We start from the raw sequence: 121,896 nt of genomic DNA, 5'->3' as shown, positions 1-121,896 counted from the left end.
TAGGGCACACAGCTGCTGACCAGGGATCAGTGAGGGCATCCATTTTCAGATGAGATTTTGAGGACCAGACAGGAAGCTTATGCTGCATCCTCGTCAATCTGTTGTGTCTATGTGACACCCCTGGAGGGCAATGAGGATCAGGTTAAACTCTCTGACCTCAAAACAGCAAAGCTCATCCGAATGGTGTCTGTTCAGTTTACAGTAATTCACACAGCTGATGTGTATTCACACAATTGCGTGTCCATCCCAACATAATTTCTATCATGTCTGGTAGAGACAGAAAAATGTGCCACATAATTTAGTAAGAAAGAAAATCTCAAAGGAAAAGATCAGCAGTAAAACTTTCACATTTTATTGCATTTCTCAAAAATATTTAGGCTCTTTTATCCCAATTGGTTACAAAAAGATTAAAAGTCCAAATAAAAGTTTGATGTTAAATTGCATGTCTATTATTTATTTATTCGATCTTTATGTAACATTTGAATTGTCACAACTGCTCAATTAGAAACAGAAAAAAACACACACAGTAACAGTAGGCTAGTTAGATCATCACAAGTAAACACCATCCAAGTAGGCTACTACTCCATATATATATAATATTTGTTATATATATATAATATATGTATATTATTATATATTTTAGAAAATGAATGTATTTGAATATGAATATTGACACCATTATGATAAATGTGAAAAAACAGCCAGTCGCTGGTTAGCTTAGTTCATCTTAGCTTAGCATAAAGACTGGAAACAAGATAAACAGCTAGCCTGTCTTTGTCCAAACTTATTATTATTATTATTACATTATTATTACAATTAACCAGTTTATGTATCAGATTACCAGGACCAGTGCGAAACCCTCCATGATTTTACTGGTCCAGCTCAGGAAAGAGTCCAAGAAATTACCTCAGTAAAACTCAAAAAGTAATTTTTACACATTGGTTTTTGTGCAGATTAACAAACTAAATATACAATTTGAATCTGTGAGTTGTAAATGTGATGGTTGTTGTTGGGTTTAATTATCAGGAGAGAACCAAGTGACTGTTTCACACTGTTTCCAGTCTTTACGCTAACCTAAAAAAAATTATATGTACAGAAATATCAAACAAAATCTATGAACTATGACTTGATAAAGTAAATGTTAAATAGACATTTAACCAATGAAGAGAGCAGATCTTTGGGCTCCAGTCGACTGAAAAGCTTCTAGACTTGTATCGTGTACACACCACAAGTTTTTAAGTGTGTACATTCATAAACAGAAGAGCAGATCAGTGCCTGGCTCCTCAGAGCTGCTCCTATCACCCTGTTGTCTTTGTCTGTATTCACAGTGAAGACAATGCATGGTCTCATCTATTGTCATGGTCCACAATTAGGACCTATAAATTAAAAGTTACATGTATTAAAGTTTAAATTAATTTTGGTCTGATTTTGTTTTGGAGCACAGAAGATACACCATGTTCTCCTACACTGTGAATACAGCTGTTATTTTATTTCATCCTCCATCCTCTACTGGTGAGGGCACTCGATCTTTCGTTTCTTCGGGGACTTTACCGGCTTCCCTTCATTGACCATCTCCTTCACCTTTTCTGTCATCTGATAACATGAAACAAAGAAATTCGATTCAATAGTCATACATGAAAATTATTCTTTAAAAAACAAAAAAGCGAAACATGTGAAATGTGAAATTTCTTAACCACTATGATGAATTATTGAATTAAAAATATAATTAATAAAAATGAATCCTAATAACTTTGATTATCCTCTGACTCGTCTTATCAGTATAACTCTCATTACTTGGCTGCAGGCTGATGACTTAAAAATAAAATTTGATTTAATACACAATTTACACTTCTGTTTCCATATGTGCCCCATTGAGAATAGCCCCATCCTGGCCAAAAAAATAAAGACTTACAAGAACTCTTTTTATCCCCACAGCAGTGCACATTTTAAACCAAAAGAAATAGGTACCTGTTTTTAGGGCAAGATCTACTTTCTGTCTCAGCTTTTATGTGAGCGTCATGTGAATTTTATAGCTTTTATGTGAGATTTTTTTTTATGTGAGTTTTTACGTTGGTGTTTGTATGTCTAACTGTTTGGAGCACAAACTAATGACAATTTTCTGTCCTTGTGATAGACAATAAAGTTTTTTGAATTGAATTGAAAGAAAAATGTCAAACTAAACACTAATATTTCCTGTTTTTTAATGTTCCACCTCAGTGACAGGGCAATCTGGTTTTCAAACATGTGTTACCAAAATAGATCTGTACAGTATGTGGGTGTGACATCCAAACCACATTTATCTAGATGGACTTGCTGGCAAGAACTGTGTCTTATGCAAAGCATTGTCCTTGTTAAGAGTCTAGATGTTGTTGCTACTTAGGACGCTCATTTGATCAGTTACAGTTAATAATCACTTAATGAAATTGTCATTATCAGTGTGCCAGTGTGTTACAAGAAACAGTCTAATTGTGCAGTGACTTTTTAAAAATTGTATATGTCTACTTCACTAACCTCGTCAGTTTCAGGAAACGTTCCTGTCTTCAGTTTGGAGTAGATCAGCTCTCCGTTCACCAACACCTCAAAACTGTCTGTTGCGGTGGAAATTAGAAACAACAACAAAAATGAAGAAACATGCAAATCAGTTAAGTGCCAGTGAGTAAAATGAGATCAAATTTACATATCTGCAACCAGTGAAACAGGTTTCTATTATGAATGGGTACAGTCACTGTCATTGGTAATGCAAAACTTCTGTAACCGCAATGAAACCGGAAAAGAAACATAGGTCACAAATAAATATTTGTGTGTGTGTGTGTGTGTGTGTGTGTGCATATAGGTCAACATGAAGCTGCAGTACACATCATTTACAGACTGAAAAACATACAAACTTTTCAGTCACAGTTCATATGTGGTGGTAAAAATTCACAAGGTTTCTATTCACACCATCTAACTGAATGTGTGTCTGGTTGTAGCCTACTAAACACAACACAGAGACAGAAACTGACTCTGCATGTGATATGGAAAACAATTTATGCCACGAGGGCAGTTGCCCCACAAAACATGGGAAAGGTTGACCCTCGCTTAAAAATGTGCCTTCAAATTAGTGGATTTAGAACATTAAAGGGATAGTTCAACATTTTGGCAAATTGGCCCATTGCCATAATCCCTATAGTTTTAGGAGTGGGTTCGTTACCTTTATTTGTCGGTGCAAGCTATTTTTAACAGAACGTTACGAGACAGAGTTGTTTTCGAGGCAAATGCAGAGACTGCTTGCCGAAAAACTGCCCCCGAAGGAAAAGCGCATCCGCGGTTTTGCATGAATTTACCTCGAAAACAACTCTGTCTAGTAATGTTCTGTTATTATCTCATAGTGTGGTGAATGTGCAGGTCACAACTTGTCCATGAAAGCGTTTTGGAGTGGTTGGATTGTGTATTTGATGAGTTTGATGAGGGAAACCAGCCTCTGTAGCATAGCTCTGAGCAACTCACGGCTCTGCTCCACCTTTCTAAAAAATAGCTTGCATCGACAATTAAAGGTAACGAACTTACTCCTAAAACTATAGGGATTATGGCAAAATGTTGAACTACCCATTTAAGGCTTGAAAATTAACTCTTTCTTTCTTTCTTTCTTCTTTTTTTTCAAAAACAATAAGTCACTAACAAAGAAACATGGTTGGGACTTCAACATAATGTTTATCTCTGTGTCACAGCCTTCCTTATGTATTTTCATTTATTTCAGTCTGATCATTTTATTTAATTTTATTTTTCTGGCAGCAGTGGGCCTCCATACCACAGACTGACTGAATGAAACAAAAAGCAGCTCACTTGGTCTCCCCTTCAGTCCCGTCACTTGCACACCAGGGACCTGCCGTATGGTACCAGCTAGTTCCTGATAGCGGAACGCGTAACTTCATCCTTTGCTGTTACACACACAGACACATACAAAAAAACATGCAGTAAAAACATGTCATACAAACTTCTGAAGATACTAAATATATACACTTTTCTCACTAACTGACTTACTTTCCCTTAAGCCCCTGTTTGTCCATCACAGTGCATTGAACCAATTTATTTAACTATACATACTACTGTATATGATACTGATCAGCTGAATAGAGCAGAATGACTGAAGTCAAACACTTACCAATATTCAATGGTGACTGCAGCCATGGTTTAGCAGCTGATTTGTACGAACCTGTTGCAGAGCTGCGACTCTCGCTCCTGAGTTCAAGCTGAATAAAATGCAAAGTCATGAGTACGCTTCTCTATTCTCATAAACCACACCCACTGTGAAGGTGAACCTGCCTGTCTGTATCATGCAAGATAAATTAATTTGAAGTCACTTCCTAAACCGACTCTTTTGTTTCAGTTTTAATGTAGGTCAGCAGCATAAACAAAGAGATGGTGGTGGCACCGCAGAGCGATTCTCTGATTCTGCTCCAGTATGAAGTTACACAACTCCTGCTGTTGATGATCTCACAGTTTGTGGCACTTCTTCTCTAAAACGTGAGGTATCCTTCACTCAGCCGTCCTGTTATCACACAGGTGCACAGGTGATGGACGGAGGTTATAATGAGTGGATTCAAAGAGCAGCTGGGGAATCTGAGACCCCTGTTGTTCAAACACCAGACCCTCTGTCCGCCTCTCTCTGCTCAGACACACAGTCAAGAATTTACCAGCCCCTTCATCTGCAGGATGTTACTGCACTCGTCTGCAACGCTTGTGAAAGTTTCAGCACGCACACAAAGAGTGTGGACACAATATTAGTACCAACATGTTAACAAGGTGCAGAAAATGTGAATTCATGTGATAATATAATGAAAAAGTTGTTTTTTAAATCTATAAAATGTTAAAAAACCTTAGAAAATCACTGGTATTCAGGTGATGGATTCAAATTGTTTTATCTGACCACTCCGACACCTCCCATAGACATTAAGAAACATTAAATGTATGTACACATTCACAAATCAACAAAAACAAACAACCTCTACTCTGTTTCTTCCTCTCAACCTGCTGCAATGCCAACCCACTTATTGCAACACAGTGATTCTTAGAAGGCTTGAGGGATGTTGCTAAAGCTTTGACATTTTATTTGTTTAAAATGATATCCAGTACAAAACGTATACAGTAATACCCTTAAGTTTGTCAGTTCCCCTGAATAAAATATTTTAATCTGTTCAGCTCATGCCGGATAACAGTATCTATAAGATACACTAGATTGCTCATACAATTGTTGATGACAAAGATATAGCAATAGTACCTTTGTAACAATAAAAACTATCAGCAATATTTTGGTGGACACACTTTCAATACAATAAAATTACATACATTGCTCTGTAAAAGTTGCATTGCAATCTGCCCATATTTTACAAGATTTTCAAATTCATGTATATTTTCATTAACTAAAAAGACAAAAAGTTGTGATACAAGTCTTTATACATTTATAAAAATGATCTGGTGGCAAACTGCAGTGCTGCAGTGAGTGAATCTCAGCAGGCTGTCGTCTCTGAAGCTGCTGTAACAGATGTACAATGCACTTAGATTTGTTCTTTGTGTTTTTTTCTTCTTTTTCATTAAAACAAGGCAACTTCTCAAACTGCAAAATAAATAATAAACCCTCTGCAATGATATTGTACCTGTCAATATATCCAGTTCATATACATATATTTAAATATATATATAGTATATATACTGTTTGTATATATTCATAAATGTGTACAAAATGTGTTTAAAAAATCTGCCCATACATGTGCTACAGAACAAAAGGGTTAGCTAAGATGCTCCAGTTCTGTGCGACACAGCATTTTGGTGAGAACAACAAAAAAAAAAAAACTCAAAACAAAACAAGACAGTCTGCATGCACTGGTTTCCATGGAAACCCAGGTGTGATTCTTCCAGTTGATTAGGTGCACCTTCTCTGCTCCTTGGCTTCGACTAAAAATCAAATCAGCGTGGTGGCCGCCTCGTGGTCATTCAAACTCTCTTTCACTCATTTTGAACCAATCACAGCATCTGCCTCATTGACTGACGGGACTCCTTGACGCTGCCCCCCGGGTTGGGAGGGTCGTCTTGTGGAAACGTCACTTTGTCCGGCGTGTAGTCGTTTCTCTTCAGATCTGACACAAGAGAGGAAAAGGATAAAAAGGTCAGTTATGTGGGGTTGAGCAGGTGGCCCATATACTCCCCCTCTCTGTCCCCCCATTCCCTGTCTCTCCCTGACTGTCCTGTCAATTAAAAAGGCATAAAAAGCCCCCCCTAAAAACTCAAAAAAAGTCAGTTATGTTAGACTAGATGCTTATAAAACTACAAATGAAGTGAACTTTGACTAATGATTATGTAGTTTTTGAATACAAACCTTTTGTATATAATTTTTTTCTGGCTTTTTAGGCTTCTTTTAAAATAGAGAGGGAGAGACAGAAAATTAGGCTAGAGAAGGAGGGGGTGTGACATGCGGCCAAGGGGCTGCGAATCTGATTCAAACCCGGGCGGCTGCAGTTGCGACTGAGCCCATGTGGTGCGCTAAGCACTCTACAGGGTGAGCCTCAGAGCGCCACTTTTCAGAACGGACTTTATTTTATAAACAGGAATTATGTCTCTTAAAAGAATCTCTCACCAGGAAGTTTGAGTTTCCGACAGCAGGAGTTGCAGTGGTGTTTTGCACGGAAGTTTCTGATGGCGTCATCTCCCAGGTTGGCCGGTCCGAATATCATATCATAAGATCTGTAGAGTCACACAGAGTCATTAGTGTTGAAACAGCTGCAACGACTCAACATGGAGGCACAAAATGAAATAACGAAATAATTATGGGAGCTCACCCCTTCTCCCCACTCTTTATGACCGAAGGATCTGTCAGAATCTCCCCAACACCTGCAGAAGACGACAAACACACACGTGTCACTGTCAAAGACATCAAACAGAAAACACATGGAGGTGCACAGACAGGAGTGAGGGCTCCGGTGCTTTTACCCTGCAGGTCGAGCACCAGCAGCTCCCCGCGGGTGTACTCGTAGGTCCAGTGGCTGAAGGCCAGCATGGTCTCCTCCAGGAGGTTGGTGGGGACGATCTCGTCACCGTTGTTGTTGTTGAACTTCCTGAACTCCCCGGTGATGCACTCTTCAATAGCAAACCATTGTCCGGCAGAGTGACAGTAGAGCAGAAACACCTCCAGGAACCTGAACGCACACACAACTCATATTTCAGTTCAATAACGTACAAGAATGGACATTTAATAAAAACACACACACACACACGCCTAATACAGATCCACCTGCTGTGCAGGATAAACACAGAGGCGGATGCGGTCTTGCCAAACCATAATGATAAGCAGACTGTGGCTTGAGCACGCAGGGAAATTAAAAACTAGATTATGAGAGATAGATATGGAAACAAAGCCCGACTGTGCTGCTGCACCTGCGGCAGGTGCAGGTGCGGGTGCTCACCTCGGTGAATAAGGAATCGTCTTGGGCCTGACTTGGTTGAAGGCAAACGTCAGCTTCTGAGCAGCTCGTTGTTGTTGAATTTCCTTAAGTGACACAGGAAATTAAAAGGTTAAAAATAGATGATGTGTTATATGTCACTGTAGCTCCTCTGTAATGCAAAGTGACGGCTGTAAACAAGAAACACTGGACTTATCATAAAAGTAAATAAAGACAGTTTGAAAATAGCTCCATAAACAGCCAATCCAGTATTTTTGTGGCCCGAATGTTTTCTAGTTTTACATTTTTATGACAGCTGTTGAGGTGGAGGTGGCTGCTGTGATGTGTCTCTATGGCAACAACCAAGCTCTGGAGGTGACAACTGCGTGTGATCTGTTCAAATAGTCAGCCTTTGACTAGCAGTGTGTTGTGTTTTCTGAAGCTGCAACCACAGCAACACATCCTTCAAACCAGCTTTCGCAGAATGACCAAAATAAACCGCTTTGCAGAATGTAAACTTGCTCTTCACGTCTCCTTCCTCAATTATATTTACACACATACAAATGTAAAAAGTCTGACTTATAAATTTAGTACACTACAGTGCATGTATGGTGCTGAAACTGAGCTTGTATCATGACGTCTTGGCCTAGTCTCATTTTGAGTTTAAATAAATATGTTGTATGTATTACTCCAACTCTATTTTAAGATCCTGACATTATGTGGAATTTAAAGAGGAACTATGCAAGATTTTTATCTTAATCAAACAGCTTCAGAGAACTTGTGATGGTTAAATAAATGACTTGGAGGCTCTCTGCCTTCCACCTAGTGCCTCTTTTTTTTTTAAAGTATATTTTGGGGTTTTTTTTGCCTTTAATGTACAGGACAGTTGAGAGGGACAGGAAATGGGAGGCAGAGAGGGGGGTAATGACATGCAGGATAGGGCCGCTCGGCACGGGATTCGAACCGGGGTTGCCTGCAGCGAGGACCATAGCCTCAACACATGGGACGGGTGCTCTACCAACTGAGCTAAACACCGCCCCCACCTAGCGCCTCTTGGCCGAAAACCAACCTTGCAAGCCCAGCTCTCGTCTTGGCGGCACCGCGACAAAAATGTCTGTCTTGACTTGTTTTAAGATAAGACGACACAAATATGCACGTCGTAATGCCTATATAATATAACACGTTATCCACCGGCCCATGGATTTCTCTCTCGCCGGCATCATTGAAAACAAATGCAGTTGGCCAGGAGGAGGGTTAGTAAAACAGCGGAAAAGCGACCGGATTTGCATAGTTCCCCTTTAAAAAGTGAGATCAGTAAAAAAACAAACAAAAAAACAAAATCAAATTAAATTAGATGTACTCAGCATTACTCAAATAAAATCTCAGATACTGAAAATACCACCTACAACGAAACAGTGGAAGAGATGAGCCTGTGTGTGTTCCCTACCCTGAGACAAAGGTGCAGCACAGTGCCCTCCTTGTAGATACTCTGCCAGGTCTGGACCACCTCGGGCAGGAAGGACTTGACTATATACAGGTGTCCTGGTTTCAGGATGTCGTACTCTGACCAAGTGCAGAGCACCTTGAGGGCCCGTCTGAGCCCCCCGCCCATCTCCTCCTTGCTGAGGAACTCTATTTTGGCACAGAGGCCCCGCTGAGCCCAGGAAGACATGCTGTTGTTGATGGTGTTGGGAGAGCTCTCCTCCAGACGGTACACGGTCACCGGCTCTCCTGAAGGAACACACGGTCACACAGTCGTTAATTAAATGAAGCATCGTTGGCTCTAGGTCGGAGCTGGATCTTAAACAAGACAGCCAAGCAGGCAGAGAGGTTAATAACAGATCACTGACGTACTGTCCATTGACCTTAACACTTCCTCCTTCTCATTTCCTCACACATTTACATTTAAAATCATCAGTGGAGCGCGACACGCCAGGAAACAACAGCTATCACACATTTATTTAAGAAGAAACCCCTCCTCAGCAAATGTCCCCCCCAAAAAACTATTATGCAGTTCTGTCAAAACTCTGTTAAGATCCCTTTTCAACCTATTTTACTGTTTTATAATTATTGTCCTATAAAAATGAAAACCAGCCGACCACCTTCTATAGAACTATAAATCTATATTTAGAAAGCAGAAGTAAAAACCATACATGTAGTGACTGAAGCTTGTTGAGGCTACCTAGATCATTTATCCTCCTTTTTTTGAACCACAAATATACTGATAACTCAATAATTTGAGTTAAATGATAATTTAACTTATGTATAATATATATTAATATACGGCTTAATGGAGTTGTAAAATATGATATCATATTAATAACTGCTGTGGCTGCCCGTATTTAAAACATATTGTACAGTCTAGTTATCACCTCCAGACAGAGGCAGCATTAATCACATGATCAACATGGCCATATTTGACTACCACTGATAGTTCCTCTTAAAACAGGAGATGTGTCCGTATTAGGAAGTAAAGAAATATACAAAACAAAACAAAACAAAAAAGCAACAGAGCACCTACAGTACACTTTGCTCATCGCTACCGTGAGTACACGTTAAGAAAACAGCTGCAGGAGTGAGGGGGTGGAAACCACATCTCTTATCTGGCTTCATACTTCCTCATTGTCAACTTCCTGCTGCCACTTCTTAGTAAAGTCTGTGGTGTTTCCATGTGAGCTGAGGTGTGTAGAGAGAGACACACACCGTGATCCAGACTCACCTCTAGGGGGCACAGGAGTGAAAGGGATGCTCTGGGACAGCCTCATCAGGTTGTTGCGCTCAACAGCTGCAATGATGCACACACAGAAATAAATACAAACACGAGTTGAGGAGAGTCAGAGTAAAACTACACTGCTCTCATTCATTTCTACCTCTTTTTGTAGAAATGCTACAGCTACATGATTTTAATGTGAAAAAAAAATCATACAATCATTACTTTTAGCAACTGAATTACCACATGAAACCACAATAACCTAATGTCCAGGGTGAAATACGGTACTACATGTGTACAAACGAGTGTCCCACCTGAGTACTGGTAGCTTTCCATGGGCTTGAAAGGTGAGCCAATGGCTGCAGAAAAAAACAAGGACACTGTTAATGTTTTTTATAAAGCATATTTGTGAGACACTTCACTGCTTAGAGAAGGAGGCAGGAAATGACGGCAGAGAGAGGCAGAGATGGTGTGTGAGTTGAAACAAAGGTCCCAGGTCAGATTCAAACCATAGATGTTGCTTGTAACATTAAAGCAGTTTGCTCCGTTTTACTAATAAACTATGTATTCATGTCATTTAATGGACAAGCAAGTAGTAAATAGTCACAAGATGATAACGTGGGCTCATTAATTTAGCAAAAATCCCCTGAGCTGTTCCAGCGTTCACCAGTAGATGTCACTGTGCTACTTCACAACTGCAGACACAGAAAGAGGCTTCAGGTTCACACTTCAAACAATTATTTTATCTCACAGAGGTAGTTTCTGTTCATAGAGCAACCTTTTCTTACATTATATAATCTTAATGAATTCTTACATGGATTTTTTAAAAATAAAAAATAAATGATAAACCCAGTGTGAAAAAGACACCATTGTAAAAAATGCAGTTATTATACTTTTAGGCCTGTCTGTTAGTATAATCTGTTTTCTGCCATGAAACTGCGGCTGGGTGCAATTTATGATTATTTTAATCTGGTTCTGAAATAGTTTTTGCAATTAGTCAGTTGCTTTTTAAAGCCTAAAGTGCCCTCTTCAAATTGTTTTTTTTTTATCCAGATGACAGCACAAAAGCAAAATAGTTTACAATGATATAAAAGTGAAAACAGAAAATCTTTACAGGGGAAAAGCTACAGCAAGTAAAATATTTGACGTACCGGTATTTGAATGAAAAATGACTGAAACAGAAACGGATGGAAATAACTGGATTATTAAAAGAGATGCTGATTTTTTTTTCCTGCTGATCAGCTGATGAATTCACAAACTATTTCAACTTTAACGAGTAGAGAAGTTATTCATGTGGCTGATGGTTAACTTGGTTAGGGTTAGGGTTACTTAGGGTCACTTACAGTCCTTTCTTGCTCCCAAGTGGGTGTGACGTGGTGCATAAAGAGAAACTGCAGCTATGAGCAAAGGAGAAAAGAAGAAGAGTGAAGCTTTTATCCACAAACTATATGAAGTACAAGACAAAAGCAAAATTAAGCAAAAGGGGGAAAAAAAATGTAATTGAGGCAGGGGGGCAAGCTGGATTTCTTCATGATTTTGATGAGGCCTGTTCGACGACTATAAGGAATCCAAAGAATGGGAAAAGGTCGCTGGACCAGCTGATCCAGATAGACGGATCAGACACAACCGAGTCATACATATAGATACAGATAGAAACAACAGTGAAACTACGTATCTTACCACTTAGTGTATCTTCACCCGGGGCTCGCCTGACAGAGAGCAACACAGTCAGAGATAAGACATTAGTTTAACAAAGGATTACAGGTATACCTGTAACTATCTAAACCACAGAAACATGTAGGAGCCTGTACAGCAGGGCTTTTCTTTTCTGTTACCATTTCAAAGACAGCAGCCGTGTTGGGCAAATTACTCTGGAATAGTAATTTAATTACTGATTACTCCTCTCAAAAGTAATCATATTACAGTTCTGATTACCTTATTTCAAAAGCATTTAGTTACATTACTAGTTACTCCATTCACAAAAAAAAAACCTTTGACAGCGACAGCCAGTCTCTCTCTGGTCTACCGTATGTCGTTTAAGTGTCGTAAAGCATCGTAAAATGTTGTATGTACAGTTTAAAGGAGCAACAAACGTTTCTTTTGGCAAAAATAATGCATAATATTCCTTCACTCTTTCTTTGCTCTTTACTTTTAATGTTACGTTTTATGAAAACTTAAAGCAGAAGTAAGCGATCCGGTCGTTTTGGCTAACTTCTTGTCAGCGGATGGAGTTAGCAGCCCCCGCCGTCGTCCCTACGTCACCACATTCACGCGCATCCCTTGGCTGCACACACAGAGAGGACCGCCCCTTTATGCTGTTCTCTCTCCTCATTGGATAAAGGTTGTAGGATACAAGGAAAGTTTTCTCCTCGGCTTACAGCAGAGCAGAGTGACTGACAGACCCGTGTTTCAGACCAAACACTGTGATTGCCGTCGGAAGATATACCTATTTAAGACTTATATTAACACAAACATTACGCTTACTTCTGCTTTAAAGAAATAAAACTTGCACAGACCATTTTTATTTTTTATGATGATAATGATTATTATTTTTTTTTTTACCACCAATTGAACAGCCCTGCTGTACAGTGTATTTATATCACTGTGCGTTGGGTTAAACATGTACGATAAAACAAGCACCAGACCTCAGCTTAAAGTGGACATGGTGGGGTTTTATCTTCCCTTTTAAAGTAAAGAGGAAGTGATTTTGAGGTCTGCATATATTTATGTATGTGTATGTGTGTGTGTGTGTGTGTGTGTCTCCACTTCCTGTTGGCCAGTAGGATGACACTTACAGGCTGCTGGCTTGCGCTGATTTGACCTGAACTCTTTCCTGCTGGAAAAAAGAGAAGCTGTTAAAAAATGACAGAGACTAGAACTGATTGAACCGAGCAGAGTTAAACTTTGTTGTTTCTTGTAACTTTAAACACACACAAAGACGCATTTCTTACCAGCGCTCCAGCCCTGGGGTCCTCGTGGATGAGGATGTCCTCTGCTGACACTCTGCTCCTGTCCCTCTTTGTTAGAGCTACAGAAACACAGCAAACAAACAATATCCATTAAGTGTCAGCTGCAGTTCACTAAAATAAACAAAATATTCTTTAAAGAAGTCTCTGTGTTGAATTTATTTGTGATCTTACTAGAGTCAGGATGGAGAAAAGCTGGGTTTCTGTCAAACTCTGTGAAGCCAGCGTAGGAGTTGACAGCTCTGATGTGACCGTGACCTTCAGACTGGGCCTGTGTCCATGACAACAGGGACACAGAGATATGACAGGGTACATTACATTTCTGAAACACTGATGCATTTCATTAACCCATTCAGGCCACATCATGAAGCACAACTGCAGTCAATATAAGAACATAACAAATTCATGACTCAGGGTTTGATGGAGCCACCTCCACATTTAACCAGTGAGGAAACTTAACGTGGCATCTAGTTTTTGGTTGATGAGCTTTCATAAATTGTGATGAGAAGAGACAAACAACTCCTTTTGACAAACTGAAACAATAGCAACCACTGGCTGACAGGATGGCATCACACCTCAACAACGAAGGAAGTGTTCAAATTTTCAGCATTACAAAAAAAATCTACTTTCGGGACAGATGTTTGATCATCAGTGTTCACATAGAGGTAAATATAGCAGCACGACACTGTGAACAAATACACCTCAACAGAAGAAGTATTTTGGATGTTTTTATAATTTAGCCAGGTAAAAATCACAAGAGTCCATCCTGCTGTCTCTTCTGAAAAAAAAAAACACCTATACAGTGTTCATGAACCAAACAAAAGCAGGAGGAAACATGTCAACACACCTGTGATCTGATCTGTGTAGCCGGGCTCTGCTGCCTGCTGGAGGTGGACGTCTCTTTGGGTGTGGAGTGCTGGAGCTCCAAACTGTCTTTATGTCCTGAAACCAAGGAAAAATATTGTCAACCCACATGAGGACAACTCCAGCAGCTCAGTCAATATGTCTCATTATCAAAATAAAACACCCCTAAATAAATAATCTTTTATTTTTCCCCAAGTAACTCATGTTAGTCAAATGACTTACTGACAATAAACCATCAAAACAATTGTTAAAAATGTTCCGCTACTTCAATTGTTGACTATTCCCGGTGTTTCAATAAAACAACACAAGGAAATTGCACTTTGTGATCAGGTGGCATCACAAACACCACCACGGTGAATCAATCACAGTTTAAACATCTGATTTTGATGAAAAACTCCTTCCCACACCTCCACCTGCCAACACATCCCTCATCAATCAGAGCAGTGAATCACTCATGCTTCAGTCACGTCACACATGAAACCTCAGAAAGACCCAGGAACGGAAAATAAGCAAGTTGGACAAAAAGGCTCCAGACACGAGAGAGCAAAGAAAAAAAAAAGCACCAGCTACAGATCGACTGGGATCCTGATCTGGGAGACGGACAGGCCCCGAGCACCCGGCGGACGCAGCCCTCGACGTCAGACTGAAAATCAAACCTCTCGTTGCGTTTGGTTCTCTCGACATGTTCCTCTGGACAAGGGCGACTCCTGACGCACTTTGACCTTCACAGCAGGAAGCCGGTGGTCCCGGCTCGCTCTGTTCCCTGCTCCTTCGTCTGCGGGGTTTCCTGGGAGCCGCCGCAGGGGCGCGAGCCGAACTTGGCCGGACGCTATTCCCGTGGGCGTGAGCCAGTGGAGGTTTGGCGTCCGGAGCCGGTGAGACTTCAGCGTCTGCGCTCTGTCTACGCGGAGAGGCCGGTCTGCCCTCGTCGTCGCAGAAGGCCTCGTTCACGTACCCCCAACTCACCGTCCCCCTCTCCCCCTCCTCTATTCCTCCCCCCTGTGTGTTCTCTGGCTTCGCAGCGCAAGCAGGCAAGCAGGCAGGCCGAGCAGAGACGACAACAACAGTAGGATACACACACGCACAGTTTTCATCCTCCTCCGTCACTCTCTCATCAACACCAGATTCACCCTCATTCTCACACTTACCCACGAACGCACCGAACTCTACCGTGGTGCTGTCCGGCTGCTGGAAGAGCCCGGCTAGCGCGAGCTCCGGGTGGCTGGAGCCGCTGGGCTGGGAGGGGGTGCTGCTGATGTGGAACTGAGCCCCGGGGCAGGGGACGTTGGGCAGGCTGGATGGGGAGTCGGACAGGCCCGGGTCTTGTGGACGGGTCAGCTTGCTCCGCGTGAGAGAGTGGCCTCGGAGACGCAGCTCCGGAGGAGAAACGGCCACAGCACTTTGGACAAAGGCACTGGAGCTGGCGCTGCGTGAGGAGCCGGCCTCCGCTTCGAGGTGCCCGAGCCCAAACAACTCCCTCCTCTCTGGACTTAATGCCGGGTTCAGGCCGGGGTCCAGCCCCAGTCCTGCGCCGGGGCCGGGGCCGGCAGCCCCTCCCCCCGCACCGACTCCAAAAAGAGAATCCGCTATGTCGACTTCCGCCCGGGGGAAGGAGGAGCCGAAGTAGGGTCCCACACTGCGTTTGCCTATCGCGGACGATTTGGAGTGGGGGCCAGTGTCTGTTGCCACGGGGGCCATGTTCGGGGCCATGTTCTTAGACAGGCTGAGCTCCCGGGTGATCTGATTGTGCACCTTGCTGGCCTCGGACGCCCTCTGGGCAGTGAGGGTCTTCAGAGTGTCCACAGTCAGCGCCGAGAGGTCCTGCAGGTGGCCAATTTGGGAGTCCAGCGTGTGCAAGGAACGTTTTATGAAGTTGACTTTGTTTCCAACCTCCTTCAGCTGCAAACACATGGTCTCGACTCTGGGAATGGTAAACGACAGCAGAAGTTAGCACAGCCTTCACAGCTCAGCCCTTATTAACTTATTTAAGTTAAAGGGGAACTATGTCTATGTGAACTAAGTCTGCTCACTTTTCCACTGTTTTGGTTACGCTGCTCTCAGCGATGTGCATTTGTTTACGATCACAATTACTACCAAGCTTTTTAATTAAGGTAAAAAAAAAAAGTAGCATAGCCACGGGAGAAATCCTGCTTAGTTCCCCTTTAAATTAACATGTTAAAAGCGTTTAACATTGCATCTATGGAGGGCAATTATACATCCCCACCTTTCTGAGGTAAGACGTATGCGCTCCTCACTCCCCGAGTGAAACTGATCATCCTTTTCATGAAAGTACATTTCCACACACTGTTCCTCAAAATCATGAAGCTTCTTTTGGTCCTCCTCTGTGAGAAACAGCTCTAAAAAAGGAAGCAGATTGAAAGGAGGTTAAAATACAGCACATCGCATCAAAGTAGTCGGTGACGGTGGCGGCAGCGTGGACATACTTGGTCCGTAGGTATTCTCCTTCTTCCTCTTTCTACACATACTGAAGAGGGAGTAGATATGGCACAGGAGGATGAAGGGAGGTGGCAGGACAGGCTTGTCATGGTAGGCCATTATGAAGTGGTAGCGCTGGTACTTCCACACCAGGTTAGAAATGGACTTCACTTGTATATACACATTGCTGGAAAAACAACGGTGCAGAAGAAAGCAGTCAGGATCGAAAAAAACAATGCTGCGCCACAGTGAGGCCGATGAGCGCCCACGGTTGAAGTGCTGGCCACTTACTTGAAGAAGGCGATGAGGAGGTTGACCATGAGTATATACTGTACAAAGAGGTAGACTGCTTGTAGGAGAGGAGTCAGCCACACTGCCGACGTACACAGGCCCTTTACCTCACTGTTATTGGCGCACACTGTGATGAAGAGAAGACGCAAGAAGAAATGAGCTGCTGAGCACACCGTGATTCGTTTACAGGAATACATCATGTGTTCATTCAAATCTGAAGCCTGCAGAACCTTCAACATTCGCTTCTTTCCACAAGCTCGCGCTGCCTGACTAACATTTGACTAGTCGCTGCTACTGTAGCACAAAGTCATCATTAGTGACAAAATTTCATTGGTGCGTGACAACGTCAGGGTGCCAACGTCAGGTAACGGAGCACAGTCAGGTGCTTTGTTCCACCTGAGCTTCAAATGCCCTCGACTAGAACTGTTGGTTTTCTCCGCCCCCCCCCGCCGATCCTTCACAGCCGAGTCGAGGCAGCTGAAACTGTAGGTGAAACAAACTGCCCTGCCCTCCCCAAACAGACCCGTAGTACGTTGGCTGCTTCTGCTTAGGAACCATGTTGTGTGAAAGAGGCTGTGAGGGAGGGGGGGGGGTACAGCGATTAGGCCATCGTGGGTTTGATTTCCAGTGCTGGTTTTGAGTGCCAATCAGCTATCATGCCGTGGTGAGAAGCTTTGAATAAAACTCTTCTTACCCTCGTAATCTCCCCTACCATCCTCATCGCCCTTACCATCGATTTCATAGGCATACACTTCCCCGTACATCATCCAGTACGGCTGGAAGACCACGTCTTTGGCCAGCGTCCAGCTGGGCTCCTCGTTCGGGTAGAGAATGGCTTTCCTGGGTACGCCATAGCTCAGCAGGACTATAGCCATAATCACCACAATGTAAAACATGTTGGCCACCTGCAAGAGACGCCACAAAGACTTAATTAACCAAATGAGCAAAGATGTAGCAGAAACCTACTTTAGTGCACATCCGTCAACTCTGGGGATCCCAAGTTTGCTCTAATTAATTACAGTTGCTTAAAAAAAGACCATTCTTTTTTTTTTTCTTTTTTTTTTACATAACAGGAAAAAGAGTTAAACAAGAAAAAACAGGATTAAGTTATTCTTCTGTTACATGATTTGGTCTGGTGTGGCCCGTTTCAAAACAACCATTATAATCCCTTTTTGAAATCCCCAGAGCAGACAGTAATGTTGGAGGGTTGGTGACTACTTTATAGCTATAACAGAAACTGGGTTAAGTTCTAATGAAATCTAGTTTCATTTAAAAGTGGAGGAGATCAATATTTTGGGATATACGTGTATTCACATTCTTCTTGAGAACTTGAGCCTGTTCACTTAGCTTAGCATTAAGACAGAAAACAGAGGAAACAGCCTGGTTCTGTCCCAAAGGTTGAAGAAATCCACCTAGCAGTCTCACCAAGTTCAGCTTTTAGACTTCAGGGAGTCACGAGACAGAATCCCAAAATAAAACGTCTACTTTTTGTGTTTCTGCTTGAGTGTGGATTAAACAAGCATGAAATGACATGTTAATATACTGTAGTGATATACTGTAAATAAAACGAGCAAAAAAGGATACTGCAAATGGTGAGGTGCAGTTAGGCAGATTATTTTGACCATCAGACAGAGTCAGCTGTATTTCCCAATGTTTTCATTTTAGTTTAGCTAAGCTGAAAAAAAAACTTTTGTTTTTTACAAAATGTCAAATTTCTAAACATAATTTCCTCCAATATTCTGCAGAAAAAACTAAAACCTAAGGTATTTATATTTAATAAAATAGGTTAAACGTATTATGCTCAGGATAATATGGCATTTCACAATACCTGGTTAGAGCATGTAGATGATTAATGCTGTTTGAATGTGGAAGTTAAAAACGATGAAATAAAAATGATGAATATTAATAAAAATAATTTACACTTGTAAAAAAACATAACAGGTTAACACGACAAGCTACAAAGAAATGGAGGCAAACATTCACATCTTTTGGCCGGTATGTGTCATAGAGTCAGAACAACCAAATAACCAAAAGGAACTCACCATTTTAGCAATCATCATGACATACGGCCCCGCTTGCTGATTCACGGCCAGGATATCAAGGAGTCGCACATACCAGAAGATGATATTCAGACAGTAAATTGTCCGGCCGGGGACGAAGGCATCGCCTCCACCCAGCCTCAGGCCAAAGCCGATAAAGAAGATCACAATGGCAAGAAAGTCGGACACGTTAAAATAGTCGCTGAACCACACTTTTATCTTTTGGCTTATTTTGCCAGCTTCAGACATGAACATCTGGGGAAGAAAAGAAAAGATGGTGAAATTCACAGTCATTCGTAGTACAGGACTTCAGCGAGAAATCGGCATCAGAAGCTTCCTCCAGCATCTCACTGTGATAAGATAAAGTAAAATCATCACTTTTTAAATTAATGACCCAAGCATTTCTGTTCCATATACCTCACGAATTTTTTCAATGGCAGAGGTGAAGATGTAGAGGATGACCACCCACTCCTGAGGAGAAGGCAGCAGAGGCATTTTCACTAGGACCACATACGAATAGACCATCAGGAAGCCCAGGTAGAAGAGCTGAGAGCGGGAGACACACAGGATAACTTGTAAAAAACACACTTTAAAAGGGAACGCTTAGTAAAGTAGACATTATAGGAAAGAGGAATAGGAAAAGGAATAGGAAAGTTTTAATTTTTCCAACTGGGCGATTTAGATTTGGTGTGTAGAAGATATGTTGGACACACGTGTTGACAAAGAGCCTCTACATTCAGACAGTTCATGAGAGGGTCTTCCTCCCCCTGAAATATTTTAAGCCGAGGTCGGTCGAGGCCCTCTGAGGGGGCTGAGCCTCATCATGGCACTTTTCGTTTGGGAGCAAAATATTCTGACATTTTCACTGCGGCCTCTGAGCCCACAGAGCTCAACTGGTGGTCAGCTGTGTGGATAAGGACCGTGAGTGTGTGTGAGAGAGAGAAACTTCATCCTCCTTTGTCTCAAGTGAAATTCACGGTTCCCAACAAAGTTCCCTCTCAGAGGAGAGGAGTAGGGGGCTACGGGGGATTATATGAGACAAAAGGATGGGGACATTTTAAACATTTATCAATAAAAAACATTGACTTTTTTTTTGTCAATGTGTAATCTGTAAATCCACCCTTTGTTATTTGTTTTTTCACCATATTTGCTCAAAACAACTTCTGCTATTATATGTTTAGTAGTTCATCTGTCCCCTGCAAAACACAGCTATCGTGGTACCCGACATCAAAAGCAGTCGTTCTTGTTACATAACTTGCCATTAAATGTTGTACAGATACTCCTTTTCCCCAGAGGATGAATCTTACGACTGGTTGACCTTTCCTCTACTTCCACCAGCCGGACAGTTTTCATGTTTCCTGTGAAATATCTCAATACCTACTAAATGGATTCTGCAAGTCTTTGCACAGACATTAATAGTTACTAAATGATATATCCTAATGACTGGTGGCACGATGAGGTTGAGGTTTTTTGTTTTTTTTAACTTCTGGTAGTGTTAACTGATGAGAGCTTGATTCAATTATTAGAACAGGATCTAACTGCTACATGGAGCAACTACAAATGGGAATTTATCCTGTATACACTCATGTCTATATAAGAAAGACAAAAACAAACATGACTTTTAAGCAGTGGTACCAGGGGTCCCTATTGAAGTTTGTACAAAAACTAAACAAGATAAAGAACAGGATCAACCGCACCAAGACTGTGGGAAAGCTTGGAAATGAAAATGTCCATATGGGCAAGTTTATACAACTTGGATTAGGTCAACCATTAAAAAGAAATGCTGGAGCTTGACATGCTAGGTGTGAACCATTGGAAAATCAGCCATTAACACTCGTGTTCGACGGGTCAGTCATTGCTGCAGTTCGACAGTGACGTGGTGAAATCAGGATGGAAGCAGGTACCAGAGATGTAGATAAGCTCGGGCTCAGGCTATAGCCCATAGAGCAGCGGCTGCAGTGATGTTATCAGCACCTCTCAGTCCTGAAAAACAGCCCTGTCAAGGGCAGCAAACACAAACCTGAGCAGCTCCCAGGTTCCTGAGAACCAGCCCCAGGCTTGTGTGTATAAATAAACATAGCCTATTCCAAGGCACTAGAAAGGAGACTGTAACCGACTGCACGGCTTTAGACTCAGTGGGAGAAAATTCACATTCTACCCACGAACGAGAACAAATATATCTCACAAGAAATCAAAGGCGTCATCACTGCTCTGCTGTGGATTGGTAAATATTGTGTGATCGTGTTCCCTGAGCTTTCCTGTGGGGGGAATATCTGACCACACATTCAGTGCCAATACACTGTGAGTGAGAGACTGTGTTTCTATTCTTAGTATGGAGCCAGTTTATGTGGGTGTCTGATAAGGCAGCACCTTGTGTTCCTCCTGTTTGTGGTGTTCACAGACAACCACAGCTAGATGAAGTCTGATTCAGTGACATCGGGGTGGCGTCTGAGAACTTATTTGCAAATGAAGCTAAGATAAAAGTTTTAATCAACCGCAAAACCAGTAAATCAGGATTCATGGTGGAGACTACAGTAAGTCAGCTGTTCAGCAAACTTCCTCGTAAACTTCAATTCTTTGCAGGTTGACCAGATTGGACATAAGCATCCTCTCCTTTGTGGCTCCATTTACCCACCACCAGAAAATGCATAGAGGACACACACAGTAGACACTCATCTATCTGATCTCCATACCGTGTTGGACCAGAACTTGACGATGGGAGCATGGTAGAAGGCATAGATTTTCCTGGTTAAAGGCAGCTTCCTGGAGCGAATGTGTGTCTCCATGTCATTTTTTGCCTCAACATGGTCCTGGGATCTGGCCTCCTTGAACACATCCTGCATCGCAGAGGGGTTAAAGAGGCCCAAATGAGTCACCAGCAGAATACAATGTGCAGAAAATGATCAGAGAAAGAGACGGAGGAAGACAGTTAGCAAATAAGTGACAGTTGAAACAAAAAAAGAGAAGAGATTTAAGGCCAAAAGTTCAAGGTAATCATTGGCAAACAGTGTGAACAGCTTCCTACTCCTTCTTAACAGAAAAACAGCCTGTTCACAGCTCTTTAACTATTTAGCAGTAATTCAACTGTAATAAATGACACAATCGTTCATAATCTTCAAGACATTTGTTGATTCAAGGATTTATTATGTTTGTGGACTAACACACTTCTTTGTAGGTGGAAGGATAATATATCTTTAAGGTTTCAGCAAACGATGGGTAAAAAACAAGAAAAAAGTTGAAAGTTAAGAAATGTTTGAAGGCACTACGTATATCTAACCATCTGAATGTCTTCCACTATGTTCTGAAAGTTGTGTTCACTGTCCTCCATGGTCATCTGGTGGTCATCCTGGCTCTGGGGGATGTGAGCCATCTCTGCCTTGGATTTGTACTCCAACAGTAGGATGGCAGGAGGCACCAAGATGCTCAGAATCACCTAGACAACAATACACACACACAAATACACTCATGTGGGCGGATGCTGCAATATTTGTCAAGCGAATCCGCTGAATTACAATATACTAATGAATCCCATGTGTCTTTTACTGAAGAGGTCAAAAGCTGAACATGAAAACTACAGTGATGACACGACACATCCCGTGTACGGTCACTACGGAGAGTTTACACCAGTTACAATGATATATTTTGCGCTTTGTGAACAACGATGGCGACTACTCCACGGGCCGACTTTACCCCCAAGTTTCCCCTTGTTAGCAAAAAATAAAAATCGAAATGGAACATGAACCTTGTACCAGGAGTTCTTGCGCATGTTCAGTCGTCCCATCCACATGTCAGACAGCAGCATCTGGGTGCACGTATGGGCCACAAAGGGCCGGAGGTGGGAGGAGACGGCCAGCTTCAAGCAGGTGGAGTTGCTCCAGTTCTTCAGCTCGTAGGTGAGGAGCTTCATGGCCATGGTCTCGTCCTGCCTGAACGACTGCTCCAGCAGGTCCACTGCCAGCGTCCCGAACTCACTGAAAGACACAGAGACTTGATCAGCAAAGCGCCTACATTTATTTTTCTGAATGAAACATGAGCCGATCTGACACGTAGTTATGGAAGCAAAAGGAAAAAAAAACTTGCTTTGAATACTCCTTGAGCTCCTCCGACGTGTCGTCCACCACGTCGCTCTTCTTTGCCTCGTAGCCCATCGACCTGCAGAGTTTACAGGCCACCAAGGCCTTCGCCATGTTCTCCTCACCGTGCTGCCAGAAGAACAGGGCCATCTTCTGCCTCTTCATCAGCACAGCCCACACCAGGAGCTCGTTGAAGGGGTAGGGAAACCGCCGCGTCTCTGGGTCGTCTATGTCCACAATCTCCTCTTTGCTCCTCTTTTTGTTCTGCTCCATGGAAGACTCGAGCTTGGAGGAGAGCAAAGGGTTTACATTATTTCCCCATGCAGAGACAGATTTACTTCTAGACGTTGGACACTCCAGTTTCTTTTTACCTTGGGTTTGTAGGGCTGTGCCGTCTTGATGAAGTGGTTGTGCCGTGTCTTCTCCTTCTTGTCAGCCTGCATGCTGAAAGACTCGTGACTTTTTCTCAAATGAGAACCAGGACCTGCCGTGTGGCGCCCAGATCTCTGTGCAGGACATGAGAGCATCTTCGTTTTTCCTCTGGCTTTTATTAAAATTTCACAATACATTTAAAAAGGTCTGACGTGACAACCGCAACGCCTGCAGTGTTACCGTATTGAACTTATTTATTCTTTAAAAAAATAATCAAATACAGTGCATGGCAGTAAAAAAGACATATTCAGCATTGCTACAAAGACACCACCACTCACTCACCCTGCTGTTGCCATGGAGATTGTTGTAAATTATTCGAAAGCGTTTCCTGGTGTAGTTGCACCTGTAAGTCCCGCCCATCAGGTACTCGATCACCAGACCCACGTCAATCAGAGTGATTTTATAGTTTGGAGGCAGATGACTCTGTTTGGAGGGAAACAAAAATAAGTGAACGAGTGTGAAGAGACTGGTTACCGTTCACAAAATGATATGAGTTGGGTTGACTGGGTTTACCTGTTTAACATCTCTAATCAGGTGGAGCAGAGTTGGGTTGTTGGGGGATTGTTTCTACAATGGAGGAAGACACAAAGAAAAGACTTTACAGCATGAACAATAACCAAATATACGGTAAATCTATACATGTACCGTATATTTAATATTTTATGCTGGTACCATGTTGTAGAGCTCCTCCAGCCGATTGATTGTCAGGAAACGGTGCATGCTCACACCGTTTTCTATGAGTAACTTGACAAAATCCACCCTGTCCATTACAAGTGCATCCAGCATCGCTTGCTCCAGAGAGCTCACCTACACACAAACAGAGATGAACACGCTCTTATGAAGTATATTTTGAAAGCAAATCATTATTTATTAAACAAACACAATGAAAAAGAAGACCAAATATACAGAAAGTTAAAAAAAAATATATAAATAAATATCATCCGTGCTCTCATTCACCCAAGAGCCGAGAGCCCCCAAGTTTAAAAATAAACATAAGCGCCGAGGGCAGCGCACGAAGACAATTGTGACAGGGTTCATGTTACAGTCAAGACAAGCAGCTCATGGCAGCCTGCCTGAGTCCAGTCCCCCGGCTCTGCAGACTGAAGACTGTGGTCGTGCAGAGACTCTGGGGTCATTTTGGGCAAGTCCAAAGGTTTGTAACTAAAGCTGGACAAAGCAAACATCCTTGAAAGCTGTGTCTGACACACACACACACACACACACACACACACACACACACACACACAGGCACAAAAACGTACCAGGAGCTGCTGTCCGTACACAAACACATGATTCTTGGCAATGTCTACACGGTCCCAGGCCAGAGTCAGGACCAGCTGATCGAAGGCAGATGCGTTTGTGTCTGAAATGCACAGGTACAGTGATGTGTAAACACACACAGACACACACACACACACACACACAGAGACACACACAGACACAGACACACACATAGAAACAGATATTAATTCCCAGGCAAGTCAAGCCTTATTAACTGTGTATTTCCTGTTAGCCAGCTAGCAGGATTAGAGGGGGTTGGTAGAGCAGGGCCAGGGCAGTAATACAGTCAATTACACACTAATACAGCAACAGAGCAGATTAGACCACAAAGTAAATCCCTGTTCAGTCTACTGCTCTCTTCCCCAGTAATCTGCCTTATTGTCCTCCAGGATCCATTGGAATCAAATGACCAGATTCCCTTCACACAGACTTGATTGAGTGGATGTCAAACAGGAACCTCAGGGGCAACTTGATTGGAAATCAGTGAAGCGATTTCGCCACATAACACTGAGTCCTGATAAAAAAATCCGCACTTGAAAAACAGGATGTATCGTACTGTACATTCTCCTTTTAACAGTAACAACGCCATCTCCAGTTATCCCTCAACCCTCCCATTTAATATCCGACGTGCTAAATGAATTGTATCATCGTAGAAAATGGAAAACTCTCTGCGCAGCACTCAATATACTTTAAAAGGCTTGAAAGCTTTTGTGCCCCAGGGTCCTTTGGAGGATGAATTACTCTTTCACCGTGATGAATGCCCCTTAAGCCGACAAATATTTGCCTGAGTGGGCATTTCACTCATGGTATTCACTTTGTCTTTTTGAACGTCTGAACCTGTTCCTCTGGATCATCGATCAGCCGCCCCTCGCTTACAAATTCCTGGCTTGCGTCTAAATTAACTGGAAGGAGAGAGGGAAGGAGCAGCTCTGCAGAGTATTTGCTGCAACACCCATCTGTCAGGTGAAAAATAAATAAATAAAAAATGTCCTGTACTTGAAATGAGAAATCGCTATGTGCCCTTTCCTCCCCCCCTCTAACACAGAGACAGTTTTGGAAGAAGGAGGCCCTGTGAATGTGAGCAACACGATCTCCTCAGGAACAGAGAGAGGAGGGCACACAGAGGGGAGAACTGTTCTCAAAGCATATCGATATCAGAAGGAAAACATCACAAAGTCATGAAATCTTCATCTCCCAGTGCCAACAATCTGAGTATATGAATAGACTAAATCAACCGTATGTGAACTTTTACTCTCTTTTCCCTTACATTAAAAAGAGGCTGGGTTGGGTTTGGGTGGGGGGTGGTTTGGGGATGTTCATATGTTCGTTTACCAACCTTGGAGTAAAGCCCTCAGGATGGCCACATCAATGTCCTGGTGCTCCTCGGAGCTGATGTGAAACACAGTGATCTATTTTTCAAGAGAGGAGATATGTTCCCACAGACGTTATCCACATGTTTGAACAGTTTGCAACATGTGATACATCGGGTTTATGAAAACTAACAGCAGAAGCATCAGCTGGTGAGAGCGATGTGTCAGAGACTGTCCTCGTACTGTAGCGGAGTTTAAACCGGTTCATTTATTTATTTCTCTTGTGTTTGGTTTTTAGGAATTTCACTGAAAGATTCATTTGTTTAGCAAGTTTATGTTTTTGCTGCTTCTCACCATCAGTAAAATGGAAGTAATTAAAATCAAAGAAAAATGGCGGATGATAGTGGAGCTACGGTTGACGAGTGGGGATTTACCAGTTCTTTGCTCTTCATGCACTCCATCAGAGTCTGAAAGAGATGGATGGCATCGCTCTGGCTGAAGTTGAAGGTTTTCTTGATGGTTGCGATGATGTCAGTCTCCACTCCATCAGGAAGACCACTGTGGGAGAGTTACAACACAACATGGTTACTAATGTCACACTGCTCAAACACACACACAGCTATAAAACTTTCAAGGTTTTATTCAATCCTATCGACTTTAGGGCAAGAGAACCAGAGGAACGTATGTCTTGGTTTGGATCTTAGATAGCAGCAGCAGCAGCAGCAGCAGCAGCAGCAGCAGCACAGTAAAGGTCTTTTTTCCACTACAGGCTCTAGTTGTTTGACAGTCTAATAATATTTTGCAGCAGCATTTGCTAATTTCATTTAATTAATCCTGCCAGCAGATTACTTTAAAGTGCTTCATGTCACAGCCTCGACTATTTTCATTCCTTTCCTAAACAGACTGGGCTGCAGCTGGGTCAGTAGAAAATCTTTTTGGACGGAAACAGATTCAGAGCCACAGAAAAAACTTTAAAAAATGTATATATTATTATATTTGTGACAGATTTCTATCTACCAGTCTTGACAAGAGCTTCAGCCATTATGTTACAATAAGAGAGGTTATAATATGTTGATTGAGCAGTGCCACTACTGCAAGGACTTGGTATGGGAGACTGATGATTAGGGCCTGAAACAATATGGTGTTGAGCATATAAAAATATAAATGAGATAACCATCAACTGAACGAACCCTAACAGTAACATCAGAAGAGGAAAAGAAGTGATATATATATATTAGAAAGCAAAACAAGAGAGTTTTGTTGTTTTCCACAATCTTTCTAATGCTCAGAGTCATGACACTGGTCAGCAAACAGCAGCTGATGCAAATATTGGCTCTGTGGCTGTAGCACAACTTACAAACTATATTTAGCCACATATTTAAATATATGATTACACACCTGCTGAAACCTTCTTCTGTTCTCTGTGGGATACAACTACTCTTTCTCTATTCATCCCTCTTTTTCTATCACCGGACTAAAACAGTGTTTGAAAAGATTTAACTTTGGCGCACCAGCCTTTATTTTCTTTCCCCCACCACCCAGCTCTGTCCTCTGTATTTGTCCTCTGTGTGTGTGTTTGTACCCACCCTCCCTCCTCGGTCTGCTTGTGGACATAGGCCAGTATGTCAGCAGCACGGCCAGTCCCCTCGCACACCACCACTGGGACGGGAGGGCTCTCCTGGAGGTAATCTAGCACAGTCAGGATCACGTTGGGACCCCCCTCCAAGATCAGAGCCACGACAGGAACGCCCTGACCAATACCTGCAGAAAGGAAAACAAAAAGTCAGCTTCGACTTTGGCTTCGTGTGGCGTCGCTTCCCTTCAGCTCAGATCTCGCTCGACTCTTGTGAGGGTTCAGTTTGTAAGGCGAGCCCTTTGTCTTTACGTGGAACATACAGGCTGATAACAAACTTACCCTTATATTGATTTCATTTAAGGGTTAAGATATGTCTGAAAGTATTTCTATTACCAGTGAAATACCTTAATAAAATACTCATTTTGATTTCTATGAGAACTTTAAAATCTGTGGAGGAAGGGTTAGCAGTTTGATTTATTTCTTTTTTATCATCTGGTGGATATCTGGATTGGATAAAAAAAAATCGAGGTAGTAGGTAATGCTCAGGAATTAATGAATTACTGTTGTCCTTGTTTACCAGTTTTAATGTTATCACATTTAAACTGCCTTCATATTCAAGTCTGAATAGTGGTCAAATGAAAACACCTGTGAGCTTAAGATCTGCTCTTACTATTCCCAAAGAATTCCCACATATTTCTCTGGAAGAAACAGGAATCGCTGTATTGAGAAAACACTTGTTTGGGCTGTTTGCTTACGTGCATGTATTCTTTGGAGGTTGATGTGCTTCTCTAGTTCCCGCCGCAGCTTCACTTCAGCGCCGTACTTGCCCACCGTCCCATCGTCCACCAGGAGGAAATGGGAATGCAGATTGTTGAGAACATTAAGTTTGCTGAGAGGGTTCAGTAGTGTCTGATATGGAGCAATGATCTGTGGTGTGGATAACAGGAGGCATGGAGGTTGGGAGAAAAAAAAAAAAGACAGAAATTATGACTTTAAAAGGAAAAAAAAACCCCAACAACAACAAATGAGAAGAAATTGTAAACGGTGTGTCTTACATCTCTGCCGATGAGGTCGTTCCTGTTTTCAATGACGCCCCAGGATGAAATTCCTATAGTGCAAATTTTCTTTGATGATCTGGAACAGTGCTCTTTGAGAGCATCACCCACATGCTTTGCCACACCTTTGGGGAGGATGCAGAAATTAATGAATATACCTTTTATGCTAAAACATTTTTAGTAGCATTACCCTCACTCACATTTACCACCTCTTGTGCCTCACATCATAATATTAGGAGTGATTCTTCACATTAAACTGTTTTTATACGTTGATATAAGTCTACGACCTGCAAAAGGGCACCAGACATTCTGGATTGAATTTACTATGCATGAGAAAAGAAATGGTCAAAATACCAGTGACCATGACAAAAGCCACTTATGAGCCAATTTCACAACAAGTGCATTAGTCCTGAAGATGCTTGTGAACCACAATCCTCAGCTAATGGGTCTCCTGGATTCAGCAATAATGTGTGAGCCAGAGGACCATCCCAGCTGGCCATGGTGCCAGAGAGGCATTACAGTAATCACTGGTCTGGGTAATTGACCCTGTGAGTAATGATTTAAACACTATGATCAGACCACATCGTCTTAACGCTGCGCTGTGGCTGCAGACACACCTCGGCCACCACACACAACCAAATGACATGCTTAAAGCCCGGCATTACAACTTGTGCTTCATCAGCGCATCGCACTGATGGTAGCTGTTTGTTTGTGAACTGTGTGTGTGTGTGTGACTTCTTTTAGACCAATCCTCAATTAATATCATTAAAAAGGAGCAGACAAAGGTTATTTGGCTTCTACATCCCTTCAGTTGTCAGTACCATTTATCTTTTATTCAGGGTGGGTTTTCATTATGCTCAGGGGGTCATCCCTATGTTCCCACAGCCCTATGTTCCCTCAGCCCTATGTTCCCTCATTTCTAACTTTTGTTGTCACTGAAAATTAGGCCCTATGTTCCCACAGCCCTTCGGTCCCACCATTGGTTGGGTTTAGGCAATGAAGAAAGGAGTTGGTTAAGTTTAGTAAAAAGACCAGGTAGAGGCTAGACAGGCCAGATAGGTAGAGTCCAGATAGGTAGAGAGAGTCCAGAGGGAACATAGGGCTGAGGGAACATAGGGCTGTGGGTGGATAACATGCTCAGTACCTGTTACTAAGGACATCGCACATTCAGATGACTCTGATATTCATACATTTCTAATCTGATGAAGATTTTTGGTTCAAACAAGGAGGCAATAAGCATCAAAGGAGGTAATGCTAATTTAATCCGGCTATAGAGTCACAAAGGCGGCATGGCTGCTGCATTTTCACACTCACAATTTTAACCCAGTATGTGTCACCAACAAGTCATCGGAGTGATAGAATCACACCTCAGATCTCACAGCAGCAAATACAGCAGCTACTGATAGTACACACTAGTACCGGTACATATACTTCAGCTGCAGCCATTGTTCTCCTTTCCTAAAGGTGGCACAGTCTGACATGCACAGAACTGATCTCACAATGACCGGACGGCTTAATACCTGAAAAATTTGAAGCATGCTAAAAATGAGGGAGTGAAAGCTCAGTCCCATGAGGTGTTTTGCAATTAGCAGTCTGATTTTCATTACTGTTGAGCTTGGTGTTAGGAAACAACTGAAACCGCCTTCAAACGACACATTTTAAAATGGGTAAATATATTCTGGTATAGTCCCATAAAGAAATCGTTAAATCACCACATATTCCTTGACCAAGAAAATGTATGACTTTTGATGATAGTAAGGAGTACCTTGTTGAAAAAAAGTAATTTCAACAGAAAGAAAGAGGAAGGAAAAGCAGGTCTTTGACTGCATACCTGTGTTGACGCCCCCGGTGAGGATCCAGGCCCCGGTGGTGACTGCAGCTTTGATGAGGCCCTTGCCCACCACCTGCTTGATGCGTGGGTGCAGCTCAAAGTTTTGCACTCCTCCATGGACAGAGATGAGGATCTTGGGAAGCTCCATATGCCATTCCTTCAACATCAGCCGCAGGATGCTCTCGGGCCTCGAGTCGTGGGACAAACGCACATACTGCCCATGTTTGGAAGAGGTGGGGTAAAGCATGTCCAAGTTAACACATAGATACGTACACAAATACACAAAGGGTGTAATGTATTGTAATGTATTAATTTTAATCATCATTTTGTCAAATCAAGCTCAAAACAAGGCCTAAACCCAAAAGAAACGCTTTGTGTCACTGCGTTGGATCATTTTTCTCCAGCTTTGACACATACGCTTTGTTGTTGCATGAAAAACATGCCCTCCAACAGGAAGAATTTGCCCTCCTACCTTGGCTCTGTACGAGTGAGACCCTCCCTGGAAGTTGATGACACCGTAGGCGTCAGTGGGGCTCGCCTCTGTGTGTTTTTCCACCGACCACTCCTCCAGCTCGGGCATGGACACGTTGGGGTTTTCACCCAACTTCACATCCGAGTATTTTGTGGCCAAGCTGGCTGTGAAGCCAACATGCTGCCGCACCAGCCGCCCACAGCAGCATCTGGAGGTTGAACACAACCATTTTTATTAGTAGAAGAATAACACACTTTTTCATTTCTATTTGTTTCAGCCATGACTCAAGTCTTGATTTAAAACAAAAACAATCCAAAAAGTGGCCACTGCATCAATGAGAATGATTTGACAAGTTCTATGGTTTTACCAGACTGAAGAAGTTTGATTTCATGCCAACAGCATGGTCAACAGTTGTAAGGTAAAATTTCAGCTTTTCTTATTGTAGCACCCTCTAGAGATCAAAGTTCACCCGATTTTCTGAGTTACCTCCCGAGGGGGCTGGGAGTTAAGACCTCTTGCCTTTTGGCGACTTTCCGATTAAAAATATTAAATGTTTTAAAAATACATGTTTTAACTTGGTCTTGGTTTGAAGATCATCTTTTCCAACTTCAATAAAAAATTGGACATTGTTCAAGGGGTAGTGAGAAAATGGTAACATGTCATAGGGTGACCCAGGGAATCCGATGGTACACCATTTTTTAAGCGTAGTAATAGAGTTCATTCAATTCATAACAACAAGCCAACATTTCAAGATCTGACAGACTTCTAAGACTGTATGTAAACTTTACTTACTAATATCATTATCATAATTGATGACCAGCCTACGCTTTTTGTTCACTCAACTCACTGCCTGATGGGAGAATGTGCATCCTGACTCACAAAGCCTGGAAGTTAATCGTTTCCTGAGGGGAGGGTGCTACTGTTCGGTGAAATTACACATTAAAAAATTTGCCTGCAGGGTTTTTTTGGGGTAACAAGTTCGCTTGGATTTTCCCAGGTAAATTCTTTCAAGTAACAGAAAATGATGAGTGACACAAAAGACCAAACAAACACTTACCGGACCAGCTGCTGGCAAATCTGGCATCCTGGAAGGCATCTGCAAAGGAATTTTACACCAACATATTCAATCACTAATCAAAATACAAAAATCATGCAAGACCACATACATGCAGGAGTAGATAGTAACGAAGTATATTTACTTGACAATTGTATTTTGGTATAATTTCAGGTATTTATTCTTTGGAGAAATTGAAAAATGAGGCGGACAGTTCTGTAGCAAAGAACCACAGCCTTATCTTAAGCCAACGTTTGATTTTATGGGTAAATATTCCTTTTTAAATGTCTGCAGTGTTTACCATGACCAAACCTCACCACTGCTCACAAAAAATAATAGACAATAAAAAAACAACACTTCTTTTGCTAATTTAACTGCTTTATGGTTCTGTACGGTTTATGTCTACAGACACACACACACACACACACACACACATACATATAAAAATATATAAAATCATTCAAATCATTCTACATGCACACTTTATCCACCTCAGTATAGACGTGAAGCATATTGTCAACACCACAACACAACGACAAAGACACTTTTGATGGTCTGATCTCGCCTGGTGAGGAGTTTTTGGTAAACAAATTCTTGGGAGACAAAGTGTCTTGAGGAAGAAGGTTATCTGTTGGTTGGACGAGCAGCCCAGTTAGAGGGACCTTTAACCCAGAGTGAGGTTATGAAACCTGGCAAAGTGGACTCTCACTTTGATCACAGTGACATGCAGACCTGTGTTCACCAACATCTCTGAATCATCTACGAGCAGCAGCACATTCTGTGGTTAGTGGAGAAAAGCCAATGGCAAATAATTGATGTAAAAGAAAACAAAGGAAAAAGAGTCAACTTGTATCACTGTGAGTTTAAAAGAAGGAACGCAACTTGTTGAAAGTGTGTTACTAAACAAAGAACCGCCTCAAAACACAAAGGCAAAACAATATTCAAATTTAAATGTGGGAACATACTTGCTATTTGACCTGCTGTGTCTTTTACTTTTTATGTATTCTTCTCATGCAAAGATGTCTCATTGTGAATGACTGGCCTTCATGCAAAGCCAATAAGGCGGCCTCTGTACAGTTTTAACACTGCTCTGTAAGATTCCAGTCAGACTGCTGGAATATCCTGCCTCATCTGACAAAAGAAAGACCGTCCACATCAGTTCTTCATGTACACAAACAGATTGACAAGGAGAAAACTTGTGATGGAAAAATTGACTTTCAGCTTTCACTGAATCAAATAATTGGGTATGTATCATCAGATAATATCAGAAATGAATTGGACATTCCTAGAAAAGGAAGACGATATGACACAGGTTCATCTCAATAGTGTTCCCTCTCATTTAACGCTGTAATTATAGTGACAGGCATAAACATTAGGATTATGCAGAAACAGACTCATTTACTCTTTGCAGAGTAGTGGTTAGGGTTTGAGCCTACTTTAACACACACACACACACACACCATACAATTACCCCGTTTCCATGGCTCTCACCACAAGGCACACTACGGTCCATCGAAGCACATACCTGTGGGGGTCCTTTGACACTGGAAGTATGTACACACATTCCCTCTTGGTGAAAGTGCTTTCTATCCAGGGTTTCTGGGACTGTGAATAAAGAGAAAAAACAACTGTGAGTGGTGGACACCACCTGATGTTCCTCATATTTGTTTTTACTTTTAATATATTCATGCTGCCAGCAAGGCAAAGGCAAAATTCATTTGCAAAGCACAGAGGTCATTTATTGTGCTGAGCCAAGATTCTCTGGATGGTATAAGCAATGCTCCTGTGTACATTAGATCAGTGTTTGTACTAACAAGACTAATATTAAAGCCATTGTAGTCTCAAAAAGACAAATAAAACACGCAAAAAGACCACAGGATCAATATTCAGAGGTATGGGTAAATTGTACTTAAGTCTGGAACAACTTTCTTGAAAGGAAAGAATCATCATCAAAGGAAAAGGGGGGGCTTGTGCCTCCTTAATCCAGATTTTAGTATATGAAAATCAAAGGGATTACAAGTCTTGATAATTTAAAACAAAATGAAACTCGACATTTGAAATGAGGGCAGGTACAGTTCAGAAAGCACATCGGCTACAGGTGTCCATATAAATGTTATAAAACAATAAAATAATCTGATTCTATGTCGCCATTTTATCCAACCATGGATTTATGTCACAGGAATTTGCAATTAATGCCCCATTCCTCGTTGTTCCCCCAGCGCAGCTCAGAGGGACCCGCAAGTGATTAACAACATTAATCCGCCCCAGCACAAAGAGGGAAACATTCAAACGCCGTCACCTGCTTTGCACCAAAGACTTTCAATTATTCCTCAAACTCAAACAACAGTGTAACAACAACCAGGGCTGGAAACGGTGGGAAGCAGACAGGCAGCAGCTCAGGTTCCTGTGCTAGAGCTAGCTGAGCATGAGCCAGGTTTTGGTGAGAGAGAGTGTGAACAGGGACGGTCTTGATAGTTGTGAATGTGAACCAAAGTCAGTTCCCTGCCCTGCAAAAGTCCCATGTGAGGAATTAAATCAGCGTATCTAGAATTAAATCTTTGTCGTCACTTGTCACCATCCCATCCTTGGTGCTACTGGTTCCACACATCAACACCAAACAACAGTTTTTAACAGAAACATTTCAACATATTATATGCGTAATCATCCCACAGCTCGACCTATGGGACCAAGCCTCAGAGTTTGCATACCTGGATGTCCTCCTCTTCATCTCTGTGTTTAAGGGCTTTGTACAGGAACATACCAAGGCTCCTTCATGCATCTCCTGGACAAACCTCAGTCACCGCAGCCTCCCTCGAGCGCTGGATCATCGGTCAGAGATCACCGCGTCTCCGTGTCTCCAAAGATCTACGTGCAATTTCCATACGGGTCTCAAAGTCTACAGCGATGCTGTTACCATACAGATCCGGCCCGAGTTAAAAGCTGAGCGATCAGTGAGAGGTTGCAGCCTCCAAACTCCATCCACTGTTAATCTGTAAGAAGCTACTCAGGGGGCAGATGAATGTGTCTGAGACAAACTAGATATTATACTCGGGCTGGAGAGAAAGAGACGAGGGAGGCGGAGGTGTGGGAGAGGATTAGTGGATGGGCAGAGGCTTCAATGATATATACCTAGTTGTCTACTGAAGACACACCACATACTGTGATCCATGCAGTGTGCACAAAACCCCTCCAAAATCTACTTTTTGAGCCTACAGTCACACTTCAGGAGGCCTCCTTTATTTTGAAACCATTAGTTTAAAAATAAAAGGACCAACAGACGCCTTGATTAAAATGACAACAACAAAACTATAGACTGGCCACATTAAAGTTCTTTTCCCACGTGCAATCCACAACATGTGTTCACGTATATTTGCGCAAGGCAGTGGTTTGGATGATCACACTTTGCTCCGCTGCAGGAAAAATATTTACATCAGGTGTGTCCACGTGTCACAAGCAGTTTTGATTGATGTTTTCTATTCACACACTTTGCTGCGGAACAGTGACCGACATCATCATTTAACAAGTCATCAAGGTCAAACGTCTTAAATCTTAGCATGGAGATATTTCTCTCAGACACACTCCTAAATTGCCTTCCATTCCTGATTTCTACCTTTCATTTTAATTTACATTGTATGTCAGAAAGTTTAATGTACCATCGGAGACCTGGCAGAGGATCATATGAGGGTGATGCTTTTAGTAGGTGTAAAATATCATCTCCACGGTGGGGATCATCATCCCTTTCAATATGGATTTATGTTTTGGCTGAACTTTGCCCTGAACAGTTAATCACACAGTGTAGACAAACCCTCAATTATCAAAACCACCTTTTTTGAGATTAAAACCAAAGTGAGTGCTTGAGAGTAATCCTTAAATCCACTAATTCAGAGGTACGTAAGTAAGACGTTCAAAAACAAAAATGAATGAATAAATCTTAGGCTTTGTCATTTTATTTTAGGAGTTGTTATCTTAGCTTATGATAAAAGACAGGAAACATGAGGAAATCTGTTCATCTAGCTCTGTCCAATCACCTAGGACAGTGGTTCCCAAACTTTTTGTGGCCAAGGCACACCAAAGGACAAGTAAAAATCTCAAGGCACACCTATTGTTCAAAATAGCCTTCATAACACGTGTTATCACTTATATCATGTAAAATATCTGTAAATGTGCATAATTATTTAATAATGCCAAATAAAATGTGACAAAGACAACTAGGCTACATTACTCACGAAATCATATTTATTAACAAAATATTTTTAAAAAATTAATTTGAAACTTCATCAAATTAGGCTTCATCAAAGCAGCAATACAACCATTTAAACCAGACAGGTCACAATAAGGCAAAGGAAACTTTGCAAAATGTCATCACAGAGAACTGTCAATGCAAGGAAGCTGCACCGTCCATGGTCCTACAAATTGATCAGTATTGAAACATATTGTGCGAAATATGGGGTTCTCTTTGAGGTTTTGTTTTTTAAGAATTGTTTTTAGGTATAGAGTTTGCCTCTGTATTATGAAATGAGCGCATACAAAGTACTGATAGTAAATTAAAAATAATTATTTTTTGTGTAGTTGTATATTGCAATAATAATGTATGGTTGTCACAAAATCCCAAGGCACACCTGGACTTGCCTCACGGCACACCAGTGTGCCTCGGCACACCGTTTGGGAACCACTGACCTAGGATAAGATCAATTGAGCCATTAGAGTGGGACTCATCTTGTCTTCTACCTGGCTTCTCCCAAGTACAAAACTGTACATCAAAATTATACATTACACGACCAAAACATTCAACACTAAAACATAAAATGTGTGTAAAGTGGGATACAGCCACATCATGGCAGGGCAAATACAGCTGCATCTAACAACATCAATCGGTAGGGTTGAATTTGATGTCCAAATTAGCAACGACTGACAATAATATTAAAGGGGAACTAGCGAGTCGGTCGCTTTTTCACTGTTTCGGTTGCATTTTCTCTCTAAGGAGCTCCCCCTACAGTTTCGGAGTGCAAATTTTCACTGTCATAAAAACTCATCGCTATACTTCCTCCCTCCCCCCCGGGCCATGTGAATTTGTTTTCAATGAGAAGGCAATCCGTGGAGCAACGTCTACTGAGGTGGGTAACGTTAACAAGAGATAACAGATTACGGGACTTGTTCGTGTTGTAGTGTCGTAGAGCAGTCCATGTTTCTTGCGAGACGAGATCTGGGACACCGGGTCGGAGGCTCTGATCTTGGAAGGTTGGTATTCGGCCAAGAGACGCTAGGTGGAAGGCAGTAACAAGTCATTTCACCATCACTTACTCTGAAGCTGTTTAATCAAGGTGCAAATCTTGCATGGTTCTAGGGCTGCACGATAAATCGTTAAAAAATCGCGATCTCGATGCACACCTACAGTACATGCGATCTCATTTCTGAATGACAACGATTATTCTCCATTTTATTTCACGAGCATCACAAACAAACGCTCCTGTTTTCCTCTACAAGTTCTACAAGCCTCAAACGCCGCACTGGTGCTGCCGTTTCCTTCAACCTGTAACAAAGCGCCTTTACATCACATGATTTAGTGGAGGAGGAAGCCTGCTGGTAGTGAGAGTTTTTCGAGAGGGACAGCAGCGTTGATGGAGCGCGAGAACAACGGTCATGAGACGGCAACTTCACGTCACAACTTCGTCAAGTATAACGGGACACATGTCACGAAGGAAAAGCTGTTAACGTTAGCCGAGGCGCGGCTCCAGAGCAGAGTTGGCTAAAACACCGAACCACTGGATTTAATCCTTCACACATTTGTTTTCACTCTGCTCCAAACACCGCACCGCTGGCAGAGCGTTGTTTCCATGACTCCCGAATGTAAAAATGAAACTTGAGAAGTAACAATAAACTTTAACAATGGAGACACCAGGAAGTTGGCGCGGATCGATTAATATAATAGACTACATCCATGATCAAGGTCCAGCCGTGTTCACATAACAAACGGACGCGCACCCGAGAGGGACTGTAGAGTTCACTGACCCAAACGCACCACACTCGGGCTCAAAGTTCAGCTGGGCCGATCTGAACACTGCTTGTGTGAAAACACCTTAGATTCACTTGCTGTCAGAATTTTACTTTGGTTTAATGGTAACTTTTCATTGATCTACTCTTTCATTAATCTGTTACCTCGGGCCCTGCCATATATGACCTGTGTCAGCCCACTATCAGAAAAAAACATGCCTGTCACCGGGCTTAAGAAAGAAATAATAAACATTTCAATTTGTGAAAAAAAAGCCAAAGAATTGTGATCTCGATTCTAAGCAAAAAAGAAAATCTTGATTCACATTTTTCCCAGAATCGGGCGGCTCTACATGGTTCCTCTTTAAGTGCTTTCTTTTTTTGGCAGTAATTACAAATAGAGCTGTAGAAAGTTTTAATGATTTCCTACTCTACAGCACCACCTCCACTGCCTATGAGTTATGCTGCTGGTGTAATGATATCATCATGTGCTGCCCTGACAATGTGCAGCAGGTCACTGACTCAGTTTCTAGTGATGTCGAATTCACGGCACGGAGATTCATGTCCGCTGGAGCAGAGACAGGTGTGAGGCACACACCCTTTGACCTGGGGCAGGTCTCTCTCAATACGCTTTGTGGAGGAATGCATCCAACAAAAACGTTGCTGTCGTCTTGACCCAACAAAGTGTTAATGAGGCAGATAAAGCAGGACTGTGCTCTGCGAAACTGTAACCATGGTACCTGAGAATGTCAGGCAACAAAAGACTTGAGCACTTCAGAGCCCCTGCCAAACACACACACACACACACTCTCTCTCCCTCAAACACACACACGCAAATTCAGTCAGTCACTCTCCCACTTCCTCACTCCCTCCCTCTTCCTCTCTGGCTTCTTTCTCTGTGCTCCAGCTTTTATAATTACTATGTTCCTGTAGGAAATTTAACCCAGAAGCTTTCCATCTTATTCATTTTGATGATATCAGATGCTATGGATAAGCATAGTGTGTGTGTGTCAACATGTGTTGGTGGAATTGCATGTGTTTATAATGGGGTGATGCAAATTTGATCATAAACTGTTGCCTCTTCTTCCTACAGTCGGCTTCCAGCGCACAAAAACACGTGTGCGTGGTGAACTCAGAAACCTTGTTGCTAACTGAGCTCTTCCTTCCACTCTCTTCTTTTTCCCAACAATGTAACAAGGTTGGCCGGTCGACCCATCGTTCCACTGGCCCCGCCTGACGTAACATGGGGTGAGATAACATCTGGCTTGGCAATTCTATTACCCATTAGAACGAGTGGAGGTTATGGGGTCAGCACTTTAGTGTGAGCGGTATCCAAACAGAGGAGAGTTTCTCAGTGAATAAGCACAAAGAGAAAAATAGTATTTTTTGCTGTTTATCTATTTTTTCCATTTATCTAAACAAATTGGGATCAAAGCGCTCTGGATATGATTCAGCTTCAAGAAGGTTCAGTTCTTTGTAATGAGAGATGGAAATAACATTTCAGTTGAACATATAGGAATCAGGTCTCACCTCATTTTTTTGATTTCATTCCGACTATGCCACGTTATACAATAATTACAACTGAGCTGCTGGTATACAGTTCTAGTCAAAGGGACAGAGGGAGAACTGGGGCATCCTCCACGCTACAGTGAGCTAAGGCTCCTGCCGTGAGATTTTTCCATGCCATAACCTTAATTCCTCACTGCTGTTTCTCTTTGGATCAAGTCACATCACAGGGGGGCTGCAGTCGTACCACACAATTGTAGTTGTACCCCCAGAAAGACTAAAATTCCTACACAGATATAATCTGTTTTGGAAATGCACTCAAGAAAAGATTTGTTAATTTATCAATGAGTCAAATGGCAGAGGTTAATTGGCAGCAATTAATATACAATCATAAAAATTGTTACAATTTATTTGCCTCATTTGCCAGTATTAATGTGAAGACATTTGAAGACTGAGCTTTTAGAACCTTTTAGGACCAAACAATTAATTAAAAAAATAATCAGCAGATTACTAAAATTGAATGACACAGAACAACAAAGGGTCCCAAAAAAGTGCCCTGCTCAATTACGGCGTCCTTTGGGGGATCTCAACACTCGAAGCAATTCTAATAGTATTTTTTTGGATCTCTTAAATTTGCTTTAGTGGACATTGTATAGAATAAAAAAACTATACAGCAAAATCATCCAATAAAACAAGTGAATGACGATGCACATTTGACACCTTTTACGCAAACTGCTAAGGATAAGACAGATCAAAACAAAATGTTTGATGTAATCCCATGTGCCTACACTTCTGAGGCGGGCAAAGGTTGTCTATTAGGTATGATTTACCACTACACAGTGACAGGACAATCATAAATGTAATCCCAATGATCAAATAAACTTCCACAAGATTACTGTGAAGTCTTTACAATACAGATCCATCTGAACTTTTAAAGCATGAGTCACGACTCCTGGGGTTGGTAACCTGAGTGTAACAAAGCAACAGCACCCTTATTAAATTCCTTGGTATACTAAATACATAAATAGATAACAAAATCTCAATGGGGTTATGTAGGGTCAAAATAGGCCCCGGAAAAGAGAGAATATCACACACATACATTACAAGTGTCATTACTTTGGATTCATTGGCCCATCTTAGATGCTACAATATGTACGCCTTTAAAAAATGCTAAATAAAGGAAAATAATTGATTATAGCCTTCAGATAAGATTCATACAGTCAGTTCATAGAGTCATGAGACCAAAGTATGATCACTCCTGCTCTCACACTTATGCCCCCCAGGACAAGCTCTGAAAGCCTGCACAGCATGGGCTGACACCATGCTGGCATGCCACCCCGAGTCCTCCCTCCAAGCAACCATATAACCCAGTAATGTAAAGCATGTGATGACTCTTTCCCAACATCTGGCACTCACGGTTTTGTGAGGCTGTGAAAACTCATCGTTTTGTCAAGCATTAGGAGACAGCAGCAGGGTCAAGGCCAAACTATTGTTGATAAAAACTCTACAATATATAGGGACTATTTTAAAAGTATTTGTATTTCTCTTTGCATACAGAAACATGTGATATGCTAAGGTGATATTTCCTCCATTGTTCTGCGGGTATTTCAGAGGCCAAGCATGTCAGCTGCAGGCTTGACCACCAGTAGCAGCTCTGCAGAGAGTGGGTCAGCTCCATTCATAAAAAAAAATGACAAAAAAAAATTTGATAAACTAAAGCTGTGACTTTTTTTTTTTTTATTAACCCAGACCAGGGCTACTGGAAAAACTTGTATCTGTCATCTTCAAATGGGCTTGTGCGTTTGGTACAAGTGGATTAGAGCGGGAGATAACAGAGCTCAAAGGGGCATGCCACAGTCACTCTGCCACAGGCTGTAACACGCAAGCACTTACACACACACGCGTGCACACTAACACACACAAATAACAAAATAAACACAACCACACACACACTTTCGTAGTGCTAGAGTCTATTCTGGAGCACAACAAAGTGATGCAAGACCGTTTTCTCCCATGCTCACAGAGCGCTAAAGCCCAGACTGATGACTAGTTCAGCCATTGACCATTACATAAGAGGCTGTGACTTGCAATAATAGAGACAGAGCTCTGTTACCAACTGGTGATACAAATCATACTGACGACTCTGATGAGCCTGCTTCAATTCGCATTTTGCAGAGTAGTCTGACATTAACAGTGTTCCTCATCCAGGGGTAAGCTGGGGCATGTGACCAGCTCAGCCCAGCACTGTGGGAAATAAGACAGTTCTGCACGGAGGCAAAAAAAAGAAAAAAAAAAAGCAGCCTCCTGCTGCTCTGGATTCCCACTGAATAGCACAAGCACAATAGAGCACAGATATATAAATAAACACATCCATAAATCAATATCTTAAAGGGGGAGATTAGATATCCTCCTTATCTTACAAGCCATGACATACATTTGCGGATTAATAATTACTTGTTTTCACATTTGGACACTGTCTGCCTGTGTCTTTTCATTAGCCGAATTTAAGTGGGAGGGTGTCATGATGATAATTTGTCTACAGTGAGACATTTGCGACACTGCTGTGAAATCTCAAACTGCATGAAACCACAGTGGGAGATTAGATGCAATTAATGAACATGACCGACCTATGGCATTATGTGACATGATGAGAATCAAGGTGGGGGATATATTTCTGAGGACCAGACAGTAATACCATGTTATTACTATGATACTGGTCCAAATATACAACAATAGTGAATGTTATCCATGTTGTACATTAGATGATACTGTCATGATAACTACACAACACTGTGTGGTCAGTTCTGACATGTCATCTTCTACTTGCATCCACCCTGGGCTTGTTGTTTGTCTGTTTTAAGGGGGAAGACACAGACAGTTCATGTGGAAAAAAGGAGGAGGAAGAATAAAAGGAAGGAGGAGGAGGCCGTGGTTGTCACGAAGAGGAAAAATTACAAGTTCTGTTAAAAACACTGAGGATGAGAGAGTGAGACAAACCCTGGACAGTGTGTCTGCTGCTGCTGCTACAGGCCTGAATCTCACCAAACAGCCAAGAGTCGTGAGTGGGCGCACAGATGCTCCACAAAGTCTGAGATAATAAACGCACCACTCAACATCAGATAACCCCCACCACCGCCACCCGATGCTGGCGGGACACAAAGCGTCCAGTTGAGCCGGACCTGGCAGCCGCTCAAGGTGGCATTGACTTGTTACTGGCAATGACAGCGTGTCTTGTCTCGACATCTGAGACAGCTGGCACAACCGTGAAAACTAACTAACAAGTGCCAGCGGCTCTGTAAACGCAGTATTTTATGTGCCGAGCACCGTAGAGGACACACACGGTCTCAGCTGGGTCTTCTTGTAGCTCCAGCCGGCTGCCTGCATACCCACAGACCCACAGACAGACCCACCGACCCACCGACCCACCGCAGCTGGCGGAGCTACTAGTTAGCTTTGGTAAAGTACCTACTAGCATTTAGCGCTAGCGAGCTAGCTACCTAGCCTGCTAACGTTACGCCCGTGTGTGGTTTTGGGGATTTCTCGCCAGACGCTGTGTCACAGTGTAAACTCTGCTCATGGTGTCCGAGCCGGACGGGCAGGCAGACAGTCAGCAAACATAAAACACAGCAAGCAAAGCAAAGCAAAGCAACCGCGGCGGCCAGCGGGAGCTCGGCTCGGCTGGGTGCATGACAGGCGGCAGGAGGCAGCAGCAGCAGCAGCATGCACGGTGGTGGAGGGGAAACCTGCCACTCAAACACCGCGATCAGTCACGACGACGGTCCTGAGCGCACAATTTAAGCGGACTTTAAAAAAGCCAAGAGGCGATCAAAGCGGCCCGGTGCCGGGAGAGGAGCACATACCATCCTCTTCACCGTTGAGACTGAGGAAGAGCTGTGTCGTGGCTTTTATCCATCTATTGGCGGTGCTCTCGGTTAGCCTTGGAAGGAAAGCCCGGTGGACGACGTTGGAGAGATCCGCTTCGGCTGCAGCTCCAGCGGAAGGTTGCTTTTTCATAATTGTGCGACTCGAGACTGACGCTGCATGACGAGCCGGCTGACTCAGCCTGCAACACCGTCACATGACCGAGGCGGAGCCACCGGCCACATGTGCGCTTTGTTTGACCTCCTGATAAACACAGAGAGAGACACAGACAGCGACAGAGACAGCCGGCCGGCGATTATTAAGATGAGCACCGGTGCCCTGTCCTCATAGTCAAGATAGAAAGAACACCTAATCCGAGCCCGAGTCAAGACCAGGACCAGGACCAGGACTTTGAGGGGGTCAAGACCAACAAAACCAAGACTTTGAGGGGGTCGAGACCAAGTCAAGACCAAGACAAAACCAAGACCTTGAGGGGTAGACTGAGTCAAGACCAAGACAAGAGCATACCAAGACCAAGACCAGAGCAAGATCCAAGTCAAGATCAAGTCAAGACCAAGACCAAGACCAGAGCATACAAGACCAAGAGTTTAAGGGGGTCGAGACCAAGTCCGAGTCTGAACCAATGCAAGACCATTTTCAAGGCCAATACTCAGTAGCCTACCAGTATAATAATCATGTGACTTGATGTTTACATTATTCCTCAGCTAAAAAGAAAAGATAATTGTATCTATAAACTCCATACTAGGCCTACCATTTTTAGTTGAAAGTTTGGATTGACGAGAAGAACACAACAGCACAGTAGGCTACCTGCTAAAGTCTCTCCCGCTTTTGTTTTGACACTTGTTCAGCCAAGTTTTTCACATGGTTACACAAGCAGATACTTTTGTAGAACAATTTTCTTAAAGTAATTGAATTACATTTCATAAACCAAAGTGAGTGAGTGACAGAGAGAACCGTTTGTGGTTAACAAAAAGATGTCACTGCAGCTGTGGTCTTGACTGGTCTTGAGAAATAATCCCGAGTCTAACTCAACCAAGACAAGACTGAGCAAGACCTTGAAAAAGTGGTCTCCAGTAGGTTACTACAACACTACCAGTCAGACCGAGAGTTAACACGCTGTCAGATCATACAGGTGCTCTGTACACTGTAATGACCTAAGCCTACAGAACAACTCTCATAATAGACACCTATTGGGGTAATGCATTATAGATTTATAAGAACTATGCGGTTGTCACCTCCTCAAAATCTTATGCTTCTCTAAATCTGCTGTCCTGGATCATTTTTAGGAAAAGCTGAACAAGGTTTGCAGCACATGTGGATCAATATGCATTTAAACAAATTTTTATGTTTGTGTTTCTAACATGTGATGACTTAGGGTGAGGGGAAAAACAGCACATATATCCTATAAAGATGATCAGTTAAATTATGCATTAATCAAAGCTGTTTAATAGCTGCCATTATAGCCCATTCTTCATGCTTATTGAGAAAAATGAAGTCCAGTTATTTTCAGACTGATAAAGAATTCAGGACATTACTGACTATTCAACTGAAATTTAATGGTGGCACAAGATTGAAAAAGTAACTCAATGTAAAACCTCTGCAAACCAAAACCTCACTGAACTCTCCAAGGTATGATTGCTGCATTAAAGTCCTGTTCATACTGGGTTGTTCTGCATTTACAAAATGTCTTTTTCCCCAAATAGAGAAGATGGCTTCTCCTTTGTCCAGGGAGGTGGTGTTATATTAACTGTACTATCAATGGGGAAGCGTCAACGAGAGAGGAAGAAGACACAAACAAGAGCATTAAATAGAAGTTGTTCATTTAATATAAAGCAATGAAAGAAATCACATCATACAAACAGATTACAGAGAAACCCCAAAACAGTTATCAAAATGTATCATATTTAAACTACAAGTAACCAATACCCCACTCCGCCCCGATGAAAACAACTGTCAGGCTAAATATTATAAAGTGCTTTCTCATTTTGTTGTATGCAATCATCACAAAGGCAAAGTCATTAGTTTTATGAACATGAACTCAACAGACAATTCAGGCACTCAACAAGCCTCTAAATCACTTTAAACTTCACTTTTTTGCCATTTACATATTTATTAAACTGTCTAACAACTCTCAGCAGTCAAAATGAAACCAAAATGTTTTAAGAAACCTGTCAATTAATAACATAATGCTTGGCAAATGTGATATTAAAATATATTTTAAAAAGTATCCAGCAGTCGGGTTCGTACGCTACACTGCAAGTCAGCATCTCTCTCCTCCTACGGGTCGTTCAGTTCTTCCCTCTAAAAGAGAAAAGGGAGAGAAAAGTTAATAATTCTTCTGTTTTATTAGTTTCAGTTCACTGAATCCCAATGACAAAGACAGACAGTCACTTGGAGGAGATCTTGGGTTGTAATGCGACCACATGTGCAACAGCAGATGAGCATACGTAAAGTCTACCAACACAAAACCACAGAGACAGCTTATCCATGCCACAGCTCTCACTGGTTAACTGCAAGCGACAACATGCCACATGAACACCTTGGGAACTGCATGAAGAATGGAGCAGTGAGGGTACTGATTCCTGATGATTGGAAAAGACAGATGAGTGGAGAAAAATGCAAAATCAAGCTGCAAATAAAACAAAACTGCAGAAATTAAAGAAAGAAGTTAGTGGTATTCCAGGGCAACAGCTTGAACACAAGTCCACTGTGGAGTGAGGTTGTTAACCACTACAGACAGATTTTGAAGGTTTTTGTCAATCAACTAGAGACACCTAGTGATCAGTTGATGCAATAGCCTGTACTGTCCAACCTTCCTCCAAGCTCTTTGCATTTTAAATCACTCTGACCCTGGAAATTAGGAGTTAAAATGTCAAAAGAAAAGAAAAGGGGTATATAAAAAAAGACAAAGCTGGTAAGAGGACAATATAGGCAACACAGTAAGCAATGCTATAAAATGGTAGGAAAGATGCAGGGGAGAGGTCTGGGTTGGTGGGAAGCACACCTGGCAACAGAGGTTCCCTGGATGAGTCCAAGACCTGGTGAAGACGAAGGCAGGTCAGAAATGTATCCCTTCCCTGCTTTCCACCCCCCCATCGCTCTCTTTTTGTTGTTTGTGAGATAAAACCATGGTCATACATAATTGACCTTATAAGTTTATGATGTACATTACATATGACGCAGGTTCTGTATCTTCAAAGGAAGCATAATCAACTGGAATAGTGTTTACCACTATATTCCACATGTTGGTCACTATAATACACATGTGACTCTCCGTGGCCAATCATAACTCAGTATAGGGAGCCAAGTGATCATTATTAAAGATCATCAAATCTCTCTTTAATATGTTGCTCTTATTTAGGCCATGCAGCAAATAAGAGCAGCATTCAGGTTTAACCCTTACATAGATACAAACATTAGTCACAACTGAGTTCACACAATTTTTTCAACATCAGGGCAAACAACAGTGAAAACAACAGGGTATACCCGTCTGAATATCACCCCCTTGAGGCCACCAAGTTATTTTTTCTTTTGTGTTTTTTTCTTTTCACGTCAGAGCCTCAGGTGTCTAGTGTGATAAGCTGCGTGACAAGACAGCGTGTTGGCAAACTGGAGATAACACAAGCCATGTAGCTGTAATTGGCAGAAAGTACTACTGTGTAGAAGGTCTGCATACAGAAAAGTTAAGTTTAGTTAATAGCACTGCAGCGACTTTGTAGTTACAAAGGAAGATGCAGCAAATCCTGCAGCGCTTTTGTGAGATGCATTTTTTTGCTGTTATGCACAGGCAGCTTGGTATTAAAGCCATGTAAGCCCTGTTCATATTAGTAAATATTACAGTATTCTCCAAGTGAATAACAATGAGCATATGCCTTGGGAATAAGCCTCGGTGTCTTTTGCCTTTGAAAAATCGATGTGTTGACTTTGGTTTCCAGCAACTTGAGGGAAAACCTTGTGACACATTTAGAAAGCAATTGAATTCCTCAAGAAACACAATAAAAAACACTTTGAAACCTGAGTAACTTTCATTATAGCCATTAAGCACCACCACTGTGCCAAAGGCATTTGATTCACTCACCTCGTAAGTGGTTCCTGTCCAGAACTGCTTCATCTCTCCCCGGCACCCAGCCACCACCGCAGAGGTTACTACAGTGAAGGGCACCAGGTAGAGGAGAGCAGGCTGACCCATTCCTGACAGCAGCATCGCAACAAATGTCACGATCATTCCCAGGAAATAAGCTACAGCGAATAAGAGAGAAACAGAGTAAAGAAGCTAAACTTATCATTCAGAGCCACAGATAAACAATCAGAACTTGAATCGAGTAATTAAAATATATATCAATGAGCAACCTTGTTTGTTAGAAAGCAAATGTCAGTGCAGAATTTTACTAAAGATTTTACATGGACACTCCATCATCACAGTGCAAGTGTAACATGAGAAAATACATGGTAATGTAAGTGAATTAAATCTAAAATGATATGGAGGTATGTCCAGAATCAAGACAATAACGGGTTAGTAGTACCTATGCAGCAGCTGACAAAGTAGATCTTCTTGCTACTGTTGATCCAAACGTCAAACCTGCTGCAGTAGGCCACAAGGAGACCTGTTGGACCGAAACAAATGCAGAGGATGAGTCACACATCTCACTACCAATATTTGGTTTACCTAGTCAGACTGCTCTCATAGACACACCTCTTCATGTCTAAACTGAGACACAAACAGTTTATCAACATATTTAAATCAATGCAAATAAACACATACAGTGTGAGGAGTGTTAAGAATAAAGTGTATACAGGAATTCTCCACAGAAACAGAGGAGAGAAGAAAAGGTTGCCATACATCCTGATATGTAAAGATAATTCCAAGTGGATAAAGATTATTAACACTTTTGATAATGAAATAATGAAAGTTTCATTTGGGATTAATTGTAAAAAGCATGTGTGTTTTTTCCTTCCCCCCACCTAAAGGCTGTAACATGTTGATATATTATTGTACTGATGACACCTTAACCTCACCTGGAATAATGATGTCTCCATAACCGAGGATGGAGAACTGCATCCCACACAGGTTCTGCGCCCAGGCCAAGAGTCGCGGGACACGCATCACCACTGGCAGCTGAGAAAATAAAAGACTTTAGACGTTGTGTGTGATGGCAGAACTATGGGTGAGTGGTATTTTGTGTTACGGTGACCAAGTCTGTCTGAAAATCTCTCTAACTTCAGATCCACTTCTTAAAGCTGTGGTGGTCAGCTGTTCGTCTGTTTTGTGGTAGATACCGGTACATATTTAGCTATGCTGCCTCTGAACGTATAAAGAAATAGTGAACAGCCCGACAAATCATTAAAAAAACAACAAAAAAACCAAAGCAACTTTGGTAAAAGGGGCAGTGGTGAGGCCTGGCATGCTTAATGCTGCTTCTGTTGAAACAGCCTCTGAAAACATATTTGCATAAAGCTTTTAATTCTTAATATCAATGCTCTTATCCTTGGTTTTTACTTTAGTCTTTATTTTCTTTTGTCAATTCTATTGGCTTTATTATTTTGATGTCTGTATTTGTAGTTCTCCCCGTTATATTTGCCCTGCTAAGTGACACTTTACCCACCCTCCTATCGCTTTGTTTTCTTTTTATTTATGTACAGCATGTTGTAACTGTATTAAGTTAATTTTAAAAATGTCAATGTTAGAAGTGTGTGCTGCCAATATGTTTTAGTTTTTCCACACTGGCCATGAGTTGGAAAAGGTTGGGAGCCACTGCTGTGTGGTCTATGTGAACAATGAAGGGAACAGCTGATACACAGAATCAACACAATTTACTTTAATTATTGCTTCTTCAGTCAGTGTGACAAAGCATTTGATTATGGCTGTTATCACGAATATTACAACATGAAATAGGACGAATATCACCACATGTAAATCTCCTGTTTAGTTGAGACAGTTTGCAAAAATCAAACATGTACAAACAGTTGAAGCTATTTATTTATTGTTAGTATTTAGTATTGTTTAATTTAGTTTAATTAGTATTTAGATTTGATTATTCGGAATCGATTTATTTGATTTCATTATGATTAGATCTTGCTAGTATTCTGTTTGTTTATTTGTTTAGTTTAGATGTTTTATCGTTTATCATTTGTGTGTTTATTTCATTTAGGCGCATTGTGAGCACCAAAAGATACATGTAGGGCACTGGTGAGGGACCAGAATGCACCTGTGTGGGCTGATGTTTTTTTTTACCAGAGCGGGAGAGGAACAGAGGAATGTCTTTTGTTCTTTGTTGCTTGCTTGTTTTTTGTTAAATAAACTTCCTTTTTTTGTTTAAACTGAACATAGAATGGACATTGCTTGGTAATAATTAATTACATGGTTTCTTCTTATCTATAATTTTCCAGACAAAAACTGAGAACCTGAAATCTTACAGAAAGAATCCTGGGAAAACCCTGCTTATCCGGAAATGACTCAACAATCTTTTTCCAAACACTATTGAAGGAGGGAGGAGCCTCAGTGACAAAGACTGCTCAGATGACCGTGTTTCAATAGGAACTGTGGTCAAAGTGAAGTGTCTATTTAGTAAAACACTGAACCCCAAGTTACCCCTGATGGCAGGGAATGGACAATTATGACTTGTAGTGTGAAACCCTCTGGGGGAGGGGGGTCACTGCAAAACAATGCAAAGTTGTTCTGACTGATACTGTGATCAACCATTTCTATCCTGATGTTGGTGGTCTCCTGTAGGATCACGATGTCCCCATCCACATGGCGCTGCGCGGTGCAACATAGCGTTTTGAGGAGTATGAAAATGATGTGAATCATATGCTATGATCTCCAGTCACCAGATCTCAACTCATTTTAACACCAATGGGGGATTTTTTTGGACTGACATGTTAGACAGTGCTCTCCCACCATCACCAGCAAGACATCAAAAGAAGGAGCATCTTTAAGAAAATAGGCCAATCACCTCCCAGTTGAGTTCAGAGACTTGCCAATGCCAAGGTGCATGAGGCGGTTCTGGTGGCCCAACACTTAACCCCTTAAATTTGTCACTCGGCTCTGTAAATGTGAATATGAAACTTTCGTACTTCCTTCATCACATATTTATCAACTGCAGAACCTTAATGAAAGAAGGAATCTGCCCAGGAGAAGACCAAAACATCTACAACCCATGGCCCTCCCCCCACCTCAGCACAGAGCATTAAATGAAGGAGTGGATGGGTAACAAGTCAAGCCTTACTTTCTCATACGGCGGCTGGGGCTCAGCAGGGATCTCCACCATGTTACCTTGTGTCTACGACAGAGCCCACCCAACCCCAGCGCACAGTTAGTCAAGCAGTCTATCAATCCCCTCAGGGCATCAACAACAAACAGAGCAGATCAGCCATTATGTTAATAAAGCTGGGACAAGCTTGATGGGGAATTCCACCAAGCCTAAATGTTAAACTTGTTCTTCATGCAGGAAATGAAAAATTCCTACAGACTGCTCCTCTTGTGCACAAATTTACTGCTCCAATTCATTTATTCACAAAGTGATGCTTTAGCATTCAATCTCCCAAATAAGCAAATAGTTTACACTTTTTACTGTCTTGAGCTGGAAGAACAAAATAAAAAGCTTCTTTTTCCCATAACCCATACCTAATCTTAAAACTCATGAAATTAATGAAAAGAATGACTGTGGACTCTGACAGTTTAGAAAATGCCTTGAAAGACAAGTTGGTGGAGTTCCCCTGCAAGGGGAAGCAATGCAAGATGGCTTACCTTCTCAGCAGATGCATCTGGGCCAAGGGCAACCTGAACCATGATACTAACCCCATTCTGTTGAAAGAAGAGCAGCAACTCAAATATTCACATTACATTAAGAACATCAGAATAGTGGAATATGTTTAATGTATGCCAAAAGACTTTTAATGTTTGGAGCGGGGAAAAAAAAAACAAAAAAGAGTTGAACATACTGTACGTATAAGTAGGAAATACGAAGGAAGGAGGAAAGGAGGAAAATGCTATTGCCATTTGAAATCAGTGACAGTGTGTAGTATGTGGAAATGCTTCATCTATTGTTGCAGCTCTGAGAGACCATGGAGAAAAACTAAATATACTCATACCTTGGTGAAGAAAGGAGTGATGAAAACAAAGAAGACGTCGTACACAAGGAGGAGGGTCAGGAGAATCACACAGATCTACAATATAATACAGAGAAAGAAATCAGACACTGGTTCCACAGCTCACAAAACTGAAAATACTGTACATGTTTTATCTACAACTACATTATTTCCAATTACACTAAATGACAATGTGTGATGCAAAGATTCTTCTGGGACAACTGGACTTTGTGTGACATATGAAAGGCAGACAACATTAAATATAAAAAAGATCAAGAAACGATGAAAGCGGAACCTTGAAGTTGGACAGAGAAATGGTCTTCATGAAGTTGAGGCAGAAAGCAACACCGAGGAGGTCCTGCAAGATCCAGATCCATCTAAAAGCACAAAAAGCTCTTTTACCCTTGTGTTTTAACCTGAACATGTGTTTCAACTTTAATTCGAGCAATCAAGCCTTAACTATGGACGCAGCAGAAAAAGAAGGGCACCATAGCATGAATAACATCACCCAAATAAGGACAATCTTGACACTATGTGGTTTGGAAAAGATCATGGGAGTAACACAGGCAATCTCAAGTGGCAGTGATGCTGAGAATATTCTTAACTATTAAAGGAACACTAAACAAACTCTAAAAGTAATGAGGCACAACATCATTATCATGTTTAACATACCTTATTGTGGTGCATAATAGATACAACTTTCACTTTTATTTTTAACAAAACACCAAAGCAGGAAGTTAAAAATATAATTTTGTGCTCTACTTGAGAGCTACCATTGTGATGGTGCATGTTTAGCAGACTATTTCCTACTTTACTGCAGTTCCTTGTGGTGGCACAGGTTTGGCCGAGTGTGTGAGGCAAACAGAAAAAAATAGTGACTGTGTGTTACGTGTGAGCCTACAGTACCTGTCCTCGTTTCTGTAGACTCCCCAGACCACAGCGATGCTGATGCACACCGCAGCCAAAATTAAAGACCTCACTGAGAAGTTCCAGTTTCTGACGGAGAAGCTAGACAAAGACAGAGACACGTGTTCAAATAAACAAAGGCTTTCAGCAGCCGGGGCTTGTCTGCCAGAGTGTGATTCAGAGACAGACTTGGGGAGTAGAGAGAAGACAACAGGAAACAGTACAAAGTTTCACATCTTCCACTGTGACCACAATGTCTGTCTTGTTTTGTAGGGAGAATGGTTACTGTAGCTAGCTGTATGTGTGGAGAAACCAGAGGAAAACATTTATATATATTCAATAATGCTAAGCAGGGTAGAAACATGCCTATTCATGTTTGTTAAATGGAAACATTATCTGTGGGTCTCCTTTCTGTATTTTTCTGCAATATGAGTCCATATATATGTGTGTGTTGTGTGTATATGATCTTTGTTGAAAAGAAGGTTGTTCATACTTCACAGTGCCGCAGCCAATTTTATCCATCACTGCATCAAGACAGCTGAACAGTGCAGAGGCAGATGCCAGGCAGAATATAGCAATAATGATGTAAACTGGGGAAGAAAAAAACCAGATCAAATCAACAAAACAGTGGATAAGATTATTTCTTTGAATAGGCAGCAGCTGTTATTTTGTTCCAACCCACCAAGGACATTGTAGAAGTAGTACATGAGGACCAGCATCCCACACATCAGGGCCACAAAGATGATCACTTTGAGAGGAGAGTACAGGAAAAGCTCTCCACTGTCTGGCTTACTTTCACCCCCTCCTTGCCCGACCACACCTCTATTCAACCGCTCTCTGCAACAAACAGAAAAACATATGAACTGTCAGGCATTTAAATGGCTCAAAATGAGGCCGAGGTGGTACATTCATTCATTTATTTACACCCATGTGCACGTGTACTGTGCCTTCAACTGGCTCCAGCCAACAGTTTTAAGGAAGTCACATGAAACCAGGTAAATTGCCGAAAGGACAAAAATAAACTACAGAAAAGCCTCAGAAGATATAATGGGGGAAAAAAACACAGAACATCCCAGTTTATCCAGGGTCATATAAAAATATTAACCAGTTGTGTGAAATTTTGTCATAATTCCTGTGAAGTGTTGAGTAATGGATAATAAATGCTTTCTGACATCACCATGATCCTGTTCCTTGACCCTTTGACCACAAAAGCCTGACCAGTTTGTGAATTTTTCAAGGGATTCCCTCGAGGAGTTTGAGATGTTGCGTTCACAAGGCCCAAACCACGTTTTGTGAGGTTAATAAGTCTGAAGCCTTTGACCTTTGACCTACAAATTTGAATCAGTTAATCCTACAGTGCCATTTGTGGTTCACCAAAGCATTCCTGAGATGTCATGTCCAAAAAAATAGCACATACAGACAGACAGACAACCCAACAACTATACCTCTATAACTATATAACAGTTGAATATTTTCCCCGTCCCCTATTGTGTTTTGTTGGTGTTATTCTTCCAAAATTCTGCTAGGGGAAAGACACACTCTACCCTAATGTTTTTGTTATTAGTTCAGTTCAGTTCAGTTCAGTTCAGTTCAGTTCAGTCCAGAGCTTTATCGTCCCTCCAGGGGAAATTTGATTTGCAGTGACAGTGCAACTAACACAACAACAATAAATAGACAAACAGTGACATAGAACAGTGTCGCATTGTACAACACAACCAAACTTGACGAACGAATATCATCTGAAATACACAATTATTCCAGGTCTCAGAATGAGTGAATACCATCCCCATCACTGCCCACTCCTTGTCCTGCCCTGCACGCCGAGTCTCTGACACCGACCCTGTTATCTCCTGGTCTCTTACACTTCACTCTACACTTTACACCCGACAAACTCATCACACCCTGTCAGTAAATAGGAACGTTTACCTTTTACCTACAATGATAATAATAATAATAATAAGCCGTGGTGTCTGCACTGTCTTACATGTCCTCATGATTCTTCTGCTCACAAGCTCAGTGTAAACACTGATGTAATGTGAAGTTAGGAAACCTTTTGTGAACCTTTTGTCTGACTTGTACAACAGTACAGTCAGGTGGTGAAAAGGGCAAATTCATCAGGAGTTTCAGTTCCTCCCTTCTGGTATATGTTTCAGGTTTCCATCGGGCAAGACCAACAGATACAAACACTCATTCACCCGCACGGCTGTCACCGTTCTTAATGCAGGGAAAAGTTCAAGTTGTTCATTTTTATCTACGGAGATGGCAGAACTGTTGCCATTGCTATGTGACAAGCACAAGAGTGTGTTTCTTTTGCATAGATTTGATTTTGGCTTTGATGTTTCTGCCTGTCATCATTGTACAGGAGTGGTGTTTTGGCCTGTTTTTTTGACAATAAAGATTTAACTTGAAATTGAAAGTGGATATTGCCTGGATACAGAACAGCCACCTGCTTGAACAGATATCTCATGCTGCAGGGCATAATTACATGTTAAAAACCTGGAAAACCTGACTGTTTGCTTTTCATGCTTGATGAATTAACAAACTGTGAAGAAGCTTTCTGAAGAAGCCAAGTAAGACTAAGAATAATCCAACACGCAGTATACAATCTCCACAGGATCCCCACAAGACTCTGTCATCTCTCCATTACTCTCCACACTGTACACCGACCACTGCAGAAGCTCAATCCCGGGAATAACATACATCAAATACTCAGACGATACTGTTATCATGGACGCCACCAACACAGATGGACTTTTACAAACTGAACTGGACACCTTTGCCTTGTGGTGTAGAGACAATGCCTAGACCTAGACGTTTTGAAAACTAAAGAAATGGTCATTGATTTCCACATGGACACTCCACCATATCCACATTTTGTCAACAATGAAACAAATACCTTGGTACAATAATTGATTACAAACTCACATTTCATCTCCACAGCGAACACCTTTTCTCTAAATGTCAGCAACGCCTCTTTTTCCTCTGTAAACTTTGCAAACTTCAGGTTCATCAAACAATCCTCACTGCTTTCTACAAATGCTTCATCTAATCCATCCTCACATTCAACATAATAGCCTGGTTTGGTTCACTCAGCATCTCCCACTGTAACAGCCTAAGAATCCCTCATTAACATCTACAACACACGGGTCGAGAGAAAAGGTACACAGCTTGCAACAGACACAACACATACACACACTACACAGTAACTACTGTCTTTTACCATCAGCATGCAGATACAGATCACTCCCACTCGGACAAAAAGGGCATCATCCAGTTTCATTCCCACCCCTGTTCGACTTCTCAACATCTAACTCCTGCCATAACACTCTCAACTAACCTGTTTGTAACCGTCTACTTTTCTTCTTAACCATTGTTGTTTTTAACCCCCCATTTTATGGATATTCGTGTTGATGTGTGACAAGACATGTGTGTCTGTGTTGTGGTGGTCATTGTGTTGTGTATGTAACATTTTCATGTTTTGCATATTCTATGTTATAAACTGTTTTCCTTGTCTGTGTATACAACATCTATTGTACGTCTGCCCATCCTGGGTGAGGGATCCCTCCTTTGTTGCTCACCCTGAGGTTTCTCCATTTTTTTCCCTGTTAAAAGTGGAGTTTTTCCTCAGTCGAAGGGCAGAGGATGTTGTTATGATGCTATAAAGCCCTTTGTTTGTAAAAATGGGCTATACAAATAAAATTGCCTTGCCTATGTCCGCACCTGCACTGACGTTGTTTTGCAATGAAGTTCCTAACAGAAAAAGAAAGTAACTTTGATACTACTATTTGCTATAGTCTTGATATTTCAATGCATAAAGCCTACAGCTCTGCATGTGTAGCTGAAATATCTCACCTCTCACATGCCCCACTCCAGTATCCACCCAGGGCAACCGTGACAATGGAAATCAGCAGGATGACCGCAATGCTTGGATCAATCTTTACGCGAGGAGGAGCATACATCTTCACCTGCATCCCCTCACCAAGCTCCTGAAGACAAACACAAAGACTGATTAGATTAACCTCAACAAAAGGGAGGAGTGATGACTGAACCAAATACAACAGCACCCCAAAAAAAGTCTGTCTGACCTGCTGTGCTTCCACGAAGTCTCTGTACCTCATGAGGGCCAGTTGGATTTTGACCTTTTGGTACTCGGAGTCATTGGCTGATGGAGTGATCTGAAAAGCAGAGTAGTTAAGTCTAGTCAATGCTAGTCAATTTGTAAAAAATGATATATAATGATGAATATAGTTGGTTAAATTGAAGAAAACCACTATCATCAGTGAGATTCGTGTCATGTTATGTGTCAGTTTAAGTGTCTATATTTAGATGGAAACCCCCCATGTTCCAAACCACCACTACGTCACTTCCCCTTTTCTCGAACATGCATCTACACTGTAATGTCAGTGCACTGATATGCGATCATAAGATTGACTTCAGACAAATACACACAATAAAAAAAGACAATGGCTCCCATATGGGGTTGGATAGTACTTTAAAACACATTTAAAGCTTAGGAGAAATGTCAAATCACATTACTTTGTGATAAATCCCAACAGAATACAGGTGGATGCAGGTCTCTTACCAAAGTTGTGTTGCTGGCGATAAGTAAAGCTGTAGCTCCGAGGCTCTGAGCAACGATAGCTTTCTGACTGAAATCACATTCCCCCCTCATCACCACTACCGCTTTGCCTTTCAGCTCATCTGGACCGAACCCTCCAGTGCTACACAGCGCAGAGGAAGTCATGTTCACCAGTGTGTACTGCGTCTGGAAAAGTAAAAAATATAATTGATTCATCACTGCAAGGACAAGTTTATGTCCACCTACCCATCATAACTTTGGGAACGAGGTTTAATCCAACATTTAAAAAAAAAAAAGCATGGACAACTTACAGCATTATCAAGGGATTCGGACAGCGGTGTCCAGGAGTGATTGTGGACGATGCAGTACTCCCTCACTGCACTGACACTGGAAATGTGCAGAATTGCTTCTTGGCAGTTTATCTGTACAGTAAGAAAACAAAATACATTATTTAAAGCCTATGATTCTTTTTAACCCATTTAAGAATATACCTACCTAAACCCAAGCGCTAATGTAGTGAACAGGAAACATAGCCCTTAATACCCCTGACATGTTCTGTATCCAAGAAGACATGTATTTGGTGCTGTACATATCTAAAAACCATTTAAATTATATCATTGCACCTGTTGTTTTAGGAACTACTGTCGATGAGCTTTACAAAAAGCTAGTAGGCCTATTCATATTTAAATGTCCCTCAAGCAAAAAAGTTCCGCATTTGTTTCTGCATCATTATGACTACATTGAAATGAACAGACTGCTTTACATCCAAAGAGCCATTTACTTAATGTTGTTTAACTTGCAAATGAACAAATCTGGACCTCCTGTGGTGTAAAACAGATCAGACCGACTTAAACACATCTCTAAGCTCTACAGTAGGCTTTTGTCTGCCTATCGCTTTTTAATCGCTTTAGTTTAGTTAAGTTTAGTGTGAGCAATCACGCATAAATTATCAACACACCCTTTTTTTATTGGCCGATACAAGTAGGTTATGGACACTTCCTTATCGATACAATAGGACGTCGAAGTCTTCAGTTCTGAATGAGCTGGCTTCGTACGGTTTTAACGATTTGCGCGTGTTGTTAAACTTTAGTTTGACCCACTCACCCACCATCCTAATACCTTCAGGTAAACAAACAACACGGTGGCAACAGTTCAAAAGCTCATTTGATGATGAACCAGCATTAGCTAGCAGCTAGCATTAGCACGCTGACAGTAGCAGCAGCAGCAGCCATTTGTCTAGTTGTACGTCGGTCAACACGGTTCTTCTCATGATAACACACATTGACTCAGTGTATTAAAAACAATATGTAACTTAACGTTACTGAAATAACACGACCACTAGTAAACTCACACGGCTTTCGACAGTGAAGTCAGCCTGTCGCTACAATAACACATCCAGTTTCTGTTTTGTGTTCGTTGACCAACTCACCTGTGACACCGCGAAAATGAGGGATAAAATAACGACTCCGACATTTCCTCCCATCGTGTTAACTTAGGCCTTTTCACTGCGGCGGGGGGCATTAACATCAATGCACTTCTATTTGGCACAAAAACACTTTCTGTCTCCGCTAAGTTTGTCGCGTCTTCATAGCAGTTGTTGGCAAAGGGAGGCGGGGACTTCCTGTGTTGGCTCGTGACTCTTTGTGACGCGTTTCTGTTTCACCTCGCAGCGTCTCAGCACGCGCACACACACACACACACACACACACACACACACACACACACACACACACACACACACACACACACACACACACACACACACACACACACACACACACAACATGATATACAGCCTGTCCAAAGAGCAGCATCCACACCAACAATGTGAAAATGCACGCAGTGGAGAGTGGTGCCTGTTTCAAAAACAAGCAATTTTCAAGAAAGAAGTGTGTCAGTCTGTGTGTTATAATGTGACCTAGTAAAACTTGTAACTGCACCATGCAAGGTGAAAGTAAAGTGACACCTGCCAAAACTTTTTGTGTGTGAATTGAAGACTTTTAAGGAGCACTAAAATGGCACTTCCTTTCCAGATAAACCATCTGCCGCTCAAAACAAAGTGGTTAATGACTACTTTCATTCTCAAAGTTTTTGTTTAAGTGTTTTTTTTTACTATTTTGCTGCATTGCTAATCTGTTAATGAATAAGAGCTGGAGGGTATAAGTAGCTACACTGGTACAGTAATAAATCACTCACTGTTATCATACACACTTTGGTAGGAGTACTAAAGGACATACCCAATAACAACCACTGTCAGGAACCTCAATCAATGTGACCAAGAACAGCACTACTACATAGTAGCTGGAGATGGGAAAACAGAAGCATTAAAAAGGAAATCTTCTCATATGGGGAGAGGGTGTAAAAATCTAAATGATTTAGAAATCAACAAATAAAGACATTTGTAGGTACATCTGACGTTTGAACAACAGGATTTACCATGTCTCGTAGATAATAGATACCATAAAGAAAAATTAAATTACATATTGACACTTAGAAAATCATGATCAGATTTTTACACTGGCCCTATATTTTTGTTGTTAATGACTGTGGTGGAAAAAATTAGTTCTCTTCGTTCAATAAAGAATTAAAAAGAATATCTTCACACATCAGCTGTCTTTCTTGAGTTTTAATAAACACTCATGAATGGAGTCACACACGTACAACTGAACAGCACACGGTCAGTGGGTGAGTGAAGTGAAGATGTTCTCAGGCTCACTATCTTTATAGTTCCCAAACACAAACCACTAGACAAAATATGGCACCTCCGGTGGTTCTGCCTCGCCTCACCACCAGGACACAACAATCCCATGTAAATTTCCACAGGACACTGTATCGTGGGAGCCTCTCTGGCTCTCACCCTTTAACCTGTCTTCAGTATCACAATCATGATTATACCACACTTGTAAAACATAATATGGGTTAACATCAAAATTTTCCATTACATGACATAAAGAAAATCACAGAGGTCAGATGGGGGGATCAGGACAACGCTGACTGTCACTAAAAGTTTCATGAATGATTTCGCTGCTATTCATGAAGTTGAGCAGTAGATGTCGCTGTTGTTAACTGACCGTTGAATGAGGCTTCCAGCAGTTCACCATGCCAATACATAAATCAGTGCCACTCCACTGATTTAATCTAAACATCTTGATCTTGGTACTCACTATGTATTTATCATCGTGGGTGGCAGTCATTCTTATAATTTGTGATGACAAAATCTGATTATTGTCATTCAATATTAAATTTGAATGCATTTGCTTGTGGTAACGCACTGATATTATTTATCATATAATTATCTGATAATGTTTCGAATGAAATTGAGGTTTTTCTGGGAGATACACCAAGAATGTCATACAGTCTTATCCCAACCTATAGGCTAGGCTATATAATTTATTTTTCTTATCAATGTTGGCATGGATACTGAATCAATAAACTGTGTAGGGTAGGCTACCCTGTCATCACTTTAGGCGACTCATATATTTTTCTATCAATAGGTGACAGTTGATGTAATGTGTCCTTCAGCCTCTCCTGAATTTCAAGAATTGTCAAGATATTGAATGAATGATAAAGTGCTTCTGTCAATTTCTAGTTTCTCAACAGAACAAACAAAATATGCAGGAAAAAATAATATTTCAGTTTCTGACAGCATGTGGTATGACATAGTAACTCTATGAATCACCTATTGACCTATTGTAGGTTATGCAGTGAATATCTTTATGTGTATGACTTGTTTTTTTGGTTTTTTTTGTCCATACTGTCACCGCTCATGACCTCGTACTGAATATTCCATATTTGCCCCTTCACTTTTGCTTAAGTAGCCTCACTAATGTATGACTCAAATATAATGCGTAATGCAACCGAGGGTCAACTTTAGACGTGGTCTTGTTTTAATGGTGATCTATCCCATGATGCAATCCAGCGTACTCTTTAGTATCAATTAGCTAATAGCCAGTCCGCTTGGCTGACCAAGATGTAATCAGATGTTTGTTGAAGCTGATATTTCAAATCCAGTTTCACATGACTGCCTTTTCCATCTCTAAATGTTCAACATCTTACAAACATCAACACTTAAAGATAGATCTTTTATTTTATTTTATTTTATTTTATTTTTTACAATTATTTGCAGTACAGCAAGATTAGCACCTGGTTGGATGCAGCATTGTGGCATTCAGTGATGAATATGTAATCACAGTAACCATATCAGCTAAAATATGCACAGCTCAAAGAAGTATTTACCCAGATTCATTAGCAGAAGTGATTTTGTTTCCTTGCACACATGGAGACTGTTTTGAATAAGGTCTCTGCCGTTTTCAATTTTCCTAATCGTTTACATGTAAGGAATATCTGTAAATGTGTAATGTATGAATGTGATCTTAACAGTATGGCATTACCATATGGTGATGGATTTTCAAGCGTACATATAGAGACTTCCTGGCTCAACCCAGAAGCTCCACAGCACCAAAAACCTGAGATGAACACAGCAGCTGCCTCGCCTCGTTTGACCCTGACCTGCATACTCCACTGCTGCAAACATGGCCTGGGGTTTTTGCTTTTAATCTAGTGACACTTTTAAATCTGCCGTCTCACTTAAGCACTCTTATACTACACAAGCTGCAACATGATAGATAACAACAGCCATGCTGCTAAAAAATGTTTCCAATTTTAGCAGTCACAACATGAACATCTAATTGATCTATGCATAGATATTGTTGCTGAAATCTATATTGGGACGAGTCTGATGTAAATTTTCTGAGAATTTTATGTTTTGTTCATTTGTATGCAAATGTATGTAACAGGAACTCACTTACTCTATGGATTGCTTAAGTAGTTGCATGAACACACACACACACACACACACACACACACACACACACACACACACACACACACACACACACACACACAGCACTGATATCTTTGGGAGCCATGTGGTGCAGATTGATTTATGTTGAATCCCCCTGGGTGTAGATTCATACTGTCTAAAAATACATTTTAAAGAAGAAATATTTACTGCAGTCATGAACACATCATTCAGTTGGGTCTTTACTTGGCTATTTATTCACCAGAATGATTGTAATGTGAATAACAACAAAGGAACAAACAGTAAAGTCCTGTAATACTGAATACAACCTGATGCTACCTTTACTGTAATGCTGCATGAATTATTTACATTTCTTCAAAAATTTAATCCAGCAAAAGCCACATTTCTGGTTTCACCAGCATCGCCACAAATTTCTTCCTAACATATTGCATTTGTTTGATATGTACAAAAAGTCAATTCAAATTACAATAAATCTAATAAGCGCAAGATAAACATAACAAGTTGTTCACTGTCTGTATGATTCAAGAATAATATGAAAAAGTCACAATTGCATTATACCCCATAAGACTGTACTATTTTACAATGGAAAAACAACCTGTTAGTCAGTGGCAGTTGAATAGTGAAGTCTCCTAAGATTCAGTGCCTGTCACAACCTTCTTTCCTGTGGCAACTCTCCAGTGACACAAACTGATGTTAATGTTCAGCACGGTGCTGAGGTGCTTTTAACATAATAAGAGAGGACAGAGATTTCAGCTGTGAGCTCCAGTTCAAAGCACCAATGACATGCTTGTCCAGTTGAACTATAAGTAAAGTGTCAGTTTGACCTGTGTGTGTGTGAAGCGGGGAGTCATGTGTGACACGCTAATGAATGTGTTAGGTTACTGATTAGTCTTTTATTGGCTGTGAAATCAGCTCAATCAAGCTGTTTACACGCATCAGAGAAGGCTCTCTACACACTGTCGTTTTGCATAATTGAATAGATTATCACAACCTCTTCACTCAGGATAAGAGGAAGTTTATTTTGCTCTGTCATGAACGATTGACATGATATTTCATGGTATTTCTGTTGGTCCCCTCCTTATTACTTTTCATCTGTTGACAGTTTTGTCAATGACGAGATGGATATCTAAGGTGTAAAATGGACTAAAACGTCTCAAAATGATTGATGACACTGTTTGAAAGTCAGCTTGGAGAAACTTGAAAGTTGCTCTGCACCGGGTTAATCCATCAAAGTGATTGTCAGCAAGCTTAGAGAATTGCCACGTTCAGGGCACACGACTGGTGGATTGTTTTGTAACGTGAATGTATTTCCACTTTTTAACCCCACAACTGCAGCAACAAAAGACATGAAAAGTGTTTTAGCATGTTTCAGCTCACTGAAACGTTATTGTTTTGTGTAATGGACACATCACTATCAAGAACAAGAGTGTTCTGGTATCACATCTTGAAATTCAGACCTCTTTTTGACAAACAGCCCTTTAATGCAACTTGATTAAAGTTTGATGAAAGAACATTGAATTAACAGAGACTTAATTTTTCTTTTTTTAAAGCTTAAAAAACATTATTGAGTTGTGTTGTCACACTTCACCTGAAAGATCTTGTGATGAATGAAGCCGGAAGATCAGGCTGACAAATAACAAAATGTTTTAGGTCAGTGTGTTCCCTTCCTTCCTGGCTGTAACTTGAACTCCACCTAACTACCTATCCTAAATTGCCACAAGAGATATTAATCCATCAAAATAAATCACAGCAGATCCTGCAATGTGCACACAAGGATATCACAGGGGAAGGAAACCAAATATTGCGTTGTCAATAGATTGGAAGTTGATTGGTCGGATCAGTTCATGCTGGATATTGTTTTCTATGCATCCATTCTGAAAGAGCCTCAAATTGTGATGATTGCTGTGTTTTGTTCTGAACAACTAAATATAAATCTCAGAACAAAACCGTCACATAACCTCAGCCCGAGGTTATGCATTTCCACCACCTGAGTGCTTCAATTATGTTGAGAGCAGAGTCGAGCTTCCTTTGCCTCAGCCAGATCCATCCACCAACCTTCACATCTGGGTAAACACTTCAGTCCATTTTCTGTATATAATTCTACTCATGATTCAGAGGATGACGCCTTCCACTGAAAGAATATATCAAGGTTTTGTGCTTTATTCTCTGATCATATAGCAACAAGGGAGATGTACGTAAAAGGTCATTGTTAATTGTAGTCAAACTTTATATATCAAGTAACAAGCAGAGTAAGATCTACCTTCAGACTCAAAAGTTAAATATCAAAACAACTGGTCCCACAGGCCCTTGAAATGCTCTAGTGTGTTGCAGTGTGAAGTGTGAATAGACAAGTCTGTTTTAGAGCATGAAAGACTGATAATGATAATGATAAAACAATAAAACAATTAATCTATTTTTAATAACCACATGACAGCCTTTACTGCAAATGACTCATCGTGGCTTTTCAAACCACAACATTTCAATCTGAAGACAAACACAAATGACTGTGAAAAGTCCTATAACCAGGCAATCTTTACAAATTAGTGAGTGTGACTGAGTTGAGCAAACAGTACGAGTCACACTGTTCCAGATATTAATCTTCTTGTATAACAGTGGGTAAAAACATGGAGGGTTGTAACAACCTAAAGGGTTACAAGAAAAGTCAAGTCTGTTTGACAAAATCATTCAGGTTCACTGTAAGTGACTGGATCTACTGTCACTTTCACCTGGCTCTGTCCTTAGCCCTGTTTATTCTTAATTCTTCATTCAGTGAAAGAGACATAAGAGGATTGGTCTGTATGAATGCATACATAAACACTGTCAAAAGTGGGGAGAGTAAACTAGAGAAACAGACCAACCACCGGGCCTCAGGGCACATTACCAATTACTCATCCAAATGAGATCAGAGTCTAACTCTGGCCTTTCTATACCGACAACAAATGACAAGTGAACTGTGGAAAAAACCCAGTTTTTTTAGGGTCAAATCTCTTTTAAGGATCAGAGAGATCTGAATACAGAAAATCAGAACAGAGTCAGTTTTTATTGGCATTGACAGTCTACAGTACCTGTTCTTGTAAGGAGAAAATTCAACTTGACGTTTTTAATTTTAAGGTATAAATCAACCACAGTCTGAAATGGAGTAGACAGCTGCAATCTATCACCCTTGCTGAGCCGTATATCCTGTCCTCACTTTTTATTTCAGCTTTTCATATACAGCGCTGCTATGTAATGGACCTTTGATTATGTAATTAGGCCTTGTTTCTGGCCCTAACTATTTCCCTTTTGTATTATTACGTTTCTCAAACTGGATAAGGCGGAGGAATGTGCTGTGAGAAGTTGAAAGACTGCTGTAATTAATCCCTGTCACTTCTCCTGCTTCCCTAAGACCTGTGTTCAAATTTCATTGAGACATTGCCATGGAAACAGAGCTGTGTAGTTAGATTTAGTCAGATATGTTTATTAAAAATCTCTGTAACCATTTTACTAGATAGAATTGATGTCTCTCAAAGGGCAAGGAAAACACATCTCAGGGAAGGGAATTGTAGTTTGCTGATACAGGCTAATAAAGCAGTATCCCTGAAGCAATGTGCCCGCAGCTCTCTCTTCATTTCTTTCTCTGACGACGTCTTCTTTGGTCTCTTCAGCGCCTCTGCCTACTGAGAATATTGGGCTGGCTATAGCCTCTTACAGCCAGGCAAGAGTTGATGGTGTTGATGAAAGTAGGATACATACTATGCCAGGCCTGTGTGGAGTGTGTGTGGCGCTGTAACGCCGCCATACAAATAAACCAATAACAGAGAAGAAGATGGAAAGCTCCCCCGCTCTATTCAAACTCCAAACATTATAAGTCGATTAAATGTTGACTGGTAGTCGTGTCAGTCCAAATATGACGATCGATGATGATTTAATGGGTGCGATTCAGCTGCAGTGTCCGAGGGACCGAGAGTTGTTGTTGTTGCGTTACGTCCATTGACTCCTATATGCCCAGCAGTGTGGCTCACGTTACAGGTTGGAGCGGTGGGGGGTATGACATCATCGTTTCACAAATCCATTTTGAGTGTCTACACAAAAATGCAGGGTTTTCTGATTTTCCCATTCTGAGACCCGTTTCCGTCTGGATGAAATGCCGAACGATAAAATTCACGATGGATTCATTAAAGGGACTACGAGGAATTTCGGAATGCTAAGTGTTTTCACACAACATTTCCCATGAGCCTCTGCGCGCACAGTGAACTTCTTGGACCGGCACAAGACAGACAAAAGCGAAAACATTTGCAAAGAATGTTTTCATTAATCAAGAATGAAAGTCGAAGGTTCGAAGAGATCAGATACCATCGTAGTTCCGACCATAAACGATGCCAACTAGCGATCCGACGGCGTTATTCCCATGACCCACCGGGCAGCGTCCAGGAAACCAAAACTAGGAAATGCTGGCCGAGTCGACCATTAAATTATAATACCAAAATAACTATAAAGACAAAACAATATATTTATTGAAAATGGAGCCATGTTAAAGTAACAGAAAGTCTTATTTTAAGGTACATTTTTTACCTAGTGTTGCTTTAATAGGAGGGCCCGACTTTGTCTTTTCCAGGACCAGTCACCCCCAGGAACCTCTGCTAAGATAAAGTCCAGGGCATGAAACAGAAACATGTGACACTACAATACAAAGCCTCAACCAACTGGAATTTGAATGGTTGATTTTACAGGTTGTCACTTTAACCTAACCTCTCACCCAAATAAGATGTGTGGGCAAAGACCGGGGTTCTCCACATTCTTCAGAGAGATTAATAGCCTTTATTTTTCAGCAGTCCTGAGTCAGCTGCCTGTGTCCTCCTATCTCGTGAATCATGTCTTATGTAACAGTTTTTGGTGAGGGATTTCACACAGTACTAATTAAAGCGTTTTCTGTGGCTTATGTCAGTTTAGCTAATTCTTCTAGCTCTGGGCAACAAATTGAATCAAAGGCAACTGGACTTGTATTTGTCTAGGAAGACGTTTCGCCTCTTATCCAAAGGGCTCCATCAGTTCGCAACGCATCGGTCTTATAGTCCTCCTCCTGGATGACCTTGATGAATGAGAATATCCACAGACTTACTTCTACTAGCTTTTTATTTTGAAAATAAAAAAACTTCTTCATTTCGTTTATTTTCTTTCAGATATGTCACTGAACATGGAGTTAAGGTCAGACCACACCCCGGAGCGATCCCACCCTGCTGTGATTGGTGTGTACATAAAAGTGGAGCGGATGCAGAGCGCACAGGACTCGGAGAGTTGACAGCGGAGGAGCCTGCATTATGTGGGCGGTGTGGGTGAACCTGTGTCCTCGCTAAAATTTAAAATCTGCCACTGACACCGAGGAGGAGAAGGAGGATCCATTCCTGCTGTTATTTTTTTTTAATACGGTACTTTGGGTCCCAGAGCTGCGTCAAAGGCTGAACCCGCAGCCCCCTCTGCACATGACCGTAAGTTTGTTTATTCTTTTGCTGCAGACTCTCTGTGGTTACATAGGAATATCAAATTTTCCCTATTATTCTTATGCAGAGACCAACAGGAATATATTGTATTGAAGTGATATGGCTGTAGTTACATTATTATGCTCAGTCTTTTCTATGTGGTGGGACTTGGTGTATGCACCAAAATAGTATTTTTTAAATAATGAATGCAAGCTCCCCCTATCCTATCCAGAGGTTCAAATAAAGAAAAGAGTAGAGTTGCATTGTCAGAGAGAAAAAGAAAAAGATGAATATATATGTGGAAAGAGAGGGAAAGAAAGAAAGAGATCGTGTCTATGTGCTCAAATGTGCCTTGCATTATCAAAATGTATTTAATCAGAACATTGAACAGAATATTTACATTAATGTGATTCATATAATAAAGCCAATTTTTTTTTATGGACTTGAGGTTAAAGTGTTTAACATGTTTTTTTTTTCTATAAATGAAACGATAGATGAATGATATCCAGTGCATGGCCTGCTGTGGATGTATTTATAGAATCAATATGATGTCAGGTTACAGCTCTGATGTGGTGTGCAGGTGTGGGCACTTACACCACTACCTGCCTATCATTCATTAGAGAAACAGGGGCACTGGATTGAAATGCACCTGCAAGTGTTTTGCTTTCACTCAAAAACAAATGTAAGAAATTGGAAAGATGATTTTTGCTTGTTGCATTTGTTTGTTTGTTTTTTGGCGGGGGGGGCATTTTGTTCTGAGCTTCCACTCTGATGACTGATTCTAGGGTGACCGTGTTTACTCAAAAATTGATATTAATATCATATCTGACAAAAAAAATAAAATATTCCCAGTTGTTCTGCTTATGAATTCTTAGTGAACATACATTATGCAGGTTGTGGATGAAGATATTGTTATTATGCACTCTATTAAGCATGCACATGTGGAACATTTACATGGTGTGTTATTAACTAAATGTACTGTATTGATATTTCCGTGTCCCTGACAGTTTGTTTGCTTCTTCCTTCCACTTCTCTGAATTGCAATGTGAAGGAAGCGTCCACATGCACATTACTTCCTCTTGATGAGCTGCTATATTATTCATTCATGGGATGTTTGTGTTTCTCTTGCAACACCATGATGATCCTCGCCCACTCCATGGACCCCTGACTCATCCATCTTGCAACTGATTGATTGCCTCTCTTTCTTTCACTCTTGTTAACAGCATCACTCTTCTCAGTGGATGAGCAGAATGTTTCTTCCTCCACAAGTGTCAGAAAATGGACACCACTCCCTGTGACGCTGCGGTGACCATGTACCACCTGACGACAGACCAGCAACTGAACGCCAGCTGCAACTGCTCTTCTTCCCCATGCAACTGGACAGCAGGTGGCGAAGCCCTGCAGCTGCCCACATTCACCACAGCAGCCAAAGTCAGAGTGATTATTACGTTCATCCTCTGTGCCGTATCAGCCTTTTGTAACCTGGCTGTGCTGTGGGCGGCACATAGTGATGGGAAACGCAAATCCCACGTCAAGGTGCTGATTATCAACCTGACGGTAGCTGATCTGCTGGTGACCTTCATCGTGATGCCTGTGGATGCGGTGTGGAACATCACAGTCCAGTGGCTCGCTGGGGACTTTGCCTGCAGGCTCCTGATGTTTCTTAAGCTGCAGGCGATGTACTCCTGTGCCTTTGTCACTGTGGTGATCAGTCTGGATAGGCAGTCAGCCATCCTCAACCCTTTGGCTATCAATAAGGCCAGGAAGAGGAACAGAGTCATGCTGTCTATTGCATGGAGCACCAGCGCTGTGCTGTCAGTACCTCAGGTAAGGACATGAAGCCCAGCCAGGAGGATATGCCTGATTATCCACTGTCAACAGGTTTTCATTGAGTCTCCTGTTGTGTTTACAGAGAAAATAGCCACCTTCCATAATCTGATCAAATTAAGTGGACACAAATTTATGGACACATTTATATCCAGTGATTTACAGTATGCTCTGTAGGAACTATTTTCTAATGACAGAAAACCATGGAATAAAACCATATGAGATATGGAATGATTGCCCCCAACAGCGAGAGGAGCTTCTTGTCACCACAATGACTCATAATCCTGTGGGCAGTTGTACAGGCAAGCACAAATGTCAACAACCGTAGAGGCTATTTACACAGCACATGAGTTTACCCAAAACCCAAAGGATAAGGTGGCTTTTTAAAAATAGTCCAACTACAATCAAAAATCTCAAGAGGAGACAAAATCCAACAATTATTGAATTGCATCACCACAGTTTCATCTAACTGAACATCATTGGGGTAAAATCAAAAACAACTGAATAGACAGTTGATGAAGGAAAATTATGTCAGCCGGCTAGCTAGCAAAAATTGTAGGACTTGGTTATTAGTCTCTTTTTCCTCTCAGCTCTGTGTTTTTGAAGGTCATTCACAAAACCCTGGGACAACTACAAATATTTGACTCAAACTGAAACGTTTTCAGCATGCATGGCCTTACTGCTTTTGATATTTGCAGATACTTGTTAGTCACAATGTGTCCATCCAAATTTTGGCACGGCATCTGAAATGTCTATAGTTACAGTAGGCCTATAGTGTGTCACTCAGTACAACAGTAAGCTATGGCCCTTTTATGTGTTTTCGCCTTTCAGAATATTTTTTCTTTCCTCCTTTAGATTTTCCTGTTTCGCAACGTAACCATCAACCATCCTGAGAACTTTACTCAGTGTACAACACGAGGAAGTTTTGTCACTCACTGGCATGAAACAGCCTACAACATGTTCACTTTCTGCTGCCTGTTCCTGCTGCCGCTGGTCATCATGATCACCTGTTACACCAGGATCTTCTGTGAGATCTCCAAACGACTGAGAAAGGACAATTGTGAGTTCAAAGTGAGGCTGAAATCACCTCTCTTAATTTCTACTATGAAGGTGGCTGAAACCCAGTTTACTCACAGTAATCCACATCCCACTATGCACAGATTTCATCAAATAAACCACTTCCTGTCAATAGTTCAGAGTAACAGGGACTATGGCGTTTTAAAGGAGCGTTGTGGAGAGGCTCTAGTGATAATGTTGGCTGACTGTGGTGGTCCCCTGACTTCCTCTATACCAGTTAATGCCACGTCTTGAGGACTATTAGATGAATAGTTGTGAAATCATGTACCTGCTAAACTTCCTGATGTTAGCACCTGCTAACTGTGTGCAGGACTGTAGATTTTTAAGTTTAAAGTACTTTTTCAGTGCCTCTAGGAGAAATATCAGAGAGCTCATATATCTGCAAACTTAATTTGGGCAAAGCAAATCTGGTGCTAGATGATTTCATCTTACTTTTATCTGGTCACAAAGTCAAATGAAAAAAAAAAAAAAACAGCATTTGGAAACACATATTAACCACTCATGTTTTTCACTAAATTATTTCCCACATATTACATAATACATCCATTGTCTATCAAGCCTTTTTAAAGCATACTCTGTTTTGTTTTTGTCACCTGTTCTTCTCCTAGTGCCCTCCAACGAAGTGCATTTGCGGTGTTCAAAGAACAACATCCCTAGAGCACGGATGAGAACTCTAAAAATGAGTATTGTAATTGTATTATCTTTCATCATCTGCTGGACTCCATACTACCTGCTGGGCCTGTGGTACTGGTTCTTCCCAGAGGACCTGGAGGGAAAGGTCTCCCACTCACTGACCCACATCCTGTTCATCTTTGGTCTCGTCAACGCCTGCCTGGACCCAGTTATCTACGGCCTGTTCACCATTCACTTCAGAAAGGGAATCCGGAGGTATTACTGCAACGCTGCCACAACATCTGACCTGGACAACAACACGGTTATAACCGGATCCTTCACTTGTGCTGCCAATTCTTTGTCACTGAAAAGAGAGGTGAGCCCTTTGAGCCAGGAGAGGATCATGCTGTGCAGTGATAATCACAGCAAAGCAGAGTCAGCATCGCCAGGGAGCAGCTTTTTGACAGCGGACAACGATGTGGAGAGAGATCTGAACCAGTCCAGCCCCGAGAGCGTCATATAAGGAAAGAGAAAAAAAGATTCCTGACAGCTTTTACAACAGCTGTTTAACTGTTATATATATACAGATGTGTTCATTGTCTGACTGTCCAGTGTGAGAGGTCCGGAAGTCCTTGATGACCACACTGTGTATTATATTTGCTTACCTCACAACAAAAATGTGAGACAATGACAGAATTTTGTATCTCTGTAGGACTTGGGTGGGGGGCTCTTATTTGAATGTTTATGTGGTCTGTGAATTGTAATCTGATGTTATCTGGCATTAAATGTTTTCACTGGGATGAGTATTGTGAATCTGGTGATGTTGACAACATTGCCTCATGTTTTTCAGAGGTTAAAATTACAACAAGCTCTGTGGGGAGAAAAATTCACACACATCTGCCATTGTGAGCATGAAAACTTGTGTTGCAGAGCAACGCCAAGCAATATGTGGATCTCTTGTGCAAACTTCCGTCTCAGTGATGATGTAGCTGTGGGCTCCCGGAGGGGATTGCTGCCTATAGTCAGTGATGAATCATAGCATCCAAATGAAAAAGGCCATTTCTACTCTGGTGCTATGGCTAATTGATTTGTGACTTAAAAAATGATCAGCTTCTCATCTTTTGTTCAGAACAGTGAACACTATTAACTGTGAATCATCAGCAATTTGTGCTTATTCAGTGTTTTACAAAAGAAATAATACAGCTGTAGAAGGTGTCTCATCTGCAGTTACAAAAGCTGTACGTCACAGTTGTATACTTTCGCCCAACCAGTATTTTCAATGTCTCTTTCTACTGTTGTGGACAAAACGTCTTATGAATGAACGTCTTATGTCATTTTGTTCCAGCAGTTGGTTTTGTAAAAAAAAAAAAAAGTTAAAGTTAAAATTCATACATAAGGGTAGTAATATCATGTCTAACTTACAGCCCTGACTGACAGCATATATTATGTTAAAAAAGTGTATTTGTGGCGACCTTGTCCTCTTAGCAATCACTGTTTCAGAATCATCAACAAACTCAGAGTGTGAGTGACGATGGCAGGCTTGTTTTTAATCATAAAAAAAAGACATCTCTTAGAAACAAAACATTAAGGAGAAGAATAAAAAGTCTCAAATGACAAAAAACACCATACAGTCACAAGTCTTTGCCTCAGTGGAGCTCCTTGGTAGTGTAAGAACCGACTGTTGTATTATTTGTATTGACTGAATCATTTTTTCCAATGCAAAGCTGATGACACTTACACATGCCAAGCTCTTTGAATAAAGCATCTCATTGATGTGTGGTGCTTTGGCACCAACGCTCAGTATAGCCTTTAGAAATTTAAATCATTTTTCAAGCAGATATTAAAAGTGGTATCAGCATCAATTCTCTTTCACAGAGAGAGGCCACGTTATTATTATCTGACATGACTTACAATACAAATAATAATGAACTGTGTAGTCCAGTGTTTGTGTGAAGGCTGCATGAAATGAACACAAGTGCCACCAGTCTGAGGTCAAAGAAGGATGCTATAGCTGAATATAAGTGTTTATATGAACATGCTCTGTTTTTTTCTTTCTTTCTTTTGCTTCAGAAAACCTTAACTTCCATATATTTATACAGTCAAAGCCCTGAATAGGTAGTTTATTTATTGTTCTACAACAGAATATTAAATTTTAAAATCTCTGCATGCTTCCCTCTTTTTTGTGTGTCTTCTGACATTAAAAACATGACATGAAACATTCAAGGACCCCAAAGGAAACAAAATGTCAATGTACCATGACTGAGTTCAGCCCACTCATAAACAGCCTGAATACACTCATCCTGTTAGAATAAATACAAATTAGTGATGGCCTTCCAGCCCTGCACACAATTCCTTTTTTTAACTGTTAGAAACATTTGGGATCACCTCCTCAAATAGCCTCGACGTTTTTATTCTTCACTACATAAATGATACATGACTGTACCATTTGTTGCAGTACCTCAGCTGACTGCAGCTCTGCTGGGTCCCTGTTGTGCCCTCGCTGCAGTTTCCTGTAGCTGCCTCCATGTTTCTGTGATCGCTTTGTTCCTTTCATCCACACACTGTGCTCTTCACATGAAAACACAGGAAACACACCACAAGAGGTTACTTTAATATTTGAATATGAATTGATTTTGGTTTGTCCTTGGACTTACAGTAAGTTCACCACATATTCAGATCATAAAGACATGGCATAAAGACACAGAGGCAAATACAAACCTTTGCTGTAGGTAGAGATTGCAATTTTCCTCCAGCGTGGCAAAGCTGAGTGGTTTTTGTTGTGCTGGAGAGTCTGCAGGTGTATCAATATAGTGCTTAAGGATGTCAGTCTCTCCAAAATGGTATATGAAGAGCTGACTCTGGCTGTCGTCTTTGGATGATGCCATGGGGTCCTGATCACCTGCATGACACGTTGCATTGTTTGTGCAGCTGTTCTGTATACATACATACCCGCTATAATATGAACTTAACTTGAAAGTCATACTCCTCTGGCAGATCAGTGACTCCCTTAACATTACTTTTCTACTGAAACTGACAGAACTTTGGTTGTGGTATAATGAGACACAAAGCAAATATTTGGCTGTGGATTTACCTCGTACAAACAGAGTTTGCTGTTTGCTGTTCAGAACATAAACAGGGTTGCAGGGTGTAGCGATCAGATGAGTTTTTGGGGGAATCAAAAAGCACACAGTTTGTTTGCTGAGGGCATCTTGGAGGAACATTTTTCCATCTCTTTGCACCTGTAGGAACTAGTTAGGCAAGAAAAATGACACAACAGGATCAGAATAGTAGAAAAAGAAAAAATATATACTTTTACTACTAATTCTGGTGTTCTTACCAAGCTCTGCAGGAATGGCACAGGTGCTATGATAGTTGGGAGGTCACCACTGTCTTTTGGCCTGTAGCAAAAAAGGAAATAATGTGTGTAAATTGTTTCTGGGTTTTTTATTTTTACAATACAAATTTTACAAATACAATTTGAAAGCCTGTAAGTCACTCAGGTTACCTTTCAGTGAGCAGTATTGTGCAGGACTGTGTCCCTCGTCCTGTGGTGACTGTGTGAATTGCTCCACTTTTACACAACACCAAAAGATGGACTTCTGCTGCATGAAAAGTCTGGCAATCATCAGTAGGCACGGGCCAATAATCTACAAACTGCATCCTGGATAAGGGACCGTCTGCTGCTGAATTTATGACAACAGACAAAGGAGACCCTGAGGGAAAGACAGGAAAATGACACAGTAAGAAAATAAGAAAATCAGATTGGCCATAATGTGTTCTGCAAACATTTAACAAGCAAAAATTACTGTTAGCTTGACAGTCAGTCAAACCCAAACAGATTCAGCCTGATTATTGCTTTTCAGTTAAGTTTTTATGTGCTATAACAATTATTAAATGCTGTTTTTCATATCTCTTCTCCCATTGTAAATGTCTCATATTCAATTTTTTTTTACAGACTGACCTTTTGTAGGCATCAAACAGAGTAAATAAGATATAGATATTCAAAGCTAGAATTAATAAATTGTGAACCTTCTTGTTTTTTACATCATCTAAATGCTGCACTGTGCTAAATAATAAATGCCTTTGATGTGAAAACTCAAAGGTTTAAAGTTGTTTTAGAATTTCCATGTGAGAACCATATAATAAACTGCATTGCTGTAGCAATACTTGTCAGATTTAATAGGAGGAGGTACAATTTGCTCACCACATAGCCTGTCCCACACACTCACTAAAGCATCTTTGAGTCCAAGGGCTATGTAACGGGTGCATCTACTAACAGCAGAGCAGAGGATTTCCTTGGCATTTGGGCACAACACATCTGGCTTGGGTTCAACATCTGCATAAAAGATTTAAGATCAAAAATAAAAAACACACACAAGTAGATTATGGTGTAGTTGGGAGCATCCAGTGCATCTAAAAGAAATATTCTACCTGGTTTGCTATTTGGTGCTTTTTGCAGCAAATACTGAAGGAGATTATGACTGCCACTCCACCACACACAGACAGCAACAGGCAATTCTGCTGAAAAATGGTCAGACATAAAAGGGGATATTGACAGGAGCAGGGCCAGCTGCTGCAGACATGAAAATAGGGATTTGATGAGGATGAAATCCATCGAAATGATCAGCAGTGTGCCTGTCACACTGATTTCCACGAAAGGTCATTCACTTAAACAGGCAGACCCTTTTTATAATGCTCTAGGGGACAGCATGAGCCAACTGTTTAACTAGGCTATTATTATTATTTTAAAAAATCACAAACTGACATAACAACAATCGCATTACTGGAGCTGTATCTCTCATTCACTACAAACCTGACTGGGACGCTGCTTTGTATAAACCAGAAAATTGACCACAGGGCAGAAGAAAGTGGTGAGTGCAGCACCTGAAAAAACAAAGAAACAAACAACTTAAAACATTTTTTTTTTTTTTTGGGTCAATGACGTGATGCAACCCAATATCAAGTGGTGCAACCGTTATTTTTTCATAAAAATCTGACTATATTCAGAAAAGTAAATCAGGACTCAAATGTGGTATAAATGTTATTCACTTTTGCAATGCAACACTGTGTTTCTTGACAAATTTTACATAATTTGTCACATTATTCAAAATAAAAGCTGTGTTTGTAGGATATGTCCTGCCCTGTGTTGCTAAAATGCATTTAAATTCAAATATAGAAACAGCAAAAAATTGTTTGTTTTTTAGAAGAAAGTATACTTTTTACAAGTACACTTCAATCCAGTGTAGGTGGATAATATTTTATTCATCATTCTTTTGTGGTTACACCATTTGACATTTTCAGGGGCATTCAGTATTACTCTTTTTTAAAAATGGTTCAAATGACATTAAACCAATATGAATACAAAATGTAATTTTTTCACAAATCTGATGCATGCTTTTAAAACAATTATTTATTCATTCATTTAAAACAAATTTGTAATTGTCATTAACCCTTTTATCAAGGGCATAATGCCACTGAATTAGTTTTTCCTGGTGATCCCCTGAGTGTCTGCCTCCCTGGTCTGTGTGTATGGTCTAGTAGGCCTGGCTACTTCTAGCATAGCAATGGCAGCTCTCCACACCTCTTTGCAGTCTTCTCATTACCCACAGTTCAAGCACTCCAGTCTCCCTTTCTGCTCAGCCAGTCAACGTGGACTCCAGTGCCAAACCTAACTCCAGTTCCCTGCACCTGCTGTCTGCTCACTGCTCACCCTGCTAGCTGTTCAGCCATCCTTGCTATGTCTGTTTGACTCCAGTCCATCTGTCCAGACCACACCCCCAAACCTTTTAGCCTGCCTCTCCCTACTTTTTGGCCCTCAACTCTCCAACCTGCCATCTCCTGCCTCTGGCCCATCCTACCCATTGATCTCCGTACAACCCTTTAATTATTGAAATATGTTTAATACCGCCTTTGAGTTACTGTGTCTGCCTCTGGATCCAGATAATTAAAAATAAACATTTCAGAAGTATACAGCTCAACCTCAAAAACACATCATGCTGCATGTGCACATCAAACAGAGCAGGCAGTCAATCAAGCACAGTATGTCAGCAAAGGTGTAAAATACTGATTTTATTTGTGTAAACTTCGTCTTACCTTGGGCTTTCATTTGTTTCTTTTGTTTTTTCTTCATCTGTATTAAAAGAGTGTTTCTCCAGGCGGTGACTCTTGGTGACTAGGTCCAAGGACAAACAGTGTGTCAAATAGTCTGTCGTCTGCAGCTCGTCTGGCCCTACCAGTGCTGTCTCTGTGAAACAGAAACAAAAACTTGCATTCAGACAGTGCATGAATGTATCTTATATTATGGTTATAAAGATTTTTGGTGCCCATAAAAACTGTACCATCTGGAATTTGGGGTGGCTTGATAACAGTTCCTACTGACGATGGAGACCATTTCATGTCCACATCTTCAGAAGAGTTTGGTTCCTGAAGATTAAAAAAGAGACCAGTATAATGTTCCCACCAGCACCTTATTGTCATTCATTTGTAATTCAATAACACACACACAAAAACCCCAAAAAACAAATCAGCAAAAGCCATCAGGTTAGTCAAGAAAGAGCAAAGAACAAAACATTTTTGTGCCATGTTCACAAAGACATCTAATGAGATGGAATACCACAAAAAGACTTGAACTGGCAGCTACTGTGGGTTTCAACACATTGAGTGAATTTCAAACTTGGCGCGCTTTCCCTGGCAGCACTCCAGTCCAAACCTTTTTTGTTTGCTTCAAGCCATTATATATTTGTGGACACATTCAGCATAATCTCTCTGTTTTCTGTATCACTTTAATCAATAATGCACTAATTGAAAAAAGTTTACATCCAAATGGTATGCACTTAGGTACAGTACAGACCAGCCTAACTTGAAAATAGCAGCGCACCTGTGTCTGTGAAAATCTCGTCTCTAATTCTTTCAGCCAGGTTTCTATGGGGAGGTGGTAGATTTCAAGCCAAACAGCACCATTGCCTGATAGGAGATATGAAATTCATGTGATTCAGAATCTGAACGTTAATTAAAATTACACAATTGAAACAGGTCAAACAAGTGAAGTCCATACTTACAGCTGATCGATGCAACTCCATAATGTCCTCCTTGAGATAATTCAAAAGTAAAACAAATGCTCCTTTGGTTGATATCTTCCTAATCAACAACACATGAGACCAGTATTCATTATACTTAAGAAGAATTTGCAGGTGGAAATGACTGATGAGGACATTACAAATACGCACCATTACGTTGACAACACTAAGGAGGTGAAGGCTGTCACAGTGAAATGCAAAGACTCTGGCAACACCTGCAGTGATAGACAATAGCAGCTGGATTAAACCGGGCAACACATTTTTCACAAAGCACCTGTTTTTCTGAAAACCTCTTGCACCTCTCCACTTTCTTTCCCCTTACTCCCAATGATTCAGTTCAGTGCATTATAATTCATGACACGGAGCACACCGGTGCATTTTAAGTTGATTAGTTCATTAATGTTAAAGATACAAAAACAGAAATTAAGCACGGTGGCCAATCAGAGGCACACAACCTACCCATGTCATCAATAGTGGCAAGTAAATAGGCCATTTCGGCTATTCTGTTCATCTGAATAGATGTGATTTCCAGTCTGTCCTCCTGCCATTCTGCAACACGGGTAAGAGAAGATGCACACCACAAAGACAAACCCTGGGAGTGACCCAGACTGAGGTACCTGCCATCTTCTGAGCATGCAAGACAGTTGGTGCTCTCTGGAAGCTGAAACAACCAAAATGAACTCTTTTCATTAACAGAAATAATCTTGAATTGATGTTCTTCAAATTAAATAATAATAATAATAATAGTTTTGATTTATATAGCGCCTTTCAAGACACCCAAGGATGCTGGGCGCCCAGGTTGGCAGACCGCAGGTTCCGTGAGGGATGGTGAACATGAAGGAGGTCGGTTAAATACTGAGGGGCCAGTGAATGCAGGGGTTTCTAGGTGAGGATGAGGAGTTTGAAGGTTATTCGATGTTTGATGGGGAGCCAGTGCAGCTGTTTGAGGGTGGGGGTGATGTGCTGCCAGGGTTTGGTGTGGGTGAGAACCCTGGCAGCCAAAATAAAGCGCTTGTCCTGACTTTGAGGTTTTACCATGAGCTCTGTACCTTTGTGGAACCAGACGGGCCCAAAGTTTTCCAGCTTGACTTCTCTGCTTTGGAAGCTACTTCCATTTCTGAGTCTGCTGGGAGAGAAGCCACACACAAAAAAACATGATAATTTTATTCAAACATGTTTGTTCTTTGTAACTTACTAAATTCAGTGCAATATCACATTATCTGTGTAACAGAGTAGTGGTTTTGAGTCTAAAGGTAAACAGTTTATAGTTGTCAGATAAATGTTGTGTAAATATTTGGCTCAAAATGTATTTTGTTATGTAACGTTAGTTAGGATATTTCCAAACATATGCGCAAATATATTTCTAACGTTATATAGGAATGCTTCATCAGCAAAGTAACTTGCTGTACGTATACTTTACTCTAAGTAAAAAAGTAATCTTAAAAGGTTTATTAATAGCTGAAATTAAAGACAACTAGAATTCGCCGTTAGCTAACACTGAAATTAGTTGGTTCATGCTAACAATATACTTAGTATAACGAAGGGAAACTAATAGCATGGAACTGTGAACTCTGGTGATCTATGGTTGGCAAATGAATACTATCAGTCGGTAAGCTCGGTAAATACCATCACTAGATATCAGTCTTACCTTATAATTTGGCCAAGGGATCACGCCAGAGCGATATCACGCTAGCAGCCTTTCAGAATGCTAATTATTGCACGGTCGTCATGACAACATCGTCTCCACGGACGCGCGCACCGTTGCTATGTCTGTTTAGTAGGTCTGCCGCGGAGCACATACATCTGTCAAATAACTCCCTGTCAGTACTGTCAATTCCTAATTATATGGTCCTTTTTTTTAAACAGACAGGCACGGTATTAATTTTTTAAGTCTTAATTCGCTGTGGTTTAGACTCAGTCACGGATAAACGGCTTCCGATATGTCAAACAGGATCATGGTGAGAGTTCAATATGGACAATATGGGGCTTTGATACTCAGCTTACAAACCATGAAAATGGAGCAAAATCGATACTTTGAAATGGCACACACGCACACAGAGTGACTGGAGAGCAGTAGAATTTAGAAAAATAGAATAGAAAACAGAAATCTTCACCTCATCAAGCCTCTTCAATGAGCCAGAGGAAGATTTTGACTGACCATTAGAGGGCAGTATCTCAACACAGACGACTATTAAAAAACTTTATGTCCTTTCAAACCAGCTGTATTCAAACAGTAAACTACTTCTACTAGTGTAAGCATTTCTAAGTCTTTGGTATTTTCAGGAAAACATAAAACCAGACCTTACTCTATGCTTGTGTGCCTTGACAGCAGTGGCATTGCTGTAGTGTAGATAGAACAGATGAGACCAAAGAAAACTATGATGATCAATCGATGGTGTAGATTACAAAATTCAAAGAGAAATGCAACACAGTCAAGTCTCAAAATTCACTTTGATGTTTTATTCTTTTGAACTTTGCACAACAGGAAAAGAGAAAGTATACATTTGTAAAATGCAAGTTCATATCGCTCTGCCTTCCCTTCTGGCTTCAACAGGTACGTAGTAGCCTACATAAAAACACCTGCTGTGCAGCCTTGTGAGTGCTCGACACCAGACCAAGAAACAAAAATGAACGAACCTGTTGTGATTAAGACTTGCGTAGATAAATAACATTCATTTAGTGATTTTGGAAGAAATATTTTGTCTTCAGGTCCGGTGACTCTTTCATCGTGGACGATACACATCCTCCACAAAACTCAATAACCTCCAGATAATTATGGTCTCTAATCAGTCACCTGACACTTGTACTCTTCTCCACCTGCAACATTTTCATAATCCACTACCTGAAGTGATTGAGTATTGTTGTATGAACAATGGATTTTCTTGTGCTTGACATATCACAGAAATCCCTGAAGACAATTCCAATCAAACCAAATGCTCAGAGCTGAGGCAAACAGAATTCAAATAGGAATATCAGTGATAGAATAAACCATGGTTATATTCCCAAAGATACATACTTGACCATATGCATAAATCATGATTTAAAAAACAGAGTACCAGAGGAATTACTGATGCAGCCACAGTAAGATTAAGCTATGCCGTCACGGCAAATCAAAGTGTGCACTAAACAATTTTAAAAATACATAATGAAATATTTCCTCCAGAAAGTAATAACGTTTGAGAGAACCATCGTTGGCATTCACTTCAACAGTAAAATGGCAAAGACAGGTTTAATAGCTAACAGTAATATAAGGCAGATAACAGATGAGGGTGAATAATGTTGAAATTGGCAGTTTCTGTTCTATAAAAGTGTAATCTTAAGGCTTCTATGTACGTCATTGACTTAGTGATATCATTTGGTACAAAAACTGCAACCACGCTGAACAATTACAAACTGAGTGGAAATTCTGCTGCCCCGTTCTTTCAGATTGGGTTTAGTGCAAAAAAAACAACAAAAAAAAACAAAAACTGAATGGTCACTGATTACTCACTAGAAACTCAATGATATAAAAGTCTCCAGACCAGTATTAAATACCCACGTACCACAACTGGTTATGATGCTGCAAATGTACACATTTGACTTTAATATGGCTCCACATTTCCATGAAGACCAACAATCTGGCGATGGACCTGAAATCATTCATTGTGCGCTATAAAGTCTCCACTGTTGTGTTACCTGCTGTCTGAATTCTCATAGGACCACAGTGATCCAACTTTGCAGTAAAATGTGAACAAATATGTAATTAATTAATGTACCATCATGCTTTGTAGTGTGTGTGTTTTTTCTTAATGGCGCGTAAGTGAATAATTTCTGACTTCCCATTCGTGCCTTTTTTTCTTTGGGGACCATTTCCACATTTTGGGCAGCTTTCACCTGCTGACTCGATCGAGGCAAAACATGCTGCTAACATGTCATGTTAGCAGATCCTTTTTATCTACTCACAGCCTTCCACCTCACCCCCCGAGCTGCTTGGATACAAACACTTGGATCACACAAGATCTGACGCTTCAGAAACACAGGATAGAGGAAGATGGCTTGAAAATAAATACATCAGTAGTTCTAAGCAAAAGAGAGAAACACACTTATTTCCAGTGGGTTGGAATACTTCAAACTAGACTTGTTGCCTGATTAACAACGTCAGTAACTGCTCTGCTCTTTCCTCACCAAGTTACTGCCATTAAGGCCAAGCATTTTTGGTCCCTTTTCCAGTCATTCAGAAGAAAGGGGTGTGGTGAATAAATACTTAAGATAGACACAAGTGCATTTGGGAGAAAGCATATTGTACACCATTGTACTGTACTGCATCAGGTTCTTTGTGATCCTGCACCTATTCACTTTTGTATCATTATGTTCAACTGCTTTCAAAATGTTAGAGAGAATTTTGATTTGACTTTAGTGTGAAATATGCTGAGACAACCTTAACCAGACCAAACAAAGTAAATAGTACCCCTTTCTGGCTATACAGCAAAATATCTTAATTTAATGTGTCTTTGTATTATTGAGCTCCAATAACCTTATCTTTGCCCAGGTGTTGGGATTCACCAGTTTCCGATATCAAATCAACCTCTTTTAACACTTTAACAAAAAAACAAACAAAAGAAACAAATCAGACATTAGTGCCTGTCGATCGATTTGAAATTGTCTGGAGCATTTAGGGAAACTGCATTGGATTTATCTCACCTTATTTACTAAATAAGATGTGAGTGATTAATCTGAGAGAACTTTGCAGTGTGCTGCTTCTGCATGAGGCAACTTTGATATGGAACTTTAAAAAGGTACACTTTTTTCATGTTGCATATTGAGCTCTCTAAATGTATATATATATATTTAAAAAAAAGTGAAAACTTGCCTGAAGCAACGTTTGACTTAACGTGTCAAAAACAAAGTCAATGAGGTGTAGTGATGTCTTCTACTTAAAATGGCTTACACTGACACTGGTAATGACAGGACAGGAAAACCCTGATGTCATTTGTGATAATGACAGATGCACAACTATCATGATTCCAAAACTACCTGTGCTTCTCCCTTGGAGTTTTCACATTAACACAACGTTTGAGAGAAAATATAACTTCAATACAAATAGACTTACAAATACCAGAGTGATATCTGTTCTTGACTCATAATCATCATTAGTGCTCACAGCATCATTCATGGTCCCAGCAGAAGCAGTCCACGTTGAAGTTTCATCCAAATCCTTGATATCATTTGGAGGTAAATACACTTTGTTTGATACCTGTGCTGTTAATGCGAAGGACGGGCTTCCTTATAGAAAAAAAATTGGATGTCAACATGTAAGGGGGTGAGCCTTCGCTACGAAGACACTCGAGACACATCATAGTCTATGATGAGCTGTTTGATGTAGGACAGTTTCTCGTGGAGATACTCGCAGCGTTTCTTCTCCTCCCGGTAGCCTGGGAACTTCTGTAGAGATGGGACAAATGAAATGGTTTTAATAAAACAGGTTTCCACATTAAAAACATTACAAATGTTGTTTTTTTAAATATTTTAATGAGGTGTACCGACCACTGACAGTTATAAACATTTACACTTTGGCAAAAGAAAAAAATATCATAGTTGAAATATTTCTTCCCAGAGCAATGTGTCTGGAATTTCAAGCAGCTGAGAAGCATTCATTAAAAAGAAGAGCTGTGGTTACACAGTACTTAGACTCACAGATGAGCTGTATACACGTAAGCTTTGGCCTGTTAATAATTTAGGTTTTCATTTCATGCAACTGACTGTGCCTCTGTATTTCAATATTATCATTTTACATTATTACAATTGTAACATGAATCCATATTGATTTGCTTGTGTTAAAAATTAATTTATTCAAATGAAGAAATAATTTTTTTTAAGTTGCTTTTTCATCTAAATGTTGCACAAAACTTTTCTGTTTTTTGAGAAAACCAGCCAAAGAAAATGTGGCTCTAATGCTCCACTTGGGTGCTACAAACTGCTGAAAACAATGTATAAAACATGATGGACCTAGGCATTTATGTTTGTTTGATGAATTAATGTTATGTTAATTGCTCCACACTCACATGTGATGTTTTCGCTTTCCTGCTTCTATCTTTAGTCTCTTCAGAGGACGATTAAATCACATGGTTCATGCACATCATGGTCTTTTTCCATTGCATTTTGTCACATTTTCCCTAGAGCATTACATTCACTCTACATTAGTTGCTTTTCCACCTCAGCCATTCACATGAAGTTTTTGGCAACACATTTTTCAAGATTCTGGCATCAGCTTTGCCACTTATTTTCATGTGCAAATTTAAAATGCTCTTAAAAACAAAATGGATGGAAACTCCTCAAGTTTAGTAACTATAATGACATATATAGTAGTTAGGTTTGACTTACCTTTCGATACTTGTTGTATTTTTCTAGTATTTGGTCTTCCATTATCTACATTAGGTAAGAAAGAATTGTAGATATTACTTCACCTGCATAAATGAATACATTAGCATCTATGTGTATGTGTGTGAACAGATGAGTAAGTTGCATTAGTACCTTGTAGTCTTGTGTGCCAGGCGACAGGTTCTTGATCTTGGATCCTAGCTGAACAAACATGTGGGTTATGGTGGCGATCCGGGAGTGGAGGTCTTTGTACTCATCGTACTCAGCGCAGAAGTCTTCTTGGTACCTCTGACGTTGCTCCAAAGTCATGATGGTGCCATAGGTGCTACAGAGGGACATACAAACATGACTCAACAGAGTGTATTCATGTGGCGGCCGATCTAACTGATCCTTTTACAGTGGATTAAAGCATGAAAGCATTGCACTCCTCCATGTAAAGCATGAAAGCATTGCACTCCTCCATGTAAGTTTTATCCTGTAGTCAGATCTTTCATGCACAAACACCTTTTAATATGAGTCTTATCACACTACTTCAATTGAACTTTTTTCCCCCGCCTACAATAGCTCTTTTTGACACAAGATGGCAACATAGGGCCACAATGAGCTGCTACAATAAGCTGCTATAACACAGGTCCATTCAGTACCAGTGGGGAGAATTTATGCAATCTGTAAATATTACTGTCAGTCTACTGTCTATCTTGAACCAGAGCCAGAGATCAGTGATAAATAGGAAATATACAGTTTGGATTGTTAGATGTGCTTGTTTATCTCCCTGTTCTCTTCAACACATAGTTTAACTGACAAGACATCTTAATTGTGTTTAAAGCTTAGCTACAGCAGGAAACCACACAGAACAATCATAAAAAAAAAGTTATTTTAAATCGTGTTTACACTCACAGCACATAATCTGGCTTCTCCTCAGAGCCCACAGCATTTGTGATGTCTGGATCTGGAAAAAACAACACAGAGGGGGAAAAAAAAAATCCATTAGGTTGAGTTAAGTGAAACTGTCCACATGACACTCTGTAACTGTCTGAGTATTGAGCAATATGTTTTTGTTTTGCAAAAAGCCACAGTGTGAGTGTGTGTGTGTGTGTGTTTGTGGGTATCAGGAGACATCTCAGCTTAGAGACCCAAAGCGATGCTCGAGCTGTTGTTGAGTCAATCAGCCAGATAACACACTGAGGACTCAAGAGAGTGAGCTTAAGGGAGCAAACGCGGACATGCTTATGAGATAATACTCTATAAATGCACCAGTGAGCTGAAAGATAAACGGTCGCTCAGAGAGACCTCACAGACAATTACCACTGGTCATCAGTTCAAAGTATGTGTGGTTAACTTATTATCATATAGACCACTGCAGAGAAAAAACAACAACAGTGCAGACACATGACAACAAGAGGGTGTCTTACAGATGTGAACACTGATTATTCAAACAGAGGCTACAGTATAAAAATAATTACTCTGTCTATCTGTCTACCACTACATCACTGTGTTGGTTTTAGGGTGAGATCACACAGTGTAAGAGGAATAGAAGTGAGTAAAATTGATGTAAATTGAGGCCTTACTGTCAAGTTTGTCCGGTTTCTGCTTTAGATCAGGACTTGTCTCCAACCAGCTGCTGCCCTGGTTGCCTTTTAACCTCTCCCGCTCCTTGTCTTTGTGCTTTTTAGATTTCTTCTTTCTGTGCTGGCTGTTTGCGAGCTGCTGGTGAGCGCAGTCAGAGTCACCTTGCAGTGGCTGATGGCTGCTTACTTTGGGTTCTTGCTCCCTGCTCTCTGAAACAGGTGTGTTTGAGGTGCTAGAGTGTTTGGGCAGTAAGGGGAGGCTGTTGCTGCCCCCCAATGAGTCATTCTGGTTGCTCGTATGGTTCGTTGTTCTTTGAAACTCAGTCTTTGTGTGGAAGCTGGGGTTGAGGGTGGGATTTGCATTGTCGTGTCCTCCCTTATTGTTTAAGAGTCCGTTTACTGTGGGCTGCTGTTGCAGCTGGTCCGCAGGTTTTTGTCTCTTAACAGCTAGCCTTTCAAGTGAGTCAGAAGGCACGGGGCGTTTCTGGGGAAAGTGAGAAGAAAATGAGAGAAATTAACCTTTAAAGTCACGTATATAAGTCCCTTCCAAAAACACACAAACAAGCTGTAACGTAGTCTCTGATGTCAAACTCTTATCGTCAGACTACAGGCTAATAGCATTCACAGCCTTACATCACGTAAAAACCGACTCATAAAAAGCCAGCAAGCAAAAAATTGAAATGTTAACTGTGTTAAAAACACACACACAAAAAAACATACATGTTCCAACTGTTCACAAAAAACAACATTTACCACTGCAGGATTTTTCACTGTGCTATGATGTAGTGTTGTATCCTCTGTGGTCTTTCGTATCGATGCGCTTGCTTGAAGATTTCGTGACTGGTTGCTAATCTGTGGCTGCAGCTTCCTGTTACACAGAGAGAACCAATGTGGTAATTTGACAATGAGATGTGGAAAAATATCTAACACTAAAAATGTTCAGTTTTTACTGGCATCACTGTGCAGAGTTGACGGGAAACTGGAGAGGTGGAGCATGAAAAATAAAACAGATTCTTTGTGTAACAGGTACAGACAGGTTTTGTTTCTCAGAGTTGATTAGTGCATATCCGTGTGTGGGTATGAGAGAAGAGGATGTGGAGGAGAGGGGGAGTGACAGCAGATAAGGATGAGATCCAGTCTTTGCCTGGAACTGTGAGAAACAAGTTCAATTGTTATTATTGTTTCTTAGCATTACAGTACCACGGGCCAGACAGGGATGATTGTGTCAACACCACAAACTTGTGCGACATACTAAAAAGTAAAGGGACAAAAGAAATATAACTATGAAGATCTGATATCACCAAGTAATTAACAGCCCAGGAGCGCTGTTATAACCAACCGGTTAGGTTTAGGGTTAGTGTTAGTCCTGGGCTGCTGTTTACTTGGTGATATCAGATCGTGCGAAGACGGCATGTTTCCTGTGACCCACCTGGCCAGCAGCCTGCTGATCAGCTGCCTCTCCTCCTCGCTGTAGCCGGGCCAGTCCCTCTGCACATGCTTGTAGTAGTCGTCCCTCAGCAGGTAGCTGCTGTCCTTGGGATTGACTTTGGCTACCTGAAATCCAGGACACCATAGCATGTTGCTTTAAAATCTTTCATTTCTGACTTAATTGACTGAACACACACAATCACACAATGTTTCAAAATGTATTGCATTGACTTTGTGTTAGATAATGGGAAACAGCAAACTCCTCACTCCTCCTCATACACATACATTAACGAACGGACAAACTCATTTTCCGAACACCAAATGTATGTGCCACAGCATCACCACTATCACAGCATGTCTCACAGTGCTATTAATCGTAGTGTCTTTTGTTACTGCTAGATTTTTGGACACCACAATGTTAAATCATTCCTCACAGCTTTTAGAATGAAAACATTCACATGTATAATTTAGATAACCAATCTTCTTTTCCTGATAATTGATACAGGGTTTAGTTTTGTTACTCTTGAAAAGTAAAATGGAACTTTTTTTTTCTCCATGTGGATGTGGCATAATATTTTGTTGCATGATTATATAATTACTTGCAAAATATTCATGGCTAAGTACAAACTGGAGATATTCAAACCCAGTATATTCAAAATAGCTGACAAGGTCAAAGTAAACGTTTTTAAGAAATATTAAATCCTTTTCTTCATTCAAAACTAAACCTCTACCAACAATAAAGACCAAACTACTCAAGCAGCTTATTTTGGAAACCACCTTGTAAATATTCTTGCAAACTTGGGCTATCAGAGTAAACTGATCACTGTGGCTGTAGAACTCACTAGTTTTTAATTCAACAAACAACACTAGTAAAATAATAACTTTAACTAATTGGAGCCCAGGATTTGAAATTCCTAAAAACATAAAAAAGTTGAAAAAGTCTTTTTTTTTCCCTCTCTGCTTCTTCTCCCATTGGAAAGTCTCAGGCATTCTGCCTCTGACTCTACCCTCCTCTCTAATCTCGCCAGACTGCCTTTCTCCAAGGACATCTATCTTCCTGGGGCCTCTTGACAGAGCGGCCCGCCCCACTGCAAACACAATCTCAGCAGAGACAATTACAGCACCGACCTAATTACACACACGCACTGACACAAAAACCACATGCATGCACACACATCAACAAGCACAGGGACCAGAAAACACACACACACACACACACACACACACACACACACACACACACACAAAATGGCAGTACAGACACGCAAACATCATTTAGGAATTACCCAAAAATGTATACAGGAAAAGTCACGTAAAGTAAACGCTTCTAAATTAGATCACAAGTTCAATGAAAGCGCAACAGGCCCCAGGTCTTTTTCAGTATATGATTATATATTTGTTAGATGTCTCTACTATCTGGGACACACATACGTTAAAACTGTCACATTCAACCCTGCTGAAATGTAGCACCCTTTTTTTGTTGTCAATCGAAAATGTCATGTGAACTACTGTCTGCGCTATATTTGAAATTATTGCCGTTGTTCATATCCCTTCTTAGAACAATAAAAACAGTGATTTATACTTCAGCAGTGGTGCATGCCTTTTTGCAATGTGTCAATACCTGGTTGGAAAACTACAGTGTTATGTGGGCCAACAACACTGCATAAATGGATTTTCAGCCATCAGATAGAAGCATGTGTGTGAAGCACAGTGCAGTGGGGCACACACACACTTTTTTTTGTGTATGTGTTCTGATGAACACGTCAAATGTAAATGAAATATGTGTGCAATAAATATATACGTGTGTGTATGCATGATCCTACAAACATATTATTTTTATGTACCTCCTCCAGTATAGGACTCAGCTCGGCCTTGTCTTTGGGACTGGCTCTCTCTCTTTCCAGCCACAGCAGCAGCTCTGGTTTCCTGTAGGGTTTGAGAGCCAGCAGGTGGACGATGCGTTCCCTTAGGGGCTTCTGGGTCGGCGCGGCCATACTGCCATTCCTCCGAATGTTGTTCTTATAGAAGCTGCTGTCTGATGCGGACGGAGGAGCTGGCCTCTTGTTGAACTTGACACATTTACCTGGACACAGAAAAAGACAGGATTTAGTAATAAGTTATACTCAGACATACAGCACACTCATAATTTATTGTAATTTTATGTATACTGCAAACTCTACATTTTTATAACAACAAAGTTAATTTACAATTTCTATAAAATTAGTTAATATGTATTCTACATACTAACACATCCTTAGCCTTTAAATATGTCTCAAAAACATTTAGGTCGCCTTAAATGTGTTCATATGTGAACCCTCAACTAGTGTAGTCCCCGCAAGCACTAAAAAACACAAGTCAGAGGTTAGATAAGCAATGTGACACTACGATGTTCAACATAGTGCACATGCTCCCCAGGCTAAACTATCTTGACAACTGATTGGCTAACGGGGAAACATTCACCAAATAACCTTTACCTTTAGAGCGCAGAAACATACAGGCCTGCAAACATTTGTCTTCAGGTGTAAATACTCAAATGGCCAATTCTTAAATGCTACAGGCAGATGAGGTACGTTGGAGCAGTGAAAGCTATTTCTCTGTGCTAATCCCATTACGGGTTAATCTGCTCTTTGAAGGTCAGAGGGGGGCAGCGGTACAGGAGAAGACGGCTTTTCTTTCAACTACAAAAGCTCAACCTGCCGGGGGATAAGAGCTCCGTGCATTATCATAACTCTACTGCCAGCTATTAATGCTCTGAATTAAGTAATTGTTATGGTGAGGGTTGTGTGGTGTGCCAGATGCATGCTTTATAAGTTGTGGCATGCCTGGTAATATTCACTGTGTTGACGTGCACCTCCTGAGGCTGAAATGGGAGTGTGTAGAGTGCAGTTATTAAATGTTTACTGTACATTGGCAAGCCACCATCACCTTAAGACCTGATGTTACACAATCTGCAAAGTCTAAATTTGGTATGAACCACCCAGAGTTTCAGCTCTCCTGGAGCTCTAGCTCTGACATGGGGTCTAGAATGACGCCAAGCAACAACATTGCATAAGCACGGCAAAGGTTGGAGAAGAGGAAAAAACATATAAGAAAAGAGGAAGTAGTGCAAGAGTTCATGTCCTTGTATTATTGATGCTAAGTAAAAAGAAAAAGAAAACAAAACAAACAAAAAAAACATTAAAAAAAGCAACCCAGAGAAAAACTGGAAATACAGTTGCTGGACAAACAAGGATGTATCACCTTTGAAATTATGCTTTTCAGCTGTGTGGCAAACATCTGGTAAACATTTTGTAATTATCAGAGACCTGTGATATGTTTTGAACAACAGGGAGCCATTTCTGCGCAGGCCTTTAGCACTACCCTGCAGCAAATTAAGTTGTTCGCTACAAGAAAGAAACTATTTACAGCCCTTTGCTGCCAACATTAAATTTCATTATATGCCTCTCAGTAAAACAAACAGTAAGACGCTGGCTTCAAATGTCTGACTGGTTTTCTACCTGTACAGTGATAAATTAAAGACGAACACTACCAACTTTGACTGAAGCCAAATATTCTTTTTTTTCTTCACAGTTGGAAAATGTCTGGATTTCAGCTTAGAACAATAAATACCGTATAACAACTTTTTATAAGAAAGCCAAATATTCCTTATTTTATTGTTTACTATGCTTCTACTTCTATTATTACGTGTCATCAGTGTATCCATATCCAACATACTGATGCCTGTTCTAAGCTTTCAAGCTGTGTGCAGTCTATCCTTACTTGGATGTGTGGCTCCCGGTTTGATCTCAATGGCAGAGCGGCTCCAGATGTCCTTCTCCACCTGAGACATCCTCTCACGGGTCATCTGGTAGGAGTCGTCGGTGGCACACACGGTGATCTTGTCCTGGATGATACCCTGACCTTCCAGCTGCTCGCGGCCGTCACTGCAAGACACAAACACAGGGCCGGTTGAACCGCAGGGCTTTCTGCTGGCTGCACAGCAGACACTGTAAAAACACAGTCCTATTAGCCATCTTAGAGCAGCATATACTGACCCATGTGGCATAAAGTGGCTTTGTGGTGGAAGCTGGCTAAGGAAGGTCTATGGTTACTGTATGTTATGTCACAGGCTAGATATAGCCCTGTAGTCCACTGTGTGTGAGAAAGCCAGATATCCTGGTTCAAAGCAGGATAGAGCCTCTGAAAACCCCCAGGATTAACTTGGCTCCTGACAGCACACTTGCAAAACAAGAACAATCTGTGACAAAAGTAAAAAGTTCATTACATGAACATGTGCTGCACTAATGCTGTCAATAAATCAAGGATTTACTGTGCTGCCAAGTTTAGTTTACTCTTTTTTTTTAAAAAAAACCTTTTCTCCGATACAATTTTTGATTTTCGCAACACAATAATACATATTTTCTCCTCTTCATCCTCTGAATATTGAAACAATTGCTGGGGCACAGAGAACAAACTCTTGCCCTCACACGTTCACGCTGTTGCTCTTGGCTCCAGGCGGCTGAACTGGAACCAGAACAAGTTCCAGTTCAGACCACAGTCGGCCGTCTGGCAGCAGGAGGCAGCAACAGAGCGTAACCCTCACTTTCCAAGCACATCCACCCCATAAACACGGCATCACAGGTCTCACTAATGAGAGGGTCAGCCCAGAAATATACAGGAAATTACAACTGCCTCATCCTGTGAAAAACTGTCTCTCACGATGGTCTCAGAGATGTGGGGATAACGAGAGAGCCGGGGATTATCAAAAAAAAAGAAAAAGAAAGGAGGAAAAAAAAACTTGTGGTACAAGCCTGCTGACCAATGAAGATGACAAAAAGCTGTCATCTGAGGTCACATGTGTCACAGCCAGGAGATCAAGTAAATTGTGACAGACAGATCCGTCAACTTTGCACTGAATCAATTTTTTACAGTAAATCTTTGTAATAAAGCCTGAGGCAGGACCTTAAATCAAAATAAGGGCAAAATGTGCTGAAAGAGCTTTAAAAAAATACATCTGAACTCCGTGATGAACTGCATACCTTGAAACATACTGATGGATGCAGTCAAAGCTTGCTTGAGGCTGATCTTTGCTGTCGCTGGATAAGTAGAAGGAGAAGACACGAAGAGCAGACGGAGACTCTGGTGTGGGGGCTGGGATCTTGATGTACTGAGGAGAAGAAGAGAAGAAAGTCAGGTTTCATTCAAAACAGACAGGCCGACAATTACATAGGCAGACGACAGACAAATTGTTACATAAACACTACAAAAGGGTAACACATGTGATGGAGAGTTTCTGTCTTTGTCACGCTTTTGTCTGTAAGAAGACATTCACCCAGGTATTCAACGCTTGTGTGAACATAATGCATCCAAAGAACAGTAATCTTGATTTACTGGTGTGGAACCAGCCAATGGCTTCAACTTGTCAATGTTATCCTAAGAGTTCATGCATCTTTTGTTATCTTTCAAACTGTCAACTTTTGGTAGGGGGAGAAAAAAGTATCTACTCAGCAGAATTTCAGAGACAAACTCCAATGCCAAATGTGTTGTAGCCAAGGACACAGAGCTGTCCAAAGTCAAGGTTTTTGCAATCAACATAAATCAATGAAGTGTATTTTTTTCACAACTTTTGGCTCGCAAAGACCAGACTAGGACAAACAGGCTCAGCAGGATTATTAAAGTGGCTGTAATCAGCATTTTTACACTAAAACCGTGAAAACGACAATGTGAAAAAGGTCAAAATATAATTATTCTAACCCTAACCTGTATCTGCAGCAACAGGACACTCTGAATATTATATTTGGCTGGATGTGTTATGACAATTTTCAAAGAAATTCTATTAAAGCAGAAGTAAGTGATATATTTGTGTTAATATAAGTCTTAAATAGTTATATCTTCCGACAGCAATCACTTACATGGAGTGTTTGGACCGAAACACGGGTCTGTCAGTCCCTCTGCTCTGCTCTGAGCCGAGGAGAAAACATTTATCGTATCCTACAGTTTTTATCCAATGAGGAGAGAGAACTGCATGCAGGGCTGTGTGTGCAGCCAAGGGACGCCGTGAATGTGGCGACGTAGGGACGAGGACTGTTATGGTGCGTTCAAGGCAACTCGTATTTTTCCGACCTGTGAAGTCGTACCAGTTCGATCTGGTACATAGACTGTAAAAAAAGACGTACTGGTACGAGTTCATGGGTCGGAAGTTACGAGTGGCCGTTATAGTGACTTTCACAGGTAAAACAGGTCGGAAAAACACGAGTGGGTTGCCTGGAACGCTACAAAGTCGTAAGTTGTGACTTGAAGCTGTAATTTACGGTTTCAAAAGCCTGCCTGGAACGCAGCATTAGCCAAAACGACCGGATCGCTTACTTCTGCTTTAACTTAAAAGCTGTGCAGTTATTTTAAGTTGCTCTTTTAAGGACCTTGACTATCCACATCTGATTTCATGAATATCGACCTCCTTGCTCTTGTCCAGTGCACTGGACTGACAAACCAATATTTGACCATCCAAATACTGTACCACCAAAACACAGAAAATGCACAGAGTGCAACTGAACCTCATCTGTTTCCAAATTAAGACAACAACATAGCCTTTATTTTTCTCCCATCATTACATAGTCTATTTCCCATACTGTGTTTCACCCTGTAGGAGGCCGACGATCCCTTCAAAGACACACATATGACGCATTACGTTGATGACACAGAATTTTCATTTAAAACTGTCTAAAGAAAATCCCCTGTTGTGTGTTCTTCAAAGAGCAGCGGGGTCTGAATCATGCTCCACACGGGTCGGCTCAGGAAAAGCATCCTGAAATGACATGACTTACATATGAGTCTTCCACCAGAGTACAGGAAGAAAGTACACGCCTGACCTGATCATCGTCACTGGGGACAGTCTAGGAGTTAATGGGAACTTGTGAACACACAGTCCAGTTGTTTTACAAGGAAGCTCTTTGACTGTGATAAATGAGCTGTGGAGAAATATTCAACTGAAGTGAAATTATGAGATCAGCTTCGCCCTTCTGGGAGAGAACGACGAAACAACAATCTGACATTTGTACTGTCTTTGTTTTCCAGCATCTCAACACATGTGCACACATGCAACAGCTAAATACAAAGGATAACAGGCACACACACGCACATAAAGGACCTGGAGTGAGGCTTTGTGCTGCTCTGTAACTTTAAATAAATCTCCTTGGGTAAACAGTGTTTTTAAGAGTCCGGTCCACTGAGATCTCCTGGCAGACTCAGTGGAGCGCGGCTGAGCCAAGGCTGCAACCTTCAGGGCAGACAAATGCACACACGAACACACACAGAGACGTATAATAACAGATCAGGAAAATTGAGGATCAGAAAAAAAGTCAGGATCTACACTGATCTGACCACTGAAAAGATGTAATTGCACATTCATGAATGGTGGACTCAGAAAACTTCACTGGTAGTTTCATGGGAAATGAGTTGAAGCGTTTGATTTCCTCTCCTTTCTACTGTCGTGTCCCTCAGTTCCAATTCTGGTCTGGTCTCCTCGTTGCTTAAACTCCATTGTCAAACTATGTCCATGTGTACTTTTACATGTCATGGTGTCATCCACAGATACAAGGTGACTTAACACTGATAACACAATGTAGATCACACTTTCTTTTATTGAATATGGTTAAAATTAGGTACAAGACCCTAAGGTAAATATGTTTATATACATTATATATTTTAAATATTTATGATTATATCTAATGTCCTATGCCAGGTCATTTTCAAAATAAATCCCACTATAGTCAATGTTATGTTAACGATAAATAAAAGCAATAAATACCAGTCATTATTAGTCAATTAATAGAGAAATTATCAACAACTTTTTTTCAAAAATTATACAATATAATAATAATTATTTACAAATAAAAAATGTGAATTATTTGTCTCCATCTAGTTTTAGACTTTGCACTTAATAGTAAACGTTAACTTGAAGTAAATAAAGTTCTGATATGAAAATACACCCCTGAGTTGAATTCGCCTGGAATTGTCCTTTAAGTAATGTTCATTCAACTACCTGTACATTATTTTTTGTAAAGATGAGGCAGAAGATTCCTCAGCAGGCGCCATGGTTTTGTTTGAACATCTAAAAATAAAGAGAGTTTCCTCTGTTTTAAATGGTTGCTGTGAGGACTGACCGATTTATTGTACTCATCATTGTGATTTTTGGTGCAGGCAGAGTTGCTGTGTTTTTCACAACCAAAATTCGTGACTGCCTAAAAAACTAATTAGGAAAACAATAACAACAGCTGTCCTTCATCCTTCATCCCTGTTCGACTTTCACTTGTTCTGGGGTTATGTTTGACCAGGAGGATCTGTCCTCAGACTATGGTAATGAAGAAGAACCACCTCTGACAATACAGCTTCTTTAGGCTCTTTGTTTTGGTTTTGTGCTGCCACTTTACAGTTTTGTTTCTCTCTCACAGCAGTCTTTTTTATTGTTGTATTTGAGCAACGATCAACTTAGTATAGAGGTCTTCCTTGGAAGTTAGAGATCAAACAACGAGCTAAAGGAAATTCTGATGTTTGCTAAAGAATCTGTCATCTCAATTTGACAATTTTATTTTTTTACATGATGTCTCTGTTGCCTACACAAGTGGGAAAACAATCAGTACTGCAAATCATTTCTTTCTTTGGCCCTGCCTCTGTAGTGCTGCACTGCTTAACCATCATCCCCAAAATTGTAAATGTAACTTATATTAAAATAAACAATTTTATTTTCCAAACGCATTTTGACGACCATGACTTTATGTACAAGACACAACATTTTATTGGCCATAAATCTACTGTGTGTGTTGCCAGTATTCCCCCACGCTGCTGTTCTGTACTGTGAGAAGATGTTTTTATCTGTGTGCCACTGTCGTACAGTGTAAACAAAACTGATAAAAGCTGACAAGCAGTCAGGTAAGGGCTTGTCAGGTTCAGCATGCTGCATATGAAAGTAGTGTACTGTATATCTACTGACACTAAAAACAATAAATGTTTAAAAGGCCATGAACTTGATCTGAACCGACAACTTAGTGAACGCCACTTTGCCGACATCCAGCAGAATGGATGTCTTTAAAAGTCACTTTAGATGTTTTGACGCAAGCGTGCAATAAAGCAACACAGACGTTGGCCCTGTTCTCTTATCAGCCCACAGCACATGTCTTTACACGCAGCCTTTCACCACAGGAATTTATACAAACTATATACAGCTGAACTCAGACAGCACCAAGAGATATGGACCAGCTTGCATGTAGCTGCACAGGTGGATCTCCTCAGTTTCTAACATAACTTGGATTATGTAACAGTTGCCTGTGGGTAGCTCTGCAGCGACGCATGCTTATGGCCTGTAGATTAATACTCGAGGTCTCACTGTAAGAGGCAGAGGCCAGACGACGGCTTAACACACTAGAGAGGATTGCTTTAAGGATTGTTTTATGTGAACATTTCACAGGATGATGCATGTACCTCTCATTTTAATGGCCACTTAGACAAATCCATTAAATAAATGGTAATAAACTTTAAAGCCTCATTAATAAAAACAACCATTATGGTGGAAAAACAAAGCCGATGATAGCGATATCACTGTCACAAACACTTCCTGTGCATATTTTTTCATCTCATGCTTACAAATCTGTTCAGCCTCCCTCTTCTGATCAAGAAACTTTTAATTAGCTATGAAACCAGAGGAACAGCTGTTAGTTAGTGACGAGACAAACCTACAAAGAATTAGCACCAGAATGTGTTATCGTGCTAACAGAGCAGCTAGTGTGGATTTGGACTGAACCACAAAAGAGTCTCACCCCTCTGAATACTGTTCACAGCCGCAGCAGGCAGTTGCTTCACACACTTCCCTCTAACTCAAAACATTTTATGCAGATTTAGGCAAAATGCCAATCAATCATTTATCACCTGGGGCAAGCACCCATATTTCCTGTAACTCTCGTAAGTCACTTTCCAGATACGGGAATAAAGTGAATTTTAAAAAAAAGAAAAAGTTTAGCAGCCAATCCAAATCCCATAACAACAGAAGACAACATCCAACGAGGAAGAACAGGCCTTCGACTTGGGTTTGGTGTCCGTTTGGCTAAAACTGGCATTTGCTGCTACATGAAACAGCCCAGAAAGGTGGTTAAAAGTGTTGCTGCTAATTTTTTCCCTGAATCTTTTTTAATTGAGACTTTCCAACAAAATGACATAAAGTGGTATCAAACAGTGTTGAAAAAAGACGTGTGAACAGTATGTCAACAAATCCCCTGAACCCAACCCCACCCACTGCAGGTCAGAACCAGACTGGGACAAACAACACACACATAAAAAAAGAAGATGAGGAGAGCTGTTGCTGCTAATTTTGAACTCCAAATTTGATGTTAAGCGTGATAAGCACTTCTATGCGGAGTATCAGGGCAGCAGAAACAAATGCCATTTCACAGGAACATCATATTCCACACTCCATAAAAAAAAACAGTCCTAAAACTATAATCATCTGGTTTAACAAACATATTTGGCCTTTTAGTTCACACATCTCTACCTGGTGCACTGCATATCTAAAGTGGTAATTAACTGTCGCAGTAATTTGTGTATCCATGGATTCCATATAAAAGCAACAGCTATGTTTATTACAATCCCTGCACCACTCGGTCCTAGAGGAGATCATCAGAGCAGGTTTTTCCTCCACTCGCCCTGCAGAATAGTAACAATTTACTCTCTGTTTATTGGATTGTGCTGTGTGTGCCATTGCAGGATTCCAGCTGTTTCAAATGTACGGTCGCTGTCATTGCAGGAGGGAACCCAGGGGCACTCGCTGCCATTCATCCAGTGACGGTGGCTTGTGTGACCTGCATGGGCAGACGTCTACACCCCCCACTGTGTAAAACGGCAATCAACAGGCTCGTTCCCAGCCGCTGGAGCCCGCACCAAAGCCTAGTGCATCCTCCTGAGAGGCACGCATGGCAATTCAAACCCAGAGAGGCGCTCTTACAAAGGACTTGGAACTTAAAGAATTCAACTGACCATGAATAATGAAATATTTATTGTCTTCCTTTCAAGTTAAATATTCAGGGAATCTGTGGACCGCTTCTGATCTTTGTGATTGTTGAATGAAGCGGAGGGGAAAAACTTCAGCAACAAAACAAGCATAGAGAAAGTTACTAAAGTTGTTATGCATAAGAGTACTTATCAGCAAGGGTCTACTCTTTAGAAATGAATATAATAAAAGTTGCTCTACATTTAGGAGTGACTTACGCGCGTAGGGACGCTCAGGGTCACTGAGCATTAAAGAGGCCAAAAGGCAAAAGAGGCCAACCTTGAGAATCATGAATCTGAAAAGTGACTGAACATATAATTAATTCTATTAACCCAAACAATGGCTCCTCACAGGCCTAGTAACTTCACATTTTCACTTTGAGATGATATACTTCTCTCATTCGAGTTAGTACAGCTGGACAGTCGCACTGTTTTTCCAATAATTTTTCCTTTGTCTTGGTAAAAAGCAAATATCAGGCTAAGGCTTTTGCCGACTCTCCATCCTGTCTCTATCAATCTCTTACAGAGGTGTTACTCTTGGCTAAGACATGTATGTCCATCTGTTTTCTTTGTCTGCACTTCCCAACACTTTTTTTCTTTCAACAGTTTTGGACTCTTCTCCATCTGTCTGACTCGTTTCAACTTTTACAAATGAAATAATCAGATTGGTTGCAAAGAAAGAATATTTGAGGTATATTATATACACGTGTTAAATATGAACACATAGACAACTGATTGACATTTTGAACCACTGCTGTTTTAAATGCAGGTGGCACTGCGCCATGATAAGAAACTTAGAGGTATCTCATCTTGGCAGGTGTCACAAAGCTTAAAGGAGAAAGATGTCAATCAATTGAACGCAGTCCTAAGAGAGGTCAGATCAGCCTAACTAAAGCCTCTTTTACACAGCATGTTCAAGGTGGCAATGTTGCACCTTCATTCTGCAAATATATAATATACAGTACATCACAAATAATCTTGACTGAATCTGCAGTTTTGGGCATGTCTGCCCTGCTGCAAAATCCGCCCCTCATTCACTGTTTATTATATTATTTTATATTGCACCTTGGCATCATGCCACATAAACATCATTATGTATTTATTTAGCCTAATACACAGGTCCCACTATCTTACTTTGAATAATATACTGTATCAGCATTCATCTCTTCCCTCAGGCCTCATGATCTAGTTACAAGTCACATTAGAAGATTAGGTGGAATAAATGTGAAGACATTTCACTATAGGGAACACACACAGCAGCAGCAGCAGCAGCAGCAGCAGCAGCAGCAGCAGCAGCAGCTGTTTAAGGTTTGGTGGTGAAATGTTAATTGCAGTTCCCTGAGCTGCTTTGGTTTTTTAGCTGATTGACACCTCTGCGAGAAAACCAGAAATACGAGTATGTGCGTATGTATCAGTGATTGTGTGATAACGCGTATTTCTGCAACTGAAAGCCTGCATGTGTGTTTTTTATTTAGTTTTCGTTAACTCCTACCTCTTCACTGGTGTTTGACCCTGAGGGAACATCAGGTGTCACAACAGAGCAGTAAAGCCTCTTTCTTTCTTTCAGTTACAGTCTTTACAGTCGTAGAAATCATGTCTCCATCTACTGAATAAATACAGTACCATCCACTATTCTGCTATAAATGGCTAAAATATAACAAAACCCAAAACGAGATGGAAATCTGTTTTGAGATAAAAGAATATCACATACTGAGATAGCAAGTGCTGACATTTTATCTTTATCTCCACAAACCCAAGTTGTCATGGTTGAGGGTGTACAGTAACCAACAGGAAACATCACAACAGTCAATAATGTCTCTGCCTCTCTCTCTCTCTCTCTGTTGTTTTATTTAATTTCGTTATCATCCTTTTTACGGACACACGACCTCTGACCTTCCAAACTAATTCCATTTTGAGACACTTTAGGACTGACCTCCACCATTTCCACCTCTAACATACTCGCCATGTAACACAGAAAGCCACAATGTAAAATTTCAGCAGTTAAAATCTTGACACAATAAAACTCCGGGCCTGTCGGTGTGTGTGGCGACACTATCTTAATGAGCCACAGTTCACCCTCAACTGTCATAAATATCTCCACACGCTGAAGGTGCAGGACGGGGAAAAGCTCATTTTCCTGGCTTTATCAAACTATAAAGTCGATTGAACAAAGGCTGTGAGAGACTGCTGTCGGTGCACAGGGCTTATGTTTCCTGCTAGCTTTTGGTTGAATGTGGGGTCTGGGTGTAGATCTCATGCAGCCTATTGTTTCCACATCCTCTGCAGCCTGAGTAATGGCCTTCTGAAAACAGGCCGTCTTTTGTTCTGGCCTCCTCGGCTCCAGAGTGGGATGCCATGGCACTGGTTCCCCCTTTGTGGTTGATAGGAGGTGAGGGAGGAGGTGCAGGAGGAGGGAGTGAAACCTGTCGCCACCACCGCTGTCTGTTATCAGCAGGAGGTAAGTCACTCTGAGCTTGGTGCTAATGCAAACTCCATGTATGTGTGTGTGTGTGTGTGTGTGTGTGTGTGTGTGTGTTAATCCAGCGTGAGCAAAGAGGGGCTCAGCTCCAGCTCCTCTCACCAGGGTGTAATCAGCATTACTGCCACTCATAAGGCTTGGGGAGGGAGAAAGGCCAAAGTCTAGCTATCAGCCAAACATCTCCGCCAGTGGCTTAGACACACACACACACACAATGACAAACACACACACATGCTCAGACAGTCAGCCAGTCAGCCAGCCAGCCAGCCACCACCCTCATCCTCACCACACTTCAGTAAACACTACTTCTCATCATCTCATCACAAACAAAAGAGCCCAATCGTTCCCAGGGCCACAAGTTGACACATGCCATTTAAGACAAGTCCCCTCCACAATGGAGGCCAGCGATACAAAACACAATGTGCGTCTGTGTCTCTGGTCCAGCGCAAGAGAGAGAGAGAGAGAGAGAGAGAGAGAGAAAGATGGAGGTGGGGAGGGGCAGCAGAGACAGAGAAGAACATACAGAGAGGAGAAAAAAAAACAGAGCTTGTGCATGTTAAAGTGTGTTTATGATCCCGCAGTCAATCAGTCAAGGCTTGGAGCTCCGCAGTGTCTTCTTCTCTCTAGCTGAGGAGCACATGGCTGCAAGTGAGTGATTAATGTGGCTGCCTTGAGTGGGAGACAGTGCATGTAATCAAGCAGCAGCCTGTAATCTACTTCCATTCCTTTTCATTTGCAGTTTCACAGAGGGACAGAGCTGCTGCCAGAGCTGCAAGCTCCAGTATTGGTGGGGGGGGGGGGGGGCTGAGTATGATGGAGGAAGAGGAGGAGGAGGAGGAGGAGGGAAAGGATGGGAAGGGGTACTGTGCCACAAGCATCCCCTGAGGTTTCCCCCTGCAATGCCAAGAACGATACATCTCTGGCAGGTGCCTGAGGGCCAAACTGTCAACTTCAACAAATTGTGGGTCACTTCCCTCCTTCTAACCCCCTCCCACAGATTACCATGTCTCCACACAGGCAGAGCCATACGTTTGTGTGTGCACGTGTGTGTGTGTCTCTGTGTTTATGTGCCTGTCTGTACCCGTTTATGCCTCATTAGTTTATGGTGTGGATTTTCACGTGAGGGAATTAGACGGGACACGTTCCTCAACAGCGAGCCAAGATGTGCTACGTATCTCCAAGCTGCTTAATTGGACAGAGAACGCATTTTTCTAGAAGGGCCCTGCCGCTGCTGGACCTCAGAGGTCCACTTGTCTTCATGTTGCGCTCACACATTGGCTAAATAAATATGTAATCCTGCCGGCACACGCGATTTTCATTCCTTGGCTTTTGACTAGAAGCAGCGAGCCATAACCTCCAGTGTTTAAAACATCATAATCCAACAACAAGTTTTTCTTTATAGGCGTGCGCGCAGACACACACACACACTTCCAGCAAGCAACATACACAATATATAGTATAGCCCACTGAAGAGATTATTGGAATGCAGTGAAAGCACTTTTGCAATGCATGCACGTGCTGACATTAATTGCCCAATAATTTCCCATGTGATGTTAAATACTTTGAATTTATCTTTCAAGATGATTAATGCACAAAGCACAAAGTATTTTTAGAGCGTTTTCATATACTATGTTCTGTTTTCTGCTACTGTAATTAAATTAGCATCAGTGTTTCTCATATCAAAAAATTGACAGCGGTCACATAAAAGCCTAGACTTCAATCTGTGGTCATAGTTCGATAACTAAATGTTAATGATGGAAGTTTCTATCCTGTCAGGCACAAACAAACAAGGAGGGGGGGGGGCAACACATCTGGACTGAGTGTTATGCATCGGGGCTGAAAAACTCAATTCATTTTGGGTGATCCAAGCAGGGTGACAACACACAGCCTGCATTCCCCCACTCATTGTTATTCAAATCAGAGGAGACAACACACAATCAGACAGGACTCTGGGGGATCTCAGCATAGACAGCATAAACACACAGACAGACAAAAAAAAAACTGCGCTCTCTCAAACACACAGATAGCCTACTTACAAAAAAAAAGCAAGTGACAAAAATTCCCTTATAGACACTGAGAAACCAAGCAAACAAACACACACCACACACAGAGGGTCCTCAGGGGATCCACTCTGGTCCTGCGAGGGTGAAGACGGCTCCACAATAGGCAGAGAGGGCAGGACAGGAAAAAGGAGGTGGGACATGAATAAATCATGCCTTCAGGCCACACAGGACACAGCATACACAACACACACACAAAACACAACAGGATCCACACCCACATTTAACACATAAAAAACATGTGGAGTATGTCGTACATAACTCACACACACACACACACACACACACACACACACCACGTTAGCATACAAAGTGTGTTCTCTCTCATTATACACATGCAGGAAAAAGTAGGACTCCAATCTGGGAATAGGATGGGAAATCAGGCCAGAGTTCATATAATCTGTCAAGCTATTACTGCTGCAAAAGTGTGCCAATACTACACACACACATGCACACGTGAAAAAAAACACACACACACACAAAAACACACATTCACAAATGTCTGAGTCAGGCAGACAGGGAAAGCTAATGCAAACCGAGTCAGTCATGATGCTTCGCACTGTAATCAAGAGCATTATGGCTCCTGTAATTACCTCTAAACATTCATTTGGCTAATAACTTCATCTCCCTGTGCCATATCCAGGGGAGTGGTGTGAAATTCTCTGCAATCCCTCAGTAATCACAGCGACAGCAGCAGCAGCAGCCCAGAGATGAACTGTCACCGTGTCAAACCTCAGACACAAGCCCAGGCCTGACTCACGACTCCCAAAATGTTTTGTTACAGTTTTTTTTCAGCAGGCTCTACAGCACTCTGCTTAATTAAATCCCAACTAGCGCACGTTGTTGAGAAACACAAACATGCAATCAGAGCCACACCAAAATCAGTTTTATTTCTTTTCGTTTGACTTTAAAAGCTGGTATTTCCCTCTCTGCCCAGGCTGCAGGACAAAGTCAACAAACTGCCTCTTAAGGAAATAAGATTCATGCGTATCGGTTTGAAAACACTTAATTTTGCAGCTGCAGTAGTTACACCAAGCAGAGTTTTACGGGGAACAACTTCCCAGAACAAACTCAGTCCTAAAGCCTTGGATTGGATTTGCAGCTTTTCTTCAAATTTTGAAGCTACATATTCTTAACAGTAGCTGATGCCTTGTTTGAGGAGTTCCTGTTGGGATCCAAAGAGCCTGAAGAAAAGACAGCAGCTCACAACCGACCTCTCAGACCTGACCACAAACGTGGAGGAATCGGACTGCTTTTAGGGTAGACCAGCCTGCTTGACAATTTGTGCAGGAGCCCGTTTGGAAACTTTTCACAAACATCATGGACTAATTAGAAAGGCACACCCACCAGATTATTAATGATAACAACAATCGGGAAGTTAAAAAAAAAATGAATTTGACTTCCCTCAGCCCCTCATGGGAAAAATAAAGAATGCTTCTGGAAAAATTGACTTCCAGAGTGCAGCTTCAGTTTACAACTAAATTTTACAAAGATTGTCTGTACCTTACTTTCAGGGAAAGTGATATATACACACTGCCCCCGCATGCACACTTAAAAAGACCTGATCCAGGCTGTTAACCACACAAGCCCCCTTTACAAAAAAAAACGCACCACCTCTCAGCTCATCTTGTCGTGACAGGAAGGGGGTTGCAACTCCTTCTGAGCAGCCCATGCAATTAGCATTGACTGAAAAGTAAAGTATTCTCCTGGGACAGCTGCTCCTGCTTTTAGTCTTAACACACACACATAGTTCAGTCTGTGCCCTGCAGGTTATGCTTCAATAATAAAGAAAAAGAGTGTATTACACACAGTAAAACACACACTCACACTAATATATTATTCAAGTATATTTTCCCATATGAGAACAAGGTGCACGGCGCTAATCTGTCTCACTGAAGGCTCCTCATTTGACTTATGATAACTCCTCTCTCGCACTGTTGACTCCTCTGCCAGTGTGTGTGTGTGTTGAACGTCCTCCTCCCCCTCACTCCCTCCCTCCATCCCTTCTTTTCCCAGCACCACTCACTGACCCAACAAAGCCTCTCCACAGTCTCCAGCCTGACCCAGTAACCTGCATGCCTCCTATCCGCTTGAGACGGCCACCTATAAGCTCTCATCTGAGCGCTCTGAGAGCGGCAGTGTGGTGGGGACATGTGAGGTAGCAGCTACGTGTGATGAACTCTCATCTCTTCTCTGCAGCTGTTACAGTTAAGAAATGACTTGGCATACACCTAGCCTAATATGTCAGGAGATGACAGACAGGTCGACTTGTTGCCTTCTTACTCACCAGGCGCCGGTTTCATCCACATGAACAAATGAGCTGAAGCCTTGTGGGTATGCAGATGAGTAATTAACAGTTGGTTCTAAACATTTGTTTAAACAGTGATTAGGCCATCTGGTTGGACTGAATTTCTAACAAGATTATGCTTAATTAAGTAGTCTAGTCTAGCATACCAATAACTGCAGTCATAAAAAAAACTAATAAAAAACTTACCCCTTGGTTTCCTTTGAAGCAAATTGATGGCTCACTTGGTAAAGATCCCTAAAGTCAGAGGAAAGAAAGAAAGAAAGAAAGAAGGAAAGAAAGAAAGAAAGAAAGACTATTTGTTGTGGCATATTGGACATATTCAACTCTCTAATCTGAGTTAGGATGTCTCATAAACACAATTATGCTGTAATCTGTTTAAATGCAAGTTAAATACAACCAGTAAAACCCGTGTGCTGGACTCAACCAGAGCCAATTATGAGACAAACTAACCGACTTGTCAATTAGATAAGCAGGCAGACTGTGTGCTGCTTTACTTTGAAAGTTTCCCCGTAAACAGCTGACAGGCTCCTGCTTCCCGACAATCACAGGGTTCAGTCCTGCTCAGCTCTGCTCTGATCCGAGCGAGGGGGTAACGAGGCTACAAGTAACTGTAAACTTGTTGGTGCCCCTTTTATTTATTCAGTGAAAAACCACACAAGGAAGACGACACGTTTTAGCTAGACGTCTTACGAGAAAACAAACGACGACACGTGAACTAAAAAGCGAAAATTAAGCGAGGACGACAACTTTGACAACAAGTGTAAGAAATGAATTTTACATCAAGCGCACACACATAAAACACAAGAGTTGAGGAGACGGTACCTTGAGGTTTTGATAAGCCTCCAGCGCTTTGATAGCCGTGTCCGTGAGCTTGACATGGTACAGCGTCCTGCTGGGGCAGTTTCTGTTATTTTTTCCACAGGAGAGCCCATAGCGGTGCTCCTGCCTGAGCGAAGCCATCGCTGGCTTTTCTCTCTGCCCCGCAATTAAAGCTGCTTTCCTCTCTGCGCTCTGCAGACGCCCGGGTACGTCACCGTGTGGGCGGGGCCACGGCGGCAGCAGCAGCAGCAGCAGCAGCAGCACTGTGTGAACTCACTGTAGCACAGGGGTCTTCAACGTTTTTCAGGCCAAGGAGTCCCCAGGGAGCCCCTACTATATTGTATACATTTATGTTTTATATTAAACTGGACCCAGCGCCATGTATAAACATACCTTGATATCCAAATAATAGGCCTACACAGGTTCATATATTCATGTTTTTATTTTAAACGAGCATACAGTGAGTAGGGTGGCTGTTCCACTGCCATTTATAAACAGACCTTGTTAACAATTCCCATATCAACAATGTCTGTCAACTGCATGATAATCATTCAGACAAGCTATGTGTGTGGAAAATAAAAGATATAAAACATTGTCTCAACCAAAAATTCCACAACCCCCCTGCAGCACCTCCGCAGACCCCCTGTTGAATTAGGCTACTTACTACTTTTCTTTCTATTTTTCTTTTCACTTTCTTCTCTTAATTTGTATATTTATCTCCATTAGCTGCTTCTGATGCTACTCATTACAGTCACTCTTCATGGCACTTAGAAGAAAAGGTAAAGTAGGTAAATTAAGAATTTTCTTTTGAACGTATGTAATAAATATGTGCCGTACATTTTAAAAGCAGAAGTGGAAGGTACAAGGATGGAAACCTGTTATTTTAATCAGCAACCCAGCAGCATCCACACAGCAATTAATGTTCACGCCTCCAGAAATAATACTACTGAACAGCGCCTTCACATTATGGGCTTAAATATCATAATAACTGCTTTTATCGGAAATCCTATTCAGAGATTTGTAACAAATGATGGCTAATTATTCCATTCAATGTCACTGTGTGTTGAGCAGTTTTAATACATGACTTGCAGCTTTAGGGAGAGTTGATGTTGGGCTGCTTGATTCTGAATTATCCAAAGCTCTTGCAAATCTTGTTTAGCTGCAATGGACACGAGCCCATTGTCAAGATGAGTTATAACTAAGCATTGTGCAACCATATTGTAATGTGCTTGGAGATAAAAAGATCATAACACTCTTCACTGCCGTTATTAAATATTAAATATACTGGTATTCCACATTTATGCTTTAATAGCAGAAAAAACTACAGTTAAAGTCAACTTCATACATTTATAGTTTCTGATAGTTTGAAGCCATATGCAGTGACCTTGTTCGATAGTAACTCATCACAGTTACATTATCTAATAAAACTGCACCAACAAGAACTAGTACTTAGTCAGTAGCTCAAATATTTATCATTTGCATGTTGGAAGAGAAATAACATTTCATTAACAACCAAGAGCAGGTAGAATACTGATGGGTCTGATTTTGCAGCCTATAAACATATCCCTCTTATTATACAATAACCATGGCAACTTTCCAATTTGTGGACACACTTCCCTTTTCAGACAACGATTCTTGTTGTGTCGGATTTTTGTCATGATACAGCTGCACCAATAATGGTTTTATTAACAACAGCTCATTGTTTTGACAAACTAATTGATGATTATATTATCCCGTTTTTTTCTTTTGGTTTCGAGATTTCAAAGCTAAAGAGAGATTGTATATTGGACTTAAATTTGCCAGAGAATACAACTGGAGATTGTATTGTGCAAGTGTTTGCTCAACATGTAAACAGCAAACTGTTGGCAAACGCCTTTAGTACTGTACGTGTACGTAACATGTCAGTGTTGTGTTTCACCACAAGACAAATGAATAATAGACACATTATTTAGCACCTCACATATGTAATGCAGAAATGTGGTAATCTGACATATTGAAATCTCGCAATGCAAATCCTGAAAAATAACAAATCTGATAAATGTTTATTAAAAACATGGAGAGAAACATGACACCTCACTGCATGTGCAGGCTCTAGAGCTGCCTTTACTGGCAGTCAACCAGGTCAGGCACAACCAAACAAGATTATCAACTTTTCTTCGTGTTGTTAATTCTGTAAACCACTGTTAGTGTGGGTGCGTTTAATATTACACTGACACACAACAATGTTAATGTGTCTGTGTAAATGTGATATTTAATGACTGTTGTTTTCCACAGTAGCCAAGTTAACACTTAGTCCTTTTTACCTGTTTGCAAATCATACAGTTAGGGATAATCTGGTTGCAAGGAAAGTTCCTAAATAGTTTTCAGTCACATAGCCACAGCACACAATGTAATCTTTTTTTTAATAAAACATGAACTTTGTTATAGTCATGCATTGTTAAATGTGGATGAAAGATGGATGAAAATACCTTGAGGTCTCGTTAAATTGTGTGGTGATCACTCATTGTAAAAGGTCAACGATAGTTGATACAGATAGGCCTATTGCAAGCTAACTTGTATCTTCTGAATGTTCATAATAAAATCCATTGACCTTCTGTCAAAAACCAATCAATACGATGGCTGAATTCACAAGGTGAGTATTCAAACATTAAAAAATTAATAATGCACATACAGTATGTATTATTTTCTTTATTGCACTCTTTGTTGTCTAAGGAACTAACCATGAGGCTGCACAAAAGAAAAAGGAAAACCAAGCAATGTGGGTCAGTTTCCAAATAATCCTTGACAGAAAAGATGCTTACAGTATCCTGAGGAGTTAATGGGCTTAGTACTCGTCATTTTTGACAGTCTGTCTAACTTTCCTTAGTGACGTAAGTTGAGGTCCCACAGTGAATGAACAGGAGCAGCTAAAACTGAGCCTGAATGCACCGCTGACTATAGACCTATTCTCTGTCAAGGAAATTGATATGTTCAAATTCATTTGTCCCACAGCCGAGCGAGCATGACCAAGCTGAAACACAGCAAATCTAAGCACCTTAAGTGTTTGCATAACTGTGAGACAGCGATGTTGGAGGTTGGCAAAGCAGATGAGTCTGACAAGTAAGCCTATTTAGCTAAATTGCTAAGCTACTCCCTGAATGAAAGTACATAACAGAAGGGGGGAGGGGTAACTGGAGGTCAGCAGAGAACAGGTGGCGCTGATTCTTCACCTCTCTTAGTTTCTTCTGATCATTATGAAATCCTTTGCAATCCAATAGAGCAACAGTGTATTATAACAATATACACTGTCGAGGGCCTGTATGTGCAAATGCAGTTCCTGAGAAAAATAAATACTGATAACAGTTAAATACAGCTGTCCTTCCTCTCACTGATCTTGTGGGTCTGAATTTGCTCCTCCAACAGCCAAGCAGTAGGAGATTAACACATTTATGCCCCATAGGTCTTTCCTACCTGGCTCATCTGTCTTATCCACTCATTGTCTGTGGTTTACCATCTGCTGCATGGGACACCGGCGCCTCTAATGCACACCGACCCCCCTGGGAGTGGCATTTCACACCTGAGGTCAATGACTCTGAGGACACCTGCAACTGGCAAGACGCAGAGCTTGTTCACATTGTACAACTGTCTCTCATGTTTCCCTTCTTCAGTACTGATCATCAGCCAGAGCTGGAAATGTCTGTCCAGAAGTTAAATAATATAGTTTACATCACAGCCTCAAAGAGAGGACATGATGGTCTGTGAAGATTTATGTGTCTTTAAGTGAGCTGGCTGAGTAGGGGGGAGAAAAACAGATGTTAAGAAACGGGGAGACTAAGAGCAGCATCTTATCTCCATTAGAAAACATATTCTTCTATAAATTCAAATATTATCATGAAAAACCTTTGTGAAAAAAGTGCAATAGACTTCAGTTGGTTGCAGAGGGTGCACATGCTAAATGCAACCGAGGTTGCAGGTTAGGTTTCGGCACAAAGACATATAGATACATAGTATATACATATACAGTAGATTCCATAAATATAGGGCACCTTCTTTATCTGATCTCATGAGTGACCAGAGGTTTGTTGTGTTTCCATCCACCCACTCCAACCTGCACTTCATGTGGACTTTGTCACTTTTTTCACATATCTTCCTGCTTTGCTTCCATCATAACTAATATAACCGCTACAGGTAACAATAAAACATAACTATGGGTTGTAATAATCTTGTACAGCAAATCTATAGAGCCTTCAAGGACAGTAGACATGTCAGATTTCAAGAATTAAAAAAAACTGTTGTAGCACATTTTCAGCTCTTTGTTTACAGCAGAACAGTTGCAACTAAGTTCAACCTGCAGAGCTGCCAAAGTATATGAACTAAAAAGATACCGACAGGCGCAGCTCATTAAAGATGCAGACAGTGTACACGCCCAAGGGAACACATATGTTTACATATATTCAGTGATACAAAACACGAGCATGCATACAACACCGGTCGATTCACAACACATTTGGCTGTGAAATCCAGTAAAATGTTCACAAAGACAGAAAATGACTCAAAGACTGAAACTTACACAGAATGTGTAATATTCACATTCGTATTACACACACACACACACACACACACACACACACACACACACACACACACACACACACACACACACACACACACACACACACACACACACACACACACACACACACACACAAACAGGCGGTTATTTCGGCTGCCAGGGATGGTGTGAGTGAGAAAGCACTGAATTTGGGAAAGGTATTGAGTTAGACACACAAACACCTTTTGTGTGAGACTAACACGTTGCCTGGTGTCAAACACAACAGCATGTTTATAGAGTGTTTTCACAGGCTGCGGAAAATTTGGACTTTCTCTTTTAAGGAATCTGAATAGTTGGAATTGGTTGTTATTAAGTGTGTAGCATGAGGACTGACAAAAAGTTCAGAAAACAAAGTAACGCAAAAAAACAATAACAACTTAGCTTGTCTGTATCGGTTAAAAAACATGTTCTGTAAGACAGTCTTCAATGAGGTCAGTCAATTCATATTTTCCAGCGTCACATGTGATGATTGAAAATGAGAATGATATCACCATGTTCAGAGATATTTTTTTTTGCAAAAATATGTTGTTAACATTAATAGGTCTATAGTCAGCGGTGCATTCAGGCTCCTGTTCATTCACTGTGGGACCTCAATTTACGTCACTAAGGAAAGTTAAACAGACTGTCAAAAATGATGAGTACTAATGAATAAAGAAAAATGACAAGATGTTATGCAAATGTTTCAATACTGTATTGAAAAACTTCTTTCATCCAAGCTTTTTGCCATTAGGCTTTGAACAATTACATATTCAGCATGTTACTGTTTGAACTGATGCCAGTTCTTTCAAAGGTTGGTAGAGTTTGTTTCTACTTCAATCTTTCCATAATGTTGTGGGAATGCAAGGACACAGCCTTAAAAACTTCTAATATGACATCCCACTCTCTCCTGTGCTCTCTTACACTCCCACAGCTGCTCCTCCATATAGAAATAAACACTGAAGTCAGGATGCAATACTCTGATTTCGTACATGAGTGTGATTTTTAGTGCTCATATTTTTTGAGCACTTTTCATTTTGATTTTTGATTATCTTTATGTAGTTGTGATGTTTTGTTGAACATGAGATGGAAACAAAACTAAACAACAAAAACTAAAAGAAATAAATTAATAATTCATTTTGATAGTTTAAAAAAGAAACTTTCAGTTTGCCAACTTTACTGGATGCAAAATTGTACTGACTGATTATTTGGGTAAATATTAAGAGCCCAGATCAGTCTGGTTAGAAATCCTCATACTGTTGCATCAAGTTGCAGTCAAGGCTTCTATGGTTCAGATGGGGGAGGAATTTCAAGGCCGAGTGTTACTTGCAAGGCATGTTGGCAGAAGACGGCTCCAAGACCTCCCCATCCCTCACTGAGAGCTGCTGTTAGTAGTCAGGGTAATTTCCTGTATCTGCTGTAATGTGTTAGAGCCCAGAGAACAAACACTACCAATAAAATAGAGGAGTTACTTTTGATGAGACCGAAACTTTTGCTCTGATAAGCATAACAGAATCAGTATCAGGTTTTCACCAACCTATAGAGCGTACAAGGGGAAATCAAGCAGATTCAAAGCTACTATGATAACCTGGCTCAAAGTGAAAAGCCCCTGAAGCAGTCACACCACTGTGTCAGATAAGATGTAATCAAAACAATCTACCTGATGATTTCACAGGCTGTAAAGTACAGCAGTTTAGCTCAGACTACCTCCTTCCTCCCCAAAAATTTGAAATAACACAAAAACATCTGGAGCTGGTAATAGTCCACTGTGACCACTGAGAAGCAGGCTTATTCAGCAGAGTCTGCGGATTAAGCTCACATCTGAGATTCACACATTTGTTTTCACTGTTTTCAAAGTGAAGGTGGGTCCTAACTTTCCCACAAAGAAACACAATCAGACTTGAATCAGCTTTTCATTCCCTTTGTGTGTGTGTGTGTCTATGCCATCACACATACACACCCACGTATCCACCCGTTGCTAAGCAGACCCAGGTGTTTGGTGTTTTATTGAGATCGCAGGCCCTTTACAGCCACCCTTTTTACAGTGACTGTACAGGTGTGACTGATCATTCCACGCATGAAAAGAGACAGCAGTCAAACAAGGGCTGCTCTGTGTTTTCCTGGACTGGAAAACATCCTCATAACATCAGTGTTGTTCAGTCTGTAGAAAACCTTTATTCATTTAAGCTCTGAAAATCCTTGAGGTTTCCCTCATTTGTAATGATGTGGCGTGTAAGCTCACATGTAGTCAAAGCTGTTGACTATTCACAGAGAAACATATTGACTGTGTCATCTAGGTTTATGTTTGAGCAACTCTGGCAAAAGAAAAAAAAAATCAGCTCTCAGTGTTTGCAATCACTCCAACCACCAACTGCATTCTCCTTAAAACAAATCCTCAGTAGCGGTGGGATGGTTATGTTGTCTTTTCACAGCGTAACTGGAAAATTTCTGATTAAAATATTAGTCTGGTTTGTCACTACACACAAAGGAAAACAGCAATGGCGCCTGACAGTGGCTCAGGATTGTGTAATTGGGAGCAGGAGCCGAGCGATTCAATAAAAGTCAGACACCAGACTACTGGAGCATTTCAATCTAGGGAGAAGGAAGGGGCTGTGTCTTTGAAACCATGTTTTGATGGAGCAGGGCAATGCAGTGACTAGACACTCACACTCTGATGAATTGAAACTGCGACGTCGCTGTAGTCCTGAAATACGACTGCATTGTCATTTCATTGTCTCGGATCACAAATGAACTGGTTCAGTCTTGGAACAGGCAAAATATGAGGTGCAGTGAAGTCTCATTAAAACACTTGTGATTGAGAGAAATTGATTTTCTGATCTCGAAGTGCTCACCACAAGGCAAAAACTCTACAACCACACCAGCAGCTCCATAAAGACATGCTACCAACCCGTCATTCATCTGTTGATGATATAGCTGGTGCAAAATTACAATCAGTTCCTGACTAGTGGCTACTGTCTGTAGCTGACATATTTCTGTGATTTTCTAAACATGACAAAAACAGATCAGTGTGCCATTTATTTGTGTGTGTGTGTGTGTGTGTGTGTGTGTGTGAGTATAACCACCATGCGATGCTGCTCTCTTTGAAGGCTAGCTGATTAAAGTTGGCACGCTGCGAGGAGCTGTATTACACAACCAGGTAATCACACTTGAAGGCTGAAGGACTGGAAACAAAAAAGTTGCACCGTGTCTTATCTCAGATGGTAACGCGCTGCTCATTTTGTGCCTGTTGTTCGGCTGGATGATTGAAGCTGCCTCATCCTGTGCTCTATTGGGGTAAAATGAGGATACAGACAGCCAGCTATAGTTTCCTCCAGCACTTAAGGGTCTTGATGACTCACTTAGGCCACAGACGTCATCCTATTCCGGGGCAGGTGTCTTCACACTGTCACAGCTGCATGGCAGTTAGGTTTCCAAAAAAGAAAGAAATTTACCTTGAGACAAGAGCAATGCAGAGGAGGAAAAGAGACACGCAAAAATGATCTTTTAAATACTGCAATTATTTCTTCTGGATTATTATGGTACTGTTAAGGTCAACTTCATAATTACTGCGGACGACTGAGGGCTAAAGATGATGGAACATGTCTCATCCAACCATCGTCCATAGTCAGTCTGGGGTAAATGAGCAGATGCAGGTAGGAAGACTGAGGTACAATTAAATTGAATTAAACAACTACAGAGCCACATTTTTCTCAGGAGTTGGTGGAGACCAAAACAGAGCTGAAAGGAGAGTGAACAATGGATATTACATTCATCTGATGGCCAGTAACATGACTGATTGATGATGTTGCCCAATGTGTGGGAAGTTTGTAAAGTTTGCCAGTAGTTAGTTTGCATTTTAATAGATTAAAAGTACTATGTGCAAATATATTTTGTGCATCTGTGATTTGCTCTTGTCTACCATTCCTCCGCAATACTTTAAAATGCATCAGAAGTGAACTCCCACACAACACAGGCTGTGTTAAGTAGTCACCATTATCCACATTACAGAAGCTTCTATAGTTGAACAGTCTCAGCAACAGCGACAACACAAGACTAAAGGAGCACCTTGTATCTGATTCCGCCCTTCATAATATTTGTCTCTTCTGTTCTCTCTGGGAAAAGGCACTGTGGATATTTGTTACACCTCAGACTAACAATAATGGGCTTTACTGTACTGAACCAGCCTTCTGCACTCACTCCCATCGCCCCTGGTCCTGTGAGCCCTGTCTCAAGATGGGTAAGGGGTTCCCTTGTGTGCTGCCATTCAGCTAATTGAGGCCTGGTAAAGACAAGTTGCCATGGAGGAGACTCCCACATCTGGGATGTTACTTTTAGAGTCACTCTTTTGGGAACATTGTTAGGGCTCGTGCTGAACATTTATATTTATATTTTTTGTGCGTGGAAACAGTAGAAATGTTCCATTTGTCCTCTGAATGTTTTGTTTTACAGTTTATTTCTTATAATGAAAGGTAAAATTGCTTCTTAAGATTTTTTTTTTCTTCCTCCTCTCAAAACCAGCCTGAAGGAATTTTAGAAATTCTGTAACATTCACACCCACTTCATACCATGGTTGCCCATGGCTGTGGAGGTGGGAAAGTAAACTGGGTTTAAGCCTCTCATCCAGCTCTTTTAGTTAATTCTTTAGAAATCCACTCAACTATGAAACAGCATTTAGTCTTCTGATAGAGACTTACTGAGAATATGTGCCACAAAATGTTTACTGGACTCTCGAAATGTAATGTCAATGCATCCAATAGTTGTGAAACCATAAATGTGACCACGCTGGTGGCACTACGGGAACAGTCAGGACATCACAGAGCTGACTGCTTAACAACTTAAAAGGTCTAAAAAGTGCAAGCTTCATGTGACAAGCTTTTATTGCTATTCTGTTTCTGTACAACATGTATTGGACTGAACATTGCACATATTGTGTTATGTCCTCTTAGTCTGTCTCATCATGTCCACCTTGTGTGTGCAGCACTGTCTGTACTGAGTACCACGTTACTATATCCAAAATGTCACAAGAGAGCTGCAGCTGAATCAGAAGCACTTGATGTGCACATCCTTCAGATTTCAGACAGGGTGATTGTCTGTACTCTGCGCAGCGTCAGTCAGATTGTCTGATGCTGGGACCGACCAAGATGAGTCAGCCAGGAGACATCAGTGAGGTCATCCACAGCAGGACGATGAAGAGACGGACAGAAATCAAATATATCTATAAAGAATGACGTAATCCATATTTTGATCATTAATTTGCATGGCCTAAGAAGATAAAGTGTGTGTCTACTGCCGTTCTTGTTCAGTTATCATTGTTCAATCCATTTGATGTTACACTATTTAACTTTCTCAGAGGCTCTTGGTATGATCCAGCACACCATCCAGTGTTATCTAGTCATCCCTATATTCTGGACATAGTGCATTAGCTGAGAAAATGGCTGTTACCTTGGCAACCGTTCGAAAACACATCATCTGGACAATGTCATGATTTCATTTCATTATTGTAATGAGACTGGTCTTGATGTAAGCCCATTTTGCTCAGCATATTGACAACGTGAACAATGAAAATCCACAAAACAGCATTACTGTATGTCTGCGTCTGTGCTCTTTGTTCTTTTTCCTCAAATGATTCGGATATAATGCAGATTCACTTTGTAACTTCCACCATCATTTTGTGCTGTTAAAAGCAGGTTACACAAGTAACCAGGATACAAGCACAAAAGCAACACACAACAGACAGAGTGACAGAGTGTACATGGTGTATAAGTAGACAATTCAATCAATCATTTTCTCCAAGGATGAGTGTTACAGTTGTCTATTAGAGGACAGGTCCTCACTGGTGGCTATGTAATTCAATGTAGGACCACCAGACATGGTATTTTTTTCCCCTGATAATCTCGCAATGTTGACGTGAGAGAAACCTTTTGTTTCATCTTGCTTATATCAAAGTGACCGTTCAGCAAGATGTAAAACTACTTTTATTTGTCATCAGTAAATCAAATGTAAAGTACTGTAAAGAGGAATTTCTTCTGTGCTTTCAGACAGTTACGTCCGTGCTAATGTCAGTGAAATTCAACCCAACCTAATCTCCACCCCTGCTGGATTGTGCCTTGGTGTTTCTACTGCACAGGGTCAACCAGTGCATCGAGAGAAATGACCTTGTGCCTTCTTTTGTCCTCATACCTTTTGATCAAGCAGACTAGTAACCCTCAGGCTTGATAGTTAGACCTAAAATAAAAAGGGGAAACAATGGGCCCACCGAAATGGGGTTGGAAATGCTAAGGAGGAATGGCAGAAGGTGGTTTTGGGTGTGAAATTGCCTCAAAACAACAAAAAACACCCTCCTCTGCCTTCTTCTTTGTCTGCTCAAGAAACAGGTGAACTCAGCAGTCTGGCTCAAATAAATGTTTTAATGTTGCTAAAAGTCAAAATAGAAGAAAGGAGAGAAGAAAAGATGTAACTCATTGTGTCCAGCTTTCAGCTTTTAAGTTATCTAAAAATCTAAATGTACATTAGAGTTTTCAGTGTAATCAATAAAACCTTCACTTCAGACTACACAACCATACAACAGTCTATCTCAGTCTCATCAACGATTTCACTCATTTTGGCTGAGAAGCCATCACACATGCAAACATGCCCTATTTCCACAACAATGTCACATTAACCTATTTAAGTGTTATTCTCCAGTGTATGCTGTGTTCATATACTGAAAGCTTTATGTTCACAGAACAGAGGAGGACAAAGGTGTAGGTGAAATGAATCACCGCATTGCATAACACAGAGTGGTGATACCCATGAGAGCTGCATATGTAACTGTTTTTCTGGCTGCGACAAAGTTTGAAATGTCAATGCTGTGAGTGAAATGTGTTTCAGACATTCGACATAAATGCCAATCACATCATCATAGGCTACCTTGCATTTAAATGTTTATCAAATCGATTACAACCCTATGAGTTGGATAAAAAGGAATAATACACTACACACCATGATCTTAAGAAGTGGTTCTCATCAATGACTGTGTCTGAAAAAAAAAAAATATATATAATTCTAAAATTAATATTTCCTCGCCTAGGCACCATCCCCTCTTTTTAATGTCATGCTACTTAGGTTTATACAAGCAAACAATATATAGGCTAAAAGTGCTTTTTGTGGTTGGGAAATAAAAAACAATGGGCCTCATTCACCAATATCTTCTTAAGAACCTTCTTAGATTATTTCTTAAGTTGTTCTTAAGAGGTTCCTTAAGAAAACCCTACGTCAGATTCATCAACGCGTTCGTAAGCCTCAGAATTGTTCGCAGCTGTGTTCTTATGCCATCTCCTCGTAAGTTGAGGGCGTGTGCCAGGTGAGTCTAATTAACATATGATTAGCATAGGTAACCGCCCCATCAATGCCCGTAAAAGGGCATGAGACTGCAGGGCCGTGTGCACACAGAACCCACAGGCACTGAGCAGAGAAGGTGAAGTGAGAAAGAAAGTTGAAATGCGCAAATGAAAATCTGGGAGGGAGCACCATGACTCCAAACGTAAAAAGAACTGAAGTAGTGAAGTGGTGCTACTGCGGCAGGAATGAAACAAACAAACAAACAAACAAAAGGCTTATATTTAGTTTATATTTTTATATTTATATTTAGGCTATATTTAGTAGCGTCAGCAGTGGATGCAGCTCTTCGGGTTGTTATCAGAGAGACCCAAGGGGGCAGTTGTCGGTCTGGGAAGTGAAGCTCACTTCCGCGTTCAAAAAACTGCAATCCCCTCGGATTCCTCTGGGGGCAGGTGTCAGAAGGGAGCATTCCCCATAGACCCCCATGTTAAAATCGCCGACTTTACATCCTCAATAAACATGTTAAAAGCCTGGTGTCAGAACGTTTTTTCGTCTCAATCGATAGTTTCTACCCCCGCACACACTCTGAGGGGGGTGAATTTTTTTTTAACTCTATAGTTTTACTGTTATTAGGTTAAAATTCTGGCCAATCAGGGCGCGGAAACGTTGAGTGACAGGTCCGAGCAGCTCCGTGGACAGCTGCTTCGAGGCCAGTGGGCGGGTTCTCGGCCGGCCAATCCAACATGGCGCTGTTCAGGCCGCCATATTTGAGTCACAAAAACGACTCCCCAAAACCAATGGGTGACGTCACGGACGCTACGTCCATTCTTTTTACAGTCTATGGAGAGACCACACTCTCACGTGTGCCATCATAAATATCATCATATTATCACATATAAAAAAAAAACAGTTGTGTGTAGTGTGAACACTTACAGTAAGTGCACTGTTGCAGCCCGCAATTAGGAAAAAAAAAAATCATATCGGCAGCTGTATGCCCCCCCCCCCAAAAAAAAAGAGAAAAAAAAAAAACAACTGATATGAATTGAAATGAAAGTGTCTATAATGTTTTTTAAGAGACTGCAATGATTTGTCAATTATTATTATTAATATATATGATTATTAAAAACATCATAAAAGATAAGAAAATAATTCTTATTCAAATCATATAATATCATACAACTGCAGAACAAAAGAAAATGCTATAATCGGTTATTTTTGCAGAAGTCTCAGCACCTAAAAGTGCGTAAGTATACTCCTGACTGTTCGTAGATTTTGTTCTTAGTTAAGAACAAATTCTGGATAAGAAAACATTCATGAATGCCACAATCTTCGTAAAAACTTCGTAAGTAGGAGTTAAGAACAAATTTGTTCTTAAGAACGGTTCGTGAATGAGGCCCAATGTCCATCTGCACATCTGACAGCTTCTGTTAACCATCAATATTTGCAAAGCTGATGGTGTTGTGGCTGGATGAAACATCTGCAACATCTGGACTCAGAAGGTCAGTCCATCATTTTAGTTTGTAACAAAAGATGTTATTTAGCAAATGTTAGCATGCTAACATGCTGAAGTAATGCACTGAACATAACAATCTGCATGTTGGCATTGTCCATGGGAGCATATTGTCTAGCCCTGACCCTAACATAGGATTTAACTGACTCAAATACACAGCTGCTAGTTGACTGTGGCTGACTAGTTTCTTATGTTCTTATATAAGTTGTTTGCATTATAGAAATCTCTTGGGGCCCATATAATTCAATGCCAACTTGATATATTTGTGTTGTTGATGGGAACCTTCTTTTTCACATGGTGTTGGCAACTCTACAACACATCAGATATTAAGATCAGCGTTTCTGATACTAAATGAACAATACATTCATGTTTTAACATACAGGCCTCTGTTAACAGTTGCTGGACATTTGATATCCATTCAATTTGCATCACTGTCAGCAAATGAAAGCTTTACAAAAAGAAGAAAAGCACATGTATAGTATACAACATGAACAACACAGGCTCATGTCAAAATTAGCTGCAACAATCTGGACATGTGGGACATTAAGGCAGAGCACAATATGGGATCAGCAAGTCCCATCAATCATTCACAACAGCAGGCAGGACTCTGGCAGCGTGATGGATGACAGTGGTGAAATGAGACAGAGAGGAATGCACCATACATCCAGCTTGTCACACCAAGTTTATGCTGCCACACATCAGTGCTTCATCACCTCATGATGAGAGTTAGCAAAGACTATACACAGGGCAGCTGACATGTATGAAGACTGTGCAATCAAAGAGTGGCAGATTCACAATGGGAATATTATATATTTATTATATTATTATATTATTATTATATATTTATATTTCAGCGCATAGTTAATAGACAAACTAGCATTGTCACGTTTGTGTCGTTGGCCCAAACTGAACTATTTACTTACACTTGACCATGTAAAATGATCTGTCACTTAAGAGAGAGTCAGTGTGGAAATGCGCTGGAGGTAAGAAGTGGACTGAAGGACTCTTACATTTGAATAAGAATCCCACATTTATAATATGAAATCAATAGAAAACAAAGTTTTTCCTCCCCATCATCCTGTGGAAACCTGTGGAGCTGCTGAGCACCAAAGCAGCAGCAGTCACACGAGGACAGCATTAACATTTAGAGGCTTTGTAAAGCAAAGGCAGTCAACATTGTCAAAATTACCAGGTGGTGATAATTGCACTGGAAGACAAAAATAGTTTGCTTTAAGCAGGATGCTGTCACTGAAAGCAGCTGTGGAGAAAACAACTCGGAGTCAGACATCCTGGGCTGTCGTGTCGCCACCAGCCCAATAAACTGACCACAGTGTTCAACATGCTGTTCTACACACTGTTAAAGTCTTCACACTTCAGTGCACAAGCAGCACAAAGAGGCCGTGGCTGTTTATTCACTTAATCCCCTGTTTGTTGCTTGCATCAAGATCTCAGTTGCTCAATCTGTATAATGAGGGTGGGGGGGACTAAATTACTTTTTAATTTTAATGGGACAATCCATAGACAGTTTCAAGCCCAGGATATAAAAACTAAATCTTTCCTTTGCACCCAGAGCAGGAAACGTTTATAAATATGGTGAGAGACAATTATGCGTCAGTGAAAATGGAAAATGGGGAATAATGTCTATTTCACATGTGTGTAAACACAGAAATGGATGTTCACAGTCTTCAAAGAAAATGGAATAAACACAAAATAAATAAATAAACCAAACCAACTAGATGTTACTGTGTATAAAATTAAAGTAGCCTAAATAAATTGATAAATCCATAATGTGTTAAAACTCAGCAGGATAGAATCAAGCTTGATCAGTGAACAAATAATGTCCTCTCGCTCCTTCATCAATTGGTTGTATTATTTCACAGTTGATAAATACTTAATTTGAATAATTTAAATATACAAAACCTAAAAATGTTCCAAAGTGGATGCGTGGTCATTTGTTTACAGTTTGAAAAAAAGAGAGAAAATTGATTTAGGTGACACATAGCCACTGCTGTTGTATGCTAGTCTCACTTCAAACTTTTGGTGCCACATATTGCAAATGCTATTGGTCAAAAAAAAGGAAGATCCCTGTACAGTAGCTGCTGGCTTTTGGTCTAGCGCCATCGTCAGGTCAACTATAGCTAAATCTACCCAGGACAAGTTTTTGGCCCAAAATTGACAAAATTCTTTTTGGGTTATTTGAGCTTCAGCTACTTTGTGTGAAATGCTAATTAACCAACAGCCCACTCTTATTACTAACACAGTAGGCTAAATAAAAAAACTTAGGCTAGGCTACACATTGTCACTGTGAGCATGCTAGTGTGCTAATGGTAGCATTGAGTTCAAAGAACTACCAAAGATAGGCTACTCTATAAACCGTCTTTGGCACTACTTTTCCCAATGTGACCGTATAGACACTTCTTTTTATTATAAGATTAATTTACAGATTTTCAACCTGTGAAAAATTAATTTTGTGCAAAAATATCCAGTGGCTGCTTTTGTTCGTTTGCAGTTGGAACCGAGAGCTTTTTGTCAGGTTTTACTCTACATTAAAGTCAAAGTAAGTTTGAAGATGAACATCCATTAAGAAACAATTTGCAGAGATCTACAGGCCAGAACAAATTCACAGTAGGGCACTATATAATCTAATCCAAGGAAGATTTTATTCTTCACGCACATAGTCTCTTTGGTAGACAATCACAGCAGCATGGCTCATATTCAAACAGTAATTATGTCCTTAAAATACAGCATTTGTCTTTAAGCAAGAAACCCAACCCAATCCTCTGTCTCCTCCCACGGCTCACTTTAACCATTATGAACACTTTTTAAGACTCTTATTCCAAATGCAA

At 40.9% G+C, this 121,896-nt stretch overlaps 5 protein-coding genes and 1 long non-coding RNA gene across 14 annotated transcripts; 1 reads left to right on the top strand and 5 right to left on the bottom strand.

Moving 5' to 3' along the window:
• Positions 1–829: 829 nt before the first annotated feature.
• On the bottom strand, positions 830–4,341 carry LOC146989857 (uncharacterized). Its single transcript, XR_015035630.1, has 4 exons — positions 4,142–4,341; positions 3,823–3,917; positions 2,512–2,588; positions 830–1,593 (listed from the first exon to the last, which is right to left on the bottom strand). It is a non-coding gene; the product is annotated as an uncharacterized LOC146989857 (long non-coding RNA).
• Positions 4,342–5,563: 1,222 nt separating this feature from the next.
• trpm7 (transient receptor potential cation channel, subfamily M, member 7) lies at positions 5,564–43,220 on the bottom strand. Of its 5 annotated transcripts, none has more exons than XM_085764746.1 (40): positions 34,511–34,756; positions 33,328–33,407; positions 31,806–31,844; positions 30,749–30,956; positions 30,277–30,490; positions 28,446–28,570; positions 28,146–28,317; positions 27,401–27,575; positions 26,249–26,372; positions 25,841–25,913; positions 24,486–24,586; positions 23,896–24,030; positions 23,737–23,790; positions 23,506–23,646; positions 23,163–23,297; positions 22,795–23,076; positions 22,461–22,685; positions 21,996–22,151; positions 21,412–21,555; positions 19,136–19,264; positions 18,722–18,973; positions 17,410–17,584; positions 16,680–16,806; positions 16,397–16,575; positions 16,177–16,309; positions 15,101–15,873; positions 13,936–14,030; positions 13,263–13,359; positions 13,074–13,150; positions 12,918–12,958; positions 11,803–11,831; positions 11,466–11,519; positions 10,437–10,481; positions 10,132–10,197; positions 8,860–9,143; positions 7,437–7,519; positions 6,964–7,169; positions 6,813–6,864; positions 6,611–6,717; positions 5,564–6,113 (listed from the first exon to the last, which is right to left on the bottom strand). In XM_085764746.1, exons 1-40 carry the CDS (start codon positions 34,559–34,561, stop codon positions 6,001–6,003), a joined length of 5,751 nt encoding a protein of 1,916 aa, XP_085620872.1. In that variant the 5' UTR covers positions 34,562–34,756; the 3' UTR covers positions 5,564–6,000. The 5 variants fall into 5 exon arrangements, with proteins under 5 accessions (XP_085620872.1, XP_085620845.1, XP_085620864.1 ...); XM_085764719.1 differs by lacking the exon at positions 34,511–34,756 and adding an exon at positions 43,157–43,220 and having other exon boundaries at positions 5,742–6,113; positions 12,918–12,955; positions 14,609–15,873; XM_085764738.1 differs by having other exon boundaries at positions 5,742–6,113; positions 12,918–12,955; positions 17,374–17,584; positions 34,511–34,757.
• Positions 43,221–44,981: 1,761 nt separating this feature from the next.
• Positions 44,982–58,379, bottom strand: sppl2a (signal peptide peptidase like 2A). Of its 4 annotated transcripts, XM_085764672.1 has the most exons (17): positions 58,181–58,379; positions 57,063–57,173; positions 56,755–56,937; positions 56,258–56,347; positions 56,025–56,158; positions 52,855–53,009; positions 52,666–52,762; positions 52,173–52,274; positions 51,562–51,643; positions 51,270–51,344; positions 50,926–50,982; positions 50,405–50,458; positions 48,195–48,294; positions 47,702–47,782; positions 47,257–47,417; positions 46,183–46,216; positions 44,982–45,479 (listed from the first exon to the last, which is right to left on the bottom strand). In XM_085764672.1, exons 1-17 carry the CDS (start codon positions 58,232–58,234, stop codon positions 45,439–45,441), a joined length of 1,611 nt encoding a protein of 536 aa, XP_085620798.1. In that variant the 5' UTR covers positions 58,235–58,379; the 3' UTR covers positions 44,982–45,438. The 4 variants fall into 4 exon arrangements, with proteins under 4 accessions (XP_085620798.1, XP_085620807.1, XP_085620816.1 ...); XM_085764681.1 differs by lacking the exon at positions 46,183–46,216; XM_085764690.1 differs by lacking the exon at positions 50,405–50,458.
• Positions 58,380–68,258: 9,879 nt separating this feature from the next.
• LOC146989854 (gonadotropin-releasing hormone II receptor-like) lies at positions 68,259–71,343 on the top strand. The gene is made up of 3 exons (XM_085764660.1): positions 68,259–68,856; positions 69,712–69,916; positions 70,542–71,343. Exons 1-3 carry the CDS (start codon positions 68,308–68,310, stop codon positions 71,066–71,068), a joined length of 1,281 nt encoding a protein of 426 aa, XP_085620786.1. The 5' UTR covers positions 68,259–68,307; the 3' UTR covers positions 71,069–71,343.
• Positions 71,344–72,878: 1,535 nt separating this feature from the next.
• wdr93 (WD repeat domain 93) lies at positions 72,879–78,772 on the bottom strand. 2 transcript variants are annotated; one of them, XM_085764641.1, is made up of 15 exons: positions 78,671–78,772; positions 78,081–78,282; positions 77,772–77,836; positions 77,604–77,682; positions 77,423–77,508; positions 76,884–76,968; positions 76,639–76,789; positions 75,359–75,429; positions 74,977–75,066; positions 74,750–74,881; positions 74,051–74,258; positions 73,883–73,943; positions 73,637–73,793; positions 73,264–73,444; positions 72,879–73,113 (listed from the first exon to the last, which is right to left on the bottom strand). In XM_085764641.1, the coding sequence occupies exons 1-15, from the start codon at positions 78,734–78,736 to the stop codon at positions 73,005–73,007; spliced, it is 1,743 nt and encodes a 580-aa protein (XP_085620767.1). In that variant the 5' UTR covers positions 78,737–78,772; the 3' UTR covers positions 72,879–73,004. The 2 variants fall into 2 exon arrangements, with proteins under 2 accessions (XP_085620767.1, XP_085620774.1); XM_085764648.1 differs by having other exon boundaries at positions 74,977–75,063.
• Positions 78,773–80,061: 1,289 nt separating this feature from the next.
• Positions 80,062–105,844, bottom strand: LOC146989852 (RNA polymerase II elongation factor ELL2-like). Its single transcript, XM_085764627.1, has 12 exons — positions 105,657–105,844; positions 105,021–105,068; positions 91,993–92,120; positions 90,734–90,897; positions 88,819–89,057; positions 86,976–87,100; positions 86,300–86,414; positions 85,547–86,030; positions 84,876–84,927; positions 84,132–84,303; positions 83,982–84,026; positions 80,062–83,042 (listed from the first exon to the last, which is right to left on the bottom strand). Exons 1-12 carry the CDS (start codon positions 105,792–105,794, stop codon positions 82,932–82,934), a joined length of 1,821 nt encoding a protein of 606 aa, XP_085620753.1. The 5' UTR covers positions 105,795–105,844; the 3' UTR covers positions 80,062–82,931.
• Positions 105,845–121,896: the final 16,052 nt, after the last annotated feature.

Source organism: Trachurus japonicus, chromosome 3, assembly GCF_045865225.1.
Source record: "Trachurus japonicus isolate A0001 chromosome 3, Traja_1.0".
NCBI lineage: Eukaryota > Metazoa > Chordata > Actinopteri > Carangiformes > Carangidae > Trachurus > Trachurus japonicus.
Note: the sequence above shows the minus strand (reverse complement) of the source record. Positions and strands in the feature narration are given on the sequence as shown.

What these genes read in the sequence shown, in the direction of transcription:
- trpm7 (XM_085764711.1), bottom strand. Translation starts at nt 34,561, where the DNA reads ATGTTCCTGTACAAAGCCCTTAAACACAGAGATGAAGAGGAGGACATC. An exon ending in CACAGCCCTACAAACCCAAG is followed by an intron (nt 23,077 to 23,162) that starts GTAAAAAGAAAC and finishes CTCTCCTCCAAG; the next exon opens with CTCGAGTCTTCCATGGAGCA. An exon ending in CACTCCTGTGCCCCCTAGAG is followed by an intron (nt 9,144 to 10,131) that starts GTGAGTCTGGAT and finishes GTGTTCCTTCAG; the next exon opens with GAGAGCCGGTGACCGTGTAC.
- LOC146989854 (XM_085764660.1), top strand. Translation starts at nt 68,308, where the DNA reads ATGGACACCACTCCCTGTGACGCTGCGGTGACCATGTACCACCTGACG. An exon ending in CTGTGCTGTCAGTACCTCAG is followed by an intron (nt 68,857 to 69,711) that starts GTAAGGACATGA and finishes TTCCTCCTTTAG; the next exon opens with ATTTTCCTGTTTCGCAACGT. An exon ending in ACGACTGAGAAAGGACAATT is followed by an intron (nt 69,917 to 70,541) that starts GTGAGTTCAAAG and finishes TTCTTCTCCTAG; the next exon opens with TGCCCTCCAACGAAGTGCAT.
- sppl2a (XM_085764672.1), bottom strand. Translation starts at nt 58,234, where the DNA reads ATGGGAGGAAATGTCGGAGTCGTTATTTTATCCCTCATTTTCGCGGTG. An exon ending in TGGAGTGGGGCATGTGAGAG is followed by an intron (nt 53,010 to 56,024) that starts GTGAGATATTTC and finishes TGTTTGTTGCAG; the next exon opens with AGAGCGGTTGAATAGAGGTG. An exon ending in CAGATGCATCTGCTGAGAAG is followed by an intron (nt 50,459 to 50,925) that starts GTAAGCCATCTT and finishes GCTCTGTCGTAG; the next exon opens with ACACAAGGTAACATGGTGGA.
- wdr93 (XM_085764641.1), bottom strand. Translation starts at nt 78,736, where the DNA reads ATGGAAGTAGCTTCCAAAGCAGAGAAGTCAAGCTGGAAAACTTTGGGC. An exon ending in TTAGTGTTGTCAACGTAATG is followed by an intron (nt 77,683 to 77,771) that starts GTGCGTATTTGT and finishes GTTGTTGATTAG; the next exon opens with GAAGATATCAACCAAAGGAG. An exon ending in AGCACCAAATAGCAAACCAG is followed by an intron (nt 74,882 to 74,976) that starts GTAGAATATTTC and finishes TCTTTTATGCAG; the next exon opens with ATGTTGAACCCAAGCCAGAT.
- LOC146989852 (XM_085764627.1), bottom strand. Translation starts at nt 105,794, where the DNA reads ATGGCTTCGCTCAGGCAGGAGCACCGCTATGGGCTCTCCTGTGGAAAA. An exon ending in ATCCATCAGTATGTTTCAAG is followed by an intron (nt 90,898 to 91,992) that starts GTATGCAGTTCA and finishes TGTGTCTTGCAG; the next exon opens with TGACGGCCGCGAGCAGCTGG. An exon ending in GAGAAGCCAGATTATGTGCT is followed by an intron (nt 84,304 to 84,875) that starts GTGAGTGTAAAC and finishes GTCCCTCTGTAG; the next exon opens with CACCTATGGCACCATCATGA.